The sequence below is a fragment of the Teleopsis dalmanni genome, chromosome 2 (assembly GCF_002237135.1).
Source record: "Teleopsis dalmanni isolate 2A chromosome 2, ASM223713v2, whole genome shotgun sequence".
In the NCBI taxonomy this organism is placed as follows: Eukaryota; Metazoa; Arthropoda; class Insecta; order Diptera; family Diopsidae; genus Teleopsis; species Teleopsis dalmanni.
In genome coordinates this window covers 1,558,538-1,695,773 of record NC_051847.1, presented here as the reverse complement: position 1 = coordinate 1,695,773, position 137,236 = coordinate 1,558,538, and the positions used below count along the sequence as shown (strand labels likewise).

Here is a 137,236-nt window from a genome sequence, read left to right as displayed (position 1 = left end):
AAATTCAATTTACTTTACCTTAATTTACTCGAACTCGCACACGGCCTAAGTGATTACGTTCCTCATAATCATTTTCTATTTCTGTGTTAGGTGAAAACTATTTTTTTTGTTTTGATTCTCAAGATAATTTCGTAAATAATTTTTTGAGACTGTAAGTACCAGGAATCGAACTCGGGTCCTGCCAAATTTGAAACTCGGGTCTTGCCAACTGACCCAAAGCCGTACTTGACTTTTTTATGTTTGCACATTTTTCTGGAGTTTTGTTGCTTTGAATCATAAACCAGCTGTAGAATAATTGAATTAATTAATTAATTATTATATTTTTTTTATTTTTAATTGCTAAATTTCAATACTATTCTATTTCATGCACTGTTATAATTATAATAATAAAATAATATTATAAAACTATTATTATTTCAACCACAAAACAAACCAAATTGTGTTCTTTAATTGTGACATGTCAGTTTGCCTTTTCGTTTATCTCCCCAGCGGCACCATTATGCCAGCGCTGAAAAAGTAAGCGAGGAGGTAATAGCTCTTCGTTTTTATTTTTCTTTGTTTTCGACATTTGTGTTCGACATAGGCAATTTCGGGGTTGAAATTATAAAAGAATGAAGAAGAAAAGCAAAGGAGTATTAAGAATTTCTTGTTTTGCCTACATTGTATACATTTAGTCTGCTTTTGATTTTAGTGAAGTGCGTGCAGTGAACAATTTTTAAAATCAAAATATAAATAAAATATAATTTATAATTTAACATAAACTCACTGTAAGTATATGGAAAATTAAGTAAATATATTTAAAATGATAATTGCAATTTTTGTTTTGTATTATGTAGATGCTACTGCGTCAAGAACGATTAATTGGCCAATGTGCTGCGAATGCAGTCATTGTAAAGCAAGGGGTAAAAGGTAGTCAGCTGTTTCAATTGGAAAATTTTACAATTCAAACTGAGGAGGAGATAATTCAATTTAATGAAGAAATCACTGCCGTTGAAGTAGTTGTAAGTTAAATTATATATGTTTCTTACTTTCAATTTCAACTTATTAATATATTCACATGTAACAATTTTACTAATTCATACATTTCTTTTCATCTATTACGTTATTTATAGACTGCATCAATGAGACGCGTTATTAAAAAACAATCAATTACGCGAAAAATTTCCTGGAATTTTGGAGAATGGTACCCAAGGCAAGAAGTTCTTAAGAGCGTTAGAGAATGTGACAGCAGCACTTTTTGGTATGGTATATTGTACATAATTAACTTTAGCGTATACAATAACATACTTTTGTATTTACAGATGCTTTAAGTACAGATTGTAAGCCGGAACAAGTGATCGAGTCGAGTCTGGAAATCTCTTCAAGGTGTTAGTAACAATTTCCAGAAAAATATTCATCTATATAAGTATGTTATATTTTTTTATGTTAATATTAATATTTTAATTGTATAAAACATAAATATAAAATATAATTTATTCAAAAAAATTTATAGTATTTTATTTAAAAATCAATAGCATAGGTAAAATTGAAAATTTAAGAGAACATATCAGCGCTGATATGTTGCATTACAAATTCGAAAAGGTAAGCTAACATGTCAGCGCTGATATGTTGCATTAAGCAAATTCGAAAAGTAAGCGAACATCACGCTGATATGTGCATTACAAATTCGAAAAGGAAGCGAGCAATTTTCAGCGCTGAAATTTGCATTTACAAATTTTGAAAAAGGAATCGAACGATTCTCCACGCTTGCCCGCAATGAATGCACGTGTAAAGTAATTAGAATTTCATTTGAATAATCAGCGCTAGGCATTACCATTCAGCGCTGAGGGAATCGATTCCCTCAGCGCTGAAAGTCCCGCTGGGTCTGCTAGCGTTATATGCTTTTTAAAAACATTCCCCAGCTGAGGGTAAAAGTGATCGGAACAACTTTTGCTTTCGATTGTAATATTTGAACAGAGAAGAGAAACAAGAGAAAGAGATAAACAAACTACTCCATTAGTCCCATTTACGTTTACTGTGCACAAATGCACATTTCAGTGACTGTTTACTTTTGGCTTTTGCTTGGTTGAATGTGTATTCGTACGCCGGTTGTGCTCTTCAAGCTTTCGTACACAACTTTACTCTTTGTTTTGCTATGTCTTTTGTATGCTACAGGTAGTTGTGAAGTGGGGAGTGCAACTGTAAACAAGAAACGAAGCGAGCAAAAAGTGTGCAAGCACTCAACGGACACAAAATTACGTGGAAGCTTAATTTTTTATGTGCTTTACTTACTTTTTGAATATTTTCTACGGCGACGGCGATGGCGACGACGACGACGACGACGACGCCGCTTTGATTGCAGCGATTATGAGACTTTTGTTACCGTTGATGTTGTTGTTGCTATTTTCTTAAGTTTATTATTGTTGTGCTTTTGGTCTTTCTTTTTGGTTATTGTCGTTTCTTGTGTTTATGTTACAAGCAGTCAGCTAGAGACGCAATCGCATTTCAGTTACAATTTACCAATTGTGGCGTATGGACGTGTGGCGCGCTTGAAAGCTTATCGGCATAATTGAAGTGGGCAAAACACTGCACAATATTAAGAAAATTCTTGAATCAGCTGTTTGCGACGCTGGCAGAGTTCGTAAGAAAAAAGCTCGGCTACTGCGGCGCGCAACTTGTTGAGAGTTGCTGCACAGCTCGTCATTCAGACATTTGTTCGTCATTTCTGATACGTCATCGGGTTCAGACGTCTAACGGTTAGCGGCAAGAAATTGTTTCGTGCAGCTTAAAGCACATGTGGTTGATACGTGTGTGTTTGTATGTGCGGGGAAACAACGAAGAGCGGATGCGACGCGCACGTCTTGTAAGTGGAAAATATAAAATCTGTTGCATCATTTGTAAAACACTTCAGTTGAACGAAGGTTGTTGAGCAAAGCGCGGCGCGCAGAACGGTTACAAAAGACTTAAGAAAAATTCCAACTAAAAACAAAATATAAATTTTTCCAAAAATAAAGTTCCCAAAAAACATTTTATGCGGTTTTCATAATTTTTTGCAAGTGTAAAATTATTGATTCTTAATGTTGCCAAAATGAACTGAAAAGCGTTAACGTACAAAACGGAAATTACAATTAAAATAAAAATTAAAAACTAAGTGTAACAAAATAAAACTTTAAATTATCAAAAGGATTTCAAAATATTTGATTTTAATTTTAATTAAAAAACATTTAAAAATTGTAGTGTAAATAAGCAAACATTTCTGGAACGCAAAAGGATTAAGCACCAAGGATAAGTGATATTGAAGTACACTGTGAAAAATTGTGTTTATTAACAATAAAAAAAAAATTGTTGAAATTAGAAAATTTTCCAAAGAGCTTACCTCAAACTATATAAGATGGATTTAAGAAAAATCAACTTATAAACAATATTTACACAAAAAAAAATAAGTTTGATTTTTAATTGTTGAAGTTTCAAAAATAAATATATAATTTAATTACAATTCAAATTACATTGCAAATAATTTAAAAAATTGAAAAACTCTCTAAAGTGATCATTTAAGACTTTTTTGCAATATCTCTTCGCATTCGACACAGCTCAAAGCTGTATAAAATGGTTAAAACGCTATAATTTCCTGAAATTGGTTTAACCCATCGCAACTTCATACACTTCAAAACTAATCAAATTTTAAATTCGTCAAAATTTTGCCTTCATTTGAAAAACTCAAAATGTTGAACATGGAGTCACCGCAAATGTATGATACGGTCCAGTCCCTATCACATTTGGACCTCAAAAAGCAGCCACAACAGGCCATCATAGGCCAAATCACTTTGACAGCCATGTCAAGTGCACAAAATAACAACAACAATGCGAATGGTACACAAAACAACAATACCGATGCGAACAACAACAACACGGGTGTGACTGGTCAGCAACAACAACAAAATTCTGGTCTCGTTGTCAAACAGCACGCAGTGCATCAGTTGCAACACGCAGCAGCTGCACTCAACAACAACAACAACACATCTACGCTGAATGCAAACATGAATAATGTCAACAATTTGCTGCAGAAGCAAATGCTGCAGCAGTACTCGCACTCCGACATCGACGAGCTGACGGCGCAGGAGATCACACTCGATCTGCAACATCTTATCGACGATCAATTCCGTGAGCAGGAAGCATTAGGTATTTTCAGTGATATGGTTGCCAGTCCAGGCGGTCTCACCGCTACACTGCCTCCAAATGGCATGGTCAGTGCTGCAGCGAAAGTGCTGCAACATCATCAGTTACAACAGCAATCTTTGCGTACACAGCAACACAATTACGGTCGTAGTCCCTTGGCCTACATGCCACAGGCTGTACACTCTGGTGCCGCTTATAATAACCATTCGAGTGATGAAAACTCCTCCATTGGTTCAGACTCCTCCACAATCAAAGAAGAACCCATTGATCCTGATTATCGACGTCATTTACAAGAAGCCAATGTGAACAATGCAGCCGCAGCTTTTATCACAAACGGTGGTAGCAACGGGCTATACAATCCATACCAGTCAACAAATGGCAATGGCAATAATACAGGCAATGGCAACAACAACAACAATAACAACAACAATTTTACCACACTCACATCGGCTAATGTGCTCGCACATCACTCAGTTAATCTGCCACATCTCGCAGCGGGTGCACACTTGCTCAAGCACCACAACAAGCAGCTACAGAATCAACGAAAGTCCTCACTGAAGCATGTGGATAAAGGCACCGAAGAGTATCGCAGACGTCGGGAACGCAATAACATAGCAGTACGCAAATCCCGCGAGAAAGCAAAGGTCCGTTCACGTGAGGTGGAGGAACGCGTCAAGTCGCTGTTGAAGGAGAAGGAAGCACTGCTGCGCCAATTGCAGGAGATGACTAACGAATTGCAATTACACAAGCAAATCTACATGCAACTGATGAATCATACGAATCCCGAAGTCAGTCGTGTGTGTCGAAGCTTCCTCAACACAGGTGATCACGGTCTGTAGGTGGCCAATAAGAAATACGAATAAGGAGGCGGAGGCTGTTCAGTTGTGATGCTATGTTGCTTGTGTTGTGCGTGTCGACTTGTTGTTGTAGCGTGTATGTTTGACTGTGTGTGCTAAGCTGAATTTTATTTTCCAAAAACAACACAAAGATTAATATATGTATATTATTAACATTATTTTTGTGGGGGTAGAACGTAAGCTGTATATTTTATTAGTTTAATTTTTGTACTATATTCATATTTTTATCATTACAACATTGATTTCATCAATTCAATAATCCTTACGGGAGGAGTTAAACTCCTCAAATATATTATGCAAATGATAAATGCACTGTAAAAAATAATGTGTAAACCAGCAAACTTGATTGCAGTGAGTTTTGTACACATAACGAACGTCAAGGGCTGACTCACGTTATGTCGTTAAACGAAACTTAACGAAGTTTCTAGTAGTTGACCGATATTCTGCAACGATAAAATATGGGGAACTTTGTTAATCGACATCCAGGAAAACAAAGAAAAGTTATAACGTTTTTGTTTTTACCCAATTTTTAAAAATATTTTACCGCGGTTAACTTAATTGTTTTAAACGAAAATTCTAATTATGTTCATTTGAGAAAAAAAATTCTGTTTCTAAACATAAATTGTACTCAAGTAGAATTTCAACATTACCGAATCGTTTGTATGTTTAAAGTTTATTTTTTCCAAAAATAATATATTCAATTTCATAATGGAGGACTCTCCTTCCCTCATTAAATCCTCATTAAGTTTCGATTTGACAGTATATAACTGATATAACTGATTTTCGATTATCACAATATCACAATATCTCATAAACTCATTAATTTTATATAAAAACATTCAAATCTTGTACTTAATACACTGCAAAAAATTAAGTTATACTTGTAAATTTGTTAAGACTAAGTTTACAAACTCTATTTAAATAATCTAAAGAATGTAAGATAAGCCAAAGAAATGTAATTAAATATTTATGTAGAAAAAATTTATACACTACAAAAAAATGTTGAACAAAATTTAAGAAAAAAAGAAAAAGAAAAATTTGATGTAAAATTGGTGTTTTATTGTATTTATAAAAGTAAATTATTTTAATTGTTTTCCAATCAAAAATTAAGAAAATATTTTTAAAGATATATAATTGCATACACTCGCACAAAATTGTTAGTCAAAGTTGTGCAGCTCCACAGAGCTGAGTTAAGCAAATACTATGCAATATCTACGCTACCTTATATTAAAATAAAATAATTTATAATTTAGCAAAAATGTATGTAAATTATTTTATTGTTGTAAATTTGTTATATATAAAATTATTTATAAATTAAGTTAAAATTTTGTTTTAAGTTGAAATACGAATGTTCTCAGTTAGTTAAATAATATATTATGTGTGAAAAATTTACAAATTAATTTTAGCTATACATATATAAAATGCTTGCAAACTGCTTATAAACATTTAAGGCATTATTAATATTATTTGAAAATATTAAAATTATTCACAAAAAAAATAATTTTATTCTTTAAAAAAACATTAACTTCAAGCTTCATCTTCGCCGCTTTTTTGCATTGTAAATTCATAAATTTTCATTATTTTATACAAAACATTTCATGGTAAATTGTTTAATGTCTGTTAATTTTTTAAGTTTATATGAAAATATCGAAAGTAAAGATTTACATAAAATTCAATAAAAAATTGTATTTTAATAAAATAACACGTTACTTTTTTTTTTGTTATAAAATTTCTATCTGCTGTATCTGCTGTATTTGTTCTAGTAGTACCACCAGAGAGGTTTGAAAATTTTGTTTTCAATATAAAATATTACTAAGGAATTAATAACATTTAAACAACTGATCAGTTCTTAAAATTATTTTTTTACGAACATTTCATTTGAGACATTTTTCAAGATTGTTATTCGTAATGGGAATTGGATCCGGAGTGAAGTGATAGATTTATGTTATATATTGTTTTAAGATATCTTACTTAAATAACTGTGAATTATGCTCTGAATCATCAACTTGTTAAAGTTTTCAATCCATTTTGAGTAAATACGGTATATACAACAGTTATAACATAATCATAACATATTTGCAGATTAGTCTGTAGGGTAACCAATAAAACAACAACATTTTGGCGAAGTTCAATTTTTTTCATTTCCGTGTTTCATCTCTGGAGCATTTTTTTGAGATCTGCGAAAAGGTAGTAATCGCTTGGAGCCAAATCTGGCGAATAGGAAGGTTACGGAAGCAATTCGAAGTGCAATTTTTGTAATTTGACTATGGTATTCAACGGCTTCTGACATCGTCTGTGTTTGTAGGGTCGCATTTTAAGTCAGCAAACTACTTTTCTTCTGTTTGTCTGAAAGAAACAGAGTCCGCGTAGTTCTTATCAAGCCAAGGTTTTGCTGTCAAGGTATTTTTTCTCATTAAAAAGAAATGATAAATTAAGACACGAAACTGCTTTAAGCCAATTGTTCTGAAAATATAATAAGAGGCGTCACAAAAAAAACTGTAACTAAATGAGTAATCGTTTAAATGACACGAAGCTTTGAAGTTATATAGGATGATATATTTAGGAAAAACATATAATTTACATCCAAATTGAAGATAATTGAACATTTTTTGGATAATATATTAATATTCTCTGGAATAAGAATTTTATGTTGGCAGTGTTTACAAAAATTATGTACTCATTAAATCAAATTGAGACATGAAGACACTAAAATCGTGCCATCAAATCATGCTTCTTTATATAACTGAAGATCGTATATTTATTACTCACAGATAAATTTGAAACTGATACTATAAGTGTATTTATTACTTACAGTTATATTTGGAACTGATACTATAAGTAGTTTTCTGGTATTCGATACATTTATTTTAGTATGTATATGTTTATTTTTCTTTCGGGAGGACATCCATTTAGTCCAATTACTGGACCTAAAGTATCAGTGCCCTGATGAATAACTATATATCAATTGTAACATCTGAAAGTACATAATACATACGATTCATGATTAATAAGCGTGGACTCACCATATATGGCTGTACTTTCCTTTGAAAATTGAGATAATCCATACGAATCCGTGAAAGGAACCGAAACCCATGGGAATTTTTATACATATTTACATACATTACCCTCAATGTAGATGTCATTGCTGATGCAAAATTGTTATTAATTAAATAAATAGTGAGCTTTGACAGTGAGTTTCTCATTCAAATAGATTCATTCATTTGGACCACCCTGCATGTACACTCTTCTCTCTTCAAACCAAACTAATTTTCTATGCCAACATTAATATCAGAAAAAAAATTAAATTAAAGAATTCAACTTGACATTTCGGTATCATTTATTTTGCCTCTGAGACATGTAACTAATCAAAATTTTGTCAACAATACCAAAAATAAGACAATAATATTAATAAATAAATAAATAAAACAAATATAAGCCATAGACAAATTTAGACACGCCTTACCATGCATTTTTGGCAGCATTAAAATTGAAAGCGAGCGAAACAGCCGAAAACAAAAAAAAATCCTAAAATGCCACATAAATTTCCCACCCAAAATAAATAAACCTGCACATGCATTGGCGGCGGGACTATTACGGGCACTCGATTTTGTGTATTGTAATTAATGTATTAATTCATAAAAACATCTCACTTTGATGTAAACTATGCAATATTTTTTTTTTTTGTGTAATTGTTAGTGCTTTAGCATTTGTTGTTACTGCATATGTTGTTGTTTTAATTAACATTTAAATAATTAAAAATGTCGTACAATTTCATTTGCATTCGCATTCTCGATTTTGTTGTTGTTGTTTTTATGGTTGTTGTTGTTCTTTTGATTTAGTGGCACTTGCACGTATGCCGCATCTTAGCCGCCATTTTTATTCCTTGTTTTTGATTTCAATTCAAAGCTCATATGTGTTTTTCCTATGGCAATTGTTGTTGTCGTTGTGATGTTGTAGGGAATTTATGATGCTTGCTTTAATGATTAAATGCAGCCTGCTTTTTTGTTGCTAAGTCTCATTATTTATAGCATTTGTTGTTGTTTTTTGTTTCTGATTTTTTTCTGCCACTCCAACTTTTATGCCTTTTTGTTCTGTACGTTGGCGCTTAATTTGACTGTAATTGAGCTAAAATTTTATATCTCATTTAGAATTCATAAGCGGAATGAAAACGATTTAATAATATTTCGAAAAATTGCAGGAGAATATATACATACATATATTTATAGGTAAGAGTATTTAGAAAATGATTTAAACTGTTAAAATATTAGTTAACATTGTTAGCAATATACTTAAAATGTTGTTAGTTATCCGATGGTAGGAACTTGAATTTATTAGTAGATTAATAACAATTCTAAGGCGGTTCAATCAAACAATAACTTAAGAATGTGAAAGGATTTCAGAATAGAATTTACTTCCCTCCTAAAGTAGAAAACTTCATCAAATGCTTCTTCAATTTATTAATCTATTTCAAGATGGAAGATTCATCAACCTCATCTATTATTGAAGAGATAATCCTGATCCTTTATTTGCTTCAGTGACTGTTCCAGATTATTGCCCTTTCGAATAAAAGTTCTAAAATGTGATCATTTTTAAAGTTTTTAGAGTCTTTACAGTTTTTAGAGTAGAAATTCTATTTACCATTGTATTGTATGACATTAATGTGTCGAACGAACTACATTCGAGTGCTTTTTATCATTATATCATTATAATGAGTGATGCACAGATTGTGATTTAACTTCATAGAACGAAGTATTCTATGCAATGTTTTACTTTCAAAAGTAATTACTTTTATTTTTTATTCTATTTTAGAGAATATAAAGTTTTTTACCATCTTATGTTGTTTTATTGAATCTGAGAAAGGTTAGGTTTGGTTGAGAGGGCACGGGTTGATACAATTATCAAAACTTTTTGCTCGAATTTATCTATTAACCATTTTAATGCCCTCTAAGTTACCTGAGAAAGGGGTGATTGTTGTTATCTCCAGGTATTATCCTTTTAAACGACAAGCTATAATTTTATTTGGAACGCTTATTGCCCATTCTGATACTTCCAAACTTACTTGAAAGAGTGCAGTTACACTAATCGTTGTTATCTTCATAAATAATCCTTTTTAAACTATTATCTAGCCTTATGCTAGCGAAAAAACGAAGTCCAATGATATTAAAGCCGCCTTGACTGCAGTCTTGAATAAAAACAAAAAAAAAATTGATGGATTCTAGTTCTTCTTTATCATAGCAATTTTTATATAATCCATTTGCTCGAATTTTAAGGTATCTTTGACTTAACTTTAGTACTACAGTATGTACACGAATTGCAAATTTGCTGAAGCCCAGCAGGTTTTTCGTCTTATTTCTGTATAGTTTAGCTCAAAAGGTAGTTTAGGTTCAAGCAACCTTTTAGATGACAGATTCCGTTCATCAAATATTTGGATTATGTTGGACATTCGCTTAACAAAATCCATAATTGCATTTATAGATTTTTTAAATTTTAAACGTATGTTTACCATAAGTTCAGTATTTATATTGTCTACTTCTATCACTTTATTCTACTTAAAGTTTTAAATAACAAATTCGTTGAAATCAAGTCTCATCCCGCTGAGACAACTCTTCAAGTTAGGAAACAGAGATTAGTTTCCGGAAACTGAATCTTAAAATTGTATTGGATTAGGAAAGAATTTGGATCTTTTCATTAAATTTCATCACGGAGAGGTGGCAAGTTCGCTCATGTTTTTTATGGATGCAGTAATGTTAATAACATTAGTTTGAAATTTAATAATCCTAGTCGAAACTATTTCTTGGTTGCATATCATACTTTTCCTTTTGATTTCGCTTTTTGTTAAATAAGATAGTTTTAGTGGACGTCATAAGCAGATGTAATCTGTCAAATGTCTGTTAGTCTGTCAATCAACTAAACCAATTTTCCAAAGAATAATAAAAAGTAATGTTAATTTACAAAAGACTTGTAAATTATAATTCCTTCTTCTGAAGACACGACTGCGGCTACTAGAAATGTCAGTTTCCAAAATTGACCATGATGAATAAGTAAAAAGCACAGATTAGGCGCGATCACAGAGCTCGAGTAGGCAATTAAACACTTAAGTGATTTAAGTAGAGAAAAAAATATTTATTTTTTTTACTTAAAGACAAAGAATTTCACTTAAGCTGCGGTCAAAGAAAAGCAGGCTCAACCGCTGTAAACCGCTGAGACCCTTTTAACCTACAGCAATGCTTTTAATAGTCTCAAACGGGGAATGAGCAAATATAGAAATTTGAAACTACACTGTCAAAAATAAACAGAAGAAAAAAACAAATGAATAAATGAAAAAATTAATTTTATTTTGTCTAAATACTTTCTGTTGTTGTTGCCCGCCGCTCAATAAGAAACTTTCTTTACACTTCACACCGCACCGTTGTTTGGGTTAGGTATGCGGGTCGCTACTGGTCAATTGCTTGTTAGATTATCCGAAAGCACAATGGGGCCCTTTAACAAGCGTAACAAAAGGGCGACTTCACGCACAAAAGTGATTGATGAAAGCTAATTGCTTAGCGTCTTAGACAAGAAGCGAGCTGCGGGGTATACGAAGAAAGATGCGGCTTAAAGCTTAGTTTTAAATTATTTGAAAAAGTGAAACTGTTCAAGTAAAAATGATTTACTCAGATAAAACTGTAGCTTAAGTGCTAGAGAAACAATCGATGTGGGTGTTGACTGCAACTCCAAAGCGGTAGCTAAGCGGTACAGCACAGCCAAGAAACAACAATTTAATGCTTTGTTAAATAATAATAAATAGCAACCACAATAAAAAACACATATGCTTTACATCAAAAATATGTAATTCAAAACTGAAGTTTTAGTACTTAGTTTAAGCCCAGTTTACAGCTAAGTCTATGCGGACTTAATCACTTCTGTTTGGGCTTATTTCACTTACACTTGTATCGTTTAAGCTTGCATTTCTCTATGTACGGCTTTGCTAGTACTGAAATGAATCACATGACCTAACCATTTCAAGCCTGGCTTAAGGTTAATATTTTTGGATTTATTTCCATTGGTTGATCGGTTGCAGTCGGCAAAAGTGAAAGTCTGCATCACATGTTAATACATCGATAAGATCGTGCTGCGCTTTTTTAACCCTTCGCGCTGCACACGCATTAGTACGAATACGAAGTACAGAGTTTTACCGAAAATTATTTATTTTTCATATTTGTATTTTTGTATACTCGCTCATAGATACTCGTACCTTTACATACTTATATATTTCACATCAAATTTTGGTAAGCAGAGTCTGTCAAACTGACAGCCCGCAGCTTTGTGGCTTTGTTGCGTGAAGTAGATATTTCGAACCGTTTCTTAGGAGCGATTTCAAAGCTCAGTTGCAGCGCGTTTTAAAGGCGTTTTCCGCTGCACCTTTCTGTAGTTGTATAGGAGCTTAAATTGCAGTTGAGGGAGTTCAAAATTGTAGCTTAAAATCTTTATCAAATTCAGCTGCATAGGAGTTCAAAAGTTTAAGGTGTAACTCGAATGTACGTGGTGGCTTAAGCTTCTTCACTCATGCTAAGAATGAGAAAAAAATAATTACTGTTTGGTATAGCACGTGTTTTAAGAAGAGAATGATTTTATAGTTGCGTAGTTGAAATACAAATGAAATGAAAAATTACGATAAAAGAAATAATTCTTTAAGTATAATATATCATACATTACGTTTTTCTCTTTTCGTCTTCCCTTAAACCCCAGTGAAACGCAAAGTCTCTAGAACTTGTATTAAGTATATTTTATTTGGATTTGACCTACTATAGTCGTTCGTTGTATAATATGCGGATACAAGTTCGCATAAATAACTGAACATCTAACATTTGATTCTTCGATCTCAGTTTTTGCATCTGATGGGTTTGTTACTTTACACAATTTTGCGATAATATTCACTCCGGCGACTGTATTTTAAAAATCAATCTCAGTCAGTTATAGACCAAAAGTTGAGTGCGAAACTAAATGTTGTGATGCATTTCCTACCTACACACTCGAAGTAAGTATAAACGAAGTTTTATGTTAATGCTTACTTGGCCTGATCCCGAAATATTATTAAGTGCACCAAACTTAGATAAACTACGAATCACATAAGATATATTAACCTTTTTTTTTAAACGTTGACAATAGAACAATTATTTTGCTTCCCGACTATGATAAAGCTAAAGCAGCCATAAAGCGGTTCACAACTAACAAATCTGTAGGCACTGATGGTCTACCAGTTGAGTTGTTTAAAGTTGATGGCGTCATATGATCAGATAAATACATTCTCAACGGCTCGAATTTAAATATATTTCGTCCAACTTACAAAACAGGTCATCCTGCAACTTCCGTCGATCATCTCGGAATCAATTTTTTATGTATAGTATTTGAAGTTCTGTCAAATGTACCATGTGAAAGAATTAAGCTAATTGTTAACCAATCGATTGAATCTTCTCTGTGTGGTTTCAAATCTGACCAGATATTCACAGGACGTCAAATTCTGCAGAAAAGTCAAGAAACATGAAGTATCTATTTGTCGATTTCAAAACTGCTTTTGACACTACGTTTAGAAGCACTTTTAATAATGCTATGTCTGAATTTGATATCGTAGCAAATCTTATACGGCTCGTTAGAATTGGGAAAAGCCTCTCCGAGCCGTTCGATGCCAAACAAGGAGACGCCCTGTTTTTTGAGTAAACCGATGGTAGACTACACAGTCACGCTTTTCCCAACTCAGAAAAATAAATCATTTTCTATGAACAATTAAATATCGTTATCATCTTGAGTTGGTCTCAATTGTTCACAACTTTGAAGTTGTGAACGAGTATATTATATACCACAAGACGTCAGCTTAGATATGTAATGAAAACTCACTGTTGACAATAGATGTAACTTTGGGTTATTGAGAAACAAAGCTTTCTCTCGACAAACAAAAACCTTCTTTTACAAGTCTCTTATCAAGCCTGTCTGCTGAATTGCAGACAGGTTAGTTATTATTGAATAATAACTTACAAATGATGAGAAGAAATAAGGAGCATTCAAGAGCAAAATACTTTGAAAGATATATGCTAAGATCATAGATCCATTACCATAGGCGTAGATAACGAATATCGAATTAGATACAAAGATCTGCTATATGAGCTCATCTGCAATATTGACATCGTTAAGCGCATAAAAATGTAGCGGCTTCTTTGGCTTGGTACCAATGTCGTACGAATGAATAAAAGTTTCTCGGCCAGTACTCAGTATAGGTTTGTGGGAAATGCGTTAAAGAACGTCTTCGGTTCGCATCTATAATGGCCAGCAAAGTAAATACTATATATTCCAGTTTTTTTTTGCAATTTGATATATGTTTTTTCCGTTTTTGAATTACGGCAGTGAAACATGGCATTCAAAAATCAGAGTCGTCTTAAAAATCAATAAATACTTTCGACCTTTAATCGACATCTAGAGTTGATCTTTTTTTATTTTCTTAATAAGTTTTCTTAAGGATGTCGGGTACATTTAGTAGGTGGTTTTGTTTTCATTTGAAAAGTGAAAATCAATATATTATAATGAAACTATCAAGCGGTACGTGCATAGTATACTTAAAAAGTGATCAAATAGTAGAAAGACTACATATTTTCTACGCATAGTTCGTAGAGATTGTTACACTTAAAATTTACCTTTAAAATTTTATTAAAAACAATAAAAAAAACAAAATCAAAAAGTAATCCATTCAAATGCATTTTGAAAAAAAATTACTACCCAAAGTGCACGGTTTCTAGTCGAGGCTCCAAAAAAGCAGATGTAACCGAACGATCGGAAAAAATTTTACAACAAAAGAAATAAAAACCAAACGTTTTATAGGCCAAAATAATAAATTCGTCAAATCACGACCAAAACATCTTAACTTGGTCAGCGTATGAAAGCGAAAACTAACAGCGGTTTCGTTACGTAACCAACCTAAATAAACGGCAACAAAGAGTAAATGAAAATAAACACAACAACCAAACAGCACAACAACCAAACAGCAAAACAACCAAACAACCAAACAGACAAACAGCCAAACAATCAAACAATCGAACAATCGACGAAGAAAATAGTTATTTTTTCTTTCTTCGAACCAAAAGAAATACCAAAAGAAAATAGTCAAAAGGCTTAAAGACACGAGAAAAAATCGCTTTGTCTTGCGGTTAACAAAAAATAAAAGTTTTCAAAAAACAACGAACAATAAAAAAAGTGAAAAATTGGAGTAAAACTGAAAATAGAAAAAAAAAAATAGGTAACACGATCGCATAATAATTCGCGGTTTAATGCGTTTTTTATAAGTTGGCAGCACTAAAATATAAAATGGCTCGTAGCGCTCAAAGCGCTCGAATGGCATCGATGCATATGCGCGCGCGCAGCAACTCGCGGGCCGAAATAAAGTTTGGCAGTTAGAAAGACTGCCTGGCGGGGTGAGTAGCGAAGAGTAGAGAAGAAATATTACTTAATTTATGCTAAAAATGCATAAACTATGAGGCAATCCAGTATTTCTGTGCTGTTTTTACTTTCAAGTGAGCTCAAGTGTTGGAAATTTGCATAGAATCGAAAAAGAGTGCAGAAGAAGCGGGAAATCTGCTTTGCTGTAAAGTTGGAAAACACGTGAAGTTGCTAAAGTCTTTACCACTTCATCCAAAATCTTTTCTAATTTCTTCTTTTTTGAAACTAAAAAGTTTAAATTGATCATCATATCGAAAAGTACAATATAGCAGAAAAATCTACTATATTATGTCCACAATAGTTTGTACTTTCTGCAGGATTACTGGATCCAGATAGACTATTCAGAAACCTTGCTATTCCTTTTCTTTAAACCTTAAAAATGTTTCCACTGAATTATTCTAAACCATTTTTTGTATGTCTTTTTTCGTTTTTTTAGCGCTGTTAAATAGCACTTTTAGTATAGAATATGTATACATAGAGGCCTTCTGTTCAAGCCTAACTGGACATTTAACCATTTGCTTAAATATTTCTGTAAAATTCTACACTTTGTCTTCAGTAATTTGAAATTCTATGTGAGAATGAAAGTACATGCAATCCAATCTACATAAAAATCTTGCTTATCTGGTGGCCTTAGACAATATTCAATATGTACTTATGAGGTCCGACGAGTTAAACCAGAGCAACAGCAAAAATTCAGAACAATAAATGGGACTGGATAAGGTACTCTATTAGAATACCAAGTAGTAATATTGCTCTAGAGATTTTACTGAAGTCGAACATTTAAGATTTTAGGCATCCCAATGCGTCGGGCATAATTTGGAAGTGAACTAATTAGTATAAAAACTTAAGCTCACTTTAGATAAACCCAGTTAAGCGATCGTCTTTTAGAAGTTTCTAATAGTGTTAAATTGATCCACAAAAATTGAAGAAAAAATTGAATGGATGATGTTGCCAATTACCAGAGTAAATAGAACTCTGGTAACTGGTAATTGTAATTGTAAATAATTGTAAATTTACTATTTTAGAGAAATATAAATATAAAATTCAATTATTTTATGATCACAGATATGACTTGCTGTATAATAGGACAATTGTGATATGCGTTTAGACGTCACTAGTTCTCTTGTGGTGTGATGTTCAGGAACAATTTAATATCTTGAAGTAAAAGTGTATTTCAATTTTTGTTCAACCATAGTGACTTATCGATGGTTAGATACTCTATACCAAAGGCTCACAACATTTGTTACAACATTCCATTTGAAAAAAATCATTGGAATCCGATCATTTATGTCAAATAAATCGCGATTGCTTTTAGCTAAAGGAACGAGTTATTAACCGGCAAGGATTTTTAAACAAATTTATAAAGTACATATGAATTCCGTTACTTGGGTTAGTAAATTTTATTCAATAAATTCAATCCACTAATTACCGACATTTCACATTCAAGCAACGAATATCGGGTTTTGCGCAAAAATTTTACGCTTTAGACTCAAGGCAGCCCGGAGGCTAATTAACATTTGTAACAACTTGAGATATTTTCCTAAAAATTTTTAAAAAAAATTTAATTTTTTAATTATGTTTGGCTTTAAGTAATTTGACTTGTAAAATTAGTGCTAAAATTACAAGACGAATTGTGGCACACGTTCCTCCTTCAGTTGTTGATTTTCTGAAATATCTTATATCTTTCTTAGCTTAACGAGCTTCGGTGTTGTTATGAGAAACATCATTGCGATTGTCTTCGTCGTTGGGCATCGCAGATCTCGCATAAGACTCAGATATACTTGCCAAAATATTTGATGCCATTCGAGATCGCCGCTTTAGTTGGGATGCCTACAGGCACGCACATTTTTTTTCTAATGAAAGCACTTTTTTGAGTGTAAATGGGCATGAGAACAGACAGTTGAATAGGCAAACTAACAGACTATAATTTAGCGAAGTGATGGATGCATATATATAAATATAAATACAGAATAGTTAATTACGTGCATACATGAGTGTCAAATTTGACAGCGGGACAGACAGGAAGACTGAAGGCTAAAATTCCTAAATTATTAGATTCAAGCGCCAAAAATTATATGTAATTTCTTTTTTGCATTAGAGATAATTTATAGACCTTCGAATGCACTAACAGAAAAGAATAATGTGCCTTAAAGGGGCTAACTGTAAGATTAATTAAACTTTACAGAATTCTAAAAAAAATACAAGTCTTTTCATGCAATGTAATTTATAATATTTTTTTTGAAGTGAATGCTGGATAAAATTGTTATGGATACCAAAAAATTTGTAGACCTTCACGAACTGTAAATTGATACTATATCTAGATAATCGTCATTATCACTTAATGCTACAGACCGTAATGTATTTTGGCATTTTCCGCGATGTTGCTTCATTATCCCCTGTCTTTAGCTTAGGTTTTTTATTTTTGTTCTCATCAAGAGTTCTCTTGTATTTCTTGATATAATCAATAAGGGGACTATCTTTTCTAATTGTTGGAATTTTCATTTTGTTAAATTTCACATAAAATGTTTTATGTAAATATTCTCAGCGATGCGTTGTCATATTCGTCGGATATAATTGCCTATAACTCAGCGTCATAGAATGCTGACGACTGCAAGCCACTGTTCGGTAAACTCCCGTCTTTAATGGCCAATTAAGTAAATCAGTAAGATATTGATTATTGACTCTACATTGACCAATGATGATATCTTTTCACAATTTATTCCGTAGACGATCAGTATGTTGAAGTATTATATAGAGACTTTTAAAGCTTTCTACTTATCGGAAGAAAAAAGAACGTTATGTAATGGGTAGGCTAAGTTATATCGGACCAACGATTAACATAGACCAAAAGCTCGTCATGCTATTGTACAAATTGCAATTTACAGTTAAGTTTTATTTACTGAGACTAATAAAACTAGTTTATATCATCCCTGATTTATGACTACATATTTTTTAACACTAAGGACTACGTATTTTTTTACTAAAATGTATTATTCAGTTATATTTTACCTCTGATGATGGTAATCGATCTATGAGCTTTAGAGACTGATAGAAATAAATTTTGCCCATCACCTCTCATTGAAACATTTCCCTTCTTCTTTGCCGAAGCGAACTAATTTTTTTATTATAGTCCAAATATAGTCCAAATATAGTCCAAATATAGTCCAAATATAGTCCAATACAAAAAAAATTTTTTTGGTATAATTTAAAAGTAATATGGGAAATATGTGACAGCTTTTCTGACTTAGCTACAGTGGCGGCGCTAGGCGTCAGCGACGTCGGCGACCTACAGGGGTCTCGCAAATAGTTACCGAAGTGGATTAAACGCATTTAATGGATATTTTGAATAATTTAGTTTGATATATGACATTAAACATATGAAAAATATACCAAATAAAGACCATCTCAAGCATTGTAATGCTTTAGGTATAATTTGGCCTCTTGAACTGTATGGGGAAATGTTGCTTTCAAAATCGAACTCACTTAACTTAATTTATGATATAAAACAACTTGTCCAGTATATTAAAGAAAACAATTTAAAGGAAGTATATCCAAATGTGTCTACTAAAAGAAACTTCTCAAAGTTAAAATTGATTAACACCTACTTGAGAAGTATGGTAAGCCAAGAGAGACTACCTACATTGGCAGTTCTATAAATTGAAGTGAAAATTGCGGCTGGTGCAAATTATGATATAATTTTAAAACAATTGAGTGAGCCTAAAAGTAGGATAATTCATTTATTTTAATTTGATTAGCAATAATGTAATGTAATTAGAATGTAAATTATTTACTTTTTTAACTCGGTAATAAAAGAGGCCTCGCAATTCAGAAATAGCCGACGTCCAGAGTTGGTCTAGCTCTGCCACTGCTGAGCTATTCCAGGTTGTAGGATTTTTATATATTTCAGTTCGGTTTATTGCTTCCAATAATATTGCTTTCGACTAATTTATGCGCTCTGCTTTATGTTTAGGGCTCTGGCAATCGTTTTTGGCAAAAATATATAAAACCTATAAAATCTTTTAAACAAAAATATACTTAATTCTTCTTGAGGTTTTGCAATTGCTGAAGTGTATTTTCATTTTGTCTTACAAAAAAAAAAAAATTTACAATATTTTTACCTTAAAAACCTAAAAACTTCAATTGCTTTCAATTCATTAGCCAAACTTGCGCAATGTTGCATTCATACTCAAAGCTAAAATCAGTGCTGCCCCTTTTAGACAAAGCAACAATAACAAAAACAACAACGAAAACAACATCAAAATAACACCAAAAAGCTACAAATTTTAAGCAATTAAAAATCAATAAATTCATTTTAAACGGTAATTGCCGCCGCCATTGTATTTATGTAACTGAGGAAAAATGAGGAGATGAAGCAGCCTAAGAAGTAAGCAATGTAAACAATTAAGCTAAAGCAAATTGGCACCTATCAACTCCAACAGCTGGAAGAGGAAATAGGGGAAGCTAGAAGCTAGAAACAAGCAAACTGTAAGTACTTGTCCAGCTACAGAAAATAAACACTAAAAAATTGTTTCCCCTAGGCCCAAAATTAAAAACAAAATCTTAATTGAAATAAACAAAAGCAAATAATACCAACAAAAATATAAGAAAGCAATAAGAAAAAAATCAAAAGGCAAACAAAAATTGTGTCCAAAATCTACAAAATACAGCGTAGAACTTAAAATTTATACCATTTACCCAAAGACCCAATGGCCTACTTTCAGATACGTTGTTGGCATATAAAAAATAATATGATTTTAAGAAAAAAAAATAAAAATATGTAATTCCAATACTGTATAAAAATTTTTTAACGCCGACGCTACAAAAAAAAAAACACAAAAAATTCTAATCATAGAATAATTTTATAACGCGCCCTTTACGACGCAGCGGCACATGCATTCTACACTGAGTAGTTCGTTAATCGCTGCTCTAGTCTGCTGCGCAGCGTAGCATTGAGTTAACATAAGCTATTTTCAGACTTCATTGGAGTCAAAGCATATGACAGGGCTCCGTGCACATACACGGAAACACACACGGAAAATAACACCAAACAAAAATAAGGAAAACACTTGCTAGTCTAAACATTGTGAACTGATGCCGGTTGTGTATTTGTAGCGTCGAGCTGTGCGCCGACTGCTTACTATAAGTTACAATAAATACATAACCGAAAGTATGAAAGCAATTGAAGACATTGGTCTATTCTTTTCTATAGCAATTTTTTTCACTTCATTGCTTTATCTTTTTACAGCCCTTCTGCTGCTATCAAGGGGGCCTGAAAGAGACATGTATACATGAAGCATGCCTAAGCAGAGCAAATAGCGATCGCACTTGTTGCTGCTGCACTACATTTGACCTCATTTTTTACAACAACAACACAACAACAACGTTGTTAAAAACTAACAGCAGAAGCAGAAAAAAGTAAAAATCAAATAAAAATAAAAATAAAAATGTTCCCTTAAAACAGCACATTTTTATTATAACAATATTTTGCTTCTTGTAACAGCCCGCAGAACATTATAGCTTATTAGATCATCATGGGCCGAGGGAGTGGTGGGAGTGGTGTGGCTTATTATGCTACAAGCATGTACATACATACACTTGGATATTTGGCTTGCATTTGTTGATTTGTTCTGTGTGTTGTGTGCATACATCACACACACAATATGCCTGTATGTGTGTTTTTATACAAATTGCTGGAATCGCATGTAGCCGCTGTGATATTTTATGGTACAGGCTGCATTAGAACACCAACAACAACAACCAAGCAATACCGATTACAACAACTATTGTATATCAGCAACCGAAAAAGATTTGAGTTTATTTGGAGCATTTAAACTCTCGTTGCTAAGAAAAACTAAACATTTTCTTCAATTCTGTTCCAATTTAAAATGTATTTTTTTTTTTGAAAAAAGTAGGTCAGCGAATGTTGCTAGACGATGTACTGTATGGGCCTCAAGCCGTAAGGGCGTTCGGGCGTTTGGACGTTTGGGCAGGCATGAGAAGTGTATATGCTGATCGCTTTTTTATGTGTGCTATCATATCTGAGCAATGCATTTGTATTTGTTTTTATATTTTAATAAAAAAAAATCTATTAAAATTTGTTCTTTATTTTTCGTTTTGCTTTTGGAATTTGACTTGAGGCAGCCAGCAACGAATTCCACTTTTGATAACGACTTTATCAGAGGAATTGCAGCTTTGAAATGTCAATTTCGAGTATTAAAAGGTCTATCTGCAAAAACTTTAAATCTAGCAATAAAATAATGAATGAATGGGTTTTACTCTATTTTGAATAAATAAGTAGAAAAAAAATTTTTTTTTTTATTTAAGTTTTTCATACCTAAAAGTTCTCAATACGATTTGGTAATGATAAATACAATTATTATTTACACACATACATAAATGCATAATTCAATTAAAAAAATATCATATGGTTAAAATAAATATAGCATCAAAATGTTAAGTCCAGAGCTGTGAAGAAAATATATATTTTACCTAATTTGAAATTTTCCTTAATTTGAAAGAAAGTTATGTGATCCAGATCACCTGGATGAAAAACCACCATCAGTTGCAGTCTTTCTAAAGTCAACTATTCACATAGATTATTTTGAAAAGTTCTGCTGCTAAAGATTACTTAAAATATCGGATAGTAAACGACGGATAAGCTCTGAACAAAAGTTGTAGACAACAATATTTTGCTAAAACTATAGTCCAAACTGTTGGGTATAATGACAAAAACGTGTATTGTAGTACAAAACTCTGCAGATCCCCCTATAAATAGAATGTCAGATCACCCCTGCGGTGAAGGGGGTTAGAATATTTACGAGCTAAGGCATGACTGTCGTAAGAGGCGAGTAAAATCCCGGTGCCATGCCGACATTGTGCAGGAAGTGTACAGCGAAATTACCATAACCTCGCCCACATAAGTGAGTAAAGGTTTTTCCATAACCAACTCCAGAATGAAATAAAAGGAAATAGAGATTCTACGAACAAAACCTTGATAAGTGGTAGTGCTTTGAGCTTAACATTTCAAGTGGAAATATATCAATGTTTTTTTAACTATATTCTTCATGAAAGTTATGTACAACCTAGATAATATATTGTTAAATAAATATACTAACAATGTTGTTTTTTGTAAGTATATTGAACGCCCGTATTGAACAGACGCTTGAGGAAGGGTAACCGTAAAGTTAATAATGCAGTCTGTCAACTGTTAAGCAGAGGAAAAGGAAATGAGCGGTAATTTCTCTATTGCTCCTCTGAGCTACTGCTACGACAGTAGCTGGCGAAAGAAGCCCTTAGTCGGTATACTATAAATATTTCTTTCTTCGTACACTATTTGATCAAGAAATCATTTGATTCATCTGGAGTACTGCGAAAATAAGACTGAGGATACAGTCTGTTAGAAGAGTAGCCAATGCATGGCTGTGCTTACTTAATTGTTGATGGAATCCATATATTCATGCGTTTATCAATTTATCAATGAAACAATGAACTATTTGAGATCACAATTTTTGCTGAAGTTACAAATTTGTTAATAGATTTTAACTATTAAATAATTGTGTCTAACTTGTTTTGTTTAAATTTTGCCGTTACTAAGTTACAAATGATTTACGATCAGTGGAACCAGTCGAGATCACAGCCAAAATGCTGCGGGTGCAAATCGCTTGAACGAATTTCTTTGTCTGCATATCGAAATGTGATTTATGACGATTTTTTCGCTATTTAATTGATAAGATAGCAGAGGAAATATGATCACACTGGAGATGCTCGAACATAGCACTAAAACTAAATAAATAATTTAAATTATGCTGACCGGAGGGGGCAACGAGTTCGAGTTGCACTAACAATTTTTAGCTTGACAAATTTTTTATTGCTTCAGTCACAAATGCATTTTCATTTGGAATTCGACGCGCTGATATGCAAATAAGAGCATGCGCGGACACTTATGCGTCCCACCGGACCACTTTGAAAGTGAAAGGAGCACATTACGATTTCTGATATTTGGCTTTGATAGTATCTGCGAGTGTATATTTTTCGACTTATTTGAACATGGGTGTTTATAGTATACTCGCCTGTCTTTTATTTAATGGATTTTCAAGACCTTAAATTAATGGGACTGAAGGAGTGATAAATGCTTTTACAGTGTAATTAGTAACTTTGCGGGGAATCTGAAGCAGTGCGGTAGCTGTCATTTATGTCAATATTCAGTAAAAGTTTAATTATTTATTTGAATTAAAATAAAAATAAAGCACTACTTACTCGTACTCGTTGTTAAATTGTTTGAAATATCTAAAATTATTTCCCTATTGTGTGCATTCGAAAGTAGATCTTTAGTTGCTAGCTGCATGACCTATTTTCCAGCGTCATAGTTTCTCGAGATACTCGTGCTCTGTTATCTGCATTCAAGTGTGTTTAGCCTGAGACGATGGTGCGGTGTGTGGAAGGCACGTTTTCAAATGCTCTAATTCACTTTAGTTGAAATAGTTTTTCTATACTTCTTCAAGTTATTTTATTCTAGAATTTTTATGACCCTTAAGTATACCAAAAAAGCTTTTCGTACTCTATGCCGCTTTCAATTCAGTTCTTCGGAAATATTTTGTTTTAATTGATTTGCCTTTCAACGCCCAGAATTCTCATTTTCTTTTTTTTTTGAAAAATTTTTTATGCAATTGAAATTCGTTAACTTAATGCTATATGGAATTGAGATTTTTTTCTGTTAATTATGCTGCTTCTGTGCTTTTCATGAGATCGTCTGCGGTATTCACGAAAGTGCGGAAAATGCAATTGACATTTCTGATTGACATTTAGGCGCGCATTGCGTGCGACCGATCGCTTTCGATCCGCGAAGTGATGAAGATCGATGAAGACTTCTGCTTGAAGGGATTTTTTCTGTTTATGCAGAGCTATGATCTATGATCTTTGGGATTTGTTAATTGTTGTTGTTTGTACAAGTAATTCCAAATTTTATGTTTAGTAAATTTATTGAGTAAAATTGATTTTGATTAATGCTTGAAATTGAAATGGCTTTGACATAGAGAAATGTTGCAATCTTGTGAGAAGGAAGGCTAAGTAATTATATGGCGGCGCAGTTTATATGATAGTACAAAAATTTCATTTTTAGAGCAAATTCTTAGAAGGTGGTAGTAAAAATTTAACTAACTACGTATCAGCCACATATTATATGGAATTCGTTATATGAATAACAAAAGTATAATGCAAAATATTGAAATTTTATCTGAGATAATCTCTTAGGTACTCTAGGAAATCAAAAATGGAGAGGGGCTGCACCTATTTCTGTCAGTAAAGAAGAAAGAATTATTAAATAATTTTGTTCTAAAGATTCATTAATTATGTCATTTTTAAGAATAACTAAAACGTACACATAACTCTAGAAAATATTTTAATTGTTCAATATTTCATTGATCACCATTTTTTAATACTATATATTGCTATATACTCAGTTTAATAAAACAAAATAAAATCAGACTAAATTCAATTCTTATGATGATTTAATATCGGTTTAAATGCCTGCAATAATAGAACTGAAATTATGATTTGTAGAGATATAATTGGGACTCAACTAATCATTCTTTAAAAGGATTATTTTACTTAGACTGAAGACCTGCACATTATACACTAAAAGTGTAAAAGAAATTGTGTTCCCATAATCATTTCTTTTAAAAGAAAATATTACTTTATCATCACATTACTGAATTAGAATTACTTAATAGTATTAGAAAATATTGCTCAAACTGATTGAAATAACCCTTGCACGAAACTTTTTACTTTCAGCTTTATAGAGCTATTACTTTTGTATATAACCTTCAGTGATATATTAAAGAGAATGGAACTTTTCTTAAATGAGCTTATAGCACCTACCTAATGTATATAATATATATATATCCGATCTTGTTTTTAAAATTTACGTTTCCGCGTTAAGAATGTGATATTGATTTAATGCCATATCATATGGTATTATATCAATAAAACATGCCAAATCATAAAACGCCGTCCATATTAATACAACTTACCAAACCGTGAGAACCATATTTGAATCCTTCATATTATATGTTACGTTAGATATATACATTGTGTAAGATTAATGGAAAATTGGCTTAATGGAGTATACATTGATTGAAAAAAATTCATTAAACAAAGAGTAGATTCTGGAGAGGCCGATATAAACAAAATTATATTTATTGCTTCTAATAAAATGATTGAGTGTTACTAAAATAAAAATATTTTACACATTTTTTATAATATTATATTTTGAACACTATTACCTATGACATCTATTGTTATATATCTAAATGAGTCCACAAAGCTTGTCTCAATAAATGAGACAATGAGACTTATTGCCTAACAATATTTTTAGGTTCAAGATATCAGATTCAATTCAATTGCAAAGGCTAAAATTTTAAGTTTGTTACAAAAGCACTTGGCTCACCTCAGTTTAGTAACTTCTTATTAGTCAGTAACTAGAACTCCATAGTTCTGGGTTTCTAAAAAACTTGCATTCCACTCGTTTGTATAAAAGAAGAAATTACTCTCTTCCCCTTATCCGCGGTCACTTCTAGTCGACGACCGGGTCTTTTCTGAGATTGCTTAATAGTTCTGCATTTGAGGTGCAATAAAGGGTGTCATCTCTGCCGTGTTTAGACAAACCATCAACACTACCCGTCAAAACAAAATACGCTGAGGCAAAACCAAACAAAAACAAAATTTACATGAAAAGAAACGGAAAGAAAAAACGAAAGAATGTTTTGTTGTTATGTTTTCTGCAGAACTTCCGCTCGAGCGAAAATGGCGCGCTTTGCAACGGCGACGAAAATGAAAGGCGCGAATGCATTGAGACGAAATTATCGCACTTACTGACGTTGGCTCTATTTTTCTATTTTTCTAGTTTTTATATTTTTTCTATTTTTCTATCTTTAACTAAATTCTTTATTAAGAATGTTTATTTATTCGAAATTTATTTTGGTTAATTAATTGTAGTCGAAATCGTTCGCTGGCATTTCACTCAACACGTACTGCCATTAGGCAAGCGAAGACAGAGAAGGTGTGTGGAGGTGCTTAGGTATTCCGTTGCAGATCTTGATTAACTGTATTTTTATCGGCATTCCGCGCTAATGTCTGTCAAAATAATAAAAATTCTTGAAATATTTTATTTATATATGTATATCATGAAGTCAATCAAATGAAGGGTCTTTAGTATCACTAAGAAAAATGAAAACATCGATATTTATTCTTAAATACTGACTGTCATTAATTGATCTTGTGGATACCTTTTAATAAAGTTACCGATATCTGGTACTAAATAGAAAAAAATATATTTTCATCTTTTTTAAACGTCAAAGAGCGTTCGCTCCTTTTTCCTGTGCATTTAGGATAAGTTATCCGCTTTTAACAGAACTCTTACTTAGATGTATCTTCAGATAATCAAGTAGTGTATTGATTGAAAATACAAGCAATCTTAACAAAAATATAGTTCTCAGTACATTCAATAGTAGAATTATGTATGAATGCAGAGTATGAATTGCACTTTTTAAATTACTATACTTCTGCTTACTAAAGATGGATGATTACTGATTTTATATTGTGTTAGGTTTATGCTTATCCAAGGGTTTAATATTCTTCAATAACACTTGAAAGAAAAGTGACGACTTAGTTGTCAATGAGCCTATGAGTTCTGCACTTTGATGACACATGCCCCATGTTTCTTGTACATTATCTTAATAGTTGAATATCTTGTTTATCTGGAAGACGACATGAACACATTTTAAATAGTTCTTTTACATTGTCTTATATTATATGAATGGATTTCATATTGAAAATACATAAAATCATTAGCCTAAATATTCTCAACTGTCAACTCAACTGTCGGTTTTGAAAAGGAATTGTATACGTATAAACAATAACTCTGATTCAGATAATCAGAGCTATTAGTGATTTATATATTGAAAAATCATAACAAAATCTGCAATTAAGATCTTCCAATGTACTTTATAGCAAATCATTTGGACGTTCGTTCATTGCAAAAAACTCTTTCGATATGTCCAACAAAAAACAATATATAGCATTTTTCCTCCATCAAATGAAAATACTCACACTCCAAACAAATTAATAAAAAACAATGAATTAAACTAATTTATATTTTTCAATTAATATTTGAGAATTAATTTTATTATTCAAATACTTAATTAAAATGTTGTTTGAAATCATTTGCTATCGAACACACAATCGCTTATTTATGAATATAAATCATTTATAACACATTCGCATGTAATTATAATTCGTACGAATGAGTATTAAAAGTAAGTCTCTATTAGGTTAATTAATTATTAAATAATATTTATTAATAAATATTACAACATACTTATGAATTAATTCATATAACGGTAACTTTATCTAAACACTCTCCACTCCATTTAAACAGAGTTGGGTTACTAAATCTTCGGAGCAAGACGAAACGAAACGATAATTTATGCTAAATTATGAAGACAACAATGAAAACAAAAAGTAAAACCTCTTAAATGAAAATTATTTAAATTTTGTTTGTTTTAGTTAATATGCAGGTTTTTGTTTCTGTTTCTGTTATTTTTATTAAAATTTTTAACTATTAAAAATGTTTAAAATAATAATTATGCAATCCGGGGAACTGTTAAATAAGACGCGGTTGGCGACTGGCATTTGAAAGCATCAATAATCGACGTTTCGTGTCAATTTGTCTTATGGGATTGAGAAAAGAGAAGGAATGGAGAGGGAAATCAGGAAGGCATATCTAAATGTATTATAGTTTTAATCGAGGAGAGGATTTGATTAAAAATTAGGTTAGAATTGCCGTCCGACAGCTTACCGGCAGCTAGGTAAGCCGACAGCAAATATCTAATCCTTCAATGACTGTTGCAGCATAACATTTAAATTCTGTTGGGTTGGATGACAGCTATGTGGCTATGTAAAATATCAAAATGGTAGTTCAATAAGAGTTACATTACTGGCTAATTTTTTTTTTCAGACTTTCCGTTAGCTGTAGGACGGTCAATTAAAGAGTATTTTGTAGTTTGTTAAAGCTTTGCTTTACTTTTACGCTCTCTGAACTTAGCAGCGTAACAATGGGTTACCAGGTCGAACTAAATCCGCAGGATCACTTCAGCCTACGTTCAAGAAATCGTTTTAGGGAAATTGTGTCTCGTAATTGAAAAGAGGAAATAAAAACCGTGCATTCTGTTCGGAATTGGAAAAAATATTAGCATAAGTTACTTATATCGTAAGGGGAGATCTTTGAAGAGAATGAAGTAAAAGATTTGAATGAATAAATAATGATTTTAAAAGTTATATACATTTCACCTATTTTTTGATCACAGTAATGCATATATGATTTCTTTAATACTGAACAATTGATTTCAAAAGGTGAACCCCTCACAGTTACTGATACTGTCCAACACCTGCTGCACGGTTTATATGTAATTGTCAATTTTTTCCTTAAACTTAATTCTTAATTGCTTGTAGAAACTATAAAATTTATTCAATTAACAAATCGCAACTGCGATATCAGTTCAAGATAAGAAAATCTCACAAAAAACTGCATGTTTTGTCAGCAAATAAAACCTCAAAAGCTACTCGAGAGCCAACGGAGAAAAAGTATCTCAAGTAAACTGCACACAAATGTGCGTAAATATTTTCACTAAAAATCGTCAAAAATTCATAAAAAACAAAAATTTTAGTCATTATTGGTTGTAATTGTTGTTGTTGTTGTTGTAGTGTATCTTGTACTTGTAATTTACAGAAAAAAACTATAAAAATTAGTGCATTTAAGCTTTTGAGTTGAACGCCGAAAATGAAAAACTGAACGAGGAAAACGATATCACACTTTCGCTTTCGGGGCTCTCGGGGTTTTCGAGGCTGTCTCGCCGTAAATCGTCTAATTGGGTCAGCAAACATAACATTTCTTACACATTTTTGTAGATTTTTGTGAATTTTTTATACATTTTTTTATAATTTTTTTTTTGAATTTTGGAGATTGTTTTGTACTCTAAAGTGTTTATGTCTGTTGTACTCGCAATCGCACTCGTAGTCCCACTGGCACTCGCACTTACAAGTACATATTTGAGTATCTTTTGTTTGTAGTTCCATTGTAATTTTGTTTATTATTTGTAAGTGAAAAATTTATGCTTGTAAATTGTAAAAATAAAATTCAAAACAAAATTCGTTGCTGATAAGAGCAGCGCGCTTTTTTGGCACTTATTCTCCAGATAAGATATTATTTTATTTTTTCAAAAAAATCCATTTACATGCTTTTGTGCACGAACTCGGTCGGCTTCGAATTATATGGTAAACATAAATACCACAAATTCCTGATTTATGAATTTAGAAAAATTCATTACATTTTTCTTTATTGAAAATCACAGTCCTTTGATGAACTTTGGTCTAGCTCCTACAATTCGTTGTACAAGTCATACGATAATTGTAAGATTTCGTAGGTTAAGGAGCTTTACTGTGATATTAAAATTATTCAGTCAATTGTTAAGACTATAGTTCATCAAGAGAGGTAAATGAAGAATATTTGGAAGAAGCATACGTAAGAGAAGGCCAAGTCTCCAACAGAGCAATCCAGTTGATAGAGCATTAACCGTTCTATCAAAAATGAACAAGTTTGAAGATTTGCCTCAGTCCAAGACCTAGATCCTTACGCTCTTTCAATTAATGTTTCAAGCAGATTATATTTCAAAGTTTTCCGAAAAGAATCCTTTTTCTACCAATTAATGGGTTTCTATTATCTTTAAACAGCATATTCCTTATTTGAATACTTACTTATTATCAAACTAAACTATATTTAAACTAAACTATATGTTGATCATAGATCAACAATAATTCTGAACATAATTTTGTTTAGATCTTCTCGAATTACACTACTTCAAATAAAATTAAATACTTTCACTTGGGTCTCTATTTTAGTATATCTCATCTTCGCTGCTTCGCCAGGCCGCTATTCGCTTACGGCTAATATCCCATCGTCTTTTGATAGATTTGTACTGAAATTATTTCTTACGCATATTTCAAGAGTTATATGTTTGTATGGCTCAGGTTTGTGAATAATTCTATTGAGACATACTGAAAATCAGATTTTTTAAAACTATTTTGCATTGGGATTTTACAAAATCCCATTTCGTATTTTAAAAAAATTGGAATTGAAAGTATCTAACTACTGCTTGAAGCATAGGAAGAAGACAAGTTACTAATTTTCCCTAATATAGTAAGTACAATTTTTTAAATTCCAAAAAACTATATATCTTCAAATTTTAAAAATTGATTAAAATATCAATTAAAATGTTTTTTTTTGTTATAATCCAATAGATCGATCGCATTTAATTCATAATCAAAATCAATCATTAGTTGTGCTGTACCTAAATTTTTATAAAAATTCATAATCTTAATAACATAATGTATGTACTTAAGTTATAAGTTCGTATAAAATTAATCGCAGGTATTTCCTCTCCAGCGGCGATCGAGTCACATTCGCATGTAAGACGCTGTGTACCTGTTCGCTCATATCCGGTGTGAAAACGTAAATAAAGCGCACCTCTGTTTTAACAGCGCTAAAAAGTATTTGACTTAGCCAGCGACATTATCGAGATACGAGACACAGAGAAGCGGTTTATGGCACGGTAGGCGCATTTCAAACAAAATTTTTAGACAAAAAATTGAAAACTAAGCGATTATTTAATAACTTTCTTTACACGTGGGAATAAGTGAAACTAGTTAAGGTATTAAAAATGATCAAAAGCAATGGAAAAAAATTAATGAAATATTTCCTGTTGCTTTTTAAAAGACATCGATTTCTGAATGCTACGAAATTATGGATTGAACAAGAGAATTATAGACGTTAAGGAATTCCTATAAAAATTGATTCTAATAAAAATGTAATCGAAGTAAAAGTTTTAATGTTTAAATTGAATTTAAATACTATTTGAGTTCAATTTTAGCGTAAAAGTATAATTATTGTTATAAGTCATATACGTATATTATATAAATATTATCTACATTACTTTCTTTACTGAACGAAAATACAACATTAAAGTCAAGAATTTATGTATATTGTGCAGAGTGGAAAAACCTCTTTGTACAGGAATCGAATATGTATACCATTTTCTTCTTCTTAGTGTTTTTAATGGGGCATAGGGCCGCAACGATTCTCTTAAAGCGCATTATGTTAGGTGAGTCTCTGCATATATAATTCCATGTGTAGTGCGCTTCTGTTATTTCTGTTTCAATTGTCCTTCTCCAAATTAATGCCGATACTCCAGGGTATCTGCTCCGGAACCCATGTGGGTTCCATGTCAAAGCTTGTCGTGGAATGTATTTATTTGATCATCAAATAGTATGCCCTATCCAATTCGATTTTCTAATTTTTAATTTCGGTTACAGCAGCTTTCTAATTTGGTTGTTGAATATGTATATATGAGGGACTTAACTTCAAAATAAATCAGACACACCTCTTATAATGTGCAAAGCTTGCCTGAACTATTTTTTATATTGTTCGAATTAAATGTAGTTTGATTCATTCATTCAAGGACGTGCTTCATTCAAGGACGTCCACTTGAAGCTCGTGCAACAGAAATAATCTATGAGATCGTCATTTTGTTTTGACCGATCGACTATTATAAAAGGGCAATCGTGTTGAGTCTACGGACATATGATTGGGTCATTTCAATATTTTTTAAGTAATAGGATTTTTAGTCTTACACAATCGTTTTTTTCAATTTGAACTATAGGGTTAGGCGTTTGACTTAAGGGAAGTATTTTAACGGAATTCTGTTGAAATTTTGAATTGATTAATCACTGATTTCTAGATTATTATTGAATCGACGTAAAATAAGGTAGATGAATTCTATAAAAGGTGAAGTAGGTAAAATCAGCATTGCAGCTGATAACCAAGTGGTTTTGGAATGCATGAATTATAGCTTATATCGACTTTCCCGTCGAAGCAAATAATTAATTCAGATTAATACTTTTTCTTATCTGACTGTTTCAAAAAAATAATAAAGAAAAAAATTTTTTTACATGAAAGTTTCAAATACAAAAAAAAATGTATTAAAGAATTTTAAAATAGTGTTTTTACATTTCTTTCTTAAAGCAGATTTTGAAAGCCAACTCTTTCTGTAATCTATACAGAATAATTTTTGATGAAACTTAATGAAGATTGAATATGAATGCCATTATATTTTGCAATCTACGTTTTTCTTTCAAGTCATTATATTACAATCCATTAATATTAGTTACTATGGTATATAGTAAGGGATTTAGTAATGGATTTTCATCGAGAATTGTTAGAATGGAGTTAAGCACTTCCACTTTCTCTGGGGGCTTCCATTTGCTTAAAAAAGGTTTTGCTTTTGCATATGTATATTTGACACGAAATAAATTAATTATATAAATTAAATTTTGAACATTATATCTTCAAATTGGAGATGTTGCACCTTAAATATTACAACAACAACAATAAGTACATCAATATAACAACACTTAATTGTACAATTAACTTCAACATCATTTTGAGCTGTGAGTGCACGACGAACTTCCGACGCCCAAACAGAAACCATCAAAGCAAAGATTTACGAAAATTTGAAACGAAGATTGAACCAAGGCTGCTTACAAAAACATTTGAGATAAAAACTCAAATAAAAAACCTAAATCGCTGCCAAACAACTAAGCTTAAGCATTCTTAAATGATGGCTTGTCTAAGAACTTGTGGCATGTGCCGTAGTTGAGGTAGCTTTAGCTTTTAGGATCTCCAACCTTCGCCATTAGCGTTCATAATGAGTAATTTTTGTTTTTCTATCGTTTGTTTTCTTGTTTTCTACTGTGTCTTTATGTCCAATTCTCTACTTAGATACACCCACAATTTTTAAACAATCAAGTCAGATAGATACTTTTTCGAAGCTATGCTTAACACCTTAGTTTTGAACAAATAAATAAAATCATTAAATTTTATTGCTTTTTGTTCTTTTTATTGATAGGGAAAAGGTTGTTGATATCAGCAATCATCAGAAAATTATTTAGGTTACTGAATGAAGACTGGAAGTAGATAACTCTTAAATCAGCTCTTAAAGTGCTGATTACCTTAATTTGTTCTTTATAGAATACAGAACACTTTTTTTAGAAATGATCCCCAAACTATATTGCGATTCAGTGAAACAAAAAAAATGTTACTTTACATTTATCTCAATTTTAAAGAATTTTAAATGTCTTCAATAGTTACGACCAAGTGAGAAAATTCAAATGGAAATTAGGATATTAAACACTAAAACGAGCAAAGAGAGAGTTTTGTGAAAACACAATCAGATGAAATAAATCCATTAAACATCTGGGTTAGGTTATTTGCACCACAGATCACTTGAGCACAAATATTGATCGTTTATGGTATCACAGATTAGGGACTGTCTGTACGCTAGAGAAAATAAATCAGAATTATAAATTAGAAAAATGTTTTCCTTAATTATCTAATTACTTACTAATTACCGAAGTATATTCACTATTTGAAATATTGAATATCGAATATATGTGAATAATATTGTACTTTATAAAACACAAAATACAAAATTTTTATCAGCCCAATTAAACCAGGAATAATATTTATCTCATCTCAAGTAAATCTGACCTATCCTTTCCAATGAAGAGCGCAAAGCAAAGACTGAAATTATTGCATTTCAAATTAATTAACACTTACCGACTGCAAGCAGAAATAATAAATAATTGCATAAAATCGTAATAAAAATCAATTTGCCTTTAAATCACGTCAAATAAAATAAATTTTTGTTAAAGACACAATAAATCAGTTGCCAGTTGCCTTGTCTGTCCGTTAAACAGCACCAAATTACGGCGAATGCGGCCCAAAATGGTTTCGCTGGCCGTGCCAATCGCCTCGACTGAACGTACTTCTGCGCAAAATTGATTTGTCGCCGTTCCTTTTCTGTGCGCCGGATTTGCTGTGAATTGTGGAAAAAAATCATAATTATTTTATGCACAGCAAAAAGAAAAAACAAAAAAATTTATTCGCATCACCTAACGCGTCTTTGCTTTTAAAAATAAAGAAAAAACCAATGAGAAAGAAGAAGCAATTGATATGAGAATAAATTAAGCGTACGGCAATGTTCTGATCGTTTCTTTTTTGCTTGTATTTGTTTTGATTTTTGTTTTTTGTTTTTCTTTTTTGCGTCTGATCTTGCGATCGCGTCTGGTGTTGCCAAAAAGTCTAGTCGCTGTAATGAATCTTTGCTACCGATAATGATCGACGTCAATTTAATTTCAAACAGAATTGAAATAATTTATGCGATCAATGCGCGATCGTTAGCTGCAAAGCATCTCTAGGTTTTTGCTTAAAAAGTTTGATTTACTTAACGAGCCTCTTTAAGAAGTGTGAACGGAAGTACGGCTAATGGTGAGATTGATGAGCTGAGATAAAGCAAGGAAGTAGCACATGAAGATGTAATAGAAGCATGATTGACAATGTGATCAGAAATAAATAGGAAAGCATTATTTATAAGAATATTTGCATTTTCTCTATTTTTTTCCAGTCATCGACCATTAAAAATATATTTTGCTGACAGAGGCTGTCAACAGCAGAAACCAATTTGATTGATCACTTTTGGTAAGTGTCCCAATTTTAATTGATTAATAAACTATTAAGTGAATGTGGAGCAGATTCCACATAAAACGAGTTTAGTTTAATAATTTAAGTAAAGATAAAGAAAACCAGCTAAGAAAATAGAGCAAACATATTTAATATAAATGAGTTATTGATTACTTATTTAGGTGAATTAGTAAAATTCAAAACATTGTCGCAGTGCATACTAACTTATAGATAATATATCTAAAAATCTCAAAAATCATAAGTCAAATCTTTTCGTAACTTGTCTCAGTATAATTAATAAAGTATTCAATAAAATGGTCTAAAAATTGTTATACAATAAAAAAAAATTTAAGACATGTTTAATAATTACTATAATATTATTAAATTTAGCTATACAGTTTTTATTTGAAGTGAATATGACAATTTTTTTACGAGTAATAATTAACTACGATCATCAGATAATAATGTTATGGTTTAATTACATTCAATGTGGATTTTAACAACTTATATACAACTTATATATTCCATATTCATTGAAAATATCAAAATACTACAGACTTTCATTGTAAAATACCATATAAAACAAGATTTCTTGCACTGACAAAAAAAAAATTTTTTTTACTTTCTTAATGTTATTAAAGTTATTTTAAAAACTCTGTATGATCAATCACACCGCCCCTTAACACAATTATTATTAATCATTTTGTTATTTTATTGAAATTCCCTCCTACACCGAATAAATGTGAAATTTGTCAAATTGACGTCTGACAGTTGTGACCTTGACAATAATTCGCAAAACATTTTATTTTTAATGCTAAAGCGTTTGACCTAAATTATGGGTTGTCTTAAGACATGGACTTTTAATAGGACTGGAATACACAAACATTGTTTTTTCAGAGAGATTTACTAATACAAAATGACTATAGATAGATTCTAAAAGAATTTAAGATTTTAAACGTTATAGATAAATACATTTAATATAATATAATGTCAAAAAGCCTTTTCTAATAAATAATTGGTTTGGGTTTTAATTTTTTTGCTTTAATTTTTTAATTATGTGTTGTAATCGATTTGGCACACTTACTTACATTTAAATACCCTATACTATCTCAATTCCCATTTACTCATTCTTATACTAGTACATACTTAAATTATTTTTCCTGATTTCTGATTCGTTTTTTATTTATCGTATCATTTTTTTCTTTTTGTTGTTACACTTCTCTCAGGGGAGGTGAAAACTCAAGAACTGCAGAATAAAACTAGTAAGAAAGTTTTATTTATAATGGAAAAATGTGACATATTTTCACGTTTTCTGAGTCAATGTCCTGGATCCATATGTGACTTTTAGTAAAACCATAGCTTATAGGTTATAGTAAGATTTCCGAATCTTTCCGAGAACTTTGATCATGTGTTTGATTTCAATAGACATGATTTCAAGCAAAAACAATTTGTGCATAAGTTTTCTTAGAAGAAATTCCTATTTAGACTAACAAAATTACTTTATCTTATTTAAACTCGGTTTGCGAATAAAAGATGTAATTAAATGAATTAAATTATAATGAAAATTCTTATTAAGATATTATATAGATTGTTAAAACTAACTAATAAAATGGTAATTGCTGAAAAAAATAAATTTTCTTTTCCGAACTAAAAACGAGTATAATTCGTTAAACGTTAATAGAAAACATAGTAGAGGACGTCTGCACCGTTGGTGGAATAAACAGGTCTTAAATGATTTGGAGGCAGTCTGTTCCGATTTGTGTATGTATTTAGGCAGGAAAAGAGATCGGCGATGTCATATAGAGTAGAGCTGCTGTTGGGGCACATATTGAGTATGGATGTCCTTGTGCGACACGAAACACGTGGCTGTATGCTGACATCAATTGCCCAATGACAGGTCTTGTAGTATGAGGAAAATATTTTGTAGCCAAAATGATATCACGCGGAAGTTTATTGACAATTTTGTTGTTGAACTGCTGTGATCTTGATTTGTAGGGTGGAGGCTTTTGCCTGTACTCAACCTTACTGATGTCATCTCTGTTGCATTAGCAGTCGATGTGTTCATGATATGAAAGGAATCGACTTGTGCAATATAGAGGGAAAATTTTATTCACTGTGAAAACTCGTAAATGGGATTTACTGGTCGATACATATGTAAATGTAAAAACAGTAAGTAAATATACTGAATGTACGTCTAACAAAGATATATTGCATGTGTAATAATCTAAGATACTTAAAAGTATTGTTGAAGTCCATTATTCGCATTGTGAACAAAGGATAAATAGGCAAAACAATCATTTAACAGTTTGAGTGAATGAAGACCAGTCACTTCGGTGATAATATTTTGCAAAAAAATAATATATTCTTTCACAAAAACAAATTGTAAAATAAAAAACTATGTGTAAACATTTTTAATGTTCATATAGAACTTAGTCTTGCCTCATCATTGATTATACGTAAATGTTTAGCACTTGAACATTTTTTCCCTCTCTCGACACTTTCTTTAGGTTGACAACATAAAAATTTCGCGCGCAAATCTTGCAGTTATCAAAAAAAAAACAAAAAAAAACAAAAACAACAAAAGTGGGTAAAACGCAAACATGCATAAAACCGCCGCCGATGCATTAACCAAACAACGTGTTGCCATTGGCAAAAATCACGACGATGAAAGTAAAAGTGGTTTTCTTATATTTCTGTTTGTACTCTCTTCTTTCTTCTTTCTTTTTGCTTTTTGCTTTTCAATAGTGGCGCCATTTCTTTTGGTTTTGCGTTACAGCGCATTTCTCGTTTAAGAGTCCAAGGTCAAGACAAAGACTTTGAAAATTGTAATCAAAAGAAATTGAAACAACAACAAATTAAGCTTCCAACTATTTGGAAAAAAATTGAAAAAAAATTTCACTTCACTATAAGCTTCGAGAGAAAAAAAAATAAATAAAAAATAAAGATGGCTGCTCTTTTTATTTTACTGTTATGCAGTCAAGTCGATAGTTCCGGTTTTTGGGTAAAATTGTTATTGCTTTGTTGTATTCAGCAATGTTGTTGCTGTGATTTTGTTATGCACTCATTAAATTAGTTTATGGAAGTGGAACACCAAGACGAGTTTTGTCGATTACGCGAATTTTGTTAATATGCCAATGATAATTAATGTAAAGATATTTTCATTATACTCGTAATAATGAAGTATTAAAGCAGACGAAGTTGTTGATGACGTTGCTGATGATGCTGCAGCAGCAACTGATGTTGACGCTGATGTGGTTGGTGTAATAATATATGAGAAGCAGTTTTTTCTATTATTTTTGTGTTTTTCTACTGTTGAATTGTTATATTTAATTTCTTTTTGTAATGGATTCTGTTAATTATCTTATTTGTTGTTGGAATGAATATGTAATAGAATAGATACAGTGAAAAGTGTGGTAATATGTTCAATGGTCATATCTACAACTATTAGAACAAAGCTTATTTGAAATTACTTATACAACGGGTTTCAGATGTTCAGTGGGTTCAGTGGTGTGATCAATGGTGTGTTTGCAGCGCTCTGTGGTGACTTTGTTTAAGATTTTCTTGCATCGCCCGGCAATTTTAGTGATCACTTTTTAGTTTCATCGTTTATTGCTTTTTTATGATCGTTTTGAGTTGATGAACATTAATTTTACTTTGTTGCAGAGGATGAATAATTTAAAACCGTTAGTTTAAATGCAAATTTAAGTAGAAAAAAATCATAACACTAAACCACAAATGAGTTGGATATTACGTGATCATTCGGTTTTGGGGACTCTAATTTATGAAGCAAAATTTTATAAAAAAAGAGACAGGTTTTTTTTTTTTTCATACAAATATGTATATAACTTATAATTAATGGTTAAAATAGTTTGATTTAAGGCGGAGAGTGTGTATATGTGCACATCTCATATGAGATAAGGGTTTGAGCGCAACTAAAACACTTTTACTTTTACTTTAATGCATGCCAAATGCGAAGACAGACCTTATGATTGCAGCTTAGGGGCGTTTTATAGTAGTATTCAGTTTTTTCCAGTGTTTTCAGATTTTAAATGAATTTTAAGGTGAAAGAATGTGGGTCTTAGTATAAGCCAGACGACTTGAAGACTTTTATATATCATTACATGTATGTTTGTATCTAACTCGAATGGGTACATCTACACTGAAGTGCCTTAGTAACCCATATAGAAAGTCATATAGACACAAATATATATATATATATATTTGTACATATAAATATGTATATGTTTGTATCTAAACATATATACTTTCGTATGCAAATCGTGTAATTAAACTTTTAAAAAATCCAAAATTATGCCAAAACAGTAGCATAGCTCGCAAGTTTGTATTAAAAATGGTAAAATACTTTTTAATTATTTTTTTCGGTATTTAATTACACATATTTTCAGTTTTATTTTCAGTGGTTTTATTTTATAATTTTAGTTATTTAATTTTTTCCAAACAAAAAAACGAAATAGTAAATATAAACATAAAAAAATAATTTTAGGTTTCGGTTTTACATAATTCACGTCTTAAACCTTTTTTTTTAAACCATTTTACTAGACAAGATTTAAACCATTTATGGAAAAATAAAAAAAAAATAAAAAAATATATAAAACAATTCATGAGTTTAATTTTTTGACAGTTACACGAGTATTTGGGGTAAAGTAATTAAAAATTTTTGTTACCGATTATGTAAATATTAATTATGTAATTGTAATGAGCCGAAGCTGAGAGCAAAATCATAATAAACACCGCGAATTGTCTTGCTTACAACAGATTACAGATTATATAAGACCACTATGCATTAAATGAGTAATTATAAGCTATTTTAAAACTTCACATTATATATTTAATTACTTGCAATTATTTTTCTTTCACACCAAATGCCAGCACTCAATTCTTATCAAATAAAAGCAAATTGGAACAACTTTTCATAAAATGTTTCACTTCGATATACATATATAAGCGAATCATTTAAAGTCAATAAAGTATATTTATTCAAAGATATTACAAACGTTTCAAATACTATAGACATTACAGGAATTGCTTACTTTAATGATATCGTTTAATTGCTAGTGTAAATGATCAATTTCCGTTCGATTAGCTAAGCATCAGTTAGCAAAACTAAACTAGTACTCTTTTAACTATTGGCTTATCTATGGACTCATACTCGCATATATACATATATAATATAACTTGAACGAAACAATACGCCAAACCACAACAATAAGCCAATAAGCATAATTACTTATCAATTACCTCAAGCAATTACCATCCCAGTGATTTATGACGCTGCTGTCCACTGACAGCGAATATCTGCACTTTGCGATTGCCTTTCTTTACGTTGTTAAAATAAATCAAAACGGTGCTAATATCCAAATCTGTTAACAATACCAAACGAGTCTTATTACGGATTTGTACTTACAGATACAGACTCGTATTTGTGTTATAATCAATTCAGTATTCCTCATAATGAGTGTGGTTATCGTTAAAAGTCCACTCATTTATAGCTAATCATTTCTCGTTTATTTTCTGGTGAACGTTTAAAAATTTTAAAATTTGTATTGAAGTATTCGTTTATGACTTCAGATATACATCACTACAGAATCATAAACTGATACTGAATCATTTCCAGACCATTGACCAGTTTTTGTGATAGTTTATGTTCATACAATAAAAGTATTCACCTATGATATCATTTCATGTCTAGTCTCCTTATATTAGATATATGCAGCTTCCTTTCTAGGGCATACCTTCTGGAAATTCATTATCCCAACTTGAGTAAATGATCAGTAGTCTAAAACGTTTATCATAAGTTCTTGACTATGAAACCGCAAATTCATTATAAAGTGTTACGGATTCCTTAAAATTATATATAGTGCACTGCAAGTGATATTCAAAGATATCAGTAATAATGTCGCCAATAATTAACTATCAGGCGCCTTAACAGTTTGAGAATGCCGAACTTCTCTAAACGAGGTAGTTAATGTCCAGCATGTCAATGTCCAGCATGCGTAGGTACTAAACGGTTATACAGGGAGTACATCTCGGGCAACTGCAAGACAGTGGAACTTGACAAGCCAGATATTCTGCTCCACCACGTTATTTCTTAGATATTGGTATCTCACTTGCAAAAGGCCAAAATGACAATTAAACAAAAATATCTGAGCATAGCTAAAAAAATTGAGTAGATAACCCTATCCACCAAATCCCAAGAACTACCTGGTCCAAACTGATCAAGAGACATATCAGTCAACTAGTTTAAGTAAGACAGGTCACTACGTACTAGAAGAACATAATGTAAGACTTTCATGCCATATAATGACTTTTGTCGTAGCTGTGGCTCTGCGGATGAGTATGAAACTTTACTATACCTCATGTATCAGTGTTCATCATTGGCCTATTACTGACCTGATAGAGCTTACCTGATAAAGGATAGTCGTGCTTTTCGGCTTTGTTCGTTTGTCTACTTATTAATGTTGTTGCCTCTAATCCGCTTATTAATGTTTTAAGAGCAAAAATAGACTAGAATTGTTATACTTTAGATTTAATTTTTGTTTGTCTAGGTTGTTTTGATCTAATTCGAACAAAAACCTACGAGTCAGCTATTCCAACTAAAGCGGAATCTGCTCAGTACTACGGTATCGGTGCCGACGGGTCACTGCTTAATAGGGAGGCATGCTATGACTTCAGGTTTTCCTTACCTTTGTTGCGGTTGTGGCTCTGAAGACGAGAAGGAAATTGTGTTTCATCTCATGTGCTTATCTTTAGCTAGGAGAAGATCATTTTATTAAGCGCATAAAAATTCAGCAGCTTCGCTATCTTGGTCATTTCGTGTGAATGGAAGAAAATGCTCCGGTTAAAAAAGTGTTTGATTCGGTACTCGCTGGTAACGGGTAACGTACCCGTTAGAGAACGTCTGCATAAAAGGACGAAATGACCAATAATATGAAGGCACTTGGTACTACCAACTGGCGTCTGGCGTTAGTGAGTCACTGATCAAGTTGACTAGCGGAGGCTGCTGGATGTGACCAAGGATGACTCAAGTCTGTTAGTAACGTTAAAAATATGGTAGGATTATAAAATTTTGAATCGTAATATGTGTTAAACTATTAACTTTGGCATTGATAGTTATTTGCATTTAAAATTTTATAAGGATTTTTGAATAATTTTGTATTTATAAATGGTTTTGCTTGCTCTTCTTTATGACATACATAATTATTCAACATATATTATTATTGAATGTATAATAAATATCATGGTTGACAATTCTGTTGGTACTTACCAATTCAAAATATTTAGTTATTTTTATACAAAAACTAATTTGTTAATAAATTTGGAAATAAAATTTTCTTAAATTTGCAATTTTTTCATATTTTAAAACTTAATTTTCCGCTATTACGTACCGTGAAGCTTGTTCAAGTATCAATATTTCAGCGCAGATATGAAGACAATAAATTTTAATTACCAAATATTTAATCTGTAGCCTAAATCTTCTCGGCACCTTCAAAATTAACACCGAAAACCTTTGCACGAACAACTAACGACAGCTGTACCCTTTAACGTCGACAAAAGTCAAATTAACCTGAGGTCAAGAGTGAAGGTTTGTGTAATTTTTCTCTCCGCGAACCTAGCCTAGGTGACAAGCATTAGAGCGATAACAATTAAACAATAATGCCTAATAGAAAAATACAAAAACAATAATGAACTGCTATGTACTCAGTGAATTTTATTAAAGACATCAATCGATCTTCGCAGGCGCTTTGAAACCTTTCACTTTTAATTTTAGTAGCTTGAAGTCACAATTCAAGCTTCAACTAAGTTTAAGTAGTAGTTGAACTTCCATATTTTTTTTGTTTGATCAAGTAAATAATGAAAAATTCAAATATGCAATTCGTTCCATGTAAACAAGCTTAACTAGACTGTAAGACCTGAGTTAAAAATAAACCAACATTTAATCAAAACCGAACAAATATAAATTTGTTGTAAATACGAAAATTACAACTTTAATTTAAATTTTCAACGAGAAATACACGATCTGCAAATGACTCTGAATGAGCTGAGCTGAACGGCAGCAGATTTACCCAAAATTTTGTTAATTTCTTGCCCACACTGGAACGAATGGCCCGGACCTCCCGCGATTTTTCTCATGTAAACGCGTCAACGTTTTGTTTGACTCTAGATTTTGACATTTGATAAGCGCTGTCAAACCTGACACCGTATTTAATTGTCATTTGAATCTATTGTTGTTATTTCTTTTAATATCGATTTGTCCTATTATTGACACTAAATAGGCGTACTGGTTCAATTAGGTTCAAAGAGGACAGCACAATAGGCTGAGTGAGTTTCGTTGCATAAATACGATTTGTTACTACTTTTGGTGGTACATATATGACAAAAAAAAAACAAAAAAAATAAAAAAGCGTCACTGTTCTGTTAGCAGTTACTGACACAGAACTGTCGGGTAAAGACCTCACAAATAATAGTCAGAAACCTTTATAGTTTGATGCTTCAAATAATGTTGGCATGAAGTAACGAAATTTGCGCCTACATTTCCAGCTGTTACTGTTGATCTATTTAACCTACGAAGCAGCACCTCAAATAAATTTTGGTTTGAATAAAAAACCTCAAACTTATAATTTTAACACCTTAAAGACTTCTAGCGGCCCACGTCTTAGTCAGTAAGCTAGCAAGCCAGCTAGCAAGCCAGCTAGCGAGCACGGCAAGCGCAGCCCAACGGCGTGAATATTTAATAAGGCAACGTAACGAATTTTGAATGAAATGAAAGCAAAAGTGATTTCACGATTTTTCAGTTCTTTTTATACTGTTTTTTACATTTTTTTGTTGTCTTTCTTTTTTCCATTTTCTTATGCGCTAACAACACAATCATGTGGCTTGCATTGTTTTGATTAAGCTCATTTTCTAACTTGACTGCCATTGTTGTTGCTTGCATGCCTCCATTGTTGTTGTTGTTGCGGAGTTTGTGGTTTATGCATGACCCAGTTTTTCTTGCTTCTGCCGCTTCCACGTTCAGTATTCATCGTTCATCGTTCAGTGTTCAGTGTTTAGTGTTCAGCTGTGAAAATGATGAATGTGCCAGTGACTCCAAAACAACTTCAGAGTGAATGAAACGAAGCTGAAGTCACACATTTGCAATCATTTTGTCATGCATCCAACAAAACATCATTCATTCACTTCACTCCATGTTGTTGCCGCTGTTATTGTTATTGTTATTGTTGCAATTGTAGCTGTGGTTGTAGTTGTAGTTGCAGTTTGTTTGGCTTGTTCGAGGCATGTCGGTGTTTGGCATGTCGATAGAATGATCACAGATTGAGGTTCCAGGATAAGCGAAGAAAATGCACAGCACTCATACGTAGTGTTTAGTGCCGCTGTGGAAAATTGTAGTCATCCGCAAACATTGGATTATTGACAGCTTAGTCACAAAGATTGCGCAACGGCAAGGAGAGAAGAAAATCACTGGTATTTTTCAATTTACAGAGGAATGCAAATTAAGTTGGAAACAATTGTCAACAAAATGCAGCAAAATGTAAAAACATTTTAGAAACTTCAAACGAAGATATTTTTTTACATTTTTATGAAAATAGAAATTACAAAAAGTCGCAATTGTGTTAAAGATGTATAATGAATGCTGTGGCTGCTGTGGTCTGCAATGTTACTTTTAACAAAATTTTTTGAAAAACATTGATGTGACAACATTAGTGTCTCCTAGTCTATTAGATAAAGTTTAGAGCCTAGGGCTGGATTGCAATGCATTGCCTTACTAATGTGCATTTGTGCTTGATGCCACTTTAAACTTATATTCACGTATGCAAGAGTTAGTATAACTGTAAGTAAATTTAAAATAACACATTTTGCGAATTTTTATTTTTCGGGATAAGAATTCCATCGCTGCATTTTAACTTTACATCCAATAATCCAATAATAATCCAATAATCCAATACATCCAATAATGAAGACATTTTCATACTAGTTTCGTAATTAAACAGAAATAAATTTTGTATGCAGAAAAGTCTCTTATTTTCTATAATCTCCTATAAAGACAGATTGTCACAAACTCCAGAAATCAAAAATTTAATGAAAATACCTCAATACACACACAACGACTTTTCAAATTATTTGGAAGACTGATACATTGATAAGAATGTCCATCCCTTCTTATATTATATTCCGTATATTCTGCATTTAATTAAATATATTAAAATATTTTCAGATAAAATATGTTAAATCAATATTCACTATATTACGTGACGTATCTCACGATCGATCAGCTTCACTTAAATTATGCCTATTTCCAGTTAATTGGCCCCAATAATCGAAGGCTGTCTTAGTCACTGACTAAGTAGTAGAGAAAAAACCTAACTTGTTCGATTTTTCACTTCGAAGTTACTTAGGTGTTGAATCATTTTATGAAAATACTTTAACTGTCAGCCAAGTTCTCCTCTCCCTTCGCTTGGAGCTTTTCGAACTTTTCGATCAAATTCTGGTCTCAGTCAAAAATATCGCGCATGCGTAGCACGTATGTAAAATTCAATAAAAAAAAGAAACAAAATTAAAACGTCTAAAAAGCGAAAAGGGAGAAAGAAGAAAACAAAAGTGTATCCACTTCGAGGTGGCAATAAAAAAACGAAAGTGTGACATCTTTTCACTTTCAAGGCCGCATAATCAAACGAAAATCCAAAATCCAATAAAGAAAAATTGGAATGAAAAAAATGTAAATTTTGTGTTATTTTTGTGAGTCTTGATTTATTTTTTATTTTTATTTATTTTTGTATTCATCAAGTTTTTTCTTTTCTTTAGCAGCTTTTAGGTTTCTTCTTCATTTTCTTAATATTTGGAACACAAGTTCGCTGCTGTGTTGCCAACTCCGAAATTTCGATGCCGCGTCTAATGGGATCAGCACAAAACCCGATGAAAGCCCGAAAAATAAATCTTTCTTCGAATAACAGATTTTAGTGAAAAATATTTTTTATCTTTTTTTTTTGAGGAGAATAGATTCCACGCTATTTTCTTGTTTTTGTCTGTGTCATTTTTTGTCCAGTTTTTTGTATTTAAATCAAACTGTCAAAAACTTACATCATCGCTATATTATTTCTTTTTTATTGTTTTTTGCACTTTTATGTCTTTTTAAGATTTTTATCTTATTTTGTTTAATCATATTTAACCGTTATTTATTTGTCATATTATTTTCAATATAAATTAATAATTATCATAAAAATGTTTTATGCGTCCGCTTTTTTATTATTAATTTGGAATGGTTTTAACATGGGCCGCCCTCAGGGCATCATTAAAAGTGTTAATAATATCACCGAAGACTGATAGGTGTTAAGACTAATTAGTGATAGGACAAGTGCCATTGGAAGGCCAGTGTGATATATGGGTGTGCATGGGTTATAATTACCACATATGGAAAGATATCAAAGTATATGATGAAGTCCATTTGACAGAGCTCTTTCTTAAATCGCTGCTGTCTACGAGTATAATGATATTCTATAATGAAAATGTAGTTCATGTTGTTCAATAATCTTTGTTATTGTAATGTTTGTGAAAAATATTTTAGATGTTATCAGACAAACTGATATATTTATTGTGTAAACTTCAATAACATTCCTACTTATAACTAAGATATATATTTTCCATTTCGCATTATTTATGTTATAATTTAAGTGATGACTTCTAACATTAAAAGTGCTTTACAGACTTTCTTCACAGAAGTTCTTTCTCATTTTTGTTTCATGTTTTTAGTGCGGTTAGGTAGCACATAATTTACAAATTTTATGATATCTTCAAAGAAACAAAAACTTTAATAATAGTATAATACTATGACATATGAATTGATGAAAGAAAAATTTTAGTGAAACTTATGTCTTACTCTCCCAACATGACTGAGTCAAATAATTACTTTGCTATTGGAAGTTAATGCGTTCCTGCAAATAATGTCTACCTTAATCCTTTTATAAAATTTCAATCAAAAAAATGAGTCAATTTTTTTTAAGAACAAATAATTTTTAAAACGCAATCAAAAGAGAAATATATGATATTTACGAACACTTTAAAATCATCTGAATAGACTCAGTTCCATAAGAGACAAATATTAATTTGTCATACTACAAAAAGGGTATCAAAAATAGTGTAAATTATTTGAGTATGAGTCATTCAATAAATTTGCATGACAATGCAATCCTCCTTTGGAATATATTGAGGTTATTAGTACAACTGGGAAGTCTTAAATTACTGTAAACATAAGTAGTGACTTGTACTTCCATTTGGCTCTTGTAATAAGGTTTTTGATTGCAAAATACTACATTGAGGACGTCTACACCAGTGTTGAATAAAACAAATTTTAATAAACGTTAAATAGCAGTGTATATTACAATTATTTTTTTTACTATAAATTTATTTTAATGCATAATTATTTCCTTAAATGCATAATTCCTGATTACAGGCAAGAGTGACAGTCCTGCACAGTGAAGCAGTATACTATAGTATACTGCGGCAGATAGTGATTCCTGTCGACTCTGTCATGAGGAAAAGGAAATATAAGAATATATCCTATGCAACTGTCTAGCGGCGATAAGACGTAGACTCGACTACCTTGAAAGCGGAATCTTAGTCCCAAATCAAATAGGTAAAATTAAGCCCACTGCAATTACGAGATTTATAAATAGTCTAGAATTGTTTTAGTTAGGCCTTTAGGCGCACAATAATTCTATTAGGTCGAGATGCACTTATAGCCTATTATTTAATAATAATAATAATATAATTTGTTCCATTGTGTTGAAGAGTAAATATTAATTAAAACTAACATTTGTTATAGAAATATATTCATGTAAGAATACATCTTACATATATAGTATGTATGTATATGTATATGTCTCTATCCAACAGCCTAAATACGATCGTTTAAAACTTTTTTACAGGTGTCTGCCTAGAAAAAATGAGCCGAATTGATTGTCTTTAAATTGTCAACAGAAGCAATAAAAATTAGGAAAATAACATGAAAAGACAAAAAAGCCATATCAAAGCTACCAAGTACCGGTCACCTTTCCTTATATGCGCTCCATGCTTCAATTTGTACAATTCCATTTTGTCTTCAATGTATTGTTCCAATTTTTTTATTGTTATTTTAATGTTGTTGTTGGTGTCTTTGATAAATCTTTCATATAAAAATCGTGATTAATTAATTTTTAAGTTATTGTTAACCATTTTTGTATTTATTGCTTATTTTTGGAAATTAAAAATAATAAATAATACTTACCATTTGTTTTAGGTTAATATTTAAATTAAATAATTAATTAAATTTTATATTAATATTCCGTATTTCCTACACTTTCGATTTCTTTTCCACGTTTCGGTGTTGGATTTGATGGATTATGGTGCGGAGTTTTGGCTGCCTAGGGTGTCTTTTGGTTGCTTGTACGGAATTTTTAATAAAAAATTAAAAACTTTTCCTTTCACACACCAGTTCGATTAATTAAAATTTTGTACATATTTCGATTTCTTGTAACGAATTTTAAACTTTTAGGCCTACCGAAAGAGTGGTCCGACTTACAATAGCTTTTTGGTAAGCATTTTAGGAAATTATAATATGTATATTATTTTTTTAAAAAATTCAAATTTTTTATAATGTATTAAAAAATGTCTTAGATGTTTGTATTTTACTTAAACGCAGATATTTGTATTTAAATTTTTTTTAAATAATGTTAAAGATAAAAAAAGGAAGAAAAAATTGTTGACGTCATTTACTGAAGTAGTTAAGACCTCTATTTAAAACGTTCTCATTAAAATATATAAATTGGAAAGTAATGAAACTACAACAACAAAAATTCTTTTTTGTATTTTTTTAATTAATTGAACTTTTGGCTGACCATACAGCTGTCAGCTAATTCTTGTATTTAATAATTCATAAATAATTTTTTGAGACTGCAAGTACCAGGAATCAAACTCGTGCCCTGCCAAATTTGAAACTCAGAGTTAGCGCACCTAAACAATTGATTGATAAATTCTTAAAAAAAATCGAAAATACATCAAAACTGAATAAAAAACTTCCGACTTGTTAAGAAAGAGATGATTTCACATTTGGAAGTATAACTCATGTCTTACAAAAAAAACGAGATTTAAGTCCAGTGTAATAATGTACACAAATTATTCACGAAAGTCGGTGCGTTGTCCAACCCTGCTCTAACAAACCTTATGCTGATCTACGATCCGCCTTCAGTTAAAAGATAAATAAAGGATAATAATTCCAATATAGTTAAAGCTTAGTGTGGGGCATAGGTAAGCTCCCCCAGCCACAAAAGAGTAAAAGTACGCAATAGCACTAATTCAAACCACAACAACAATAATATACTCTTGAGTAATCCATAAGAGTTCGATTTTAAATACTAGTGTCCAATCGATACTTAAGTGTGAATTGTACAATTAGCCCTTAGCCTGAACAAATTTTGTTTTTCTGTTTCGTATTTTGTGTAACTAAAATTTTCAAGCCAAAGTTGATATTTGACATTACATGATATTTAAAAAAATAATATTTGAAAGTTTATTTTATGTAAAGAAAAGCAAGCTGCTTAATATTTTAACTAGAAAAATGAATTTAATATATATTTTTTTCTTTAACTTTTCGAACGTTTCAAAAGTGGTTATTAAATTTTATTTTTGCTAAAATAATCTCATTTTATATTAGTTTTGAGCTGAATTTTGAATTCCAAAGTTGAAATATTTTATACAAGAGCACTTATTTAAACTAAGCTGGTAAGTAATATGCGTTTCTGATGTTAAGTAATCAAACCACTTCAACGATGAGGAAGTTATATTTGTTTTCGATCATTATATTTCTTACAAATCAATCCACACTATTCTACACTAATCTCCTCGTGAAAAAAGGTGGAGAAATAGTCAGTGATATATTATATATAAATTAAATAATCAAACTTCTTCAACGATTAGGAAGTTATATTTGTTTTAGATCATTTCGATCATATTTTCTACAAATCAAGCCACTTCAACCACACTATTCTAAACTATTCTCCTCGTAAAAAAAGGTGGAGAAATAGCCAGTGATATATTATGTATAAATTAAATAATCAAACTTCTTCAACGATTAGAAAGTTATATTTGTTTTGGATCATTTCGATCATACACTATTCTACACTATTCTCCTCGTGAAAAAAGGTGGAGAAATAGTCAGTAATATATTATGTATAAATTAAATAATCAAACTTCTTCAACGATTAGAAAGTTATATTTGTTTTGGATCATGGAGAAATAGCCAGTGATATATTATGTATAAATTAAATAATCAAACTTCTTCAACGATTAGAAAGTTATATTTGTTTTGGATCATTTCGATCATATTTTCTACAAATCAAGTCACTTCAACCACTCTATTCTACACAATTCTCCTCGTGAAAAAAAGGTGGAGAAATAGTCAGTAATATATTATATATAAATTAATTTTCATATTTTTAAAGCAAATCAAAGTAATCCTTGAAAAACTAAAATTTCTTACATAAAAATTTGAAGTTTATTATATTTCATTTCTTATTTTTGAACTTCGAGTTTGTCTCAAAAATATTAAGATTCAAAAATATCTAATTTTTTCAATAAATTTTTTTTATTTTATATAAAGTGTAGATAAGCGTAAGTTTACAGTCCAATTTTCAAAAAGCATGATAATTCTGAAGCAATGGAGCTGTCACCAGAACGTTCAGGAATGGTAAACTTGTTATTTAGAGTACTAATATTAAGATATTTAAACTACATTTAAATAGATGGACGAGTCCTTGACGTATGAACAAGCAGAACTTTTGAGTTTTATAAAACTATTGCAGGCATGTCCATGTCTATGGCATAGGTTTGCTCGCCAAAAGTTTAATAAACAAAGTAAGATCAATGCTTACCTCCTGTTGCTGAAAAAAAGAAAAGAACATAATACCCTTGCTACATTTCAATCAGTTAGAGAGCAAGTACTCGAACTTGTGAAATTTATTCTGTTAAAAAAAACGAATGAATCGGTCAATGATAATATTACTAAGACTGATATAAAGCAAGTAATCAAAAATATTGGAGAAGAGGGCAAATCGACATGCGAAGACGATATTGTCGAAAAAGTTCTCAACTGTAATAAGCTTCTTGCTGAGTTGTCCTTTATTACAAATAATTACCGAAAAAATTTGGTAAGTTATATAGTTTTTTTCCATTATCACTTCATGCCTATAAATAGAGCATAAAATACCCATGATTTCGACATTAATGTACTACTAATCAACACTCTTTTCAGGTAAATAATTTCTGTATTATAAATTTAATCAATAAAGCCGCTGTTTCAGATTATAGAGATAACGTGGTTACCGTTCTAGAATAGTATTAGCACAACAACTTGCACAAATTTGTTTAGTGTCATTAAATAGATCATCTTCTTAACATATAAAGATTATATGTTTCTATGCTCGCTATTCTTTTTGGTGTGCTTTTAGAATGACTAGAAGTTTGATCCAGCCCTTAAAGCCCTGATTGAAAAACAGTGCAGCTTTGGTAGGTATATTGAACGATATTTATTAGTGACCGTTGACAAGTTGTTCCCGAAAGTTGATTCCGGTACTATTCGTCATGTCTTCATATTGCATTAGTTTTTTCGCTGATATATAACTAAGTTATGATTTGAATAAGTCTTTAGGTGATTTTAAATTTCTATATATTATTTTAGTCTTTATATCTGCTTTTTCAAAAGTACAGATTTTTAATTGTTCTATAACTTTTCCCAAAGAAATACATGTTAGTTTTTTAACAGATTTGTATTGTTTTCTTAATTTTTTATGGTGTAACATTGTTCGTACAGTTGTCACTAGATATCTTTCTCTGCATTCTATTTACAACTGTGGTTTTATTACAGAAAAACGTTGTGCTGGAATGTCAATTTTGCTATTGCAGCTGCTCTAACTACCCCGAATTATGGGCCCATATGACTGAAAAGCATTTACATCATCAAAACAAAAAACGAAAAAAAACCAATCAGAATCACACTTCACAATGGCAAAAAAAGAGGAAGACGTACTCACGTTTAAGTCAAAAACGCCGAAACACAAATGTAACAAAATATAAAGCTCCTCGCGTCGCTTCCAGGATTCTGAAAAAGTCAAAAGAAGTGGGACAGCAAAGCTCATTGATTAGAATACCATATAATTTACGTAGTAGAGCACATTGTACAAACGTTCAAAACAATATTTTCCCAAACAGACTTACGGCAGTCATTAGTGAAGGATTTTTATCTGTCTCAGACGAAAATGAAGCAGCTATCTTAGTAGGAAAAGAAATGTTTTTACAAAATGGAGAGGAAGCAAGTACATCCTCAGCCTGTTCTGAATTAAATCAAATTATCCTTAATAATTTATCAAGCAGCAATATATATGAAAACGCTTGCATACAGAAATCGAAAAGAAGAAAGAAATCTCGAGTACCCTTAAGGAATAGAAAGCAGCGATTAATGCATGCGAAGTCCACCAAAACAAGGCAGACCAAAAAAATCAATAGGGACTTGAAAATGCAGTCCAATACGAAATTACTTGATGATGCTTCGCAGCTAAATTTGTCATCTTCTTCGATTGGTTTATTCCAGGCAGTAGAATATAATACAACCGATTTGTCTACTGAGGATAGCAATCTAAATAATTTGCTTACACAAGTACCTCTAAAAGACGACGTTCCTTCTTCTAAAAGTAGTTTGAATTTAAGTGTATCTCCTGAAGGCAGTGCAGAATTTCAATTAAGAAAAACTGAAATGAATTCTCACAGTTCCACACTTTTAGCAAAAAAAGTACTAAGAGAAGCACAATGCAAAAAATCCACATGTCAATATAGTTTTAAATCTAATGTTGCGAAGAGAGACGTAAAATGTTTTGAAACGGAAGGAATATTATATTATATTCCTGAATGTAGCACTAGTTTTTGTAAATGTCTTTCCGAAACAAAATCAATTACTATACCGATAAGCAATGAAGTGAAATCAAGTGATGTTCATGTGGAACAAGAATCAATATGTAAACAGGACGCAATTTCATTATTGCCGAACTTAATTGAGGATGAAACTGTTAATGAGACTCAGAACTCTGTAGCCGTGGTAAATAGTGAAGTGAAAGTTCTAATGAACGCCAAAGACTTAAGAAATTCTGAACCTGATATACGTTTCAAAACTACCACGAATGGCCCAGTAGTACAAAACATGGATTGGAGACAGCCTAAAAGCTTCTACAATACAGAAGATTCCTTATCTTACGTATGTTTAGCATTTGTCAATGCCTTTTGTTTCTAATATTATTCGTAACTTATAAATTGTATATTTAGGTTTCAGATTCCAATTCGGACGTAAAGTCCAAGCGGGAAACTCCTTTGATCTTAAAAACCACGGTTACAAAGGTAACTTTAAATATATAAGAGTCTAAAATATAATGTATTATGGTCTTTTAAATTCTAGAAAACAATTCCACAAAAATCCTTCAAGACATTTAACACGGTAAGTAGATATGTAAACTCTTCTTAAATCTTTATATATGTTCACATTTTCTAATATTTTTTTAAAGAAAAAGGGAACTAAAACAACTGGTAAATCCAAGGTAATTTTTAAAATGCTATGTATCCTAAATACTTTTGTATACACATATTTCTGAATTATAGTATTGGGATGACGATCTTAATGAATTTTCAGAAAGTTTTCTGAAGAGTTTCATACAATTATATCGTAAGTGTGAATGTTTGTGGAAACAAGATCATGAGCTGTATAACAACCATCAAGAAAAAGTGACTGCCTATAACAAATTATTAGAAATGTATAAAGACGAAGCTAGAGATCCTGAGGCTAGTTTAGATGCGGTGAAAAGACTCATTAGAAGATTGCGATTTTGTCATAGGCAACTAAGCAAGGGGAAAAAGTTGGGAGTTTTAAAAAGAGCTCGCATTTACAAAAAGCTTGAGTTTCTTAAAAATGGGTCAACTATATGTTTCCCAAACATTTGTTCGAAGTGCTCCTTAACATTTTCCAATGTTCAAACACTTAAGCAGCATGCAAGGGATGTGCATAACGAAAAAAAGCCTTTTAAGTGTTGTAGTTGCGAGTTGCGCTTCCGATACAAAGTGGAAATGAGTCGCCACTATAAAAATAGACACAAACAAAAATAAAGAATTCAAACGTAAGTAACAATTCTCTTATTACAGAACTATACACTCTTTAAGTCTATTTTTCTTTTGTAGCTTCATCTCGCAGGATCTGAACTAAACAAATAATGCCAAGCTAGAGCGAGATGAAGAAATATAAAGCTAATAAAGGCAAATACAAGGCTTACCTAATATGTTTTTAGTAAATCCAAGTTATTCTCATAACTCACACTGCCAACAAATTGAAATCGATTACGAAACTGTACTTCTAAATAATTTATAAAACCTTCTGTAGGAGAAGAGAGTACCGTTTTATCGGGAAATTAAAAAGTTATCTTACAATTCCAGATACTTTTGTAGCATGTGCTTTTTGATAGTCTACTCTGATCAGATATTGATATTGATCAATGCAAATCTATTAATCACAGTTTTCAGGATTTTGATCCTTTTTCTTCAACACATTTTGTCCCTTGCAATATTAGGGGTTGAACATTTAATAGAGTATTTCAATGAATGACAACAAACCTCAGTCTCTTGATGTTGATGGTTCACTGATTACCATCGACTTACTAAAGACTTAGGCGATAAATGTTATAAAACAAAAAAGCACTCTCATTTTATATATTGGAATGTTGATAAATCGTTTATTTGCTAAAAGCCTTAAGTATTACAAATTAATCGATGCTAGTGTTGCATTGAAAGGATGTTTTTTTTTCAAAAACTGATTACAGTGATAAAGATAATAAAATTGAAAATTTTGGTAACATAGTTCATCTACCTTGAAAGTTATATTTTCTAATTAGATTACATTATTTTATAAACTTACTCCGGAATTTATATTTTATAATTATAATTACGTTTATAGAATGTTAATATTTCTTAAATGTGATGTAATCTTGGAATAGAAAATAAAAATTATGAGTAAGCCCTATTTAAGTTTTTTATTTAATATAAATTACAAAACAAAAAAAAATGGAAGAAGTAGATAAAACAGAAGAGAACTATAAGGGATTCACTGACGAAGAATTTGACGGAGAACAGCGTTCTCATAATAGTCCACAAAGATTGATTTGCTCAAGAATTGCACCTCATTACAAATATATATAAAGCGCAGAATTCCTAAAACGCTGACGCAAATACATTTTAATGTTTTAATATATGTACGTTTATTTAATATATAAATGTGTATATAACCCCATATATAGTTAACATTTTTAATGAAGAATAGGAATCCGCTTTGCGTTGAAACAGTTTTACCAGATGACGTAGATAAATCTTATTTAGGTCTTCGTTAATGCCTAACCTATAGTTACTAGTTTAATATTTCCTTTTCTATTGGTATGGTGCTGTCTACCACTCTAGTTACTCTTCCTATTTCATGTTTGTCTTTGTGATTAACAACCAAAGGGATGAGATTAGAATAAGTGAATGCTTGAGTTTGAAAACGAGTATTATGAGTGTGTGAGCGAATGAATTTAATACAAGCAATTGCATAAAAAATAGAGTGGATTGTAAGCCGAGCGTTACACTGAAGATCTTTGGTACTTATTGGGAATCAGTATACTTTAAAAGTCAACTGATTCATATATTAATGTGGTACAAATGTGATGATGAACTTAATATGGTATTTGTAAATTACATACCATGTATAAAAGGATGATTTGAATTGTAAATGCTTAAAGCTTTTTACTAATGTGCTTGAAAAGCTACTTACTTATATATTTGTACATATGTTAGCAAAGTATTGTGATAAGAGAGAAGTGATTGAGCGTAAATTATTCATACTATTATTCCAAATTTATTAAAGTTAATTAAAAAAACTTCGAATTTGACAGCTCGTAAATAACTTTCCATCAGTTTTTTGGAAGCAGCAATAATAATACCAATAAACCACCAGTTTAATAAGTTGCTAACAAGTATAGTAAGTTAACACCGAAACGTCAAACAAAACAACAAAAACACTAACAAAAAGTAAACAATATTAAAATTCAAAAAATGAGCTCAAATAACTAACCTATGCTACACTTAAAAAAATAAACTCACCGCAAACGTAAAGTTTATTATTGGAAGTGCCTCCTCTTGACGGCACCCACCGCTAAATGCTTGAAGTTCCACAAATAATGCACGTGAGTACTTTTTTATCAGTAGCCAATTACCAGCATTAAAGCAGAGAAAAAGATCCCAACAAATAGTCATGTTCTTAAGTCTGTGCCGAGTGCAACATATACATACCAATGGATTAATAAAAAGAGAAGGGGAAGGAAAACACAAAACGCCACACAAGACAAAAAAAAACCACAACAGATATTCAATTTTTTGTTCAACTAATTTTTTCCCTAAGGTTTTAGTGTTATTGCTTTTGAATAAAATTGTGTATTATATTAAAGTGGGCAGTCATTGTTGTTGTTGTTTTCATTCTTCAAAATATTTGACTGAATTATGTATTGTTATGTGATTCGAAGCGCGTCGTCAACTGAGAAACAACAACAACAAAGCGTAGCAACACACAACATCTTCGTCATACACGTTTTCACTTTCTATGATACAAAAACAAAAATAACAAACATTTTACCAACACGCAAAAAAAAACAAAAAATAAAATTCATATGGCATCGAATCGCTCGGTATCGAACGGCATGCTGACCCAGTTTCTCGCATGTTTGATACGTTGTTGTTGGACTTTTTTGTATGCACGAAACTTTGCTTCTATTTGAATTGGATTTGCTGGTTTGTTTTTGTTGTGTTTCTGTTGGGGATTTGCATCTTTATTTTTCTCCAACATTTGTACTGCAGCTGATGTTATGTCATTTTGGCAATTGATCGGTTTAATCGAGTTATGAGATGCATTTTATTTTGTTAATTTCGCCTTAAAGATATTATGGGACTTAGACTTTGAAATAAAATGAGTACCTTTTGTGTTCAGTACAAAGAATCGTAGTATTATGTTTTAGTATTGATCGTGGGTATTCCAGACTTCTCTTATAATTTTGTATTATTGTTCTTCAGGGAATGTGAGGGATTAGCTTTGTTTTAATAAGATTGTTAGAAGATTCTTCCTTTTGTTCTTGACAACTTCAACATTTAAGAGGTAATCAGATGTAGTTCGCCAATTAGATAATCGATAAAAAGTGAAATCAATGTTGAACTTTTCTTTTTAATTTTTACTCGGTAAAGGTGCATTAATTGTCGTAGACGTAGCGAACATAGAAAATGTGAACGACAGAACGCAGAAAAAGTGATTAGTTATGACATAAAAGCACAACAGATCATTTAATCCGATCATCAAGTTTTTTGCACATAATAAATGCAATGCAATTTTTCAACGTTTGTTTACATCAGAAACAGAAACCAAATTCGTTCTTACATTGCATTGTTTTCTTTAAGGTGAAATGGGTCAGTTTGTTTCTTACAGCACAACTAATTACGTTTTAAAGTTAACAAATGATTATGATTGTTTCTAATTTGTTTTAAATACGGATATGAGCAAGAAAACACCAAGAAACAATGGAAGACGTAGAATGGCAGTGAAAGAGTAGCTCTATTCTTTAACTTTTTATCCCTACTTATAAAATTATAAACACTTATTTATATATATTATTTTGTTGAAACTTTAAATTTAAATTTTGTGCAACTTATCACAATAATAATAATCGGCTGATGTTTTACCGATAGTTTCATAAAAAAAAAAAAATTAATAAATAGGTATTATTATTTAATTATGTATATTTTAAAACAAATATGATTGAAGAATTACATCTTCGTAAATTTTGAAAGACATATAGAAATGGGTTCCACTCTAAACCCACCACGTTTGATCTTCCACTGATGTAGAGAACAGTTTTCGGATTCATTAAACAACAACATTTCGATTGGCTTAGATTCGCTCCAGACTTAAACTACAGTTTAAGTTTCATTTAATGTTATTTTTACAAGTTGTGCTGCTTCGCTGGGTATCACAATTACTCTAACAATAATGATCATTTTGTTTTTGTAATATTTTAAGTAGATTTAAAAATTCGCTTCACGCACCACTGAAAGCGAAAGGGAAAATTTAAGAGGAATTTTCATTTTTGTATTTCAGAAATCACACACCGAATGGATGTGGAAATCGTTTTTAGAAGAAAAACCGCAAATTTTAAAGTCGATTTAAACGGCAAAGAATGCACAATGAGGAATTTAAAACAATAAAATTTTTATCGGATATACATATATATATTCAATATTCTTAAAGTCCTTTATATATCCCTCCAAGAGTTTTTGATTTAATTTTTAAAATTGTTTTAATGTGCTGAAGTCGACAGATAGCAAATTTAAGGTCAGTATATTTCCATATATAAGCCACAGTTATTTATATATTACAACTGTTGTTTGACCTGGTTCCGGTTTCTAACTTGCGTTTTCTGAAATGTGAAATATACTTATCAAGTGGATCGCAACTTTGTTATCAAACTATCTAATTTTGAACAGAATACATCTGTTAAGAATATATATGTTACTAAACTAACAACTACTGCTAAATAGTTTATTCAAATGCTGCAATGTAGACACATGTAAAAAATAATTAGATCCGTATTAGCACATCATAAAATCACTATTCACACTAAGGATGGAACTGGTATTTTCAATATGCTTTAGACATCTATTTACATAGAATTTTTAGGGAAGATGAGCAAAGAAATCTCTGAACTAAACGTTTAAGCGTTCAAGATAAAGCCTGTCGAATTTCCCGGAGAGCTTCATGTTTCTGCCCTTATGTTCTTTTAACCGGGTCTATTCTAAGGTTTCTTAGCATGTCATTTGTGCGGATGTAGCGAGACATTTGAAGGCAAAATATGTCTTATAGGTCGCAGTGTACCATTATCCTTTAGTAATAACAATACCTAGAAGAATCTTTGTATATGATAAATTATTGGTTATTTATGTTAACTTAGATTTTTCATATCTTACTGTTATCATGAAGCTTAAACTAATGAATATTTTCAATTTTTCTCAAATTTTATAATTTTTTCAAACATATTTCTTAAATTTGGCAAATCATTCGCAGTGAGCATTTTATTTTGGCAGTTTCAACTGCAAAGTCTCACGTGTTGATAAATTAAACTTTTATGAGTTGAATGGACCTAAGGCATATTTTATAAATTATACAAATCTGTTAACGCCCATTTAAGTTTCCGTCAAAAAAAACAAAAACAAATATGACCCAAGTTACTGGTAAACGATTTTATCCAAAATCGTAGAGATGTAATAAATGATGGCTAACGGCGGAATGTATAAGTCATTGCTCCTTTTTGCGGACGAGCTGTAAATTGCATGCAAATCGATTGGAAATATTCAGCGTAACGTCATGAAGGAAAATTTGCAAAATTGTGTCATCGTAACGTAACCAAAGGCGGAACTGGAACTCACAGAACACACGTAATTCCCTCATTGCAATACGCATAGATTTGAATGCATCGGAACCCAAATCAAAAAGTAAGATTATTATCCAATTTATACAAGCTTGAATGATAATAACACATTCTATGGACTGTTGAATTTCAAATTCGCCAATTTGGATGCAAAGCCAAAGCTTAAGGAAGGCGTAAGACTGAGTCTCATACTCAAAGCTTCGCGAACTTCTAAGCGAAATTGAGGGGCTGAGGCGGAGTTGGAGTTGAAGAAACAATCAGTTGAAAACAACATAGCATTTTTATTGCTGTTTAATTTTATTTTACGACTTTGTTTATTTTGTGTTTTCTTTTTAAATTTATTACACATTTTTTATTTCTTTTCCTCTTTTGGCCTATGTTAACATTTTGCTAAGGTGGCTAAGCGAAAAAAAATATTTAGGTCAAAACATTATTTAAATAGACAAACGAACGCGCACTCAAGCCAACGCGTTTAAAGCTAACTTGCAGAGCTTAAGCGAAAAATTTAGTTAGTGAGCATGGCAAAGCCAAAGCCAAAGCTCAGCGTGTCCAGCGTAGCTTTGTTAAAAGCGGACTGGACTGTGCTGGACGCTTAGCTTGCGCTTGGTTGGAGATGCATTAAACACACACACTCTGTGGTTCACACACACATATTAAGACTTGCATGCGTCTTCTTGGGCTTAGAGCTATGATATAATCGCACAACTGAACAAACGCAGATACCAACCAAATAAAGTCTTCGTCAAGCGGAGTTAGCAGCGATTACGCAACTTCATTTGCAGCGCTTCAGCGAGCTCTAAAGCACTACACGAAGACCAGTGTTCGCTATTTGATTTTAAGTAGCTCGTATTAAGCTAGCGCTGTCCAGTGCAGCGGAAACTTATTATTATTTTTGGCAAGAAATGGAATATTAATTTAGCGTCAGATAAGTACTTACCGAGACAAGAACTTCCATTAGGTAACTTTTTGTAAAACAAATACTTTCACTTCTCAAGTATTCAAGTAGAGTGAACCTTTTATGTTCAATGTATTGCCGATTCGGTAGTTTCACACTCAAGCTTTTGGATTTTTCTCTGCTACCAATAATTCTTATCTGTTACTTCCAGCCATAGTAAATCCAGAAGTACTGAGAGAAACTCAATTGACTCTCTTTTCCTGACTTCATGAACTCAATTTCACTGATAATCTGTATTACATCAGAATCTTTGCAAGGTAATAGCATCTCTTTTTCAAAAGATCTTATTTATTATGATTGTTCTTCAAATTCGTCTTGTTTTGGTCAAAATTATCGCATCAAAACGTAAACGTAAAGAGCATTTATACTGGGAACACTAAATCTATTGAATAGGAAGCGAATAAGAAGTTTTTTACAATATATACTGTATCTGAATTTTATATGACATCAGATTTTCTGACCAATTCACACTGATCTCATTAGATATGATAGCAAACATAGAGAATTAATAATGATTACATAATTTTAACAGATAGTTACCCAAGATTGGAAGGCACCCAATGGAAGAGAAAAGCTCAGGGTTATTCATTTCAGTGATATGAAAGCGAACCATTGTGAACAATTTTAAGACTTGATTAAGCGCTTGAAATTTCCCCAGTAGAGGAGAAAGATAGAATACGCGTTATTGTCACGTGGTATAGTATATTGTATACGTGTTATAGTCACGCCATAAATACTCATAAACCTACACATTAATATGAGTATTAATGTGTAGGTTTATTCACTATAAAGTAAATTATTTTCGAAGTCTTACACAGATCACAGAGCTGTTAGGAACATTTGATTAAATAGAAGAAAGATGTTGGTTGTATAGCAGAAATAGAAAAACTATTTCTAAGGATCTTACTTCATATTATTTATGTATATAGTTGAAGCTATATACTATACATGTAGAAATTATAAACATAAATAGCTTTATTCCTTCGATAGCTTTATATCTCACCAACAACAAATAAAACAAATAAAAAAATTTATAATATATAAATAGATACATCATTATCAGATCAATACATATGATTTTAGCCCAAACGCTCAAAAGATCGTTTTATTCATTAATATCAGACGACAGACAGACGGACTGACATTTGTTCACTACTTATATTTTGTACGACGGTATCTACATATAATTACACACATTTGAACATTATGAGTGCTCAAATATCTGCATTAGATGTTTATAAATAGTTTAGTATGTAATATAATAACTTTACTCTATTTATAATGAATTGTATTTTTATATCTTTACAGCCATACATTGAATACATATTATCTTCAACTGATAATATAAAGTTTTCCGCAAACCTATAGCTTGACATTGTGTACGTCACTGTTTATTCAACCTCTTACTCCTAGTACTAATCCAGCTCTTCTGCCGCCCTCGGTGTCTTCAATTGCGGGTGCACCAATGAGCTTCGCAAGTAAACCGTACATCTTCAACGCACAAACTATCGAAATCATCTTGTATTATTATTTAGTCAATATTTTATTTCGAATTTTAATTTTTAATCTGGGTGTGGTATCTCTAGCTTTCTGTGCTGCAGCGAAACGTTAAGATTATTGTCTTATGGGAAAAAAGAAGAAAATTAAAATGTTTAATTTGTGGTTAAACTCGTAATTGGGTAGGAGAGCTCAGCTAAGTATGTTCATCAGGTGTTGAAGTACTTGTACGTGTCGGAAAAGTTTGATTGACGGCTGCATGTGGCGTGAGGAACACCTTTTGATTATGTTTGGAAGAATTCTGCAACGCGTTTGTTGAACATATCGGCCAATCCGCCAATGATTAAGGGTCAAAAGCTAGGTATGCATATTTGACCTGAACAAATTCTTAAACGGCTTTTTTACACACATATACTATTTTACCCAGCTCTCTCCAACTCATTTAGGTGATGACATATTAATCTCAATCCATTTTTATTTCTTCCATTGTGCGTAAGAAGCGTGGCGGAACTCACGCACAAAGTCATTTAGCAACCTAAAGCGGTAAAACTGGAGCTGCGCTAATGAAGAGGACGCGCTGCTGGTGTGATTAGTTCCAGCGTTTAAGCGTGCCATGTTATGACAACTCAAATTAGTTAAAAATATATACTTTTTATAATTCAATTATGTATTATGAAAGAAGTTTAACCGTTTGTATCTTTTTGGATTGTTTAACATGAACTCACAATAAATATATTGTATGATTCTGCATTTCGACAGTAAATGCTATATGTTAGGTAATAATATAAAGAAAAGTAACTCTGCATACTCATGAGTTCATTATGGATTAGCTAGGATTCTAGAGTCTTGAAGACATTATGGTTAAAGTGCCAAATAAGTACCTACAATTCTATGTAGATTGAGTTGATTGGAACATTCATAAAACTTTTCTATATACAAAATAACTTTTTATAACAATAACTTTTTGAAAACTTAACAGAAGCACTGTGTTTAGATTATAGTGATTTAACTGATTCTGTAAGTCTCTTACTGTATTATACTATCTTCCACTTTAATTAGGTGTTTCATTAGAACACATTGAAGAATTTTCAAAACTTTGTGAACAATTATGATAATAATTTCAGGTTAAAAAGTATATCATATATATGGAAAGTAAATAAATTTGTCACAGCCACCAATGAAGGGGACAATATAGCAAGAATGAGATCAGATTAATCTAGCTAGATTAAGGAAGAGTATTGTTTTAGAAGTGTTTTCTATGGAAGTACTTTCCATACCAACAGTTGTATGGTGAGGTACAAGAATAGGTTTATTTTTTCAATAAAACAGCAGATTGGACGGTTTACCGTTAGGAGTCCAATGTAAACGAAGGGCAGTACTTCATGTCTAAAAGATAAACATTACTTCTACATAAGTAAACTATCTCAGTTTTTTATATATAATTGGAGATATGAGTATTTTTATGTTTACTTTTATCGTTTCTAAGCGAGGTATAATGTGGACCAATATAAGTAACCTATTTGGTGGTCCTTCTATTATTACATTTTTCTTGTAAGTCTTTCCTTTAATTTTTGTTTAAGCTCAACTTTATTCTCAACTTTATTGGTTTTTTCTACTTAACTTTCGGTTTTATTTTCCTGTGCCATAAATATTTGTGATTTATTTTATAAAAAAGCAGACAAAAAACTTCTTGCCGTGAGACCCAGAAAATTTTTTCATAGAAGCGCATATTGGGATTTTAAAAGAATCGCAAAAAAGTGCATGTAGCAAGCAAATGAAGTGATTTCAGCTGTCATGGAGTCTTGAATCGTGCATGGAAATGCTTTGAATAGACAGAATAAGAAAAATTCACTGCTCCAGACTGCAACAAAGTCGCTGATAGGTTAAGTTGGCTGGTTTGTTTGTTTCTAATGCCTCCAGTCTTGCTGAGGCTGGTTAGTCATGTTACTTTGTTATTTGTTATGTTGATTTGTGCCGCCAGTGCTTACTTATTGTCTGTGTTTAAGTCTGGAAGATTTTGCAGCATCAGCGGTTAAGATTCTAAGCTCAGATTTTTGGTGGCTTGGCTGGTTATCATAATTGCCGAGTCACGTTTTGTGCGCTGCTCAAGTCGATGACATGCAGGAGTCTACTCTTGAACAAAGGAGTCTGTTATCATATTTCTGGTTCACTAGCTCTGGCTTACGTAATATTTTTTAATAATAATTCTTGATTTGGGTTTTGAACACATTCGGTTTTCTTTGCTTTTCCCTTTTATATTCAGCTTTTTAGTGCAATGTTTCTGTGCTTTTCTACGTTACTGTTTTTCCAAATGTTCACAAAAAATTATGTCTGCCTGTAAAGAGCTTCGTGATCTTATTTTCCTGACGCTAATGTAACATTTCGAAGTCGTGTCCTATTAAAACTTGGTTAGGTTAAAGTATTGGATTGGTTTTTGCTATTTATTGGATTCACGTCAAAAACTAAATTCAACTGGCAGTTCGAATTATGTCAATTATTTTGATATGAACGACAAAAATTTCATCGTTTATCTTATTATTTAAATTGATTTAAATACATTTTAATGTTCCTTTTAATTTATGTTGGATCGCAATAATTGCATTATATACTGTGATATTCCACGTGAGATACAAATAAGCAGTGTTTCTTTAAAGTTATTGTTTTGTTTGATAAAGTTCTTGAACCGAATTAATTTAATGTTTGAAAAAAAATCTTCCTTTTTTTGGCAACCATTTGATACCATTTAAGAATGGTATCAGTCAATATGTTGATAACTAGATTTAAGCAATTATTAGAATAGGTTATCAGGAAGAGTAAGGAAAAGTGAATTGAATCTACTTCTCTCATAGCACTGTTAACGCAAAGCTATAGGTTACATGATTGCAATTCACTACCAGAAGTAAATTATTTTATCCTTTTCGTTCTTCATTATAAAATTTAATAATTCAATTTTCAATTTATTAACTACAGACGATATAAATTATATCCCATTGTCTTAAATATGACATAAATATTCTGCAATATGGCCAACCGGCATAATATTTTAGCTTATATTAAAAATTTTAATTATTTTTCAACTAGAAAAAATTAAGTAAATAAATTATTTATAAGTAAATAAATAAATAACACAACAATTTTAGTATCATTTAAAGTTCGCTGCAAATATTATCGCGGCCTACGTTTTGTGTATAGTATCAATTAAAATCAATTGACTACCTTAGAAATTCCATATTCCGCCTCGCGTAGCCTCTGTCCCAGTGGTCGGCTGTCAGCCCAGCTCAACCAGTCTCAGTAAAACCGACGCTCAGATGATGAATGTGTTTCTTTGACACATTATACAAGAAAGCAAACACTAAACACTGAACACTAAAATTAAAAACAACTAAAAAACAACAAATTTCATTATTTTGTTTATTAAATTATGTAAAATGTGCAAAATTATGAACGATCGCAAAACGTAATGGAGAAACAATGTAAAAGACAAACAAAGCGGCCATTTCGCGTTTCTCGTGGTGGTTTTAATTACTAAAACTGAAAAGTGTGCTTTACCATAACTCTCAAGTCTGTTTTAGTACACCAAGTCGAGTTTAAGAGCTTGTTAAATATTTCTTACACATTCCATTTTCAGATTCAAGCGTTCAACTTTTCCAATAAGCCGCACTGCACGGGGCCGGTGCCCTAATGAAGACGTTGAGGATCTAATGAGCGGTAGCACAGACTTACAGCCGACCGCTGGCAATGTAAATTCATTAATATATGTAATGCTTGCGAAAGGTACCGCAACTATTAGTTCACTTGAACTGGTCAATTGAGGCCGTTATGAGTTTTCACGCTTTTGCGTTATTGAAGTCGACTAGCGTTTTCTCCTGACCACTTGACATTTTGCATTTTGGCCTCTATTTATACTGATCCATATGTGCAAGCTATAGAGTTTCAGCCCGTTTGGTTGACCCACCGTCTTTTATACACCTCTTGTATACATATTTGTCAAAACCCAATCACAAAAACAACAAAATTGTCTGAAAATGTAGTACCATTTTGATTGTATAAGGCAGGCTTCCAGTTTCAAAAAAAAAAAATCCATGCTAAAAAAAAAACATGCTAAAATATGTCTACTAAACTCCTTTGAAGTATACGTAATGATTTGTTTCCAAAGACTTTTCCTTTTCTTATTTATGTACGCTTTAACCATGTACATTTATACGCCCCAGGTACCTCGAAAACTGAACATATTTTTTAATTTCTAATATAAATATATTTTTTAATATTTAATTTAATTTATTGGTTTGTGCAGCTTAAAGCGCAACAATGAAATCCAATTCAATCCATCCAACTGGTCAACTGCGTATTGGTTCGAGAAGCCTGCAGCCTCAGCACGGTACACTTGCCAGCATTGGCTTCGCCGCTACCGCACGTTTAAGTGAATGAACCTACGAACCAGCGGCTGCAGGAATGAATCAATGGGTTTCCCATGTGAGCGATCCCACGCAAACCGACTACAACCAGCAATCTTTGCAAGTTTTCTGTTGATTCGTCTGTGAATGTGGCGTATCTGGTTACGAGGCAAGCTCCGGTGCTGGGCTTGCATTTGTTGCTGCTTCTTGGATTTTTATTTTTAGCATATTTCGCATTTAGATTTATATATTTGACTAGGTTTTTAATATTCACATGAAATTTATTTTATTTACTTCTTCACCAAAGGCAACATTAATAGAATTAAATTTTTGCGCATAATTTCGGTATAAATTTGGTTTTTTTTTGGTCTTCCTACACAACTCCACGACGGCTGAGGTTGGTGGCTGAGGCCGATGGCTGATTGCTGATTGCTGGCTTTGTTCGCAATTAGAATTTGCTACCATTTTCTCATGATTCTCACATTGGCAGGTGGGAGCCGAAAGCTTTGTGCCGTGATTAATGAATATCAGTAAATAAAATTAAAATTACAAAAACCAGAAACCAGAAACCATGGATAATAAATATTTTCACATATGTCACACAATTAAAAAGCAAAACAGTGACTGTATTTCTTATATTTTACAGCGCGTTACGAATTGGAAGCATCGGAAGCATCGGATATCTATCAATTGTGGGGTTATCTTATCTAATTTTATCAGGAAAGAAATAATCAAGATGGTGGGGTGTAATAACATAATTTTATTGAAATCAATTTTGTTTCTGTGTGGATAACTGATATCATGATTAGGATCTCAACCGCATGAATTAGAAAGAAATGCTACTATCACAGGACAAAGACGGGGAATAGGAATATAGAATACATTAAACGTCAGACAAATATATTTCTATTCTATTATTTTTGAATGAACTTTTCAAAAAACTAAGAGAAGGGTAAAAATAATCTTTTATATAGAGATATAGTAAGACAGTTAAAGAGAAGCTAGTAGCAATCCAAGAGAAAAAAATACATTTTCGCTTAGACCCTATAAAATAGCCTGTTGTGATGGAATAAAGAAGTTTTAAAACACGGTAGTTGACCAAAAAAGTTTTACGTACCCCAATGTTTTTTGTGGATAAAAATTACCTAAGGATGTTTTTGATAAAAATTAATGGGTTTTTTGGATAAAAGTAAAATCTGTTGAATGTGCATATGAAGGATTTTAGTATTTATGGAAGCGGTAGACTATAGTAGATAGATTAAGAGTGATAAACGTATGAGCACTATTTTTCCGTTCCTTTTATGATGACACTTTGAAAAGTGTTTTCGAATAACAAATTTGTATCACTTATTCAGCTGTGAGAACATAATAATAAAATATTATTTAGTATATGGGTCAAACATGTCATCAAGATGATTTTTCGATGCAATAGATAAGTCGGTATTCAGAAAATAAATAAGTAATTTTCTAATCGATGGTTAGTTCTAGTTAATTAATCATTCGTAAGAAAACACTTTGAAATTGCTTCCGTAAAGGTGCACCCATATCTTTAAAGTCCAGTTATTTTAAACAAAGTCTTGATCAAACAATATAATTACGCTTTATATATTGTATATATTTAAACTCTAAAATAATAATAAATAAGAATCAATCTGAAAATCAATTATTTTTGATTTAAAACTGCAAATATTGTAATTTCTACGCTGTATGTATTTCATAGTATCTTAGGCGGTCGGTAATTTACATTTTTTGTCAGTTGAGCATTTCTTTGAATCTCAGGCTAATAAAACAAAAAGTCATGAAGTCAATTAAATGTTTACAATAAAAATTTTTAGTTAACTGGAGTCCGAAATGCTATCAAGCAAAAATCTCGATCGCATTACCAAAAATTATAAACGGAGTCAAGACGCGGTGAGCTGAGAGGCTGAGAGAAACAGAGACTACGTGCAGTAACGGTAGCCAAGTGGTTGTTGTCTTCTTATTACGATTTTCGGTAAGACAGTTTTTATGGCATATTTTGTGGTAGCACACATTTGAGAAACGTTATAATTTGCAGTTAACTGATATACAAAATGCACGGAACCGAACCGGTTACTTCAAAGCGAAGCCAAGGTAAGACTGTGAAACTTATGAGATTTTATTAGTTCACAGCTTGGAAAAGCGAAGAGTACTGTCGCAAAGTGTCACTGGACTTAAGCGTAATTCTGTCAGGTTTTCAGTTACGGCCACGAGAAGGCAGCTCTTTGGATTGTCGCCAGAGTAGAAGTTTTAAAGCTGCTTCCTGTGAAAATAACGCTACTTTTGTGAACTTTGTTTCGGAGTTTTGTGAACTACTTCAAACATTGTTTGTTTTATGGCAACAGGAAGTGCCATTAAAATCTGAAAATGGGTTAATGAGTTACGACTAAGAGGCAAACATATTATGCTGTACATACTACATTACTACATACTATATATTTTAAGCACGTCTGATTAATTTCTAAAATATACAAAATAATTTTAGATGAATAGGAAATGAGAAAAACTAGTAATCGATTTTCCATTTATTATTACTTGCATTGCATAATTTATCGATCTTATATCCTCTAGCAAGTCTTATTCTTGTGCCTGAAAATTAATTTCATAATTTGACAATGCGAATTTTGATGGATAATTAACTTCATTGGATGAAAACTTCAGTTGGCAATAAGACTAATCGATATGATTTAAGACAATATTGTATTGAATCAAAACAAAGCATCACATCAACTAATGTAAAGACAACTAAAGTGCTAAAAATGAATATTAAATAGGTATATATATATGAAACTTATACCTATATATATGTCTAAAAGTAATTAAAAATTGGTATTTACAAATTTTACTAATTTAAACTTACAATTATAATAATATGTGCTTATTTATACGAATAGAATTCCAAAAAGAAAATTATTTAAAATAAATAAGAAAAGAAATCCATATGAATCGCACAACCAGTATATAATATGATAGATATTACCTAAGCATATTATTTATATATAACCTAAATACTTAAACCAAAAGATTCACTAAAATTACTCCGATCAAAAGTCGGCAATTTAATTCCTCACACAAAATACGGTTTAGGTTGGAATGAAACTGACTCTGTAAAAACTTCATTAAAAAAGCTTGGTGTCTCTGAATTATATTTGAGAATCCTCTATTACAATAAGTAAAAGAATATGTAAAGTATGAAAAATTATCACAAAAGAAAAATAATGCATTTTTTGTTTGTTAATTAACACACAATGAACACAGTAAACACGTACAACATTGAAAGAAAAACATTGCAACAAAAGAAAACAAAAGTCTATTAACCGAACTCCCAACAACAGCTGCTCCAGTGCAAACATCAGCAACAGCTACAGCATCAGCACCAGCAACAATTAATGCAATTGCAATTCAATCTAACTTGACTTTTTGCACACCAATTTGATGAGTTTGAGATTTGATGCCGACGGCAGCTGCGCTGACGCTGGAACTGTAGATGCAGCTAGAGTTGAAGCCAAATCGGTAGCTTAACCGAAGATGATGGACTCAATTTCAAACGCGAATCTCATGTCATTCGCTGTTGCATCATCCGACATGTGAACCAATTTGTGGCATCAATCTCAGGCGCAACTAATGTAAATGAGGCAGCTCATTACACTCATACACACGAACATGAACAACACACTTACCAAAGATCGGTGGATTCTCTTTGCTTGGTAAACAGACAGACAGGTCGAGACATGTAAAACTAATGATGATATTAATAAATTGTGGTTACGGGAGGTAGTTTTTGGTCACCGATATGTGAAGCCGAAAACGAAAAAAGAGTTGCCACAGGTTACTATGAATTTGCGCCAAAAAACGTGTCAAAAGATACGCGCATCTGAAGCAGAGAATTTTTGTTGCAATCCCTGTATTTCGCACGCAATTCGCAGTGCCAATGGTACCGTCTTCGTACGAGTATTACCACTTGAAGACGAAATCTTTGCAATACTTATTCGTCACAACTTACAACTAATTAACATAGATTTATTTATAATCGTTAATAATTTGTTATGCGAATGTAAAAGAGAATGATCTATGTATACTCAGGAACTCTGCATTACAGAAAGAATAATTCACATATATCGCATTACATCGTATTAATGTGTGCGCTAACCTCTTGCACAACCACGGCATCTACTTCATTCATCCTTCATTTCAATTCAAAGAAGTAGAATTAGATTTATTTTTATCTCTTAAAGTTTCATACGAGGATTGAAGTAATAAAACGGATAACGGAAGAATATCTGGTGACTAATCACAGCAAACAACTGGTATTAGCTCCATTTAGCGGTGAATAATGATCCCATCCACACATATTGTGTAACATTACATTGGTGCATTCCGATCTATACCATCTACTATCCTGGAGAGTCTCATAAAGTGATGTAGAGAAATGAAGGTTGTTGACAATCATAACAATGCCTATTGGTTCCGAATCCTAGACTATATGCAGTTTAATGAAAGCTGAATTAAGATTTTAGATTCGTTTCCTGGCAATTGCAAAACATGAACAGATGAGACGATCGAAAATTTCAATCTGCGTCACAAGAAATCTATAAGTATTGCTTTCCTTAAGTCTGTTAATTCCTTGAGAGGTGGTAATTGATAGCAACTTGTGTAGATAAAAAGCTTACGGCTAATCTGAGTTTAGATATATCTATAGTTAAAATAAGAAACCTGTCACGTTTGTTGTTATCTTGAATTAGCTGTTGAGTGGGCTACCACTTTCCCACTTCCTCATCTATGAAGTACAATTCAGCAATATATTAATAATATTACAAAAAGTTAAGATTGTACTGTTCATATCCAATAAAGGATGTTCCTAAAAAAAATTCCTTTTGGCGACTTATACACACGAGTGTTACGTAGATAATAGATTTTTACAAATTCTGATTAATTTGGATCTAGTGATTCAGGATTGAAAGATTTTATAGCAATTTATAACTAATAATTTTACTTTATTTTGTAGATCCTGCCAGTTTTATTGAAATGAACTTCAATAAAATAATGGCAAAATAAAACTATATATTATATTTTAAGATATATGCAATCAATCTCCTGAAAAGTTTTCAACTTAATGAATTTACAACACTTGTGCTCGAGGTGCGAACCTAAACCTTTTTCATTTTTTGTGAATTCTCGTGAAATTCAGAATCTCGACAAGTGTTTTTCTTCTCTTTTTACAAGAAAGATGGTAAAAGACCGTCATCTCTTCAAAAGATCCTGTAATCTCAAAAAAGTTGTAACATTCCTTCCCGTTTTGCATCTCGTGTGGTAGTTTAGCTCTGGCTGGTGCTAATAGAATATTCGGGAGTAAATTATTTTCTGAAAAGGCATATATTTTTGCATATCATTTATTAGCAAAAAAAAAGATGTATCTTATCTGCACGGTGATTAAAAACGTTTACACAGAAGTTTCGCACAAGCATTACGTCCCAGTCAACCAATCATTTATGTATTGAGCATGAAATTGTGAAAGGCGGTGCTTTGAGAAACCGCAGTCCAGTCCCATGAGTTCTTTGTGTTCGAAAGTGAAACGCAAATCATGAACTTTGTTTTTTTAAAATATGATTTGCTATCATACTTGAGTCCGATTAGGGGAGTCTCTAACTGAATGGATAATGTCGATTGAAATACGTGATGAGGATCAATAAAAATCAGCTCCGAATGCAGTTTTAGTTGGTAATGTAAATAGAATTGCGAATAGAAATTTCGTCGCCAAAGTTCAGCGAGAAATAATCCTTTCTGCGGAAACTGAAGTAGAATCTAGAATTCAATCTGATTTCTCCATTAGAATGAATGTAGGAATAAAACATTTTTATGTTAATTTCGAAATAAAAATTAAAATGTAAATTCCGAATGCACTTTCATTTATTCAAGTCTCAAAAGTTATGGCGACTCTGTTGGGAAACAACGTTGAGAAAACAAACTCCAGTAAAAAGAATTATTTTGGTTCATGATTTTCAATTGGCAAAAATCCAGATGCCATGACACTATATCTCGTAAAACATGCAAAAACTACTGGTCACCTTACTTATGACAAAAATGCAACACGCGACACATAATCAGCTTTAGAGCCGCATTCTGTTTTGGACGTTTGTTGGACTGGCTTGATATTAAAATAGTCGTTAGACGTGTGCTTTTAGTTGTTTCAGTAAATATTTTATAAATTTAATATTTTAAAAATTAAAAAAAAACTGTCCGGAGTTTAATTTTATTATCAATTAAATTTATATTAGTTGAAGAATTTACAATTACTTTTTGCCTTGGTCTCTTGGCATGGGCCACGATACCAGATCCAACCGCCTATGCCGTGAGTTAATCCCTTATGGCCAAACTAGCAAACAAAATGGGAACCTGAAATATACGAGTTTCATGTCAGACAAATGTTCAAACCAAAAAATGTTGCCTTAGTGAAATTAATCTTCTAACAAAGTAAAAAATAGTACACTAAATGGCAAACTAGCAGTGCCCAGCAGCCTCATTTAGTTTAGATTGATAAGGAGAAATTCATACGTATATAATTCCCTTTTTACGTGGATATTAAGAATGAGTTCAAAATGTTCTTCACATAATACCTAATGAAGATCCTACATCTGTGCTGACAATTCCCTTGTCAGTCGAGCAATTGATTTTAGTATAAGAGCGCACATCAGGTATGTATACATCATTTATCTAGATGGAATGCTGTGTGTGGTAATAACTTATCTTCATTAATATAATCATAAATGTTAAGCAAAGTTAAAGTTTCTAAGTTCTATTGTGATCTACACTTCCTGCAAGTTATTTCTCCTTGCTATACATTTATTGTCAAACAGAAGAAATCTTTAATCGAGGAACCCGTTGAGCACTTTCATATAAAGCTGAGAAGTAAGCTTTCATCCGAGGGTGGCACTCTGTTATATGTAAGACTGTGTCTGACTACATACCCTCAATAATACCAGACTCTCGGAGATTAACAAGTATACTAGATAAGAATCAACGGGGTACTAGCTCCAACTTGAGTAGAGCACTGCGACTATGATTGATCTTTTGTGCTACAAATTAGTATACTAAATGATATAAAAAAAAAAGTATGGTTGGCTCGGTTGGCAGTATAACTCATTTAGCCTTAGAATGAAACCCAATTAGATCAAGAAAAAGAGGAAGTCCAAAGACAACATGGAGGCGAACACTATTCACCGAAATATCCAAAATTTTTAACATGGAACATGTCGTAATAATAATAAATCTAAACTAATAAACGATGGTTAATTTATAATTACTTAAATTCTACATGGAATGTTTTAAGGTTAATGGGTCTGAATTCATTTTTTGTTTGTTTGTAATTAAGAATTGTACCCCTACGCAATATGATTGTCCACAGTGGGTTAGACGTGGACCTTATGTTAGTAAAAATTTACCTAGATCCCTTTTCTTCAGGAGACTATTTGACGCTACACAGCGATTGCTTGATTCAAAGTATGGATATCTTCACATGCATGGGTAGTAAAACAGATAGCGGATTTTGGTATAGCAATGGACTCACTGGTAGTCACTAGCATTTACCATCTACCAGTTTATATGTTGAGTGCTTTTTGGAATCAAAGAAACAGACATTGGTTTCAAATGAATTAAATTCTATTTAATCATGCATTTGTTAAACATTCAATTGAAATTAACACCTTTTTATGGCTCAAAGCGGCTCGAATGCTGCATTCAACATGAGGCAAAAGCAGCAGCCAAAGTCCAGTGCAGCAAAGTTTTTCTAATCAACCAAATTGCGACCTGTTGTCGTATGTTGTTGCTGTTGTTGTTGGTGTTGTTGGTCTGGTGATGTTGTTGTTGCTGCTGTTGTTGCTAATTCCACAGCGTGGCTTATTAGACAAATTGCTTTTTCAGTTAAATGAAAATAAATTTGATTTGCCGCAAAAAATTTATAATAAAAAACAACAAAAGATAAAAAATGTATATGAACATTGGCAACAACAACAGCAAAAGCAACAAAAAGCAACAACCTGCAGCTTCGCGTTGTTTGTTGTGATAAAATAAGTTGCTAGCGTGTTGGACAAAATGACATGCTTTAAAGTGGCAACAGCAACAGCAACAGTAAAAGCAACAACAACAACTGGAACAACATAACACACCAGACATAGTTTGTTTTGGTTTTGGTTTTGGTTTTCCTCTTGTTGGTTTTAGCCAGAGTTGAAGTGACACAAATAGAAAAAAATTGGCTAAAAATTGATTAAAAAATAGTTAAAAACGTCTGTTTACTGCAAATCGACATGGACTAAAGTACAAATTGGCATTTTTTACTCGAAGAAGTTTGCCTGCCAATGAATTTGGACTGGATTTGGAAAAACTAAAGCAACTAAACCGAGATGTAGTCGAAAAGGCAGCACGACTCGAGAATGAATTTTAATACAAAAATTCGCTCACACGGACAAGACACCACACATTCCACTAGGCTAATGAATATCGTTAAGGAAATCTAGTTTACTTCATTAAATATTTGATCAATTTAGTCTAGTTGTCTCTACTTGTCGTCCACAAGAATGTGAGTAGTATGCCCAAAACAGTGGCTGCTTGCAAAGAAAGAGAAACATTTACCTCTTATCGAAACAAACTGAAATACTTGTATTTACGTTGAAATTATATTATTTTTTATGAAATAATTTAGAATTTCGTTTAACTGATTAATCAATTAATCTTTCAATTGGAGGAAGGAAAAATTAATCTTAATAGTTATATTATATACAAATGAAATTCATCAATGTACACCAAAAGTTCAAAGATGTATGTATAACATATAGAGCACCCATAATCATCAGATACACTGCAACCGGTATCCGTTTTTGACCTAATTTAACAAACACTTTTACTGATCACCGATGTCTTCATTATACTTCGATGCCGCCTGCCATTAAATCTGTTGAAATAAGTTGTATATTAATACCTAAGAGGCTATGAAATATTTCTAGTAATCTAGCCTTGTTGGATTTTATCATTCATCGGTGTATTTCGTCATCCAATGTTATTATTGTCTACTACTACTGTAGTTGAAGTTAGTTGAAGAGTTACATAGCTTTAAGTTTATGCATTACTTTCCTGTATGTTTACTCAACAACATGCGGTCTTATTATTGATTAGTGCTACCTTCTAGTGAACATAGGAAGATGCTAATGTATATATCACGCAAAACCTATCACTAAAAAATATAAATTAATATCTTTATTTAGCTTCATTCTTGCAAAGTATATTCCATCATACTTAGGGTTTCATAAGAGACGAAAAATTAAAATTGACCGGGCTAAAACGTTTCCTGATATGAGTAACGAAAAGTTACAATTTTCTCTGTAAACATATAGTTTCAGTCAATAAAAAAATGATATGACACAAAACAATAATATCCTAAGAAAATTTAATCCCACATTAAGAATAATTCCTTCGAGTAAGGTTTTATAAAATATGTGACTCTCAAGAAATTTAATTAATTTCTTCGCAGAATTAGTTTGAAGAAAAAAAAATTCAAATAATCATAAAAGTTTAAAAAATAAATGAAAATAGAGTGCAATAAATAAGGAATAAGATAGTAATATTTCTATAAATCAGTAAAAACAAATATCTTATAATGTAATTTATTCGCCATATTAATTTCTCTACCAGTAATGCTTTAATCCTTTAGTATCAAAAGGAGGTCTTGACTCAATTTTCTGCCGTTAACTTCAGATAGAATAATAATCATTTTAATCATTTTAAAGCACTTTAAACGAATTTAATTTAGACGGAAGATAAAGAATGGCAGTGAACATTTCTCAGTGTCCAATGTCCACCACTAATGATAGTTGATATGGGATAAAACGCGTTAATATGAAAAGTGAATCTAATCTCTGGCAAAGGTAAAGAACATGAGTGGGTCGTGAATAAGCAATCAATTAAAACACGAAACCAAATAAATAAGTAAATGAACACATCAACTCAAAATGAATTTATCAACTGGTCGGCTGGTCAACAACCGACAGCGTCAGACGCCATGCAGATTCTATCGACAATTGGCGAAACTTGGCAACGTCGTGAAGATAGATGCGCATGCGCTCCACATACACTACGTGCACACACAAACACGCTCACACTCGTGAATGACATGTCGAACTACTTGCATGCATGCAGGCATATAAGCACACATATTTGCTTTGAAATCAAGAGTGGTCGATGCGCTTTTGATGCATATTTGCACGTAAAGCGGTCGTCAACCCAACTAAAGCGACTCGGAGACAGACGGACTCGACAACAGAAGACCACAAGAGGAACCGCTTTGCAAATCTCCGAGCAGATCTTAACAAAGATTTTGTGTTTATGTTATTAGTCGCGGACTGGTCGCCTGTCATGTTTTCTAAAGGAAAAAAAAACTTCTAAGACATTAAGACGAGTGCAATGACGTTTCCACTGCTGCTACTGCTTCTTGCCTTGTCGCGCGATCTAGGAAAACGGGCTTTTTAGTCTATCTTGGTGCTTTTCTGCTTTGCACTGCAATTTGCCATGTTTGCCGGTCTAAGCTTGGCTTACAGTTTTTAGCTTTGCGGGCTGAAGTCGAAGCGGTTGCTGTTTGCTGGTTGCAGTTCGTTGGACGCTTGCACGGCTGAGATTCGACGAGTGAGCGCATGACTTTGCATTTGTTGTTCCTTTTGTTGTTGTCAGTGGTGTTGAGCCGTTCATTGGCTTCGCTTGGCTCGGTCGTTCGTTGTCGTCTTGGAAACTGGGTCAATTACTGCTGTTGCCATTATTGTTGTTGTTATTGTACATGGGTTTTTTGCTATTATTTTTGTGCTAAACTAGTATGACTACTTCTACTGTTTATAGCCAAGTTAATAGTTACTTTTTTCGCTTCTATTTTCTTTGTGTTTATCGTGTTTTTTGTGGTTTTTATTAGTATATTAAAATATGTATTTACTTGTATTTTTTTGTAAATTTTTTTAACAAAATCAAAGAACGTCAACAACATTTTTAAGTTGATGTACAATTTTTACATTGGACTTATATGACAGTTCAGAGCCTCTGGAAACTTATCATGCTTTTTTCATTTTATTTATAAAACTCTTTAAATTGAAATATCAACAAAGTTCAAAAAACTGAGAACTTTGATATAGTGCACAAGCAGCAGAAACATTATATTTTCTTAGTTCTCCTTAACTATTCCTTATACTCATGTATTTCATATCCGGAGTACATGAGTATTTTACACAATTAGAACGGTGAAAGTCATAAGTGCTTTTGAGATGGATGTCCAGGTCCAAAAACTATTATAGTTGAAATTAACATCAATATTTCTTTTAAATTGAACCAATATCGGTTTAAGTGACATTTGGGATTAAAATTCAACACTGGTTGACTAGTTATTTCGAACTGAAGCAAATATATGTCACGTTAAATTTAAACAACCTAATCAGGAACTAGATTTAATATTTCGATTGGACTTAAAATACATCTATTGCACCTGTTTCGTAAGAAAATCTCTATAATACCAAACTTGAACGTATCCCTTCTGCAGGAAAATTATGTTGATTGGTTTCTATGATTTACTTATGTGTTAATAAACCTACTTTTTCATCGAATTCGGACATATAATGGAGAAGATCGTGTATCGTTTGATATATGATGAAGCGGAACATATTTATGTATGAGGGTCACTATTTATATTCTGAGACTAATAATGAAAAATTTCTAAATTGTCGTTGACAATTGCTTTATTATTTCTAGAAGTATTCTCCTTTATGATTAATACAGTTTTGCATCCGTTCGAACCATGTGACAAAGCATTTTTTCCAATTTTCTTCAGATACCTCCCAAATATTGTTTTTAAATGCATAGATATATATATATATTTAGCCATTTGCTATAAGAAAAAGCGTAAAAACGGCCTTTTTTGGGAATTATGTCTGCTTAATTTGAAATTAACTCTCATAGTTCGATAACATGGTGTTCTGAATAACACCTAAATCAAAAAAGTATCTACTCAAAATTGATTTATAAACGCAAACCCTATATCTTAAAGCGGGATGAAATTGATCATTTAAGTGCCGCATGATGTAAGATCATGGGCAGAATTGTTATTCCTATAGAAGCATAAATTAAAAATAATACTAACACCCTGATTTTGATATAAAATAAAGGTTTAAAAACAAAAAAACGAGTTTTAGAGAAATAGATGAGTTGATCATTAAGCACGACAAATACCCTAATTAGTGGTATGTTTCTTTTACCTTGAAATCCCGAATAAGGAAAAATGGTTCGTGGCGATCCGGCTGCCTAGATGAGGTGACAAAAGATTTGAGAGGACTTGCTTTCAATTACTATGAAACAATACCGAAAAACTCAGAGAATCGAAGAAGTATTTCAAACGAGTCCAAGGATCTGGTTTACATGTAATACCAATGAAGAATATGATTCATATCGCATGTCGGATGAGGGAATGTACTTCATGGAGTAGAGTTTCTTGAAATGTTAAAACTGGAGATCGCAACTTTAATCTACGCTTGAGTTCAGATTACTCAAAATAGGTCAATGCACATTTTTTTCCATAATAAAAAAATCGTTTAAGATTAAATCTTCTTTTGAATTAAAACCAAAAAAAAAATTGATTTTCATAAAACAAAAGTAAAAATAAACTACAACCTCTGCATTGTGAGTTCAACAACTGTGCCAGCAACAACAACTTTAGCGGCAGCAACAATGACAGCCACAGCAACAACAATTGCAACTGATGCGAATGAATGTGAGCTCAGCAAACGAAATCAAAACAAATAAATAAAGATTATTGCAACCAACTTCTTCAGCTGCAACGGCTTCTAAGCCATTGTTCGGCTTCTGGCGAAAATGAAAAAATTAAAAAATATACTTAAAAAAATTTCAACTTAAAAAACAACACAGCAACCGAACGTTCAACCGACAACTTCGGTTTCTGGTATATTCAACTTTAGCGTCTTTGTGGTGAAGAATTTCATTGCGAAATCCAAAAAATCTTCCGTATTCACTTCGAAACATTAGTTTAAGACTAAATAGTGGAATATGACTTTATGATCAATTGCTCATCGGATTTGATCATCTGAGGTGCTAGCGATCTCAGAAGGGAAGAGTTATATTTAAAAGTTTCCGTAGATAGCATTATTTTTTAAGAAACTTTTATAAAAATCTCTACTGCTATAATAATAAAATACATAATGAAAGGTAAAAAGCACCATTAAAAAGACTTGTTCGTCCCTGTGACTACAAAGCGACATCCTTTCTTAGTAACACAGAGCTAAAGTTCTAATTAAATTATATTACGAGATATATTAAGCTGTGGTTTCATCTCAATACAGGTGGTCGATCTGAGGTGACAGTTAGTTTATTCCATAAAATAGTAAAAACTTTGCTGATTATATTGTTAAGTAAATATTATTTCAGAAAATTTTATTTTTCCATAGTTTAGTTACATATAGTATATGGTTTAGTTATATATATATAATAATATAATAAACAAATAAACTTCTCTAGTACGCAAAACAATATCGTTGTTTTCGTTAATTTGTTGTTTTATAGCTTTGGTTGTTTCAGTGTTTGCATTACTGTTTCTTATTATTTCTTAACTGAAAATAATCATCGATTCAAATACACACATAAAGAAATAAAATTAGAAGTACAAATAATTCGGTTAATGCCAACGGCAGCTATGATAATTCCAGCACTTACCGCGATTAATGAAATTAAAATGCTTTTAAAATAAATAACTTCCATAAACAAATACACAGGAAATATTTTCATACCATGATAAAGTGCTACTTAACTGCACCAAAACACAGAGAGTCCATTCCTTTCATACGCCTTTTCCGTCTGGTCGGAAATTAGCTCCCATTAAAGAAGAATTTTTCGTGTACTACAGACGCAGACCATGTGGCAAACACTACCGCAATACCTTAATCCTCAACTCTGCTAAGGTAACTTGAATCGACGAGTACTTGCTTTCATTGAACAAGATCGTCCTGACATCCTCCAAGTAAATCACTTTCAACCATACTGCTTGATATCATAAGGAGGAAGCCCCCCCTAATTCCTTGCCCTCTATCTTGATAAGGGGTTTGTTCATCCGCAACATATTCCGCCCTACAAACAGGATAATTATAGCCGTAATCTTGAGTAACATATATTCCTAGTTTAAACTTCCCGCATGCTTTTACTAACTCCACTTTCTTTACCTATAAACCGTCTTCTTCCTAAATTATTTGCATCATATTTTTCTGACTTTTATAAATTTAGCTTGACTATCTGCTCTACTTTTCACCCCTCAACACTAGAATAGGGTTTCAAACGCTGAACGCGATTGTGCTCTGTAGCTTTTGATTCATTCTACCTATCGCAAAAAAAAACTGGTGGAAAATCATCACTATTGAAAAGACTATTCATTTTGTCGATTTTAAATTAAATTCATATCACTAAATATACCCTCAATATACTAAATATACTAAAAAATACCCTATAACTTTACTTAGTTGTATACTAGTGCTCAATTTAGATCAGATGTGTATATATATAAAAAAAAACAGCTAAAGTACCAGACAACTCCACTAAAATAAGAGAAACACAATATATATCAATAAAAAAAAAGGGAAGGAATAATTTTACCAGAAACTTCCTTAGAAAACCTTCGATATAATTTTAGGTAAAATTCTACATATTTTCATATGTTTGTATGTATTTTGTTTAGAAATCCTTTCATAGAACATTTCTAGTGCTCAAATATTAATTAATCCTATTATTATTATTATTGATTTTATTATTATAAATATTTATCTGTTCTTCAAACATATTAACTATATCCGTCCCTAAATATAAGTGTATTTGAACTACTTTATAAAATATTTAGAACAGAAAAGCATTAAAATAATTTGGTAAATAGTTCACATAATAAAAAATGCGAAAATCCCACAAACCTTTTCGACATAGCCTGACCCTTTCAATCGCAAAGATCACGAACATGAATTACTTTCTTCCTCATCTGTCACTTCTCTAGAGCTTAGAACACAAGCTCAGCTTGCTGCTTAGTTGGAGGCAACTAATGAAGACCGCACATGATGAAGACCGTTGATATTCTTGTTAACAAAATCGTGGATGTGTGTTTGGTACCCTTACGAGTCTTTTATGAGACTTTTAGAATGGCCAACTGAGTATTTAATAATTTTTGTTAATTTATTTTTTGTGGCTTTTTTATCTTTCAAGGAAATCGTTGACAACCTATGTACGTACGTACGTTTTATTACATTTCTGAATGTGCATAATCGTTTAATCTGAAGACTTGTCAACTGACCCCACTTAGTGACCAACATTTTCTGAGCGATAATTTTGCTGTCAAATGTTCATTAACTGTTATTTTAACAAATACTTTTTTGTTAATTTTTCATATTAAAAAATTCTAATTAAAAGATTTTATGAACTGTCAACCGAGTACATTGTGCCAATTAAACGACATAATCAGCTATCAGATTGTCACTTGCTTCTGTGGTTGTTCGGTAAGTTGTCTTACCGGCAAAAAAAAATGAAGGCGAAGTCAAGATACTGACATAAAAGCATGAGACATTCGAGATTTTATTCTAATAGCAACTGATATACATAAGTCCGGTTCATGTTTATTCTTGATACCAACACTAGAATGTGTTTGATCTTCAGCAGGCAAACAACAACCATCAAAAAGCACTGCCACATATGTTAGAACGCGCCACCATTACATGGAATACACACCGCGATTATGACGTACTTATATGCAGCGACGGTGGCAGAGGTACAGCGTGGTTATTCATGAAATTCTAATGTTATGTTCTTAACATAACAGTTCGCTGAAACATTAGTTATTTCTTGCTCACTCGTACAAATGATTTTATGACGTTGCAAAAATAAAAAAGTGCCCCAATGGCAATGACAGTACTTAAGGTCAAAGCAATAAAAAAAAATAACTCTTAGAACATACTTAACTTGGCACAACGACTGTTCTTATGGCTGCTAAGTTGCTTCTGGCAATGGTTCTTGGTTTCAAGAATGCAGCACTTGTTGAGAGAGACAACTTCAACTAGAGACACTCTCAATTATTATTTGTTTACTATTTTACAAAAACAAAAAAATGTATAGCTGCTACTCTGAATTGATTTTGTTTCTGTCTTGCTATGTTGAGGGTGGAGGTGGAGGTGGTTGGCCGTCTGTTGGTTGATACTTCTACATTGTGAGTCACATGCCATGCATATGCATTGCTAGCTCTGGGTAAAAAAATGCAAAAACATAAACTACAACAACAATACCAACACCAACAATGACAACGCAAGTCAATCATCAACGCACATGCATTGACGGCGTCATTTTGGCTAGAACACAAACTTTTCATATTCTGTTGAGAACAGGTTTTGTCTCTTTGTTTTTCCAATTCCGATTGCAGTGCTGCTATTGTTGTGTTTGTTGTTGTTGTTTATATTAAATCATTCGGTGTCTGCTCTTTTTGTTCTAGTAATTTTCAACTGGACAATCAGTGTAGTTCAATGCAAGCTTTCTCATTGGCAGATATTTTAATTGCGGGTGTTTGGTTTTATGTGTTCAAGAAATTCATAATTGTAATTTAATGTGTTATCATATATGGTTAGAAATAAAATATCTACGAAAATGTTTGGTAAGTAACAACCATTACATATATGTATATGCCTTGTATATCTATTAACAAAAAATGAAATGCAATAATATGCATACAAAGTGCTTTTTTAATTTGATTCACACATATACAAACATAGCATACAGTCGAATCAATATTTTCTGACATTATATATTTATAAAAAGCCATAATTGATCCTCGTTCATAATCGTTCCTCGTACACAGATAAAACAAATTTTACGAATATAATGAAAATGATGATTTTTTTGATATTAACGTAAGGTTTGGTTAGATAATTCTGTAAGAATAGTCCTTGCGTTTACGTTATTGTAAACCTCTGCAAAGTAAAAAAAAGCGATAATGGACTGTTCTCTACTTTGAAGAGATTTTCTAATCGTATATATGAAACTGTATGGTGATTTCATATGAAATCTTTGCTTGTATGATTTAATCACATTTTATGTGAAGTTCAAAAAATCGTTGCAATGTTTTCAGAGGGAATGATGTTAATGTCATACTGAAATCTTTCGGTTTACAATGAGGGATGATCCCTTTATAGAAATTAAAGCTATTTACACGATTATCCAATTTGTTGAAAAAAACGTTAGGCTTGAAAAATTTCTTTCAGATATAATAAGTAGAATATCAGTATTTTAAAGTTGAGGTCATTATTTTTAACGTCAGTATTTCGAATTTTGCTGGTATGATATTATCTGGATCACGGAATTTGTATGATTAAATATCTATGGCATTTTTATGCTTTTTTCAGTAGTTATACCAATAGCTCTATTAAATCACTTAATTTAACAGATAATATTTGGTTCTTAATCGCGACTCAGGTCTTATTTCGAATGAGACTGAGATTAGTTTGAATTTTGAATTGGATTTTCCTTAGTCTGGAGATTTCAATGTTTTCATCCAAATCGTTCGTGAAAGTATGTTATTATGAATATTTATTTTAATGTCGTGATTGCTTTTTCAACGATTAGGGACACGCTTTGCAAATGGACTAGTCCAAGATTAGTCCATAGCTGTGACTTGAATATTTTGCCAATTTTAATAGATAAATATAAAACTTTATGCTCCTGTTGCATAATTTGTATATCTTTTTTACTGTTTCTTTTATTTTAGATTTTATTTCAAAACATATAAGTTGCTATATTAGGTAAATACTATTTACTAAATAGTAATAATTTTTAAATAAATCAAAAAAAAAAATACTTATATATAAAACAATTTTCATAAAAAATGAATTAATAATAATTTAACTTTAATTTAAAAGTAAATTATTAAAAATCTCTTTTAATCTATTTTTCCTAAATATTTCTAATTGTGATAATTTTCGACCCTGCACCAGTTTTCTTATCCTTCTTTTCTCATTCTTTTTTCTCATTGTTCGACTCATTCAAGCGACTCGAATGTCGTGTATGTTCATTGATAAATATTATCACCCACACTGTTTATAAAAACAAAGAGAAAAATGTGTAATAAATATAAATTAAAATAATCACAAAAAGAAAACAATATACGTATGTTAAAAAACAAGCAAGAGTTGTTGACACATATAACTGTTTTTTTTTAATCTTCGATTTTAATTATTAATTCAACTCCTTGCAAAACAAACAACTCAAGTCTTCGTAGACAAACCATAAGCGTGTATCGGCAGACATCGCTCAGGTAAGCTTTGACACCCACAAATACTGCACCAAACCAGTTTCCTTGTTTACCGCAATAGGAAAATGATCTTCCCATTCTCCAACACTAAATGCCGAACTTTTACTTTCGCTCTCTCTTTTACTCCTTGTCGCAGTCGCAGTGAGAAGAAAAGCTTTGACAGTGCTAAATTGCTTTACTTTTTCCCCTTCCACCATGTGTTGGTAAAGTGCAATTTGCAAAATCGTCTTGTATGTACATCGTCATTTACATTGCCTGTCTATCTGCCTGACTCTCTGTCTGTCCGTCTAATGCAGAAATTTGCGGTTCGTTCAACTGTTGTCTCAGCTGCTGCAGCCAGCTGTTGCGCTGCGTCGTGCAACTGAGAATTGTGGTTCGTTGGCTTTACTTGCAAGCTTACTTTGCTGTTTTGTTTATTATTGCTTTGTTTTTGTTACTATTGCTCTTACTATTGCCGTTGTTTTTGCTTTCATTGCTGCCATGTATTTTGTTGTTATATCCATTTTTTGTGTTGCTTGCTTGCTGGTGTTTTTTTTTTGTTTTTGCTGCAGTGATTATAAAATCTGCACTTCATCGCACTGACCCACATTTTCCACTGGTAAATCGCATTTCGCATACATAATAAATTGTTAGTTTGTTAGTTTGTTGCTGTCGTTGTTGTTGTTGTTGCTACACTTACTTTTATTATTATTATTATTATTACTGTTTAAAGCTATTGTACTCACTGCTGTTGTGGTTGTTGTTGGTTTTGCTATGTTATAACAAACACGAAGACGTTATTTATATTTATTTAGTTTGATTTTAAGATTTTTAGATTTTTTTTTAATATTTCTTCTTCTTCTTCTGTGTTTTCATTTGAGTTTTCGTTGTTAGTCGTGCGGAAAATCTTATTTCATACGAAAGTGGAAAATAAACGTTCGTTACTCTTTGTTCCACATTAAACGGTCTCCCAACTGCGCAGGCGTAAAGCATTCATTTATTCTTGCCAAATTTTCGACTACATTAATTTGAATAATTACCGATTTTTTACGGTTTTTGTTCTCTTTCGATATAATTTATTAGTTTTTTGTATTTATTTTTAATGAAATGCTTTGGAACTATCATGAAACAATTTAAATTTTCTTTGCAGAAATGAAAATTGGAAATATGTAGATTAAAGCCCTGACTGCACCGACTCATTTAACAAGTTACAAGCGACTTATTATGTTAAGTAGCGTCGAAACAAGTTATATTTGCCTGTAAATGGTGCTAGAATGAAATAATTTAACACGTTCCAAACACAGAGTTGCATTTTTCTTGACATTTTATTGATCTTGATTTTATTGATTGATTTCTGCCTTTGTTTGTTTTGCACTGATCGTCTGAAATTTACATAATGAACTGCGATTTTCCAGTTTATCCATCTAATTATCTGAGAGTAATCACAATATTCTGTTCAGCTGTTTTCCAGACACTAACGCAAAGTCCACTCAAATAATTTTCACCCTATCGTACTACTATTTACCCTTTCTTACTATTTTTGTTTTAATTTTGAAAGCATAATTAATTTGCAACGAATTAATGGACACGTCATACAGCAGCCAATCTGCTTGTCTGAGAATAGTTATAATCTTTTTTTGATTTACTATGATAATAGCTAAAATACAACTTACAGTTCTTAGACTTCTCACAGCTGCTTCATAGCCACTAATTCATCTTAAATCAGTTTTTATATGATCGAAACGATATCCATTCTACTTTTACCCGAATTTTACAACCATAAATTGGTTGTCACATATATGGTAGGTATATTTTTTTGTTTTGAACCGGAACGGATACAATTTCGATTCGAAGTCCTACATAAAACTGCACAGTTTACAACAACAACAACATTCTTTGAGGCCAGTATTAGAGTATAATGATAATAGTATTTATTATTTATAATTATTTAAATATTTATTTTTAAAATAAGTATAAATGTATATTTATTTTAAAGAATTGCGTTGTTTTTCGTCACATCATAAATTGAAAGGAAAACAAAATTTTTGAAAGGAACCTACCACTGAAATAATGTTCGCTACAGTTTGACAGCTGCTAAACTTTTAATATATTTTATGACTTGACTTACAGTTTTAAAGCCTCACTTCATGCTTTGAGCTTTATACCAAATTTTTAAAAGCTTTAATGCCACAATAGAAAACTTGAATTTTTGAAAAGTCACCCCAAAAGTATGTGTGCTTTTTTATCAACATTTAAAATTTCATGCGGGAATCGCGTTGCATTGTAAAAATCACGCATTAACGTTTCAAATTTGAGTAAATAACTCGATTTTATTTATTTTTTTTTTATGTAAGCATAAACTTTTACAAATATCTTTGGGAAACTGTATTACTTCAGTTACCGCAATTAGTAATTGTGGAGACATTTTAAATTTGATTTTCATAATCAAATGGATCGTATTATTCTCCTCCAAGTAGGTCTTAAACTCAAACTATGCTATGAAATAAATTCGATCTTATTGGAAAAGCGAAAATTATATACAAATATGTTTTCTTAACTTTAGGTCGTCCAATCCAAACATATTCCGAAATATTTTTTATTCATGCTTGGGGATTTTATTAAAAAAGAAACTTAGATTATATAAACATGCAGCAATTAATAATAAATAACAGTTGGTGCTCAATAAGAGAAAAGGGTGGATTATAATTTAGGAGTAAGTTTGGGTTGCGACGGCGTTGCATACCAAATCTTACTTGAGTTCAAAATAATGGCCAGTTTTGATACCAAGTACAATTCAGTGATACTCTGCACAATCAATCTTCATGGTTTAGATATTTTATTTAATTAAAAAAAAAAAAATATTGCGACTTCAAATTACTCATTTGGTTCTTTTGTAAATTAAACTTAAATATAATATTTATTATCAATCTTAATTTCTATACTTCTTTAACACTATCGGCTCAACCATTATCCACTTCTCATAGTACTCCTGTCAAATATATTTAACAACAAATAATAAAAATTGGGGAGCGGACGATAGATACGTAAAAACTTTATTTTAAATAATACGATTCACAAGTGCCCTAGCGTTGTATTTTTCTTTAAAGGAAGTAGATTCCAAGACCTTAATATACTTCCAATAATAATATCCTATTAAAAAGTGTTATCCTATTGACAACACTGCTATGTGACGTATCCTTTCTAGCTTTTGGTTCTGTAAGTTATTTAAATAAGTAGGCGAGTCTGAGTTTTAATACATATTTTATTATATTTAAATTAACAATATAAAATTTTGATTGAAATTAATTAATTAAATTACAAAATTGCTTAGAAAGTAATTAAAGTGATTAATATAATTAAACGATAGTAAAAAAATGATTATCGATTTATAATGCAAAAGTGAATTTAAGGAGTTTTTCGATAAAGAAGAAAAAAGTTTTACCACCTTTGGATCTAAGAATTTATTGCAATTTTTTTATTAAGTCATTTCCCAGTTTTAGTATAAATAATTTCAAGTTGGTTGCTTCACTTCGTCTTCAAGGATAGCAATTGAAAGAATTATCCTTTTGTGAGTTAAAAACTTTCTTTCTATGTTTGAAATCTATTGTGAATTCTGTAAAATCGCCAAAGGAAGTAACTTATTGTGAATCATTCACAACTACTTTCTGCAATGAACTGTATATGTATTGGAAATTCTCTAATAAATAATCCAAAACTCAGTACCGAATTTCGCAACCTCCTTTGTGTTGTCCTTGCCAACGTTATCGCTTGATACTTAAAATTATTTCGGAAGAAGAAGCATTTCTTATTTTCTTGGTAGTTACAGTTTATTTTTGTCAGTCTTTTTGGAAACGCTTCTCGGAGGAATTTGCTCAAAAAATGTAAAAATGAAAGAATTCGTTATTTAAAACTGGGACCCTCAGTAAACAATTAATACTTAAGTTGCTAAAACATGAAATAGGGATTGCGATGAGATGAAAGGACATGAGTTTGTGTCTGAGGATTTTATGGTGACTGTAGCGAGCGTCTGTCTGTGAAAATGAGTGCGCTGAAATGTAAATTCATGAAAGATGTATTCGAGCTGAAAGAGCCGAACCGAAAGAGATAGAAGATAGTGTGAAATAGACAGAGAAATGCGAAATACGTGCTTAAATTAAGTGTGTTTAGTGTTCTAATACCAAAACGTTCTAATAAATTATAGAATTTTATGAAAATGGAACATTTTCGCTTGCGAGATTTTAAAACTAAGTTCATTGTTTTTACTTTTGCTATCAATTTTTGCGTATGTATAAATGTGTGTAAGTGTAGTCGTATGTGTGGGTGTTTAATTTTGTTGTTCTTGTTGTATTGAAAAGAGGTGGGCGGCGTATTGCTGAGACTAATACTGCTTCTTAGAGTATGCCACAGTTTCCGTATCTTGCCCTAAAATTTATGTGCATACCGCGCATCCATAAACGTTCATACCGCCCCTCTTCCCCACGCACGCTTCTCATTCCTCTGGCTCTAACATTAAATACAATCGCCCTCGACCTCCTCCTGGTGCGCTTCAGGATCGAAATCATCATCGGCAGTAGCTTCTTGATATTGCTGATATTCAGATACTAAATCATTCATATTGCTTTCGGCTTCTGTAAATTCCATTTCGTCCATACCCTCTCCTGTATACCAATGCAAGAAAGCTTTGCGTCTAAACATAGCGGAGAACTGTTCAGAAATTCGCTTAAAGAGTTCTTGAATGGCAGTTGTGTTGCCAATGAAAGTAGAAGACATCTTGAGACCTTTCGGTGGTATATCGCACACTGCAGTCTTCACGTTATTTGGAATCCATTCTACGAAGTAAGAGCTATTCTTATTTTGTACTGCCAGCATTTGCTCATCCACCTCCTTCATGGACATGCGTCCACGGAACACTGCAGCAACGGTTAAGTAACGTCCATGACGTGGATCGCAAGCAGCCATCATATTCTTGGCATCGAACATTTGCTGAGTCAATTCAGGCACCGTGAGGGCGCGGTACTGCTGTGAGCCTCTGGAGGTGAGCGGTGCAAAGCCAGGCATGAAGAAATGTAAGCGTGGGAAAGGCACCATATTGACAGCTAATTTGCGTAAATCTGCATTCAACTGTCCAGGGAAACGCAAGCAAGTTGTGACTCCGGACATAGTCAATGAGACGAGATGATTTAAATCGCCGTAGCTTGGGTTTGAAACTTTTAGAGTTCGGAAGCAGATATCATATAAAGCTTCATTATCGATGCAATATGTTTCGTCGGTGTTTTCGACCAATTGGTGGATGGACAAGGTGGCATTGTATGGCTCGACAACTGTGTCGGATACTTTAGGTGATGGTACCACCGAATAAGTGTTCATAATACGATCCGGATATTCCTCGCGTATTTTAGATATTAATAAAGTACCCATACCAGAACCAGTGCCGCCACCAAGTGAGTGCGTCAATTGAAAGCCCTAAAAATAAAAACAGTATTAGATAGGGTGAACAGACAAAATAAAGTCTTTATCTGTGTGTCATACCTGTAAGCAATCGCAATTCTCGCATTCTTTACGCACTACATCCAATACGTTGTCAACCAATTCCGCTCCTTCAGTATAATGTCCTTTAGCCCAATTATTGCCAGCACCAGATTGTCCGAACACGAAGTTATCGGGACGGAAAAGTTGACCATAAGGACCAGAACGTACGGCTTCCATAGTGCCTGGTTCCAAATCCAGTAAAATGGCTCGTGGTACATATTTGCCACCTGAAGAACGAGTAACAGCTAAAAGGGATTAATAAGTTTTTATAAATCGAATGTAGATGGAATTTTAATATATATATGATCAATTAATGATGTGTTTTAAAGGTTTAAAGAGATGATTACGATAAAAAAGTTAAAAGTTAGATATATAATTTGTCATTTTTAAAGTTCTATATTTTCTAATATAAGTATTATTAATCCACTTTAATACAATTGATTCTGATGACATAAGCTTGAATTTGATTATTTTTGAATTAGAATATCTAGTGAAGAAAATGTTGGAATTTCTTTGACAACTGTCAGTAAGTTTTTAAAGAAATTTTAATCGAACTTCAAAGCATCTCAATACTCGCATCTTTGGCTTTCCTTATACAGAAAAAGAATCAGTCTTATTAGGTTTCGTATGCTTATCACTTTCCCTTCTCTATTGTACAAGTTCATCCTTTTTTAACTTTCATTTCCAGAAAATAATTTGTGCCTTATCTTATAAACAAGCGGTATTCTTAACCGGAAAGAACTGACATTAATAATGGAGTATTTAAAGAAACTCCTCTTAATGAAATGTGAATATCTGATGTGACTAGTGCTATCGCTATCTGGAAGTTAACCACAAGAATGGGACAGTAGTTGCGAACTCTTGATTCCGGGAGCAATCTAGAGTTTTTCAGTATCAAACTATACCGATGACCATAATGGCAATATGCGTTTGATTCTAAAGACTTTCTTGTCGTGAAAACCATTTACTCTATAGGGAACTTCACTCTCTATAATTTTTTCTTCTGTTATATAGTTCACATTGTGCCTCTCTATCACTATGGATTTATGTATATTTCAATATTTCACTGATTTTAAGTTGTCTACTCTTACACTTTCTAAAAATAAACGGGTTAAAAAAAGCGAATCTATTAAGGGTCTTCACTCGGTACTATGACCGGCAAACCCAATTACGGTGTAGGTAATAGAAAAGTTTCCATTCTGGCACTAATGATATTCTGCATGTAAATATAGAAATAGGTAATAATTATTTTTCATAAATCTCACTAGCCGCCCATTTCAGAACGATAAACGTCGTTTGCGGTTCAAACGCCTCAATTGGCGTAAACACCATACAATCGTGCCATATTTTGCCACCTTTCGATTGCCACTTAGAATGCGTGACACGTGCATTTTGTTTGGCAGGAAGTGTTTATAGAAGCTATAAAATTATGCCGCAGACTATGAATTCCAAAAATTTTTAGAAACAATAAAATTATTTAAAGCTTTCCCAAAAAGTCTGCTTGATATGGTAAGCAACTGCAGTGCGGTGCAGCCGGTTTGGCACAAATGCAGTTTGCATTCGTAGGGGCAAATGTGACGTGACTGGATTTTTTTAGTGATTACTGACTCATTACAAGTACATAATTATGCTAAGTAAGAAAACTGAGTACCTGATTAAGGTACACACTTCTAGAAACTATTTTCTGCATAATTAAGACGAATGATTGCAAGGAAAATGATTCATCCAATAATTAAGCCGTAATCAAGCTCTTGGAACGATTATCGGAACGTGTTGTTATGTGCTTGTCATATCGTTTGAGTGTGTAGAGCGGTTTGCGTTAAGTTAGATGATTTGTTGGTGAAGTGAGTATTAAGCCGTTTCAAACGTGATAGAATTATATTTCTGCAAAATAAACTGCTATGAGGTGATTTTTTCATAGCTTCATTCTAAGACCTCTACTGATTCCAAAAGTAATTGGCTGCGTTGGCTGTTCCGTTTACGTACCTGATGCTTCGTTGTAGTAAACACTGACACGTTCCAACTGGAGATCGCTGTCGCCATTGTAAATACCATTGCTGTCTATGCCATGTTCCTCCGAAATAATCTCCCAGAACTAAAATGGAATAAATGGAAAAATACAAAAATTAGTTTCATTTTTGATTGCTCATAAAATTCATTTTTTTAATTCTCTGAAATCTACCAATTCGAACTGCAAACGTGTTGAAAACCATAAAACGCATGCATTTGTTTACACTTAATATTTATAAATAATCACAGACAAGCTGCCTGAGGATGCTAAAGAGTTTCAAGTGACCAAGTGCCTTGGAGCAGGAGAAAGAAATATAAATATTAGAATTTCTTAATGGAACTTCTTGGAGTAAACAAAAGCAAAACTGCTGTAATTTGAAGCAATTAATGGTTATGGGATGTAATTTTTAAGAGAAAATATATAAAAATCAACATTTATGAAATACAGTAACAATCGGGAACAATCAAATTCTAATACGGAGGAGGAGGAAGATTTATAACACCATATCAGTTCAGTTACTGCAAAAACAAAGCAATTTTAAAAGAGTAGTGGTAACAGATATAAAGTGAAGAATACAGACTAAATACCAGAAACGGAATGTGAAGGAGTATGTATGTACATGGATGTGTTTTGAATATAATCTCTACATACGAGTATATATATACAAATAAGTTGAACTTTTAACCATTAAATGGAGTTTACAATCAATAAGCGACTCTGTTTTCCCCATTTAACAATGAATTTTACTTGAGTCAGTTATTTTGAGCAACCTTTTCCATTACGTTATTTGTCGATAAATCTTTTTTCTTGATACATCGGGGCTTACACTTGAAAACTTTTTACGCTAATCACACCAACAAAAACCACACATGCCATCTAGTGTAAACTAGTAATGTGATGTTTGTATTGATCACTCAAATAACGGGTAACAAAAAAATGACCAGATGATGCACCTACTTGGTAGTTTTCATGTTCATATTGCTAAGTTTAAATCCCAATACTTAGATAGATAAACTATATTCATATAAAGCATAATGGAAAAAGAGCTCAAAATAGTTCTCTTCCCCAAAATATGTTGTCAAATGGGATATTAGGATCGTACTGTAATTAAAATTTAAGTCAATAACTAAAATTTATTAAAATTTTTTTAATAACTAAAATTTATTTTCATTCGAGACAATCAATAGCTGGAGACCATCACAAATTCAGAAGGGAACATTTTCAAACTTTTTATAGGGAATATAGGAAGTTGCGTTTAGGAAATGAAAATCTTTTTTATATGCAGTATAAGGAAATCGGATAACAGATGGAAGAAAAAGAGGAAGAACAAGAAAAGGAAATATTAAACATTTAGTTTTGATATAAGTTTTCTAAAGCCTAGTCACCTCAATTTGTAAAGTAACGAATGGTAAATGTTTTCCTCTATGATAAATAACATATATCTCTCATAACATTATTATTGTAGTTGGACTGTATCAGAAGAGTATATTGATACGAATATGTGTCAATTGTTAAGATTTAAGCATTTTATATTTCTTAAAGTGCTTTAATCTCAAGGACTTATATTTCAACAAATAAGGAATTAGTGGAAATTATCTCAATTAACTGCCATATATAAGAGTTTCAAAGATATATGAACACAACAAAAGGCTATAATTTTTTAAGACTATCACTAAGTCCTAATTGTTAAAATATGGATTTGCTATGCGTAGACATAAAGATTGTTCTATTAACTTTTCTTTGTTTATCTTCTTACCTTATCTGGTGCCCTTAAAGCCAATTGTTTGTTAAAAATGAGTAATTCATTCTTCTAAAGTTAAAATTCATTGTAATTTAATTTAAATTTTCATTTGATTGCTGTAAAGGATTAACAACATTTACAGATTCTTATTAAGATTCGAGTATTAAGCAATTATTTCCCACACAAATTAATGCTCCACTGAAGTACTTTCAAACTTACATACTCTCCTGTGTTGCTTCAGTCAGTCTCAGTAAGAAATGCAGTTGAGCGTAAGCCAACCATACAAATCTGAGTTTGCAATTAACTGCACATGAGTTTTCAATATGTGATTTATAGATAAAGATACATCGATAACGTCATTTTTGATATTTTGCAATTACGAAGGATTTTCGCCTAATGATTTTGATTGAGAATCAAATTTAAGCTGATGAGCCAGATGTATTTAGTGTTCTTGGTTTGAAACTTATCGGATTTAGTTTCAATTTATTAATTGTCTTCATTACATTCAGAAAATTATTTATATGTACATAAAGAAACTAAACATGTTTCTTTCTTTTAAGAAATTAAAATTCGTCAACTTAAGCAATAATAAATAACACATAAACATAGCTTTTCGTTTGATATCTACTAACAGTACTCTTCTATCGAACTACGTTTTTGCATTGCAATTTAAGTCATTTAACTTTGAGATACTATTTTAAATTTCTTTAATTGAATTTGCTTTCTTTCCTATTTCGCTGCAAGAAAACTTAATAAAAGCAAGACTAATTAATTAATTCATAGCTCATAGCTAATACTTATCACAAAGTAATGTTTTGGATTTAGTCGATAAAAATCAATCTAATTATTAGAAAGTGGAAATTAGAAAATATAGCCCAATATGTGTTAGAAATAAACTACTCTGACTGAGTTTCAAATTAATCATCATCAACTTCACTTTGAGGAATGCAACTCCATTTTCCACATCTAATGCAATCTCCGCCCCATTCAAACATCAAAAATGCCACTCAATAATTAAAACAAAAAACAACAAATAAATCATTTTCGACATAAATTCAACTAAAAATATCGCCTGGTAATTTATCATATCGTAAATCCCAATTTTACTGCAGACTTAACCAACTTAAGAGCTTTGACACATGGCAACCCGCAGCAGTCAAAACTGAAGTCCGCCAACTGCAGCGGCCAACTCCGAATTATGGAGTTGGCAATCATGGACCGAATTATTCGGGCAAAATACTCGTAAGCGAGCTAACAAAATAATAAAGGGGAAAAACTGAAAAGTGCAAAGCAACTTATGCAGATTAAAAATAAAATTTCATATTTACGGGATGCGTCATTTTGTGTACTCGAAAGCCGGCGACATTTGGCACTCGCCACTCGCGACAAAAGTGCAGCGTTGCTACTGCAGCGGGAATGACAGTGGCGACGATACAACGCAGCCAGTCAATGCCGTAGAACCTTGTCGAGCTGCAATGACTAGGTACTAAATATACTTTAAAAATGCTCACCTCCGCGATGCATTCTCTAGTCGGGAGCAACACTTAAACGAAGTTTGTATGTATTTCTTTAATCCTAGTCCCCTTCTCTTTTCCTGAGGTGACATTTTTGTACTTCTCACACTTTCAGAAATAGAATTTTCTCTATTGAATGTGCAACAAATACATGCAAGACGCATCTTTTATTTTATCGCTCCTGGGGATCATTTTGGGGCACATCGAAGTGCTTTAAAAATAACAAGCAACAACAAAATGCGCTCATGCATAGCTCACCGCGCTGCAGCTGTACGGGAGCAGCTTCTTTGAAGACGACAAACATTTTGTACTTTGACAAAAATAGCACGACTTTTTTTCGGATGTTGGATGAGTCATTAAAATGTGCATGTGTCACATGCGAGATTTATGAGTTTTTAGTTTAGGCACAAGAAATTCCTCTATGAATTCACAATTTTCCATTTACGAATCCTGCATTCTTAGACACCCTCTGGCCTTCGGTGATGGAAGATTTTGAAAAAGTTTTATTACATTTTGTGCATTGGAATATTTTCGAGCGTTACAAAAACGTTGTTTCAATAAAAGTTGATGAAGTGGGAAGATTTCAGGAAAATTATTTAAATACTTCAAGCGATGGAACGAAAACCAAGTAAGATGAGAAAGCTATAATTGTAATTTTAGGTGACTGAGCTATATATTTAATGTTCTTTGGAAACTATTAGACCAGTACTTTCTACCATCAGAAATAAATGGAACTTATTCTGGAAGTTTTGAAGTATTCTCTTATATTAAGATAAGGTTATAATAGAGAGAGATTTATATAAACAATATTTGGGACATTAAACAGTGAAACAGACCGGTGCGGATTTGAACTCAATTACGATACTCTCCTATATTATACTTATTTAACGCAAATCCAACATATTTCCTAAGTTTGTAGACCATTTAATGACATGACCCTCGTTAGTTTTGGTTTACACCCACTCTATTTAAAAATTTTAATTAAACGGTAAGCTCAAGTGTTATTTCGATAACTACAGTCATTTGTAGCAACGCGTTAATATGAATTTTTCCTAAGCAGTTAACTCAATATCAGAGATGTAATACCTGGACCACGATTCTTTCTGCTGCTTCCTCATGATAATTTCGATTATTTTGGTCACATATATAAGTATTCCTATTAGTCAGAGATATTAGTTGACTTAAGCTATTGTAATTTTGTAATTCTGAACAAAATATTCAATCCCAGATGTTTAGAGTATTTAACTCGAAATGGTTATATCTCTTGGCTATTGCAGTCATATAATTGCCCAAGCATTTCAAATCAGAATGCATTGTCAGACAAATGTATAAGACCCGTATTTGATATTGGACGGAATAACTTGAAAGTTTCTACTTTTAATAGTTTTGCACCATTAGTAAAAGCTGAGTCATATCTAACAAATTTAACAAAAAAATATACTATATATGTTATTTATCAAGCCCTTTAAATACATTTTTAAATATGATACTCTTTTGCTGATATAAAGAAGCTATACATTTGAAATAAAAGTGAAGTTATTGATCGGACGATGCGTGTGTACTAGAACTACTGCTCACAGAATCGTGGTATTAATTCCACTAAGGTCTGATCCAAGAACACGCTTTGAAATATATATATTTGTTATTTCTGTCTTAGAAATAGTGCTTTAAGGATTCTTAAAAATGTACTATGTACTATAAAACGTACATAGAGGTTTAACCCTATCTGGTATTACTATATTAACTTTAAAAAACTACTAAAGTATAATTCTAATCACATACGCATAGTTAAAAATATTTAGTGCTTTGCTGTCCTAGCACTTATTCTCAACCGATATTTAAAATCCCATATACTAATGACCTCAACTTGTTGATATATACTAAACTTCCCCATTCCAAAATCGCTTCCTTTTAATTATTTTTCCCTTTGTAAATTGTCCGCTCAGTAATTACAAAAATTAAAAATATAATTTCGAATTTATTGCTCCAAGCTTTCAACTCGCTGTCAAGCGCTCGACAACATTTTTATTAGCTAGAAAGTCTGTGCTGCTCAAAAGCAAAGACAAATACAAACACAAACACAAATACAAATTAAAAGAAAATCAAAGAAAATCAAATTTTTTTTTATTTATCATTTCTCCTTTATTTATTTTTGTTGTTGCTACTTATGTATGTAAATAGCTAAAAACAACAATAAAATAAACACTAGAAAATTGAATAGTGGATGATGTGTAGTTCTTGTTGTTGTTGTGGTGGTGGTGAGATGGAGATGGATATGATGGTGGATATAAAATAAAATGACTTGTAGTGTTAATGCGTTTGTATTTTCTTATGTTTGTTGTTGTTATTTTCACAATTGAAAGATTTATGTGACGTCGTGCTTGAATGAAATTCAGAAATGCTTAACAATATGTTGTTTTTGTTGTTTTGACAATAGCTGTTGTTGTTAGTATCGGTTGCTCTTGTTTGGAGCATTGTCTTTTGCTGTTAATAATATTAGAAATTTCTTTTCAAATCTCAATTAACATATATTTTTCAGTTTAGCTTCGATTTCAATTCGTTTTACTAATAAAGTTAACGGAATTCAGTTCTATGGAGCAGTAGGCAGCAAATATACGATCTTTGCTAATGGACTCAATCCAGTCGGAACATGTTTTCAATGGTGGGATGTGATTTCAAATTTTTACCACTCTTACTGCTTGCTCGGTGCTATCTTACGAACCAATGTTTCCAAAATATAACGTCACCAATCATCCAAGGAGGAACTAATTCACTTCGATAAGCTAAGAAAGTCTAAAAATTTTGGGTAAAGGGTTCTACATTTTAGAGCCAGCCAGAAGCATGCAAGTGTTGTTGGTTAAAAATAAGTGCATTGGAAAATAAAATGCTCATACGTTTAGGACTGAATATTGATTAACCTAGGCAGCGGTATAACAGTGGTTCTGGTGTCTCCTACTCGAGCGGCCGGGTCTATAGAATATATTGTACTAAAGTATCGCAAGTATCAAAGTTATTTTAGATACTTACAATTTTTTTTATTTTTATTTATTTAGTAATATATTCGAATTCTACATATATATTTTTTGTAATCGGTGTTCGTAGCGAGTTAGCTGCTCTCTTTTTATCAAAAATACTTTTATTATATATACATATATATATATATATATATATATATATATATATATATATATATATTTAGGTATCATTTACTCTTTCAAGGCAAAATAAAAATTACTTATATGGGTTCATTGTTTTATTGTTTTACTATAAGTTAGTATGGTAATGTCTGACTGGCAGTTTTTCAAACATAACGTTGACTTTCCACGTTGCAAAATAGCAAAAGCTGAACGAAGAAACTATTTATATTTGGATTAATAATATAGTTGTTGGAAAAAATTATAGTAAAAAGTTTTATAAGAAAAATACCAATCACATTTCCTTAACTCAATATACTCTATTTCACTTCTTGGGTTCTTGGGTTTCGGTTCCCAATATTCAGATAAGATTTATTGAGCACCGCACCGATTCGGAAACGAATTTCGTTTCATGAAGCTCGTTTCATGGGAGCTTGATTAAAGTTAGTTACCCTTTCAGAAGTCACACACACACACACACACAAAGTTTTCTATTTTATTTTTATGTTAATAAAATCACTAGTTTATGTTAAGTATTAGACAATGCTAACTCTGAAACTATTTAGCTTTACATTGCTTTCGTTTTATTTAATTGTTGTTGTTATTGTTGTTGTTTGTAAATTGAAGTTTATTGCATTTCTCATAATTCATCGTACGCCTTTTTTTATTTATTTAATTTTTTTTGTTTTTGTGAAAAATTGCCTGCTTTAATTAAACATAAACCAGGCGCTTGTTGTTATTGCAACGCAAGACCCACTGTGTTTGCTGTTGTTTTAAGCATTATTTGTTGTTGCTTTCATAAAGTGCATTGTGTTGTTGGCCATTCTTTTTTGTTTTTGTAAACGCGATGATGTGCTTACAAAACACATGAATAACTAATTAATTGCATTTATTTTTATTACATGCATATTTTCTCTGATATTGTTGTTGTTGTTGTTGTTGTTGTGTTTCTATTTCTGTGAAGTCAATGCGTTTATTGTGCTGCTTTTAGTGTTTGTTGTTGTTTTTTCATTTCTGTAAACGCAATTTAATTATTTGAATAGCGTCTATTATTTTCCATTGCTGATTTCTATTGATATTGTTGTTGTTGTTGTTGTTGTTGATGATGTTATTGTTGTTGCAATAGTATTTATTTGCTTGTCGTTATTTATGGACTTTGGTGATCGTGTCAAATTATCCAAATTCCTATTAAATCCAAATTGGAAAAATGTTTCTAAAACGCTTTGAAAACAATTTAAGTTAAGTGCTTATGCGATCGAGAAATAACATTTATGGAATTAAAAATAAATTGGAATTAAGAGCACAAAAGTTGGTGGGGTGTGTCGCGTTTTACAGAATATCTAACAAAAATTGTACGTTAATTGAGTAGTCGATATCATGAAGACAAGACAAGACAAGACAAGACAAAACATCTCAGAAGAATTCGAAATAAATTCTTAAATACATTTTTAGCTGGCAATGTATCTGATATCTTCTTGTTAACGCTCGCATACTCTAAATTTACAACATTTTCTTTCCAAATCAGTGATTTTTTAGTGCACATGGAAAAAAGTAGAAGAATAAATAATGAAATGATGAAATGATTTTGTTATTTTAAATAGAAATCTTTAGTAGACTGTCTACCCATCTTTCCAGTTGACTATCATTGCCTATCTCTTTCTCTCTGCCTATCTACACAAATGTCTTTCTATATATCAGTCAGACAATCGTTTTAAAAGTCGATCAAGATCAAATCAGATTTTCTACATTTGGTGAAAAACATAAAACTTAATGTTTTTCTTTCACATTTGTTTTGGTTGTTGTCATTTTTGTTTTTGATTTTGCTCTTTTTTTATTGTATTTTGCTGAATATGCAACGGTTGATTGATTCTTAGCTCTGTTTCTTCTATCGAACGATCTTTTGATTGACTGCACAACGCCATTGTCGATCAATTTCAACTTGGCAAAATTGCAGAACAACATAAAATCAAAATAAATATTTTAATTTCGCACCAGATGTCATAGTGCAGTTTGTAGTTGTATCTGTAGCCGCAGTTATTATCGGTCGTACAGATCATTAAATCAAAAAGCGTAACCCAAGCCAAACCCCAAAGAAAGCCAAGCAACCAACAATTGCGGTTTTTTATTTGGCGTGCGCTCACCAATTCCCCAAACGAAAGGAAACAATAGCAGCAGCGGCTCCCTATTGTAACCTAACGGGCGCCTTTATTTCCTGCTGTGTGTAGCAGCAATTTTCCACAATCCTCATAGCACTGCAAGCACTGGCTATTGTTCAGCTAATCATGCTAAATGAAAGTATCTTTTTAGCGAATTGCAGTTTCTATACGAAATTCTTTGTTGAAATGCTGTTTATCTTTTCGGTTGAGTGTTATTTTTTTGGACTGTCAGTTGTTGTTGCAGTTATAGTTAATCGCTATTGCAGTTGCTGTTTCCACTTCTACAGCCATATTTTTCAACTTCTAATAAATTATTTTGTTGTTGGTTCTGATGTTTGTTGCATGCTGCACAACAACTTAATACAATATTTAAACATGAGTTTGCGGTTCTAGTATGTTGTCTATTTCAATGCAATACTGGCAGCACTGGCAAAGTTGGCCGCGATCGCCTAGAAGATCGTTGCATGTGTACCGGTAATAGCAGCGCACACCAAAAGTAACAGCGTAAAATTAAAATTTTTATTAAAAAATAAAAATTAAAATTGAACATCGAAATGCATTTGCACTTGCAGTGAAAAAATCCGCTGTATACTCTATTTGGAGGATTCATACATTCATATGTGCCTCTCCCATTTCCACATCTAGCACAACCTAATGGAAGCTATCTGCATGCAGCGCTTCGTTGTACGGGAATGAGTCCGAACGCTTTTCGGTCATTGGCCTGCACTCAGTTGCAACATGTGATTAATTTTTGACCAAGTCAAATCTAGCCGTCTTGCCGCAACCATTCTAAGAGGTTTTGGTTTTCTCTGCTAGGTGCACTTAATTTCATTATAACTTAGTATGTGAAACGATTTGCTACAGAGGGTTTCCATCTTTCAACAGTAATTAGTTAAGTTATTAAATGTTTAGTTTTAAGCTTCGCTAAGTTTAGTCGAAGAAATCGAAAAATCCATTCAATTTCACACCGATTTGTGAATGTAATGATAGCATACACATAATATTATGGGTTAAACAGATTCATTATCTAACCAACGACCTAAGGTCCAACGAATGGTTCAATAAGAAATTTGAAAATTGTTTGCGATGTGAAAGATGAAATTTACTATTTCATTTTAAACTATAATATAATAAATTTTTAAAGTCAATAAAATAACATGAATGGGCTCGTATTCATACTTCCCGACTTTAAGACTAATAAGTACTTGATTCTTAGTGCGGTATTAGAATAGTACTGTCAAAAGCGCAGCTATATAAAATTTAAAGGGAAGAACGTTTCTAATAGTTCATCAAGGACTATCATATGCTTTAGCTAAAAAATAATAATAAAGATAATAAAGATATAGTAAGTCATATATTATTTTTAAATTTAATAATTTCTTACTGAAGACAGTTTATAACGATTTGTCAATATCACAATTGGGAAATGTGGGATATATCAATATTCCATTAAGTGGTCCAATTAAGCCCGATGCTCTACTGTGCTACCGTATAAAACTCCAGAGGGTTTAAAGATATTTAGAACAATATTTCAAATGAAGCTAAAACGATGTTTAGGTGAAGGTCTTGTGGTTAGATAACATCCTCTAAAATCGTAAAATGTGTAACGATACGTCTTTGCGAAATAATGACAAGCGTATTCAAAGCATTTTCATTATTTTCCACACAACTGCGACAAAAATCATTGAAGGAAAAATTCGACGGTATTAAGCGAATATTTCTACGTAGCATCTTGATAATAGCGCTAGACTTATTCCTATATAAGTGGAATCGTCTTGTGGTTCGGAGATCTGTATATTGTTGCACATTGTTGGATCAGCCGGCTAGGAATAGGAATAAACAGGGTACTAGCTCCCAACGGAGCGGAGCACTGCGACTATGGTTAATCTTTTGTGCTGCATCCAGCCAGCTAACATTCAATTAAAAATAGATGACCCAAATGCATAATTTTATGATCACATCCTAATGAGGCAACAGTGGACTATAACTATTATTTCTTATTGACAATGAATCTCTTTGAGTTTTAATATTGTATGAAGTTTGATTAATTACAATATTTAAAATGCATACATGTGTCATATCACAAGATTTACTTGGAAAATGTTTTATCGTAGTATAGAGATGATAAATTAGATGTACTTAGCAACTTAACTGAATTTCTTTTCATTTAAATCCTTTAATACTAGAATGACTTCATAGAACAGATGAACAATATATAAACTTAACTGTTCTTTTCAAATATGATCCATCCGGATAACGCGTAAAGCTGTTTATTGCTCATCAAAACCGTGATCGTCGATAAGTATTTTATGGTATGAAGCACTCGTGCAGCGCATACATCACATGCCACTTGTATTCTCACTGTACTTACTACTTCACTTGACTTATTTTCAATTAAAAAGATACTCCAATTTGTACAGACAAATTCCACTGCTGCAATCTTAATGAATTTCTTAGCATGTGTCTTCGTCGTCTGAAAGCACTGGGGGATTACATCAGTCAACGTAGTAAGCAAGCAGAAAAATTGCAAGAATGCAAAAATTACTTCAAAGCAGGAAAAATAACATAAATTAATGTCACACATAAGCACAATTAAGTTTTATGCAGAATTCCAAATGAAATGCACACAGAACAGAAATAAAATCGCAATAAAAATTTTGTAGCACAAACTTATCTCCCGAGAAATCTTAGTCACGTATGCAGCCTGGCCCATCTACAGCTATGGGCAGCCTTGCAGACTCAATGGAATGGATCCTTTTATGGCTTTCTATAAGTGCTTTCAAATGTTCAGTATGCCTTCACTGATCGTAAACATTCAAAAATTAATATTTTATTCAGAAATAGATATATCAGAAGATTTGTTCAATAGCTATTAACTTTTATGTTCGGGCTTTCATAGCTCCCATGACTTTTATGGGCTTCAAGGTGCATGATTGTCATTTGCAAATTGAGTTTTGTGAGGTCTTGAAAGAAATCAAGAATGAATTAAATGTTGAGATAATCATTTCTGCTTGCGTTGAAATTTATTAGGTATCTATCATCTACACTGAGTTACTGATTTTTTCTAAGAAGTCATCAAGATGTTAATGTATCTAGACGTTTTTTGCCGACAACATGCAAGAGTTCCAATTCAGTGCACACAGAAGATTTCACAAATGTCAGTGATTTAATTGCTCCAAATTGAATTACTAACACGATTGCTACGAGTATGTGTTTCTGATGAGAAACAAAGCTAAAGTTTCTGCAACCTCGAAAATTGCTGATCTAAAAAGATTTTACCAATTTCTTTTAATTAACGAGACAATAAAGTTTGATTCGTAAAACTCTAAATTACGGTAATTTTATGATTTAAGTTCTAAGATTTTATTCATCCATCCGTAAAATTATGATTTTATAGTAAAATTTTCATATTCTATGATAAGAAGACTATTTCGAATAGAAAAGCAGGTGATAAAGAGAAAATTTCCCTATCCACGAATTTAATTAGTTTGTGATGAGGTGAATTAATGGATTGCAAATCAAGAAATGTGATTCAAGAATTTTTCGGATAATGCCAAGTATCTATCATAAGTGGTCTTTAGAAAGAACTATTACTTTTATTATAACTTCTTACAGAAGTTCAAAATTGAATGGTCTTAGCTTTTATTGGCTTTTGTTATTAATACGATTTCTTCCTGAAATTCCTAATTGATGAAAACATTAATAATTAGTATTTCAGTGAAAAAGTGCATAAATATCAAAAGAGTAAAATATAGGAGCCTCTTGGCACTTCTACAATGTTAAGCAGTAGCAAGAATTGTAGAAGAAGAATGTACTATATATCTAACTACTATCGAGTATGTTGAGTTCTCTTATCCAATCTACATTAATTTCCTGAAATACATGTATAAAATAATACACTAGAATAAAGTATTCACTATTAAGTGTATAGAGGTCGATAACTGACAATGTAACGTAAAAGTGTAACGTTACACTGTCGTAGGAGTGTAACGTGGTAACAAGAAAACTCATTTCGAGTATATTTACAATATTTTGTTGTTGGTGCTTTACAGTGTTACCACGATTACCGAGATCTTTACTCGATATCGTGAATACCCAAATTGAAAAATAAGGAAAATTATGCAATTAAATAGGCTGCTGTAGGTCCCGTTACAGAGAACTGAGAATTCCTCAGTTAACTTGAATAAGCTAAGTTTAATTAAGACTCCAGAACTTTTTCGATTAATGTTATTCTGAATTTATTTTTAAACAATCGGAGGACTCTAAACGAATATTTAAATCGTCTTTTCACAGGATCTGTTGTTCTTACAAAATAAGTTGACTAATTCAAGATAGTTTTTATTTTAACTAAATTAAGGAAGATAGAGTGCTAGCTTACAGCACTAAAACCATAAAATAAAAAAAGATGTAAATTTTAAATAAATATGTGTAAATATGAGAAAAACTATCTATAGAAACTTTCTATATAAAGAGCTGCAATAATTAAAATAACGATTAAAATTAAAATTATTGAAAGCTAAGTTTGTAATACTCATATATAGTATATATTTTATACTTGTATTATTTAACAAGTAACTTGTGAGAAAGACTTAAATGAAATATTTATAGAAATGAAAGTAAACTCAGCAGTCAAATTTTTGCTTGCTATAAATAAAAGATACAATTTAGACTGGCAGCTTCAATTTAAAAACAATTTAGCGTTGCAACACAAATGAACCAACTTTAAGGCATTCGAATTAAATATAATTTTTAATTTAAAAGATTAATTATAATTTCTTTTAATTATTTTATTGTATTTACTTATATTTTGTGAAGCTTCGAGGGTTCATTGTTTGCCTTTTACTCTGACGAAAGCAATTAACAAATGCCTTCAAGCGTACATAATATTTATTATATTAAATTTTTTATGCTTTTTATTGGAGTCTTGATGATTTGCACTGAAATACTTTGTATCTTGAAATGCAAACTGTAGATTTGTGAGCAGCTACTGCATTCGCTTCACTTCCAGATGTAAGACTATTTCGTAGTTTCAATCCAAATAGGATTTTCTCTGCCAATAAAATTTATCTGCAATTGCAACCGAAACATATGAACTCATAGCGCAAAAAACTAAGATTTCGACGTGGAATGTTTATTGTTAGTAACTAATTAAGTTAGTATTACTAACTAAAGCAATTAACTGAGCGAAATTACATTTTTAACCTTTTAATTAAACTTGAATTCGTGGCCCGCCGTAAAAGCAACTCCGCGGCTCCTAAGGGTGCTAAACTCTTGAAATGTTTTCTATTTTTTTTATTTTAATTACCTATAAATTATAATTTATATACGCAAATGTGTAATGTGTTTTCATAACACTTGGAGCATTTGTGTTTATAAAATGGAACAATTAAATTTCTTGTTTTATTAAAAGTTTTTCTCACACTTTTACGTACTTCGCCGCGGCACAATTTGCTTACTTTTTCCACTTCGGTTTAGAATGCACAAAGCACAGAGCACAAGGCACAAAGTACAACTTAAAACCTAAAGATACAAAAAATCTCAAAGATATTATAATAATTTTTCATTATCAAGCCCTCAGTAAAGAGTCAGTCAGAAGAAAGTGTATGAGTAAACGTCGCTACAAAAACCTTTACTAAATTTTTGTTAAACAATTTAAGGCAAAAAATGTTACAAACTAAAAAACTTTTAGTTTATATGAGAAAAAATTAATTTTCTGTACACAATCCACGAACATAAAAAAACTGTAAGTCCAACATAAAAAGAGGCCAAATTCTTTTGAGATAAAATAGCGGCTTACATGCAAGCTGCCAACTTGATTCATCATCGTCATTGCGCTGCAGCCGCACAGAGTCGTCGCCATTAGAAACGATTCACATGCAACAGATACAATGAGGTATCTTATTAAAGATGCTTCGCTGTTGGGGCCAGCAACTTGTGCTCCGGTATGAGGGTATGAGATTTTTCATGCATCTGTTAGTAGACAATTATTACACATACGAGCAGATACTTTTTGCTGATATCAGTATCAGCCCGGCGCGTGAGTAATGCAAGCTAAGCTTACTTAAATGCTGTTACAGCTTGTGAAAGTAGTCAGAAGCTGCCGCTTTTAGGCAATTTATGGAATCTGTGGAACCATTAAAGAAAAATAATCTGCTTGCATTTTTAATTTAGTCTTAACCTTTTTTACAATTTTTACAATTTTTACAATTTTAGTAATTTTTCTAATTATCTTAAAAGCATGGATTATGCTCGCATGTACAGTGAGCGTTTGAAGCAACATTAACTAATTAAAGTCGAAATGAGATTGTCTGCCCGACTTCCTCCCGGTTCGTAAGATATGGACTCCAAAGTGATGAGTCAAGCAGCCTGAAATTGTGTGCAGCAGCGCACAATTAAGTCACACTTTAGAAAAACTTAAAAGAGAAAAATATCTTTTTTGCTTTAGTGAATTCCTGAACTGTTATGCAATTTATCCATGCAGCTTTAATTGATGCATAAAGTAAGATCTCATTTGTTTCTTAATTTCAAATTTATTTCTTGAATGAAACAGAGTGGCTGCAATAAAGTGAATAGCATACGATTATACAAGCACACTATGATTTTTGTTTGTACTAAAGGCTTAGCGTCGTGTCTCTCGCAGTTAATTTCCAACTTCTGGCACATGGAATATAACTTTAGATTGATCTCATGATCGCAGTTTTAACTTTCTCAAAGAATTCGTTTTCCGTTTAGACAAATTTGATATTCCATTCTCAGGTTATAACTATCGCTGTTTTCGCAGACGTTGACTATTTACTTAAGAGTCTGTTTGTATATTTTTGAAGCTTAGAAACACACAATAACAATCGCAACTCTAAGAAACTGGACTGAATCGTCGCTTTAAGTTTGTTTATTGTTTCAATTATTTGCACATAAGCAGAAATTTGAACTTGAGGCATTGAAGTGAACATGTGAGAAAATCTCTTTGAAATAGGAGCTTCAGCACATACGAGTAGTCAACCAGTCCATTTATGTACACATGTGTATGTAGTAGATACGTTCCTAAAGTCTTGAAGGTCAGTGTGAGACCCAATATAATCATTTGTGTTCTTCCTTGTCTCTATGCAGATTATGAGAAGAGCAAAGCCATTTTATTTGTTTTAAAAAATAAATGAAAAAAGCAAACGCAGCAGTGAGTCCGTAGTCTTGAGTTGGCTTAGATTTAAGCATAAATACTCATTACTGGAGTTATTAGAAATTTATAAACACACGCCTTAAGCTATGATATTTAAGTCTTAATATAAACTGATTAACTTCAGTTGCTCTATTGTTAAGCAATAATAATAACCTAAAAGAATATTATAATAAAAATTGGAACCAATTTTAAAATAGAATCTAATAGTCAGAATAAATGGCAGTTGTAAGATTATAGCATTAAACTTGCTTCGATTCCAAAAAATTCATATGCAAAATACTCGTATCTAAGATTGACTAGTTTGTGTTTTAACGAGCACACAAAAGCCAGGATTCTGCCAAGGGAAATATACTAGATAATATATTTTTTAGCAGGATTTTTATAGTTACTTAACATTTTAGAAAAATTATATTTGACTCTATTAAGCTTACTAGCATTTGTGGCATCAAGGAGCGAGATTTCAGTCTAAGATTTTTATTGGGACCGTGTGGTATTATATAGCTGTAGCTATCTACCTTAACTTTTAGAATTTTTAAAATATATAATATTTATGTAAGGAAATTATATTTTCAAAATCGAGACACTAATTTTGTTCGCATCTGAACGTGTTTTTATTTTAATAAACAAAAATTGTTCACGTTTTTGTGAACAAAAATTTATTAAACGAAAACAAATATATACATATGCATAATATGTATTTATATATTTATGAATATATATAAACGTATATACATATTTTGATATATGAAACTGAGATCTCGGCAATTAAAAGCCATAAACTATTAAATTAAGTAACCACGCACATTCATGATTTAATGAAATCAAATAAATGAAGTTAATTAACAAAAATTAATTTTTTTTGATAGACACGTCAAATTCAATAGAATGACTAACATTTTTTGTGTGGTATACAGATAGCACTATCTGTTCTTTGTGAGTCAGTTTTCGGCAGAGAAATTAATGCATAATTAACAATTTTAATAAATACGAAATATGTCAGAAGTTTATCAAACAAACGAGCTCGTTTCTTTTGAGAATTTTAAATAACTTGTGCCTGCCTGTCGATTAACCCCAAGAATACAAAATTATCAGAAGAGGAAAAATTGCTGCACAAGTGCATTATGCGATACTGTTTCATATCGAGTCTGACGGAATGGATTTAAAGTAGATTTTATTCTCATGTGGATAGCATGGAAAGCAATTTTACAAAGATTATGGTATCAAAACAGGGGCGCTTCCAAAGGGATTACTTGACATTTCAAACAAAATGTGTTAAATAATTTGGGATTTAGGATCGGATTTATGAGGGTTCTAAATAACTGATAATTGATATTTGTCATTAAAATTGCTCATTTTATTCGATTTTAATGAATTTATGACTTTTTGGATAGGCAATTATAGAAGACTTGTGTATGCAAGTATGACTGCGTGATACATTTTTTGCTACATATATGTCACAATATTAATACAAAATATAAGTTACAGAACTTTATATCATTTTGTATGAACCACATCAATCTTAAAATTATAAATACACTGAAATGATTTAAGATCTGGTAGTCAGTTGTGGACTAATTATATCGGCAATAATCTGCTAGTTTACAGAGTAGCATAGCTGAATCGATTCTTGCGACGTTATCGAACGATTTCAAGCACCCATGAAAGTCATTGATTAATTACTGGTTTTTTTTGGTAGTAATTGCTAGTAAAACTATATTGTCATATCAGTTATAAAACTTAACATTAAGATACAGATAGATTTTAATAATATAAAAATTATTTCTCTGATAAGCAGTTAAATTTTTAAGTAATCATGTCTTCTTAACAGACATGAGATATTATTTTTCTATGGCATTAACGTTGTTAGTTTTATGTTTTTTATTATAATTATCTACACCAACACATAGATAATAATAGGATTATAAGTGGATTAGAAAATTTATAAGTATAGCTGATATTAAGGACACCAGGTATCAATATTCTCAGAGTAATTATTAGTTATTATGTCTGTCAAAAAAAAAAAATTATAAAAAATTATATAAACTTATTCTCACAGCGGATTATAAATAATATCGTATAATTCCATTTTTCACAGTCTTAAATAATTTCAATTGACCTTTATATGTAAGTATATACTACGGATATTATGAATTTGATTTACTCTCACGCGAAACTTTATTTGATACTGTCATTTATATCTAAATGACTAAATGAACACTTCTTAATAAAGCTACTTTTATTTCCTTCCGTTTAACGTCAGCACATCCTGTAACTGAAACTACTCAATTCCGAAATCCATTAAATGCAGTTTTACCACTTCTGTTTCTAATCCCTATTCCATTTAAATTTCATTAAAGGTTTTCTGCTAATAAATACCTTTGTTCCAATAAATTATCGGCTTACACAGAGTACCGATAAATATTAGTCATCGAAATTTGTCATTTCGCTCGTGAAGACATCCAAGCCCGGCACTGCAGTCATGCGGTTTTCGTTACCCTTCTTATCAAAGTGGTTTTTTATTTTTGTTTTCTTTCTGATATTCAATACTCCCGCACTTGCTGCAGTCTTAATGTGTCTTCGACTCAAATTACATACCAGGAAACATGTGTGCTCGTGTGGATTTAAGGTCCTACTGCGTCGAATGGACGTTATCTCATGTTGACTCTTAAAATAAATAGTATGTGAACGGCCAGCGGTTATAGATTTGTGCATGTATGTTAAATACTTATTCGTAATATCCGTATGCGTAATTATCTTGTGCAGGGAATACTTAAACATTTATTCAGTATTATTTAACCTTGAATTGCCAGTATTTGGTGAACTGATCGATTAAGCCGTCTTAATTTATATTTTTAGGTTTAAAATTTTATAATGCATTTAACGATTACTTGACAGTTTTAATATATGTTCATACGAGTATAATACATATCCAGTCATTGTTTTAAATCAATCTCAATTCGCTCCGAAAGTAATTATTTACAAAAAATATTTTAAAATTTACACTTTTAGTTTTAATTAATTACTAATTCTAGTAATTTGAATTAATAACAATAATTAATTTATTCAGTTAATAAAATTGTAAAATAATTCAAAGAAATTTTTCTACATTTTATATAGTTTGAAGTAAAATTGGTTTATATATTAATTATAGTGTAGAACATTATATTAATTATAATATTAATTATAGTACGCAAACATTTGAAAGTCAGAAATATCACTTTCCAAGATCATTTTGTATTTTAAATACAAAGATCAGAGGCAAGGAAAAAAAGGCAAGGAAAGGAAAAATTGTTTAATTAAATAGATTAAATGGATGGATTGATATTTTGTAATCTCATCGAATACTTTATTATCATAGTTTCTTGAAAAATTTTAATTTTAGTTTTGAAAAATTTTAATCAAGACAACAAATAAAACGATAGCTCCTTACGCTTAATTAGAAACTTCACAACAAAGCTTTAAATTTCTGAAATTACAATTACTAGATAAACATATATATAAATCACATAGATGTACATATTTTCATATGTTTATTTATCATATGCTTATTTATTTATATACATATATAGTTATATATAATTTCTACACTTTTAATAAGAAATATACAGCCACTTTAATATATTTTTGCGTTTCTATTTGGGTTGCCACACTTTCTTACAATGTAAACATATTTTCCAGCTTGGTCAGTGAATAAATATTAACTGCATTTAAAATACATTTAAATTGCCTTAAGTTTACCCAGCAAATATAAAAAGTGAGCTACACCGCAAATTTCAACTGAATTTTCAAAAGAGTGTTAGCTTTGCAATTTCATAAAAAATAATTGTATCTTAAATAATCATCCATTAAAGTCACACAACAGAATGTCGCTACTTCAAGTCTTGAATTCTTAAAATAAAAATTTAAAGATTCCGCAAACTGATTTTTTAATAGATTAGTTAGATAATAATTATTTGGCTCCCGATTGGCACAAAATATTCGGGATTCACGTAGATCTTTGTTAACTTATAACTCTCTCACTTAAGTTCAAATGAAATTTCTAATCTGTCTAGATTTTAAATCAAGTAATCTGAGTTAAAAATACATTATAGATTACAGGTTTATGGACTCACGTAGACCTTTGTTAACTTATAACTTTCTAACTTTAGTTCAAATGAAATCTCTAATCAGCCCAAATTTTAAATCAAGTAGTTTGAGTTTAAAATATATTTTAGAGTACACGTTTATTAAAATAAACCATATACAACTTTAAAGAAACTAAAATAATAAATAAATGAAAATAAATGAAATTAATTATTATTAACACTAAAGTGTTAATATATTTCTAACTATAAATAGAAGTTGTAAAAAAAGCATATGGTGTAGCCTTATGTATTTACTAGATACACATTTTATATATATATATTAATTTTTCTGCTTTAGTTCCACTAATAATATCATTTCTTCTGTTATTTAAAAAATGAATCAATGTTTTTAATAATCTTTTAAATTAATTTTTTTCATAAAATTATTTAAAAAAAACTTATTATATATGCAATAATGATAACTTTAAAAATTATCATAATAATTAACATAACTTCTAAAGAAACATATGTAATTCCCACAACGTAGGGTATTCACGATAGTCTTGAATACCGACTGTGGTGCCAAAATTTGAATAACCTTGACTTTCATTTAAAAATCTTCTAAATATCTGAACATCTGATCATCTGATATGAAAATCGTATTTCAGTACATTATTTTATCAGTTGCGATAAAAATGAAAAAAGCTAATCTGTTTGTTATATTGAAATTATGATAGCACAAACTTGAAAGAATAATGGTTAAAATGATTAATAAGATTTTCCTTATAATTGCCCCCCTCAGGATTATGATTCAGAGGCGTCTGCTACGTGATTCGTAATGTAATTTTCTTTTTAAAATTTTCTCGGAAGTGATATATATCACATTAAACTTAGCAAGATAAGGAAAAAAATAGTTTATTAGCTTAAAGAAACAACTGTTTGATAAGGCAAGTTAAACAATAACATAGATAAAGTACAATACCTGAAGTAAAGTTTGTAGATATTAAATGTAATTTTTATTTCATTTTATTTTATATAACAGTTCGATTTGAATTCAGTGCGAAAATCGGGTTAACTGAATAATGCTGACCTATTCTTTATAATGAATAATGAGTTTCGCACATTTCTATTTCATTTAATTGCCATATTTTCTCACTATGTGCGTATGATGAGCTGTGCAGATTTCATTGCGGCGGGAATTAAAATATCACAATAATAAAAAAAATATCAATTATTGTATAAATGTTCAGGCAATAAATTTGAACAAAATTATTCAAAAAGAATGTATTAACATATGACATATGACTTGTTCACATATACCACAGTACAACAGACATGTCGTAAATTTATATTTCACATTCCTTGGAATATTTATTTAACTAAATTAATAAACATTATTCGTATTTTTTCAGTATTCGAACCACTTGGTCCATATCAGATATTCGCATAGTTCGATCTATTCAAACTATTTGAAGCAAAACCAAATACTCATACTCTCAGTATAATTTGAATATTAAAAAATTCAAATAATGGACCTTACTGTTATGGTCAGGTATTCTTGAAAATCAAATAACTTGAATGTAGAATTACTCGCAATATATTCCCAAGATGTATAAGAATAGGAGTGAAAGCAGAGTGATCTGCAATTGGAACCATGGGAAATTAGGGTTATTTTGAATAAAACCTGTTTGTGAAATATTTATTGAGAAAAGACAAATCTGCTTTGAAAATATGAAAACCCGACATTTATAGTAAATATTTCAGAAATTACAATGTTCACCATTAAAAAAGTTATTTCTAATTAAATAAATTCATATATATTTCATTACTCCTTGATAATTATTTTTATCATATTTTTTCTCAAGATCATATTCTCTCTTGCTTAACATGTTCTTGGAAATGTTTTCCAATCTTAATATCTTAAGATCTATTTTATCGCACATAATTTTACTGACTGCTAATTTTCTACAGTTAACTGTAAATTTCTTAATTCTTGTGGAAATTTTGACTATGGCACTAGATGGTGTTAATAACCGCTCCTAAATCATGAGTGCAGGATTCTATGGAACTCAAATTCAGTTAATTAGTTTTTTCTTCCTTTGTTGTGAGAAATTTCATTATCCCTTAGAGTAAGTCTTTCAAAAATTTTCAGAGAATCTAGAGTAATACATCAATATATAAACGATGAGAAAAATAAGCTAAGCACTATTGATTAACACTTCTTATTTGATTTAAGACTAGAGAATGATTCACAGTTAATGTATATTTAAAGGAAACACTCTAATAGAAATCTATTTATTCATTTTATTTAAACACTTTTTATTTTGATTAATTGAAGATTGTTTCGTCATTTGTAAAATTTGATATATAGTAAGTACACATAATAGAGATCTTCTATTTCAGAAGAAAAGGATCAATCAAAGAATTCCTAAAATCCAAAATCGAAAATATCCAAAATCTATAATTAAAAGTGAATTTCTAAAAAATGTGGTTTACAATGAAGTCACTCGGCGGCACATCTTGCAATGTAAATTTTTACCCTGACATTGATTTGCAGCTGATAAATAAGTTTTGGTGCCTCAAAGGAAAAGGCGCACTGAGTGGAAACTGGTATTTCGCATAAAACCAAAAATATATTCTCCATTTTCAAATAAAAACAAAACAATTTAAATTCAAAAAATAAATTGTTTTACTTCTTTTTTATTAAAAATTTTCTTCAATTAAATTTTTCAAAACGTTTGCGTCTACGTTTGCGAAAAAGGAAACTAGCTTTGCAATCTGAGAATAATAAAATTCCAGCTTACCTTAGCACCAATTTGGTTGCCACATTGGCCGGCCTGCAAGTGTACGATTTCCCTCATTTTTCGAGATTTTTCGGACTATTTTCCAGTAACGAAAAAGTGAATTATTTTTCAATAAACGTTGATACGTTATGCTCTTGACACTGTTCGCTAATTTCTTTTAAGAAAGTACAAAGAAACTGAAAAGCTCTTCAACTTAATCCTTCAATAAAATAAGATACAAGACACCGGCAAAATATTGGAACACAAACACTTGATATCCAATCAACGCACAAAACTGAACTGATCGCTACCGAATGAAGTTGTCGCAGTTCAAGCAGAGCACCGTCCAGTTCAACGGAAAGTTGAAAGCAGTGCGGCTGATGGAGAGTGCGTTCAGTTCTCTTTCAACTGCGAAGTGCTTACCGCTGCGCTCAGTCTTCTCATTTCTCATTCGTGCTCGAGCGTTCGTTTCAACTTCTTGCTTGCAGGCAGTCGATGTGATGGAAGTGCGTTCAAGTAGAAATCACACCCATTTTGGAAGATTGTACGCCGTTGACTAGCTGCATTGAATGTGCTTTCGCACAAAGGAAATCGCTGAAACGACTGGGATCAAATTGAATTCAACTCGGCTTCAATTTCTGCTCGAATCGGTCTGCTCTCCGCTGTTCTGATCACGTCTTCTGCGACCGAATAGAAAAAGTTAGAAAAGTTTGGCATATTCTTCTCTTGGCAACGTCGCTGCCAGGCGTTTTCGATATACAATATAATTTAATAAATTCTATATTTAAAAAATGTTAAATCGGTGCATCGGCTAACAGAGTTCAACAACTTCTGCCGCTCTTAATTTCATATTCCCTAAGCGAAATATGAAATCATTGCACATTAATCAGGTTTTCGTTGACTGCCAAAAAATTGAAAAGAAATTGAAAAAAGCATGCAAAACATAAAATATATGCGCTACCCAAAAAAGGATTCCCCAAAAAAAAAAAGAATAACCAGGAAAGCATAAATAGGGGTGCGTTACGAATGAACTTTGACAAAAAAAAACTTCGTTGTTATTTAGATATACTTAATATTTTTACAAGAATATATGTTCAAAGTTTTGTAGGAATACAATGTTCAAAATTCAAAATATATTTCATAGCTTTAATTCCATTTGAAAGTCACTGGGACCCTATGGCCTAGATTTGGTTTTCAGCAAATCTACAGCTCATGTGCTTATTAGTATACTCACGGGTAGCGATGCTTTTGTACCAATGCTATATTTTTGGCGCATTCCAATAAGCGGGTTTTACAGTAGTTACTACATTGTGACCGAAAGGTTTTCGGAGGTTCTCATTTAAAATTCGCGCGCTGTATATTTTTCGATATTTTAAGTTTATGTAGTTTGGCAGCACTGTCCTTAATTACTATGCCAAAATGAGCGCGATCTGTCGGACAGTTCGTTTACGGCAGCTGTTGAAACCAGTTCACCTCAGTAGTGCGTTGCGAAAAAAACAATGGAAAAAAATATTGAACAAAGAGTTTGCATCAAATTTTGTTTTTCGAACGAAATTTCGTGTGCAGAATCGTTGCGAATGCTACAAAAGGCTTATGGGGAATCAGTTTTATCGAAAACTCAAGTTTATGAGTGGTACAAAGCCTTTCAGGACTGTCGTACGACCGTCGAAGACATGCCGCGTTCTGGACGACCTTCGACCTCTACCACCGACGAAAACATTGAAAAGGCAAAGGAAATCGTGTTCAAAAATCCTCATGTGAGTGTTAGAGAGATAGCACGAGAGCTAGGCATCGGTCGTGAGATGGCTCGTTTGATTTTGGTGGACAATTTGTGTATGCGACGTGTCAACGCCCGGCTTGTTCCGATTCACCTCAATTTGTTCAACATTATCAACGATTTTAAGGCCAAACATTCAATAAATACCATCGAACAGCCACCGTATTCACCTGATCTTGCACCGTGTGACTTTTTCCTGTTTCCCAACCTCAAATTACCACTCAGAGGAACGCGTTTTGAATCCATAGAAGACGTAAAACAGAATTCGCAGAGGGAACTCAAAGCCATACCGGAAAGCGCCTATAAAAAATGTTTTGATGATTGGAAGAAACGTTGGCATTTGTGTATCGCTTCTAATGGAGCATATTTTGAAGGAGATAAATAAATATTGATGAAGATTAAGAATTTTGCGTTTTATTTATTTATGACCGGAAACTTTTCGGTCACAATGTATAATGAATCTTTTAATTACTTTCTATGTCATTGCTTGGTACTATGAACGAATGAACTGAAATCGGCTGAACTGTCTAGAGCAATAATTTCCTAATTGTAATAGATTACAAAAAAGTCGTGGTTAGAGAGAGTTAAGACTTTTAAAACTAAATAATGCTTAGGTTTAATAATTTTATTATTATTTAGGAAGGCAGTATTTTTGAAGTTTACAGTCACACTTTAAAGTGTTTTGAATTTATAATTTGGTGTAAAATTTCGTCAAAATACACAAACTATTTTCTTCTTCTATCTGCATAACATCTTCTAAGAGTTCGTAAAAAACTTTTAGATTTAAAAGAAATGAATGAAGTGTTGATATAGAGCATTTGTTTACTCTACTTTCAGCATTGAATAATAGGTGTATTGTACTCTCTTAAATGGATAATAATCACATTACCTGTAAAGTTTATAATAAGGGACGTCAGAACGATGATATCTATTTATATTAAATTTATATTAAATACTTTGCAGATTTTTTTTCAGGTTCTTTATAGTAAAGTATTACTATTAAAATTTAGTTCCTCTTATTTATTTCCACAAACCCAAATATCTACAAAAATAATTTAATTTTTTCATAGAGGTTTTTCTTTATTGTTTTAATTAATTGAATTTTTGGCTGATCATACAGCTGTTTCGAGTATTTGTAAATATCCATAATCAGTGGACTTGGAAATAATTTTTGTATTTAATTATTCGTAAATAATTTTTTGAGATTGCAAGTACGAGGAATCGAACTCGTGCCCTGCCAAATTTGAGGCCCAGAGACAGCGCTCCTCAACCAACTGAAATTTTTCTGGAGTTTTAATTTTTTTATTTTTCTATATATTTCTTAAACCATCATTTTATATATCATTTTATCATAATTCTCTGCATATACATATGTATAATATAATTAATTATAAATCTAACAAATTTCAATAAAATATTAGGGCTCCAATTCGCTGTGCTCACATCAAATTAAAAGGAATAAGAAAATTTGGTGCGTGGATAAAGTTGGGAAGATTTTGTAGAAACAAAAAAAAAACATGTCAAGTAACGCTGGCTTGCATATGCATAAACGTTCTTATGTGATGATAAACCTACATAAAGTTTTCATGTACCTAAGACAATATAAACACATAAAATTTCGGTACATGACAATTGAAGCCAGCAAACCCTTGAAGAAAAATGTCAGTAATGAAAAATGTTTTTTGTTAGAATCCACTTATACGTATATAGGTACATTGCATGGCAAATAGGTTTTTTAATCAGATTTAATGATTAGATTTGATTTGCATTAATTTTATAATAAAATTGTGAATAATTGTTTTCTCCAGATATGCGCTTAACTTCAGTTTTGGACTTAAAATTTAAGTTACGTTAGATGGTATTCCAAGTGAACTTTATTATCGTTTTTGTATAGGTGTAGAACCAGAAACCCTTAAAATTATTCCAGTGCTTAAAATAAAGTGAAATACGTTTGGTTCTTAGCAGAAAGTCTGTAGGTCGCGAAACGAAACCTACATTCAACATTTTAGTTTCGCTCTTCGTTTAAAAATTAAAAAAAGTATTGAAAAGCGGAGCAATGCTTTTTTTGGATTCGTGCGCAGCTTGGCAACAAAATCACTAAAAATAATGAAACTTCAGCAAATACAGGAAGAAATACTTTCCTGATTTATATTTCCAATTATACGTTTTAATGGGCACAGCATTATAATTTCATACGCGCGGAGAAACACATATATGGGAATGTATCTGTACATATATACAAACTCATAAATGTCCCATAAACTAAAATTAAAAATAAAAGAAAATCTCAACAAAACATTAATTTTAAACTTAGGAGAATTTTACACGGAAAAAGATATTGCATCTTCCAATTACATTATTTTCAGGCCAAACACATACAAACGATGTCTAACAGATAATAAAAGTCAGCTAAAAAACTTCATAAAAAAAGTTTATTTTAATACAACAGCGATTGCACGGCGCTGCAGCGATGCATTAACCTCACGTCGAAAGTTTTCGTCTTTCCAATGAAAAACTAAAATTAGATTGTCGCCTCTTCTAATTAGAAACAGAAAACAGAGGATGAACTAAAACGAATGCATTTTACAGCTTCAAACAGACGGACGGGCCTCGTATTCAATCAAATGTAGCAGGTATCTTACGTGTTGCTGAGATACATTTACATCTTGTACTGCATGCAACAATCGACCGTTCTCTTCCACGAAACTAAACAGTAGTCGCAGGCAGCAGGCAGCAGACATCAGGCAGCAGACAGAAAGCAGCAGGCACAAAAGTGTCATCACACTCATTAAGACTTGTTGCTTAGGGGTTGGAAATGTGAAGCGTGCAGGCATACATACTATACGATTTTAGGTGAGATACAAAAGAAAAGTATTTCAAAGCTTTTTATAGAATTTCATCTTCTTAGCTTAATTTAGAAGATTGAATGGAATAGGGGAGAAAGTCATAGGAGCACTTGTAAAGTTCAACAGAATGTATTGAAATCAAGTATTGATAACTTGTAGATGGTTTCGTATTCTCTACTAAAATCAATAAATCGCAGCGATATTTAGGGCACGCCTAATCAATATATCTAGTTTCATTACATAGAAAACATTTTTAATGTCCATTTTGAAATATGTTATAAAGTATGTAACTAAAATAAAGTATAAAGTTTCTTTGTTTTTGGATTATTTTTTAAAAAAAAGTGAAAGTGTCGGAAGCTTGAACCAGTAAGAAATTTTAACACTCAAAAAGCTTGCTTTCATTCGAACGTATAAATCCTACTGGAACTACCGTTAAATATTTCTTTAGGAATCGTCTCTTCGTTTGTTAAGTGCTGTTGGCTGTTAGTCCTCGCACTGTAGCTATACGTATCATTCTGCATTTATTCAGTCATTATATTCGTTGCAGCAGATCTTATCAATAATTACTTTCTAGATTACTGACACATGCGTCATGAAACTTCTTCAAAAACGTATTTACAGGCATTCTAAAAAATATACTTCGGAGCATTTAATATAACCGTGCGACTAGGACAAAGTAGATCGGTCGTTTCTGTATTTGAAATAGCTTAAGTACCATATCCGCAAAGAATCCGTATTAAATGCAAATCTATTTCACCATGTGTTTAGTTTATTTACATCGTTATATTCAGAATAAGAGAAAACGTCAGCCTATTTTTCTCCGATATTTCTCATCTATGTTACCACTTCAGTAAGCTGCAGTTTCTTGTAATGTTTTGAAAGGTCTTGATCGTATGGTAGGATGTGTTGCATTTTGGGCACCTACAGCGAGGACGACTCTCATGACTCAATACATTGCCTTACATAGCGTTAGTCCTAGCAGTCAACCATGTGAAGTATTAGGTAAACTATTATACTGTTTTAAGCCGTCATTTATATCATAAAGCAGTATTCTGCATAGAAAATAAGACTGAATGCATAACAAATATTACGACAATCCATATATCAAGAACAAATATCGAATTTGTAACTTCTAAAAGTAGTTTCCGTTACTGATGCTTTATTCTTTCTATATTTATCTTAATGCTCGTTCACGAGATCACAGAAACGATCCACAAAATGCAATCGATCATGTGAGGTGTGAAGGTGTGAAACTTACTTAATCTAAAACTTTATGTTCCATCAAATTCTGATGGCATAAGTGATGTGATTTTAGATAGAGTTAACATTTCGAAATTCAGGCAGATTGGGATAAATACTACTTTATGTTACAGTGTACTTTTAAGTACTTTATGAGTAGCAGATATTGGACACCATATTAACTATGTATATATATACATATATGTTTACTACGAGTATTACATACGATTTGCAACAAATATTTTATTATTACTTTTGGGTTAAACTGTGATATTTATATATATAAATACCTGCATTGAATAAGAATATGAATTAAAATTCAATATGATGAAATTATTCTAATAGAAAATTTCAAACTCATTCATTTTCCGATTTCTCAAGTCATACTGAAATGCCTAAGTGGATGCAGACAATCCAAAAATGTTGATGGAAGAAGATTAAAATGTTTGAAATTAAATGCATTTATTGAAAGTTGTACTTCAAAGATACATTCTCAAAGTGTTTAATTGAAATTAGACTTATGGATTATATTTTGAAGTACTGATTTGACCAGTGGAAATGTGATTTTGAAATATTTGGAAACTGAACTATAGAATTTGATGCACGTGGCATTCATAAGTAGATTTCGATTTTCGCTTCGGCTAACTCTGAAGTTTTTAATTTAAATTTTTGTGCCTGTTTTAGAATTTATTTTTAATTTGCCAGCCAGAAATTCGAGTAAATAAATTTCTGAGTTGTTTGGTTACCAAAAATAAAAGAACGGAAAATATTTGTTTTAAGAGTTTTCTATTTTTCATTTCTATTTTCCAATTTCTATTTTCCAATGTCCATTTTTTGATTTCAAATGCTGTGAATGAAATCAAACATGAAATTTCTAAGCCAAACAAATTAGAACAAAAATCGGTTTGGAGCAGAATACAACAATTATTTTTGTATTTCTCTGTGTACCGTGTTGACATTTTAGAAAATTACACTTAAAAAAATAATCATGCATGCATAAAAAAACACTCATGCAAATGCATAAACAATTCCACATTTCGCATTCGCAGTGCTGTTTCACCCGGACACGGGCCCCTTCTCCGGGCGGAAACATAGGCAGAGCTGATGCGTTTATAAATAAATTTATGTTTAGGAAATGTTTTCAGTTGAAACGTGTGTGCCTGCATATTTATTTATTTACATATATCTTTGTGTATCTATGAGATACAAGACTTCAACCAGAGTTCGTGCGTATGCGGATGTCGTTATGTGCATAAATGTTTTTTGGGAATTTTTGCACTTGTGAAAATGTTGTCAGCCACAACCACAATGCAACACCGGACATGAAAATAAATACTAATGCAACACATACAATTAAAACAAAATACATGCAAACAAGCCTGCTATCCATCCACAACATCCATGTGAGTTTGATTGCAGTTGCTATGCTCTTCCATGCACTGTACAAGCGGAGTGCAGTAGAGCAGTAGATATTTCGTCATTAAACTGCAACGATTGGTTACTAATTTATGCTCTTTAATGTTGGCATATAAAAGTACGTCTTTTATATAAAAATATCCATAAAATTATAAATTTTCTTTAATATACTTGAAGAATAGAGTAACATTTCACAACGTACAGGATGCCCAGATATACGGTTCTCTTTGTTCCTATCTGTGCTATAAAATATTATAGAAAATTACTTACGTGCTTTCAGAATGAAATAATATATTTCAGAATATGAAATAAGGGCTGTTGTGAGTCCTTGACTATGGAGTGCAAGAACAGACGCATTTCACACTGAACGTGTTATCTGTTAGGCAATAACCTCTAAACTAATCCTAAGTAATTTTACTGATCCTTTAGTGAAGCATAAATCTGATAACCTTACTCGATATTATTGCTCCTGATTAATCCCAAATAGTACTTATTTGCTTTGACTTCATGTCATATGACTTCATATCAAATAGTTAACATTCTACGTAGGCACTTTTCTTTAATTTCGTCATGCGATGATGATCACGATGATCATGTGATGTTAATTTTTAGGGACTGATTTCTTGTCATAAAATATAATACTTCCAAACAATGTGTTAGCAGCATTAGTTACACCGTAATTAAAAAATAAGATGAATTTGTTCATAATTTTTAAAATCTTTAATTTTTCTTCTAAATCTATTTCACCATCTTTAAACTTCTCTGTTCTCGATACAATACACTCAAGCTTTTTTTGGAATTTTTTGGCGAAATGGCCTCAAAAATCAATGCAGTTTGAGATTATCGTGGTTCAAAAACCAATAATTGTTTATCCATTACTATATTCCTTGATTATTAATCAGTCAGGCGGAGGAAATTCATATTACGCCACAACAATCAAAGACATCTGTTACCATGACCTCTCTTTTTTAATCTTCAGTCTTGGCTCATTGTACATACATTGTACGCTTAATTGATCAATTGTTTTCGACTCATATGTATAGGTCCAAGTCTCATTTCTAATTATCATGTATTTTATGTTCTTCTGGTAGTTAGAAACATTATCTGATAGACTTGATTTAGTGTTATTGGCGTCAAAAGAGTTTTCATTTTCTTCTGGCATGACAAAATTCTTCAAACTAGATAGGACTAATTCAAATTAAAGGTTAACAGTATTAGCAAGGCCTCTAATTGTCAATCGATCAAGTTTTTCCTTGATGTGTTTATTATAAGTTGCAGTGAAATAGTCGTTATGAACGTTTCTCCAGTAGAATTTCACTACACACACAAAATTTAATCTAACTTCTTTGATCAATAAAGTCAGATATTGTATGAAATGCTAAATTAACATTTTATTATTTATAGAACATGTAGCTATTGCCAATATTTATATGAAACGACGCAGATATTAGTGACAGTAATACCAACCTAAAAAAAAAGTGCTGCCACAGTTAAAAAACCTACGTTGATTTTATTTTTTTATCAGAATATTACATATCCCAGGACTAACACTTCAAGTATCTGAAGAGCCGTAATATAATGTTGAAAGCAGTATTCGTTTGGATCAGGGCTGTCTAGACCAGATGCGATCGCGGGCCTATACAAATCACTGCACATATTGGACGGCCGTAGAAACAAATACATACGTTCATATTTGTTTTCCACAAAAATAAAAATTTGATTATTTTATAATTTAACTTCAATTATTTGATATACCTTAAAAATAAAATAATGTAGTTTCACCAGTACTCCAAAAGAAAATTTGAGTAATAGTGTCGCAGGCCGCACAAACATTAGCTGCGGGCCGCATGTGGGCTGCGGACCGTGCTTGAACAGCCCTGGTATAGATCATTAAGTGTAGAACAGATCATACAAAACTTATTGCCAGGATAGAAACACCTTTACTGGACCTCTCTTCCCTTTAATTTTAAATGATAACATAAAGTCCTAAACACCTCTCTAGTAAGTAAGTACATTAGTCTGGCTACTGTTATTCTCCTATAACCATATTTTAATGTAGAATAAAAATATCGAAGTACTAACTTACTATGTCCAATTTTGGATGATGCTTGATTGTCGCCTATTAAAACTAATTAATAAAAAAATCATTTGTTTTTAAAATCAAAATATTTTTAAATTGTTTTTTTAAGCTTATTTGAATAAATTTAATTCAATCTAATATAATTTGCTATAATATAATTTTTGTTTGATCCTTGCCATTTTGCAGTTCCTAATAATTTGAAATGTGACCACAAGGTCCATTTATTGCATAACTTTTATTGGAATTTGTTATTGGAATTTTGTGGATACTTTTTGATTTTGTGTTTCGATATTTACTTTAGTAATTGTTTTTTGGACAAATTCATTTAATGCATAATTCAAATCGATTTCACATGAACTTTGTTTTATTTTTGGAATTTCATTGATATCCTTGGGCAGAATTTTAATTACATCTGATTGACGCTGATTAAAAAACAATATTTGCTTTGGCATATAAACTTTTTAATACTTGCAGTTTGTTTTGTTACTTTGTTATTTATTATTATTAATACCAAATAAAAAAAAATTTTTTTTAATTATTTCATTTATGTCGTATTTTCAATCATTTGATTTCTACCTACCAATTGGTTTCGATGCCTCATAATTTTTTTAATGCAATTGATATTTAAATAAGAATAAATTTCCGGAATTTTCAAATAAAAATAATTCGGTTAAAATAAGCTCAGCAATCAATCCTACTCAAATAGTAAAATTCTGCATATTTTACCTCAAAGTCCTTCATGACCTAATAATTTATAAGCGTAAGCAAGTACTTTTTCAATTCCCTCACTTAAGTCAAGACTTAATTCAATTGGATCAACGAGTATCTGCTTTCGGCTACATGACCCTCTTCTAGAGTTTAAATTCATTGACACCATTGTACTTATTGAACTTAGATATAGAACAAATTTTGTGATTCCGTGTTCATAGAGTTTATACGTAATAACCTCACAGTAATTTCACAAGTCCACCATCCTCATCAGTCTAACATTTTCACTTCAATGCGGTTCTTGTACTATCGTTTTTTAATTTCGGTAAATACAGATTTATAAATATTAAGCATGGTATTTTCTAGTTTTGCTCTTGATTCCTGTAGGTTTATATATTTTGTGGTTCCAAAAGTAAACGTAAATACAGCACACTTATGAGTGAGGTTTTTATCATTTTATTTGAATATATTGTTTTAAATATTGTTTATTTTAATATATTGTATGGAACCAATAGTTGTAAAATGCAATATTATTTAAATTTTCTGCTTCTGTATTAGTTTTTATTGACATGTCGCCATATAGCTGACAATAAGTCAGCCATAATTTGATGAAATTTTTGTTCAAAGCGTCGGTTTATTATACCCTCCAGTGATCGTCGTTAAAACTGTCTGGAATTCGCTGTAAGCATCGCATTTTGCTCCATTCATTTGTCTCTTTCCGACCTTATTGTCGAAAACGTTACTCTACTTTTAGCTTATTAAGATTCGTACATTGTCTCGCTCTTTGTGCTTGCAATTTAGATTTCAATAGCAATATGTTTCACCATACACTATAAAGAGAGCTTTAGGATTATAAGCCGATATTTTCTATTTTTCTATCGTACCTCCTCCTTTTTATTTTGTTTCTGTTGCGGTGTATACTTCCAGTATTACACCCAATAGATATTGTTTATAGATAAATTCTTTTACACTTCGTTTTGTGTGGTTTGCTATTGACCGATTTGCGATACCGTAAAGAAAATTGACATACTTCTGATGCAGTTGAACGTTTGAATTCCGGGAGTATTTAGCAATACAACTTCTATTGCAGAAAATGTTTATTATAGTAGTGGTCCTCTTGGATTGGTGTATGCGCTGCCCAGAATTACTGATCGATGATTAAAATTCCGGTAACAAAAATCAAAAACCTTTGATTCTTAGATCAACAACTATTGCAGTTAGCATATGATCAAAACTATCTGTACCTCACCTAGGTGGTGCTTGGTATCTCTTAAAATAAAAAGCCACTCTAGTTGTACCCATTTGTACCCTTTGTCGAGTGTTACCATCTAGCTAGGTTTCTTTATTTATAGCCATATTTCCATCATTATCTTTATTTGAACTTTTTCGTAAAGGTAGAGCTATATGTAGAGGTACAGACTCTGTTTCAATTTGTATATATGTCTATTAAAACTACCATAGTACTTATTTTGTTTTTACAATTTAGTTAGGTATTCGAGTTATTTTTATATAAAAACTGCCATACTGACTTAGAACTTGTAAAAAAATATTTTAACAATTTTAACGGTGTTATAGATTAGAATGGCCCTGAGTTCAAATGCTTTCGGGAAGTTAAGGTGGGTTGATTCATATTTAAATTTGTTTGTCATTTGATCGAAAATAATTTTAAACCACATGAAATTAGAACAAATAACATTAAATAATTTATATTAAAAAATCCATTTTTGTTCAACTGAGTGAGAATCAATGTCAAGACAGATGTTCTTTTATTGTGCAAGTCTTTAAAGCAATCTATGGACTGTCGAATTTAATGAACTGAAACAATGCGGTGCGTTCCAACAGTTCGTTTGCACGAAATTAAAATATTCCAACAAAAGTTGTTCGATGCGGCATAATTAAAATAAAATAAATTAAATTTTTAATTCCTTAATAATGTGAGTACACGCCCGCAGCCCGAAGCCCGCAGTTCACAGTTCAGAAATGTACGAGTATATGCCTAGAGATAGCAAAAGACAGTAAGCAATGGAAGAATTCATTTATTCGGGATTTAATTTAAATATTGTATTTTGCCAATATTGTCAACAGAATTTATTTTAAAAATCACCAAATAAATTTTAATTTTTATTACTGCCAGTAATTCAAATTCCGCCGCATCGCACATCCGAACATCCGCAGAAGCGTCACGCTTGATTCGAGCAAAATTGAGAATTTTCACGAGTTGCCACCTCGCTTGGCAACACGCAACGAATTTCCAACTTTGTTTGCTAATGTGGAGCTTCTTTAGATTTTTTCCATTTGACAGTTCTGCTGATGTTGTTGATGTTGTTGGTGCTGTTGCTGTTGTTGTCATTGTTAAAACACTGATAACCCACAATCTAAACAGCTAGAAATTGAAAATTTCCAAAGTGTATATATTGGAACCGAACCGAATGTGTGCATGTGTGTGTATGTGGTGTGCATAATTTGGGTGAGTATTTGTGTGTGCTTTTAATCCAAAGCACTCAGTTTAATCCATGCCTAACGTCAACGTTCCTGGGAGCACTGCCAATGCATGCAGTGGCAAATGCCACTTACTGCCATTGCCGCTGCTCATGCTGCTCATGCTGTGCAGAATGTGCTTTATCGTAGCACATTTGCACACATTCCCATAGTAAAATAAACAAACACTCATCCAACAATATCACATGCACCCCAGCACATACATTACAACAAACACGCATATACCGCCGCGCAAACCCGTATTAAATGGTATATTTGGTTGTCTGTCTGTAGGTTTATCCGTAGTTCTGTTCGTCTGTCTGTTAGTCACCATTAGTACCCGTGTTTGTGCAATGGGGCTGGTATTGGTATTATGTGATTGTATGTTATTTTTATTGTTGCTATTCATAGTGCAGTTGTTGTTGTTGTTGTTGCTGTTACTCAAACAAATCCTATCGGGCTCATTACGTTTCATTTCGTTGTCAGCAAATTTCGGTTCACGTTTTCCTAAAAATTTGTTCGAACATTTTTTTCTGGTGTTAAATCCGACAATCTCGACATGTGCACGTGCGATTGTGTTTGTTTTTCTCATAAGCAATAAAAATTAAAATCGTTCGCATCCATTAATACACCCACCAACACATCAACTAACCACCAACACTAAAGCGCATATGTACACACGTACAGAATACAACATCCTTTTCCTCATCAATTTGATTCGATTTGCCCCGTTTTTATTTTCGCGACTCACTCGATGTACTGCATTTGTTAAAGTTCTCAGGAATTTCTGGAACCTCTTTTTATCGAAATTCAAAAAAGCGAAACAGTTTCTGTAAATTATTGTCAATTCAATACAATTTAGAGAATTAGTCATTAGTCATTAGTCACAAGCTGTACTTTAGGAGATAGAATAGACTATCCCTTCCCAAGATTTAAGGTAAATTCTCTCTTTATGACAAATTGGATGAAAGCCAATCTTTATCTTGTTATTGGATGAAAGCACTATATAAAACTAAAGATTATTTAAATTTTCGTTTAAGTAATTAAATACAAAAGTATTACTTCCATTTATGCTAAAGAACCATCATTGATATCAATATTTTATTCACAATAATACATAATGCGAATCAAAGCAGTGTGTTTTTACACATTTTTAAGTCTTTTAGAAGTCTTTAAATCTTTTCCGATTACTCCTCCGTTCCCCTCAATCCATCAATCAATCAATTGTTTACTATCAATTTGTATCCTATTTATAAATTCAAAGGATAATTCTCAGGGAATACAGCTGGATATCTTCTGATGCCTCGTAATCATGTGTAGTGAAAAGTATCTGCTTTTCTTACGAGTTTTTTTTGTATGTTTAAAATTATATTTTATTGTATTCGATATAGCTTTATGTAATTTAGCCATTAATAGAAATGCAATCCTGTAATAGGTTAGTCCCTATTAGTCTTAACATGACAGTACTTATTTTCCTAACAACTTTACTGCATATATCGCTATCCTTCGTAATTTACCAAATATATATTTTTTAAACTATCTTTTAGGCGTTTGACTTATTCTTCGTTCAGCAATCAGCACACAAAAAACGTGTGTTTCATTTTTTAGGTATTCGTACTATATGGTACATCCGTTTTTGTGTTGGGATTCCTACTAGCTTATCCCACATTGGCCCTTTATACTTCTGCCTGTTGCATAGCGCCTTATACCATGCGTTCATATATTTAAGAGTTGCGCTTTACCACCGCGTTTTATTACACATTATCCATTTTATTATTAATGTATTCATTCCTGGTACTTGCAGTCTCCAAAATAATTATTTACGAATAATTAAATACAAGAATTATTTCCAAGACCACTGATGATGGGTATTTGGCAATACTCGAAACAGCTGTATGTTCAGCCAAAAATTCAATTAATTAAAATAATATAAAAAAAAAAAAGTTTTGTTGTTGTATTTCACTACTGTTCGAAAAAACCTCTTAATGTATTCATAGGTAAAAAGGAGTTAATGACGGTTACGTACGAGTAAATATAAAATTTTTGGTTTCAAATATGGTTTCAGATTTAAAAAGTTTTAAATGTGAAATGTAGAATTGCCTCTTAGGCGTTGAACATCAATCCGAAGTATTTCAACTCGGACATCAGGAACAATGAAGGTAGCTTGACCTCATTTATTAATCGCAAGTATTTATGATTTGTTCTGAGTTCCACGGCACCAGTTTTAAACACAATTTCTATACATTATTGGTATCAGTTCTACTTACGACATCGTGCAGTGGACAAACGTTGAAAATGACTTCAAATTTCAGATATTCTATTCAATCCAAATATATTTTATATACTTCTTACTATTAAACTCGCTATTATTTAACAATACCAGATTCAGTCAAGACTTTAAACAAATTGTTCAAATTGTTTCTAAAACATTTCTTCTTGAGTTTAAGACGACACCATAAATATCATAATTAGGTAAACACACCTGACAACTTTTAAGTCTTCAACGGAAAATGTACACATTTCAATGGTAGAAAGTTTAGCTGAAAATGGGTGCAAACTAGTAGTCCTGAAATCAAATGCAAATGTGACACAGAAACACACAAACACACAAACACAGACACACAGAAAAAACTTTATCATACCAACATAACGACACAATCACATCCACATTCCCACACACACAAATAGAGAGCAAACCGACATTCTTTGCAATGGCGATAAATTTATTATATCCTTGCTTAATGTCCTACGGGATAAAATAATCCAAATTTATGGTTTATAGATTTTTTTCCTTCTTTGCAGTGCCATTTGCTGATATAAAATTTATAGAAAAGCGTAGAATTTACCAAGTAAAAAAAACAATAAAAATATAAAAGAAATTCAAATTTGTAAGAAATATTTGTAAGTTTTTTAAAAATCCAACCCAAACTCCAATCGAAGGTTTATTCGGAGAAGTGGCAGGAGCCATTAGAATTCTCATAGTGATATTTTTTAATTGACGACAAAAGCGGACTGCGATCTGCTGTAAAACTCTCAATAAAAGTTCAAAATTAAAAAATAAATTTAAAAATTCTCACAAAAACAAAAAAAAATGAAAATGAAAAAGTAAAATCAATTAAACAAAATAAACAAATTTGACAGGAATAACAAAAAGTTTTCTAAAATGTGACACATGGCGCCAATCTCAGCAGCTCAAAGCGGGCGGTTGATGAGACGGAAGCTTGCTTGGTGGCATGCCGAACGAATTTAGTTGCTTCTGAGATGGTTCGAAGTGGCAACAAATGCAAACAGAATGGGTGGCACAGGCAAGGGCCTTACCCAGCACACGCCAGCGTTTCCACACATCTGCAATTGACCTCAATCGCATTTCCGCTTCCCAAAAATAAATTGAAAAAATTCTAAACATATTTATTTATTTTATTGTCGTTCTGACGGTTGAACGTGTGTGTGCGCTATAATTTTTTCTTTTGACATTCATCAGGTGCGTTTCATGAGATTTTTCTGACATACGAACACTGCGTCGTCCTTTCCAGTCGTGAGTGCACATTTACCAAATTTCGACCCAATCTGTTGGGAATTTGCAAATCTGTGCCAAATTTAGCACAGAAACTTAAAATTTATGACACTTAGGGCATCTACTGCATACTCTGTTCTCACAACCGAAAGTAACTTCAAAATGTTCTTATGTGGTGTAGCTAATAAGGACCTAAGAGGCTGTGAAAGCATTGATTCTAAGAGAGAAAATTTTGTTTTTATCATTATCAGTCCTCATACATCATCTGGACGTAACCAACTGACATGAAAGGTCCCAAGAATTGGTTTATAAAGGTTCGCTATTTCTTTCCTAGAATGGATGACTATACCCTATTTACAAAGAGTATTTATCTTAAATAGGCACTTAAATACCTGTCAACTAATTTATCAACCAAGATGATATTTTTATTATGTGTTGTGGCAAATAGTTATGCAAAGACTTATATCCAAACAAGCAGAATAAAAGATCAACTATGTTCGTAGTGCTCCGCTCCGTTATGAGACGGTACGCAATTTATTTTTATTCTATTCTAACATATATCCAAACATTGCTTAGAAATTATTTATTTAATTATTTAATATAAATCTTTAGCAAACAATGTTTACTTAGTGCTACACCACGAGATTATTAAGCCTGTTTTTGACTCAATTACTTTGTTAATAAGAAAAATAATCACATAATCGCTGGATGAACCTAACAGATTATCTGTTCCACAATTCGGCTTTACTAAAACCTAACCTGTTAAGGGTTCTAGGTAATACCGCCTCGACTGATTCTGGCTGCGTCTTTTTTTTGTGGAGGATTCCCAGCTATTTTATCTTATCTTATTATTGGACTAGGTTTTCCTCAATGAATTGAATCTTCTTCTTCTTCTTCTAGGTGATGACCGATCTTAGATCAGGTGTCACGGATGATCGGTTGCTCGCAAATAAATTTTGGATATAGTTTTCCCATATGCGAAATGTTTCGTGTTTTTCTGTTATATATTTACCTTCGTTATTCATAAGTGTGCTTCTCTTTCTTCTATTAGATGTCGTCATATTTCCAATTTTCCTGTGTAAGTTAAATACATCGTATCTTCTTTAATACCCCGCTACCTCCTCACATTCCTTTTTGTGAAACTCTTCTTTTGCTGTTCTAATAAGAACACGTATAGATCTGTGTATATCCTTATATTTGCGAATATCTTTATTTTAATAGTGACTTCTTTCGTCCATTTCTTTCCTCCTAGATCTGGCCAAACCCACTTCATTATTTCCTCCTTCCATTATTGTGTTTTTAATTGTCTTAGATATTGCTTCAATGGACATGTCATCGGGTTGTAAACTTAATAATCTTGTTTCAATTTCATTTTCAACTCGCATCCTCAAATCTGAGCTTTTTAATTTCTGTACATTGAGTTTACTCCTCGGTTGAGCTGAGCTTGTCGCTTTGAATTTAATGTTGATTTTAACAGCTAGCAAGTTGTGATCAGATGGAACATCCGCACCGGGAAAGGTTTTTGCGAATTTTATTGAGTTCTTATATCTTTCACTTATTGTTATAAAGTCGATTTGGTTACGAATGACCCTGTTTGCTATATCGACTGGTGACTTCCAGGTATAAAGTCTTCGTTTTGGCAGTTTAAAGAATGTATTGGAAATAATCAACTTATTATTTCTACAGAATTCAGCCAAACGATCACCTCTTTCATTTCTTTCGCATAGGCCAAATTTGCCAACAATAGTATCGTCCGTACCTTAGCTTGTCTTTGCATTAAAGTCACCGATAAGACATGGTCGTTATCAGTTAGCTGACGCAGCTTCTCGATTGTTGTCCTTTCTAGTGATTTGTGTTTCTACAAACTGAGTTTAGAAGAATTATAGTTGATTGAGTCTAATCCTAGTTGTATTTGAACCGCAGTCGCTGCAAGAAACGGACTGAGTTTTATTTTTTCGTTAATGGATTGCTTTGTCGGCTATCCATGTCTTTTAGAAACTGCGGCTGGTGTTGTTGACGCTGTGAGGGTTAGCTTCAGGATCTCGGCGTTCCTTCCGGAGGTTATCAGTGTCCTAAATCTCTTGGTGTATGCAAATTAAAATGCGAGGTGTCATATCAGTAAAAAAAAAGACAACACCCAAAAATACAATAAATATTTCTCTCCACAGAGTCAAAAAAAAAAAACGTTGGTTTACATTTGTGGTTGTAATATGCGCCTGTGGAAGGCATTAAGCAATTATTGCCAAATGGCAGCACCAACTGTGCACGCGAGTGATTTGGAGGACCTTTTGCGGTGAATACAATCTATCTTCGTACGAATGTATGTGCTCTCCCGTTTCATTTTTTATTTATTTTCTTGTAAGTTTTCAGCGTCCGCTGCAATTTATGCGAATAAATGACAAAACTGCCATAATTTATGACCAAAAACACCGCACAATTTCGCAGTAATTTGGCAGCACTTGGCCGATTGGCAATATTGTGCCGGTGGAATTGTCGCATGTTGAAACGAATTTGTATAGCGTCTTAGCGATATCCTTCAGTATTGCGTCAGTAATATTAAATTATATTAAACGCGCTTAACGGCAATACCACAGTTGTTGCTGAAGATTTAAAGCTTAACGCCTTACGCCTATCACAGCAGAGATAGCCACGACAGACAAATCCGTATAAAAATCTTTGTAGCATTTGTAAAAATTCGAAATTTGAATTTTTATTGCGCATCGATTTTAAATGTTTGCAGCGCTTACCGGGCAGCATGGAGCCTGGAAATATTATAAACCAATTTTCAGGCTACGTCTCGGCTCACTACTTCGATTGTTTGCATTTTTATATTTCATGCAATAAAATGTGACTTCCGCGAGCTACAGGAGGGTGGACATGTGTCATTTATAACTGCTGTTGCTGAAACAATTGCTGCTGTAATACTGAGCCTTTAGTTGACCTTAATGATTCAATATTGTAGTGCTTAAGTGTTGACCCCACTGTCGACTGCTTTAATGTGGCAATATTTTTGTTAGCCAAAATTTATGAAAATTACGCGGTGCCAAAAGCCACCATAAAAGAAATAATTACATTGTCCGGGATGTATGTAGCTTTAAAGTATTTTCATATATTTTATTTCTAGCTCAATTTAAATTTAAGGTGAAGCGATAGAACACCCGAAGGCCATTTATGGGTCTATCATTTACCCCCTCTCTACTGATTTAGTAGTTTTATCTATCTCTATCTATCTCTATCTATCCCTATCTATCTCTATTTATCTCTATCTTTCTCTCTCTATCTCTCTTTCTATCCCTATCTATCTCTATCTCTCTATTTCTATCTATCTCTTTCTATTTCTTTCTATCTCTATCTATCTCTATCTATCTCTATCTGTCTCTATCTATCTCTGTCTATCTCTATCTATCGCTATCTATCTCTTTCTATCTCTCTATCTCTCTTTCCATCTCTATCAATCTCTATCTATCTCTTTTTCTATCTCTATCTATCTCTATCTCTCTATTTCTATCTATCTCTATCTATCTCTATCTATCTCTATCTACCTCTATCTATCTCTTTCTATCTCTTCATCTGTCTCTATCTATCTCTATCTATCTCTTTCTATCTCTCTTTCTATCTCCACCAATCTCTATCTATCTCCCTCTATCTCTCTTTCTATCTCTATCTCTCTATTTCTACCTATCTCTATCTATTTCTATCTATCTCTATCTATCTCTATCTATCTCTTTCTATCTCTCTCTATCTCTCTATCTATCTCTATCTACCTCCATCTATCTCTTTCTATCTCTCTATCTGTCTCTATCTGTCCATCTCTCCATCTCTCTATCTGTCTCTATCTATCTCTATCTATCGCTATCTATCTCTATCTATTTCTATCTATCTCTATCTATCTCTATCTATCTCTATCTACCTCTATCTATCTCTTTCTATCTCTCTATCTATCTCTATCTATCCATCTCTCCATCTCTCTATCTATCTCTATCTATCTCTTTCTATCGCTATCTATCTCTATCTACTTTTATCTATCTCTATCTATCCATCTCTCCATCTCTCTATCTATCTCTATCTATCTCTTTCTATCGCTATCTATCTCTATCTACTTTTATCTATCTCTATCTATCCATCTCTCCATCTCTCTATCTATCTCTATCTATCTCTTTCTATCGCTATCTATCTCTATCTACTTTTATCTATCTCTATCTATCTCTATCTATCTCTTTCTATCTCTCCCTATCTCTCTATCTATCTCTTTCTATCTCTCTCTATCTCTCTATCTATCTCTATCTACCTCCATCTATCTCTCTATCTGTCTCTATCTGTCCATCTCTCCATCTCTCTATCTGTCTCTATCTATCTCTATCTATCTCTATCTATCTCCATCTACCTCTATCTATCTCTATCTATCCCTATCTATCTCTATCCATCTCTATCTATCTCTGTCAACCTCTATCAATCTCTTTCTATCTCTCCATCTATTTCTATCTATCTCTATCCATCGCTATCTATCTCTATCTATCTCTATCTATTTCTATCTATCTCCATCTATATCTATCTACCTCCTTCTATCTCTATCTATCTCTATCTATACCTATCTATCTCTATCTTTCTCTATCTATCTCTACCTATCTCTATCTACCTCTCTCCATCTCTTTCTATATCTCCATCTCTCTATCTATCTCTATCTATCTCTCTCTATCTCTCTTTCTATCTCTATCTATCTCTACGTATCTCTATCTACCTCTCTCCATCTCTTTCTATCTCTCCATCTCTCTATCTATCGCTATCTATCTCTATCTATCTCTATCTATCTCTATCTATCTCTATCTATCGCTATCTATCTCTATCTATCTCTATCTATCTCTATCTATCTCTATCTATTTCTATCTATCTCCATCTATCTCTATATATCTCCTTCTATCTCTTTCTATCTCTATCTATCCCTATCTATCTCTATCTATCTCTATCTACCTCTATCTATCTCTTTCTATCTCTATCTTTCTCTATCTCTCTATTTCTATCTATCTCTATCTATCTCTCTCTATCTCTCTTTCTATCATTATCTATCTCTATCTCTCTATTTCTATCTATCTCTATCTATCTCTCTCTATCTCTCTATTTCTATCTATCTCTATCTATCTCTCTCTATCTCTCTTTCTATCTCTATCTATCTCTATCTATCTCTATCTACCTCTCTCCATCTCTTTCTATCTCTCCATCTCCCTTTCTATCTCTATCTATCTCTACCTATCTCTATCTACCTCTCTCCATCTCTTTCTATCTCTCCATCTCTCTATCTATCTCTATCTATCTCTACCTATCTCTATCTACCTCTCTCCATCTCTTTCTATCTCTCCATCTCTCTACGTATCTCTATCTACCTCTCTCCATCTCTTTCTATCTCTCCATCTCTCTATCTATCTCTATCTCTCTATTTCTATCTATCTCTATCTATCTCTATTTCTGATGGTTCTTTGTGATCATTAAAACAATATGGGGCTTTGATTATTATTTCTCCTCCTGTTAATATATTTTAGAAGATTAATTATATTTTAGATATGTTATACTCAAAATATGCTTAAAGGACATTTTCTATCTTAGACAATCATTTCTCTGAATACTCGGATTAAAGTGAATATTTTTGCTGCAGGTTTTCGCACCTGCATTGTTCAATTAAAAAATAATTAATTTCTTTATTGTTTTATTGTTAATCGATGTTGTTGTTGTTGTTGTTGTACTTGTAGTGCCTTATGTTTCGCAAAACTATTAATTTTGCATAAAATGTGTCATATTAATTAATAAATAAAAATTGCACATGATTCGAATGCAAAAAAACAAAAAAAACAAAGCACAAACTGCGTTCCTTCCAACCGCAAAATCAAAGCGTTTACTAACAATTACAACAAGAACACAAACAGCAGCGCAGCACACAGGCACAGCTGCACCCACAGCCGCAGCAACATTAGCAGCAATGCCAGCAATGGCAGCAGCAGCTCGAAATGGTCAGTGCTGCCAATTAATAATAATAATCAACACAAATGGCGCGCTTAGCGTGTACAAGCGCGCAAAATATATAACCCACCAACACACACATACATGCAAAAACAATACACTCACACACTCACACAAACACACGCACACTTTAATGCTTAAATACAAAAACAGAAAATGAAGCATAAATCCTCAAAATCCTGCAAATGCTGCT

At 31.9% G+C, this 137,236-nt stretch overlaps 3 protein-coding genes across 6 annotated transcripts; 2 read left to right on the top strand and 1 right to left on the bottom strand.

Moving 5' to 3' along the window:
• Positions 1–3,437: 3,437 nt before the first annotated feature.
• Positions 3,438–5,191, top strand: LOC119684595 (CCAAT/enhancer-binding protein-like). The gene has a single exon (XM_038098668.1). It carries the CDS (start codon positions 3,702–3,704, stop codon positions 4,992–4,994), a length of 1,293 nt encoding a protein of 430 aa, XP_037954596.1. The 5' UTR covers positions 3,438–3,701; the 3' UTR covers positions 4,995–5,191.
• Positions 5,192–49,773: 44,582 nt separating this feature from the next.
• Positions 49,774–55,093, top strand: LOC119681527. Of its 3 annotated transcripts, none has more exons than XM_038094750.1 (9): positions 49,774–49,872; positions 50,750–50,836; positions 50,892–51,296; positions 52,013–53,392; positions 53,461–53,532; positions 53,618–53,629; positions 53,697–53,729; positions 53,791–54,302; positions 54,364–55,093. In XM_038094750.1, the coding sequence occupies exons 2-8, from the start codon at positions 50,807–50,809 to the stop codon at positions 54,289–54,291; spliced, it is 2,433 nt and encodes an 810-aa protein (XP_037950678.1). In that variant the 5' UTR covers positions 49,774–49,872; positions 50,750–50,806; the 3' UTR covers positions 54,292–54,302; positions 54,364–55,093. The 3 variants fall into 3 exon arrangements, with proteins under 3 accessions (XP_037950678.1, XP_037950676.1, XP_037950677.1); XM_038094748.1 differs by having other exon boundaries at positions 53,591–53,629; XM_038094749.1 differs by having other exon boundaries at positions 49,775–49,872; positions 50,755–50,836; positions 53,591–53,629.
• A 33,025-nt stretch (positions 55,094–88,118) lies between these two features.
• On the bottom strand, positions 88,119–115,285 carry LOC119683890 (tubulin beta-3 chain). Of its 2 annotated transcripts, none has more exons than XM_038097762.1 (4): positions 114,998–115,285; positions 92,386–92,494; positions 90,400–90,644; positions 88,119–90,333 (listed from the first exon to the last, which is right to left on the bottom strand). In XM_038097762.1, exons 1-4 carry the CDS (start codon positions 115,052–115,054, stop codon positions 89,380–89,382), a joined length of 1,365 nt encoding a protein of 454 aa, XP_037953690.1. In that variant the 5' UTR covers positions 115,055–115,285; the 3' UTR covers positions 88,119–89,379. The 2 variants fall into 2 exon arrangements, with proteins under 2 accessions (XP_037953690.1, XP_037953691.1); XM_038097763.1 differs by having other exon boundaries at positions 90,400–90,626.
• Positions 115,286–137,236: the final 21,951 nt, after the last annotated feature.

What these genes read in the sequence shown, in the direction of transcription:
- LOC119684595 (XM_038098668.1), top strand. Translation starts at nt 3,702, where the DNA reads ATGTTGAACATGGAGTCACCGCAAATGTATGATACGGTCCAGTCCCTA.
- LOC119681527 (XM_038094748.1), top strand. Translation starts at nt 50,807, where the DNA reads ATGGAGCTGTCACCAGAACGTTCAGGAATG. An exon ending in CAGAAGATTCCTTATCTTAC is followed by an intron (nt 53,393 to 53,460) that starts GTATGTTTAGCA and finishes TTGTATATTTAG; the next exon opens with GTTTCAGATTCCAATTCGGA. An exon ending in TAAAAACCACGGTTACAAAG is followed by an intron (nt 53,533 to 53,590) that starts GTAACTTTAAAT and finishes TTTAAATTCTAG; the next exon opens with AAAACAATTCCACAAAAATC.
- LOC119683890 (XM_038097762.1), bottom strand. Translation starts at nt 115,054, where the DNA reads ATGAGGGAAATCGTACACTTGCAGGCCGGCCAATGTGGCAACCAAATT. An exon ending in GCAACCAAATTGGTGCTAAG is followed by an intron (nt 92,495 to 114,997) that starts GTAAGCTGGAAT and finishes ATTCCATTTTAG; the next exon opens with TTCTGGGAGATTATTTCGGA. An exon ending in AGAATTGCGATTGCTTACAG is followed by an intron (nt 90,334 to 90,399) that starts GTATGACACACA and finishes TTTTATTTTTAG; the next exon opens with GGCTTTCAATTGACGCACTC.